Source organism: Malaclemys terrapin, chromosome 25 (genome assembly GCF_027887155.1).
Source record: "Malaclemys terrapin pileata isolate rMalTer1 chromosome 25, rMalTer1.hap1, whole genome shotgun sequence".
Lineage (NCBI taxonomy): Eukaryota > Metazoa > Chordata > Testudines > Emydidae > Malaclemys > Malaclemys terrapin.
The window spans coordinates 634283-774449 of record NC_071529.1 but is presented as its reverse complement, the minus strand read 5'-3'; the positions used below and the strand labels follow the sequence as shown (position 1 = coordinate 774449).

At 52.8% G+C, this 140167-nt stretch overlaps 5 protein-coding genes across 5 annotated transcripts; 2 read left to right on the top strand and 3 right to left on the bottom strand.

Moving 5' to 3' along the window:
* The first annotated feature begins 1632 nt into the window (after nucleotides 1-1632).
* Nucleotides 1633-38124, top strand: GFAP (glial fibrillary acidic protein). The gene is made up of 9 exons (XM_054014684.1): nucleotides 1633-2148; nucleotides 14908-14968; nucleotides 19818-19913; nucleotides 20695-20856; nucleotides 21265-21390; nucleotides 29488-29708; nucleotides 30553-30596; nucleotides 32028-32113; nucleotides 36293-38124. The coding sequence occupies exons 1-9, from the start codon at nucleotides 1634-1636 to the stop codon at nucleotides 36326-36328; spliced, it is 1347 nt and encodes a 448-aa protein (XP_053870659.1). The 5' UTR covers nucleotide 1633; the 3' UTR covers nucleotides 36329-38124.
* An 8426-nt stretch (nucleotides 38125-46550) lies between these two features.
* On the bottom strand, nucleotides 46551-48445 carry FAM187A (family with sequence similarity 187 member A). The gene has a single exon (XM_054014254.1). The coding sequence runs from the start codon at nucleotides 47930-47932 to the stop codon at nucleotides 46688-46690; it is 1245 nt and encodes a 414-aa protein (XP_053870229.1). The 5' UTR covers nucleotides 47933-48445; the 3' UTR covers nucleotides 46551-46687.
* A 2370-nt stretch (nucleotides 48446-50815) lies between these two features.
* CCDC103 (coiled-coil domain containing 103) lies at nucleotides 50816-67231 on the bottom strand. Its single transcript, XM_054014255.1, has 4 exons — nucleotides 67139-67231; nucleotides 61449-61600; nucleotides 53624-53753; nucleotides 50816-51971 (listed from the first exon to the last, which is right to left on the bottom strand). Exons 2-4 carry the CDS (start codon nucleotides 61589-61591, stop codon nucleotides 51471-51473), a joined length of 774 nt encoding a protein of 257 aa, XP_053870230.1. The 5' UTR covers nucleotides 61592-61600; nucleotides 67139-67231; the 3' UTR covers nucleotides 50816-51470.
* A 114-nt stretch (nucleotides 67232-67345) lies between these two features.
* Nucleotides 67346-103214, top strand: EFTUD2 (elongation factor Tu GTP binding domain containing 2). The gene is made up of 28 exons (XM_054014253.1): nucleotides 67346-67424; nucleotides 68308-68416; nucleotides 69861-70026; nucleotides 70430-70508; nucleotides 75558-75633; nucleotides 78666-78731; nucleotides 79014-79049; nucleotides 80312-80402; nucleotides 82120-82202; nucleotides 82712-82878; nucleotides 83909-84033; nucleotides 85534-85597; nucleotides 86232-86322; nucleotides 86849-86984; nucleotides 87661-87788; nucleotides 88915-89108; nucleotides 90147-90258; nucleotides 90635-90775; nucleotides 92031-92132; nucleotides 93788-93870; nucleotides 94617-94703; nucleotides 97227-97353; nucleotides 97848-97935; nucleotides 99353-99471; nucleotides 99950-100044; nucleotides 100461-100614; nucleotides 102069-102176; nucleotides 102466-103214. Exons 2-28 carry the CDS (start codon nucleotides 68312-68314, stop codon nucleotides 102559-102561), a joined length of 2919 nt encoding a protein of 972 aa, XP_053870228.1. The 5' UTR covers nucleotides 67346-67424; nucleotides 68308-68311; the 3' UTR covers nucleotides 102562-103214.
* A 1514-nt stretch (nucleotides 103215-104728) lies between these two features.
* On the bottom strand, nucleotides 104729-108367 carry HIGD1B (HIG1 hypoxia inducible domain family member 1B). The gene is made up of 4 exons (XM_054014544.1): nucleotides 108070-108367; nucleotides 106661-106764; nucleotides 105969-106103; nucleotides 104729-104955 (listed from the first exon to the last, which is right to left on the bottom strand). Exons 2-4 carry the CDS (start codon nucleotides 106755-106757, stop codon nucleotides 104891-104893), a joined length of 297 nt encoding a protein of 98 aa, XP_053870519.1. The 5' UTR covers nucleotides 106758-106764; nucleotides 108070-108367; the 3' UTR covers nucleotides 104729-104890.
* Nucleotides 108368-140167: the final 31800 nt, after the last annotated feature.

Here is a 140167-nt window from a genome sequence, read left to right as displayed (position 1 = left end):
TAATGGACACAAGTTTAAACAGGACTTTGACAGGACACATTGTGTTAAATATGTTACACGACCATTTCTCCAGTCATGTCCTGTGAATAAAGAGAACTGCGCATATAATGGAGCCCAGTCTTGCAGGCAGGTTTTTTTCCATTGTGTGGAAGCTGAGAGAAAAGAAAAGACTAGCATGGTCCCAAGCACATGTTTTCTTTTCACTAAGGATTAAAGTAAACTTCAGCCAACAGACGGACGTTGTGCAATGAAATACAAGACATGCCCCTGTTGCCGGGATTCCTTCGAGCATCACTGGTGTTATTTTGGAAACGATATTTTCCTTTAACCCAAACAGCTCCCTTGCTATACCGAATCTTTCCTTCCCCGAAAGGCCGGGTGTGAGATTCCACCAGGAATCCCAGGGTTCTGAGGCCAGCTCTGGAGGACGGACGAGTCTCTCTCCTGGGCTGAGATCTGAATTTTGGCTCCCTGATTCTCCGGCCGGAGTGGCACACGATACATTAGTGTTAGGGGCTGCTCTGGCTTTAGCTGGCTGGCTATGCCCCTCAGGCTAGAAGAGAATCAGGGTCTCAGGGGACTGGCTGGAAAGGACAGCCTCTCCCAGACGGGAAAAAATCCCACCCCAACTCCTCCAAGTATTTCAGCAGCTCAGAGCAGGGGCTGGGTCTCAAAGCCAGTGCGTGCGCATGGGTTGGCTCCATCTCCAGCCAAAGCAGAGAGCTCTGACAAGGGTAGTCACAGCGCCTGGTCTCAAAGCTGCCTCTGGTTTGGAGTTCCTCCACGTCCAGAGGGCCTGAGCTGCACGACAACATCTGGGGAATCCGCTCTGTGCAGCTTGGTCACTAGAAGCAAAAGCATCCTGAAGACAATTCACACACATCCACGCAAAACCTCCCCCCACACACACACACAACATACACACCCTTTGCACACACAACATGCACTCCCAAAACACACACATGCACATCCCATACATACACAACCCCAACACAACATACACACATGCACACCCTTTGCACATACACACACAAACACACATACACACAGCCCTCACATGCACACAGCAGACATATGTTCACCCTTCTCACCCCCCCCATACAAAACCATGCACGCCCCACTCACAAAACACACACAGCCACATGCTCCCCTCTTGCACACACATCCTTTGCACAGCCTGATCTGAAGGGCTGGCTCGCCTTGTGCTTCAGAGGAAAAGGCCACATTGACTCTTACGAGTCTCCAGGATGCTGGGAAAGGGGCACCCCTGCTGCCCAGGTACACGCAGCCATGAAACGAGTTCATGAAAGCCGGTGCCCACCCACCAGAGGGGCATGGGGCTCCTGGAGCAGTGCCACGCACATCACCACGGAGCATGTCAATTTGCATTTGTTCTCCTCCGCACAAGGCAATAGCTGAGGGTTTCTGCTTGTTCTGTCACTCTCTTTCTTTGCCAGGGGCTTGGGTGGTTGGCTTGATACATGGCAGACACTAGGACCAGGCACAATCCCCACCTCCTCCTGGCCTCCCCCTCCTTCTGCCTCTGTCACACACCCCCCGGGAAGGCTGGTCCTCGGTATAAACCCCGGGCAGCACAGAGCGAATTCCATCCAAGGGCTGCACAGCCTGGAGGATGAGCCGGAGCATGGAGAGTCAGCGACTGTCTTCATATCGGCGGCGGTTTGGCCCCCAAGCCACAGCTGTCCAACAGCCCCTGAGATCCTCGCCCCTCTTCTGGCTCATGGCCCCCAGCCCCAGCACCAGAGTTTCCATGACCAAGAAGAAGAGTTCCAGCCTGAGCATCCATGCCAGCCCCAGGTTCTTCCAGGACAAGGCAGATTTCTCCCTGGCCGATGCCCTCAACACCGAGTTCAAGGAGACACGCACCAACGAGAAGGTGGAGATGATGGAGCTGAACGACCGCTTCGCCAGCTACATCGAGAAGGTGCGCTTCCTGGAGCAGCAGAACAAGGTGCTGGTGGCGGAGCTCAACCAGATCAGAGACAAGGAGCCCACCAAGCTGGCCGACATCTATCAGGACGAGCTGAGAGAGCTCCGCCGGCAGGTGGACCAGCTGTCTAATGCCAAGACCAGGCTGGAGATCGAGAGGGAAAATCTGCTGGATGACGTCAACGGCCTCCGGCAAAAGTAAGGAGCCTCCTTTGCCGGGCGCAGGGTTGGAGAGCAGCCGCAGTAGCGTCTGGTGGCTATGCAGCCAGAGCGGGTCACCTAGCCAAGGAGAATGGCGTAGACAGGTTACACCCAGAGAGAGCAGTCACGAACACAGAGTAGCTGCAGTTTCAAGGCACTTTAAAGCTGGTGGGGAATGTGTGTGTGGCTGCAAAGGCAGGGAGGAGCAGTGCTAGTGCATGGGGCTGGGTGTTCGAATTCCTGGTTCCCAGCTCTGCCGCTCCCCTGCTGGCAAGTCACTTCCTCGCTCTGTGCTCCAGCTGCACAACCGGGGTGAGGCACTGGTCCCTGGAAGGGCTCTGCGGGTGGGAAGAGCGAAGTGTTATTCCACAGCCACAGAGCAGCCTCCCGTTTTCAGTGTTCAAAAATCCGCACCCAAATGTCTGCACCTGTAAACCTGCAGGCTTGTAAAACACACCCCTCTAGCTAGGTGAGCAGCTCCACACAAAACCCCGTGTACCTGCACAAAACCGGTGCCTGCCCAAATTGAGCAGGCGTAAACACGGGCACGCACAAACAGCTGGATCTCAGGGGTGGCAGCTGGCCCAGGCCTCAGATGGGGACGTGTACTGCAGAGGGACCTGCTCAACCTGACTCAGTCGGGGCTGTGGCGCTTCTCTTGCTGAGTCTGTGCCCAGAAATCTGCAACATTCCTGTCCCAATGTGCTCTGGCTGAGACGCCGCAGAAAAGACCCTGATCTGGGAGCCAGGCTGCCCACTCTCTAATGTAATAAAACCGCTGTCTGACTGAGAATGCGGGGAGGGCAGCAGAAGGAGGCGAAGGTTTACCAGCCTCAGATAGAGGTTTGCTCTTGTATTGTGCTGGTTCTACACCAACAGTCTGTTGCTTTCTAGAGGAAGTGTCATCTAATGGTTAGTGCAATGGACTCAGAGCCCTAGCTCCAGCCCTGGAAGAGGAGTGTGGTCTAGTAGTTAGCATATGGAAAACCTAGACTCCTAAATTCCAACCCGTGCTGGAGAGAAGAAGGTGGTCTAGTAGTTGGTAGAAGGATCTTGGAGTCATAGCTCCTGGGTCCTCACCATTGACTAGGGCAAGATGTTGACTTCTCTGTCTCAGAGAAGGTAGTAGTAGTGTCATAGCACCACAGGGAGCTAGAAATGGGGTTAGTTTATGTCTGTGCTGGAGAAGGGCACAGGATTACTGCTGCTGGCAAGAACTCGTCAGGAGGTTTCCAATGAAAGTTTGGTTCATCAGAAAATGCTGGTCCATTGAAGCAGAACTTCCTGGGAAGGGGCAGTTTGGACGAATCTCCAGATTCGAAACGGTTTGAAATTGTTGAAATGTCCCATTTTGACATTTTCAAAAGGAAAAGTTTCATGTTTCTGCTAGAAATGACTTTGGGTTTAAAAGTTTTACAGAATATATGCTTTAAAAAGGTTAAAAATGTAAAAGGACAAAATTGAAACAAAACTGATCAAACTGAAGCATTTCAGTTGACACCATCTGAAACGTTTCTCAGATGATTGGGTCATGAAAAGTTTTCACATTTCTACTTTTGTATCCCAACTCAGGATGGGGAAAAGTATTGATATGTGTAAAACTCTCCCGGTCTGGGACAGCATCCCCCACCCAGCTGTCACGGAGCGAATCGTGGGGGCGGAGCAGCAAGAGGCTCTCTGTGTGACTTTGGCAAGCACTCGCAACTGGGGCCGGATTTTCAAAGTGTTCAGCTTGTGTTGAGTTCAGTGCTTTAGAAAATCTGGCCCTGAATCTCTCTGGACCTCAGCTCCCATGTGCAAGGGGAGGATACTGTTCCTTCCTTTCTCCCCGGCCTCCTCTTGTCTCTTCCGAATATGAGCTGCCTGGGCAGGGACCGTCTCTTACTCTGGGTCCCTGCAGCATGGGGAATGCTGGGCCTCTAGCGTATTAACACTCAATAGTTACAATAACACTTGGCTGCGGACAATGGCAGATGTAGGGGATAAAACCAGCAGTGAAAAAAGCAAGGGGCGACATTCCTAGCAAGCCCGAACACTCCACGCACGCACGCACACGCACACACATGCACACACACACACACACATCTCATCTATAATCCAAGAGCCAGACAGAGATTGGAGGGCAAGCAATGTTTCTGTCTATAAAAGATCTTGTGTTAGGCAGAATTTGCTACCCAGAAGCCTGGGACACATCCAGACGATGTGCTTTGGGAATGCCCCGACAGAGATCACACATGGAGCAGGGCTCAAAGGAAAGAAGTCCTGGTTCACTTGGCAATAAGACCTTTGTCTGCCTCCACGATCTGCACAAATACCAGCACATCCAATCTCACACACTCTGCACTGTGGGCAGTGGATGAACAATATCCCCCTGTCAGAGGGAAGGAAAACGAGCACTGGCAAAGCGACTGGCTCAAAGTCACACAGCGATTCAGTTGCAGAACAAGGAATGGGACCCATGGTCCAACCCCCTCCCCTGTCCCTTCTGCTTATCACCAGCCCAGGGGTGTCCAGACCTGGCCTATTATACATACACTAGGCCTGTGGTTTTCAACCTTATTCTATGTGCAGAACCTAAACTATTTTGAATACAGGTGCGGACCACTGTGGAAATCTTAGACATTGTCTGTGCACCCTCAGGGGTCCTCGGACCACTGGTTAAAAACATTTGATTAAGTGACTGCAGGGAAGACTGCTTTTAATATGGGACAACACAACCCCCACAATCCATCCCACCTTCCTCCCTAACCCAACCCGCACAATCCATCCCACCTTCCTCCCTAACCCAACCCACACAATCCATCCCACCTTCCTACCTCCCTAACCCAACCCCCACAATCCATCCCACCTTCCTACCTCCCTAACCCAACCCCCACAATCCATCCCACCTTCCTACCTCCCTAACCCAACCCCCACAATCCATCCCACCTACCTACCTAACCCAACCCCCACAATCCATCCCACCTTCCTCCCTAACCCAACCCAGACAATCCATCCCACCTGCCTCCCTAACCCAACCCACACAATCCATCCCACCTTCCTACCTCCCTAACCCAACCCCCACAATCCATCCCACCTACCTACCTAACCCAACCCACACAATCCATCCCACCTACCTAACCCAACCCAACCCGCACAATCCATCCCACCTTCCTAACCCAACCCAACCCGCACAATCCATCCCACCTACCTACCTAACTGAACCCCCACAATCCATCCCACCAACCTACCTAACCCAACCCGCACAATCCATCCCACCTGCCTCCCTAACCCAAACCGCACAATCCATCCCACCTGCCTCCCTAACGCAATCCGCACAATCCATCCCACCTTCCTCCCTAACCCAACCCAGACAATACATCCCACCTTCCTCCCTAATCCAACCCGCACAATGCATCCCACCTACCTAACCCGACCCAACCCGCACAATCCATCCCACCTACCTAACCCGACCCAACCCGCACAATCCATCCCACCTTCCTAACCCAACCCAACCCGCACAATCCATCCCACCTACCTACCTAACCCAACCCCCACAATCCATCCAACCAACCTACCTAACCCAACCCGCACAATCCATCCCACCTTCCTACCAAACCCAACCCAGACAATACATCCCACCTTCCTCCCTAACCCAACCCACACAATCCATCCCACCTTCCTAACCCAACCCAACCTGCACAATCCATCCCACCTACCTACCTAACCCAACCCACACAATCCATCCCACCTACCTAACCCAACCCAACCCAACCCGCACAATCCATCCCACCTACCTACCTAACCCAACCCCCACAATCCATCCAACCAACCAACCTACCTAACCCAACCCGCACAATCCATCCCACCTTCCTACCAAACCCAACCCGCACAATCCATCCCACCTACCTACCTAACCCAACCCACACAATCCATCCCACCTACCTAACCCAACCCAACCCGCACAATCCATCCCATCTTCCTAACCCAACCCAACCCGCACAATCCATCCCACCTACCTACCTAACCCAACCCCCACAATCCATCCAACCAACCTACCTAACCCAACCCGCACAATCCATCCCACCTTCCTACCAAACCCAACCCAGACAATACATCCCACCTTCCTCCCTAACCCAACCCACACAATCCATCCCACCTTCCTAACCCAACCCAACCTGCACAATCCATCCCACCTACCTACCTAACCCAACCCACACAATCCATCCCACCTACCTAACCCAACCCAACCCAACCCGCACAATCCATCCCACCTACCTACCTAACCCAACCCCCACAATCCATCCAACCAACCAACCTACCTAACCCAACCCGCACAATCCATCCCACCTTCCTACCAAACCCAACCCGCACAATCCATCCCACCTACCTACCTAACCCAACCCACACAATCCATCCCACCTACCTAACCCAACCCAACCCGCACAATCCATCCCATCTTCCTAACCCAACCCAACCCGCACAATCCATCCCACCTACCTACCTAACCCAACCCCCACAATCCATCCAACCAACCTACCTAACCCAACCCGCACAATCCATCCCACCTTCCTACCAAACCCAACCCAGACAATACATCCCACCTTCCTCCCTAACCCAACCCACACAATCCATCCCACCTTCCTAACCCAACCCAACCTGCACAATCCATCCCACCTACCTACCTAACCCAACCCACACAATCCATCCCACCTACCTAACCCAACCCAACCCAACCCGCACAATCCATCCCACCTACCTACCTAACCCAACCCCCACAATCCATCCAACCAACCAACCTACCTAACCCAACCCGCACAATCCATCCCACCTTCCTACCAAACCCAACCCGCACAATCCATCCCACCTACCTACCTAACCCAACCCACACAATCCATCCCACCTACCTAACCCAACCCAACCCGCACAATCCATCCCATCTTCCTAACCCAACCCAACCCGCACAATCCATCCCACCTACCTACCTAACCCAACCCCCACAATCCATCCCACCAACCTACCTAACCCAACCTGCACAATCCATCCCACCTTCCTACCTCCCTAACCCAACCCCCACAATCCATCCCACCTTCCTTCCTCCCTAACCCAACCCCCACAATCCATCCCACCAACCTACCTAACCCAACCTGCACAATCCATCCCATCTTCCTACCTCCCTAACCCAACCCGCACAATCCATCCCACCTTCCTCCCTAACCCAACCCAGACAATCCATCCCACCTTCCTCCCTAACCCAACCCGCACACTCCATCCCACCTACCTACCTAACCCAACCCGCACAATCCATCCCACCTTCCTCCCTAATCCAACCCAGACAATCCATCCCACCTTCCTCCCTAACCCAACCCCCACAATCCATGGATGGATTAACTTAACATGCACAACCCTCACACCTCACAATCCTCACACCCTTCTCTTCTACTTCCCCCTGGACTGTCATCTCGGAAGAGCCCTTCTCTCCAGATGGGACAACTGTATCTGTGTCCTCTGCATTGGCCACCCACACCTCAGCGTCCCTGGTCCTTTGGCCCAGTGACACCTTTGGGCAGCAGCTGTCGTTGGCCTGGCTGCTGTTCTGGGTCCCGTTTTCCTGCTGTGGCCCCTCGATAATGTGCATTCAAGCTCTGCCGTCCTCTCCTGCCATTGCAGAGCTCCCTCTGATGTTCTGTGCCCCTGCTTTGCGCTAGGGACTGAGTGGCTCAAGGGACTGGCAGTATGGAGCCCTGCACCTCAAGGCCCCCGTTTCCACTCTTCGCCACAAAGCAGGGTGATGCCTCCTGGCAGGAAGCTATGATGGAGCTGTTCCCTGCCACTGCCCGCGCTGCACCAATGTGGGAGTGTACATGACTGGAGGGGCGGATATGGGTGTGTATCGGTGGGTGTTAGTGAGGGTGGGAAGATGGTGGGGTGTGCATGTGACAGGAGATGAGTTATCTGTGCTGGTGACAGCGAGAGGGGAATGGGCTGTCAGGCTGAAGAGGAGTGTGTGTATATTGAGGGGAGTGTGGCTGTCTGTGTGAGGGGGACTATGTGTAGGAGAGAGAAGGATCAGGTGTGGGTGTCTGTGTGAAGAGGGGAGCTGTGTATGTGTGTGTGACGGGAGGGTCGGGTTTGGGTGTCTGTGTGTGCAACAGAGGAAGTTAGGATGTGAGTGTCTGTGTGAAGAGGGGGGACTGTCTGTATGTGTATGTGACAATGGAGGGTTGGGTGTGGGTGTCTGTGTGAGGAAGGGGACTGTGTACATGTGTGCAAGAGAGGATGGTCTGTGTAAAGAGGGGCACTGTATGTATGTGTGTGTAAGAGAGGAGGGTTGGGTGTGTGTGTCTGTGTGAGGGGACTGTGTGTGTGTGTGTGTGAGTGTGTGTGTGTGTGTGTGTGTGTGAGTGTGCCCGCGCAAGAGAGGAGAGTCAGGTGTACATGTATGTGTGTGTGACAGAAGAGGGTGGGTTGTGGGTGTCTGTGTGAGGGGGACTGTGGGTATGTGTGTAACAGAGGAGGATGGGTTGTGGGTGTCTGTGTGAGAGGGACTGTGGGTATGTGTGTAACAGAGGAGGGTGGGTTGTGGGTGTCTGTGTGAGAGGGACTGTGGGTATGTGTGTGACAGAGGAGGGTGGGTTGTGGGTGTCTGTGTGAGGGGGACTGTGGGTATGTGTGTGACAGAGGAGGATGGGTTGTGGGTGTCTGTGTGAGGGGGACTGTGGGTATGTGTGTGACAGAAGAGGATGGGTTGTGGGTGTCTGTGTGAGAGGGACTGTGGGTATGTGTGTGACAGAGGAGGGTGGGTTGTGGGTGTTTGTGTGAGTGGGACTGTGGGTATGTGTGTGACAGAAGAGGGTCAGGTGTAAGTTGTTAGGGGGCTTATTCCTTCACCCTGTCACCTCCCTGGTCCTTCTCGCATGAACAGAGAGCAGCAACACCCGAAGTCTGAAGGTGCAAACAATTCAATGTTTATTGGGGTGAACTTCCAGCAAGCATGATTCCAGTTTCCTTCCTCAGTGTCCCCCTTCCCAGCTCTGACACCACAGAGCCTTGCCTGTGTCCCTGTTCCCATTCCCCCCCGCCCTTAGTGAAACATGATTCCAATTCCCCCACCCCCATTCCCTGTTCCCATTCCCCGCCCCCCTTACTTCTTGATTGATTGCAGACTATTGTTGTATCAAGCAGGCGAGTTCAGTTTGTCTAAATTTGCATTTGGACCTATTGAGCTTGAGGCCTGCTTTGCTGATGCGGTTTAGTACAGACTGCAGGTGATTGTCATGCTCCTCAGTAGTATTTCCAAACACGATAATATCATCCAAATAGCACTGAACTCCATGTTGATTCTTCAGAATCAATGACATTTTTTGAAAGGCACTTGGGGCTGATGCGAGACCATATGGAACACGTTCAAAATGAAATAGTCCCTCATGTGTAATAAATGCTGTGAGGTCTCTGCTGTCTTCATGCAACATAACCTGGTGGTGTGCGCTCTGCAAATCAAGAGTAGGAAACATCTTTACTCCATGGAGTTCTGCAAATACTTCTTCTATGTGAGGAAGAGTATGGCTGTCAATCACAATAGCTTTGTGTGGCTCCCTTAAGTCCACACAAAGGCGAATGCCTCCACCCTTCTTCTGCATCACCACTATAGGTGAAACCCATTCCGAGGAGTTAATCTCTTCAATAATGTCCTTTTGAACAAGTTTTCTAAGTTCCTCTGAAACAGCTTCCCTGACTGAAAATGGTAAGCGCTGTAATTTCTGTCATATGGGCATCACATTTTTCCGCATTTTAACTTTATGCAGAAACCCATAAGCACAGCCGAGTTTCTGCTCAACCTGGTGTGGGGTCCCAGCTGAAACTAGTGTGTGTACCGCATGAGTGCTTTGCTGAGGAAGATCAATTTGTCCATTAACTACCCTGAGATTTAAAGCGGCCAATAAATCTCTGCCAAGTATAGGAGTGCCTTTGTGGACAATGTAGAACTCTGCAGTTACACTGCAATCACCAAAAGTAACTCTTGCTGGCAGGCAGCCATGTACTGGAATATGGTTTTTCAAATAGCATACCAAGTGAAGTTTGGGTTCAGTAAGAGGCACATCTTTAAAGTAATGCAAATAAATGGAATCAGGTAGTATAGATACTGCTGAGCCAGTGTCCAACATTAGCTGAATAGAGTGTGATTTGCCTGAGGGTATGGCGGAAACGTTTACAGTGCACTTTATCTGTTCTGGAATATGTGCAGTAGTGGTTTTGTCCACACTCAGCACAGTAACATCTGGTATTGTAACTGCATGCACCTGCTGATTGAACTGGCTACTGCGACATACTTTAGCAAAATGCCCAATCTTTTTGCAGTGATTGCACTGAGCTACTTTTGCTGGACATCCTGTGTAGCTTGCAAGATGTTATGGGGATCCACAGCGAAAGCATGCTTGTACTGTATTTTAGAGTTACCATATTTCCACAATCAAAAAAGAGGACACGGGGGGGAAGCCCCGCCCCAGCCCCAGCCCCACCCCATCCACTCCCTCCCACTTCCCACCCCCTGACTGCCCCTCTCAGAACCCCAACCCCCCCTGCTTCTTGTCCCCTGACTGCCCTGACCCTTATCCACTCGCATGGGTGGCAGGGTTGTAGAAATTTTGGTGGTGCCCAGAACCCATCCCCCCCACCTGCCTAAGGCTCTGGGAGGGGGGTTGGATGGGGGGTGGAGGTCTGGGGTGCAGGTCCTGGGCTGGGGATTAGGGTGCAGGAGGGGTGCTGGGTGCAGGCTCCGGGCTGGGGCAGGGGGTGGGTGTGCAGGAGGGGGTGAGGGGTGCAGGCTCTGGGATGGAGTTTGGGGGTGGGAGGTGGTGTAAAGGGAGGGGGTGTACGCTTTGGGAGGGAGTTTGAGGGCAGGAGGGGGAGGTTTGGGAGGGAGTTTGGGGAGAGGAGGGGATGCGGGGTGAGGGCTGTGGGTATGAGGATGAGGGGTTCATGATGCAGGAGGGGCTCAGGGCTGGGGCAGAGGATTAGGGTGCGGGGGGATGAGGGCTGGGGCTGAGGGGTTTGGGGCTTTGGAGAGGCTCGGGACTAGGGTGGAAGGGCAGGGTAAGGGCAGCCTATCTTCCCATTAGTGGATGGGGGATGCTAGGACCCGGGGGCAGCAGACAGCAGTTGCCTCCAGCTCTGGCAGTACAAGCAGGCAAGGGGGGGGGGCGCAGGGCCGGCTCTAGGTTTTCTGCTGCCCCAAGCAAAAAAAATTTTGGCTGCCCCCCCCCCCCCGCCCCACTGCACCCTCCTGCCGCCCCAGCCCTGGGTCACTGGTAACTCGCTCCCAGGGCGGGTCATGCAGCAGGAATTTGGGATGTGCACAGAACACAGACAGGATCGGTTCCCATATGGTTACAGAACTGCAGTGAAGTGGAACAATTTTCAGCTTGTGTGATTGGAGGCTATCTGGATGCATATTATAAGACTGTCCTCCATAAATGAGGAAAAGTTGAGGTGCCTTTATTATTCTTTTGTTCCACTCTTTCTTTCTATGGGGAATTTGCCAATGCAATATCACTGTCTTCCTTTTAAACAAATAAAACTCAAACTTAAAAAAAAAATTAAACAAAAAAAGGCAATGGCTGTTGAAAATAGCAATTCCAGTCCTAATAACCACTGGGAAGCATTTCTTGCTCAATTTATTCTACTTTTTCTACAGCAAGTTACAGTGGATCAGTATATTTGATTTGGGAGAAATGAAGTAACAGCCGCCCAAATTGAGCTTGAGCACTCCTGAATTTTGAGGGTGTTCAGATCTGGAAGGCAGGTGCTAGATTCCCTTTCTGAATATTAGCTATATCTGGAAAAGAAAAGTTAATTTCTGCTTCCATGGCTCAGAAGTGTAAATCCTCCGAAGTGCCTGGTACTGTATCTAAAGCTGCCCAATCCAGTAGAGCCTCCCCTCCCTTACTTTTCATTTTAAATTCTAGTGGGATCCACGTACCTGCCTTGCTAGGCTTCAGATAGAGAGGGGCACTGTCCATTTAGTCCACCCAATTCTTTCTTTGGGGGAGAGCCCAGGCTGGGGTGGCAGGAGGTGCAGGTGTGGGGGGGAAGAGCTGGGGCAGCAGGAAGTGCGGGTGCAGGGGGGGAGAAGAGCCCAGGGCTGGGGTGGCAGGAGGTGTAGGTGGGGGCCAGAGCTGGGGCGGCAGGGAGTGCGGGTTCGGGGGAGGGGAGAAGAGCCCAGAGCTGAGGTGGCAGGAGATGCGGATGGGGGGAGAGCCCAGGGCTGGGGCAGTACAGGGGTGCGGGGGGAGCCCAGGGCTGGGGGGCGGGTGGCAAAAAACCTAGAGCTGGCTCTGTCCCTACTATTCACAGCAAGCTGCAGCGTGAGGTTTCAGTTCCACACTCCTTCCCCCTCCCTTTCCTGTTAATTGCGGCCAAGGGAATGCTGGGAAATGTAGTTCTTTCCCTGCTCCAGGGCTGGCTCTATAGGCAGGGAGCTAACCAAGGAACTACAGCTCCCAGGGCCCCCTCTTGGTTCTCAGCTCCCAGGCTGGATTCTTGCGCCCCTTCAAATTTGCCGCCCCAAGCAACTGCTTGCTTTGCTGGTGCCTAGAGCCGGCCCTGGGTGTGGGTGTGACAGAGGAGGGTCGGATGTGGGTGTCTGTTAAGAGGGATATTCGGGGGGGGCGTGACAGAGGAGGGTCGGATGTGGGTGTCTGTGTGAAGAGGGATACTCGGGGGGGTGACAGAGGAGGGTCGGATGTGGGTGTCTGTGTGAAGAGGGATACTCGGGGGGGTGACAGAGGAGGGTTGGATGTGGGTGTCTGTGTGAAGAGGGATACTCGGGGGGTGACAGAGGAAGGTCGGATGTGGGTGTCTGTGTGAAGAGGGATACTCGGGGGGGGTGACTGAGGAGGGTCAGATGTGGGTGTCTGTTAAGAGAGATACTCGGGGGGCGTGACAGAGGAGGGTCGGATGTGAGTGTCTGTTAAGAGAGATACTCGGGGGGGCGTGACAGAGGAGGGTCGGATGTGAGTGTCTGTTAAGAGAGATACTCGGGGGGCGTGACAGAGGAGGGTCGGATGTGAGTGTCTGTGAAGAGGGATACTCGGGGTGTGTGCGGGTGTGACAGAGGAGGGTCGGATGTGGGTGTCTGTGAAGAGGGATATTCGGGGGGTGTGGGTGTGACAGAGGAGGGTTAGATGTGTGTGTCTGTGTGAAGAGGGATACTCGGGGGTGTGTGTGGGTGTGACAGAGGAGGGTCGGATGTGGGTGTCTGTGAAGAGGGATATTCGGGGGGGGGCGTGACAGAGGAGGGTCGGATGTGGGTGTCTGTTAAGAGAGATACTCGGGGGGGCGTGACAGAGGAGGGTCGGATGTGAGTGTCTGTGAAGAGGGATACTCGGGGTGTGTGCGGGTGTGACAGAGGAGGGTCGGATGTGGGTGTCTGTGAAGAGGGATATTCGGGGGGTGTGGGTGTGACAGAGGAGGGTTAGATGTGTGTGTCTGTGTGAAGAGGGATACTCGGGGGTGTGTGTGGGTGTGACAGAGGAGGGTTGGATGTGGGTGTCTGTGAAGAGGGATATTCGGGGGGGGCGTGACAGAGGAGGGTCGGATGTGGGTGTCTGTGTAAAGAGGGATACTCGGGGTGGGTGGGTGTGACAGAGGAGGGTCAGATGTGGGTGTCTGTGTGAAGAGGGCTATTCGGGGGTGTGTGTGGGTGTGACAGAGGATGGTCATATGTGGGTGTCTGTGAAGAGGGATACTCGGAGGTGTGTGTGGGTGTGACAGAAGAGGGTTGAATGTGGGTGTCTGTGAAGAGGGATACTTGGGGGTGTGTGTGACAGAGGAGAGTCGGATGTGGGTGTCTGTAAAGAGGGATATTCGGGGTGGGCGTGACAGAGGAAGGTCGGATGTGGGTGTCTGTGAAGAGGGATACTTGGGGGGGTGACAGAGGAGGGTCGGATGTGGGTGTCTGTGAAGAGGGATACTCGGGGGGGTGACAGAGGAGGGTTGGATGTGGCTGTCTGTGTAAAGAGGGATATTCGGGGGGTGTGGGTGTGACAGAGGAGGGTCGGATGTGGGTGTCTGTGAAGAGGGATACTTGGGGGTGGGTGGGTGTGACAGAGGAGGGTTGGATGTGGGTGTCTGTGAAGAGGGATACTCGGGGGGGTGACAGAGGAGGGTCGGATGTGGGTGTCTGTGTGAAGAGGGATACTCGGGGGGGGGTGACAGAGGAGGGTCGGATGTGGGTGTCTGTGTGAAGAGGGATACTCGGGGGGGTGACAGAGGAGGGTCGGATGTGGGTGTCTGTGAAGAGGGATACTCGGGGGGATGACAGAGGAGGGTCGGATGTGGGTGTCTGTGAAGAGGGATACTCGGGGGAGTGACAGAGGAGGGTTGGATGTGGGTGTCTGTGTAAAGAGGGATACTCAGGGGGGTGACAGAGGAGGGTTGGATGTGGGTGTCTGTGAAGAGGGATACTCGGGGGGTGACAGAGGAGGGTCAGATGTGGGTGTCTGTATGAAGAGGGATACTCGGGGGGGTGACAGAGGAGGGTCGGATGTGGGTGTCTGTGTGAAGAGGGATACTCGGGGGGGGTGACAGAGGAGGGTCGGATGTGGGTGTTTGTATGAAGAGGAGTGTGAGAGTGTGGATGTACATCAGTGAAAGGGAATTATAAGGGCTCTGCACACTCCCTGGTTGTTTTGACCTTGAGGGTTTTTGTTGGGATTTAGCTCAGAAAAGCCGATAATTATATAAAACTGCCAACTGCCTGTTTGCTCCTTGTTTCAGGTTACAGGACGAGATTAATCTACGGCTCGAAGCTGAAAACAATTTGTCTTCCTACAGACAGGTGAGGCGTGCTCTGCTTGCGGCCAGCTAGGCCCTGTCCTGGAAGCTGGGGGCCCTCAGGCCCCTCAACCTGGAAAGCAGAGCACTAAACCCAGAGCCCAGGCCGCTGTGGTAGTGGAACAAGGAGAGGGTGGGACTCGAGTAGTCGGGCAGCCCAGTGTCGGGGAGAGATGAGGCAGGACCAAGGGGCACCAGTGCTCGCGGCCCCTGCAGGGGCAGGGAGATACACCCAGGTAATCCGGGCCAGTGACCGGCCCCCCATACTGCAGGGGAAGGAGAAACACCCCATGGCCCTAGCAATCTGACCTGGGAGGAACTTCCTGCCCAGGGGGCCCAAACATTTCAATGCTGTGAGCAAGATGCCTGTTTTGGGGCCGGGGCACCTCTGCAGGCCACGTCCAGAGCCATCATTCCAGAGTCTCGCCTCAGCCCCTGCGCTGGGGTCAGGAGACGATAGAACTGAGTGAAAGACCAGAGTAGCTCAGCTCTCACATGAACTGCAGAGCTGAGCCAGGCAGGCGCGCCCGACATCTCTCAGGTGGGCCGCATGCCCTGCCCTGTCCTCCTGGCTCGGGGAGGAGACCCTGGCAGTGGCCTCACTGCAGTCAGTGCACTGCCTGGGCAGCGGGGAGTCGCCCTCCCCGCCCCACCCCCGGGAAGGGGGTGCCAGCTGCACTGACCATAGAGGGTCACCCAATCCCCTCCCGGTGGGACACCCCCTGCAAGGCCCAGCCAGTGCCACCTCAGAGCCCCGGCCTGTGTCCCATCTCCAGCTGTGGCCACGCCTGATGCTGCAGAGGAAAGCGGGGAACAGAATACACTGAAGGGGGGGGGGAATCCCTTCCTGACCCTGCAGGTGAGCGGCTGAAGCTCTGAAGCATGGGATTTTAGGAACATGCAACAGACCGGAAGGGACCCCCAGACTTGCCGAGCCCTGCCCCCCACCATCACAAGCCATCCTGTCACACAATGTACCCATGAATGTGTCCAGCTCTCTTAAACCTAATTCAGTTGTTTGCCCCCCTCACTCCTATTGGGAGGTTGTTCCAGAACCTCTAATCGTTAGAAACCTCCCTGGTGTTCAACCCTGATGTATTTATAGAAAACAACCAGAGCCCCCGCTCCATCCCACCCCCTGCAGCCTTTGTTTTGCCAGACCAAACAAGCCAAGGTTTTCCACTCTCCGCCCATAAGGTCGGCTCTCCGTACCCCTGATCATCCTAGCAGCCCTTCTTCGCACCTGTCCCAGTTTGAATTCACCTTTCTTGAGCATGGGAGACCAGACTTGCCCACAGCGTTCCAGACGAGGTCTCACTGGTGCCTTGTACCATGGCATTAACCCTGCTCTATCTCTCCTGGAAATACCTCGCCTGACACAGCCTAGGATCTCATTTGCCTTTTCCCCGGCCGCGTCACACTGGTGGTCATCCTGTGATCGACCCACACACCCAGGTCTCTCTCCTCAGCTATTTCCAACTGAAGCCTCTAGTTTATAGCAGTTCTTATGAGACCCTGTAGCCTGATGTAGGATGTACTGATAATATTAATTTGGATAATATGGGAATTTAATGTATTAATTTAATTTTATTTAATATTATTAATATTAATTAGTGTGGGTCTAGGCTCGCCAATCGGTTTGATCAGAAGATAAAAGTTCTTGTCCTGAATCAGGCTCCACAGAATTTATAAAGGACCCTCGGGGTATGACAGGAAGCTCACACAGAGACAGATATAGTCGTAAAGACTTTTTATTAAAATCAATAACAGTAAGTGAATGGTAAATACCCAGAGTTACAAAGTGACAATGGCATTACTGCTATTCAAAAGATACATATGCTAATATAGTATTATATGTAACAAAGCTTTGGTTAACATACTCACACCCTTCCTTGCTAACCTGGTGGTAAGAGACACAGGACCAGCTTTGCGGTTCAGGTCTCTCAAGTCTTGAGTGAGGGATGCAGTGCTTAGAAAATGCTAAGCGCTATCAAAACTGACTAGGGTTTACTTGACTAACTTAAACTTAAATCAAAACCTAATAAACAAACTAAGAATAAAACTTAGGGAAACCCAGCTTAGCCTAGTTCCCTTGAAACTTAAAGTTTAAGAAGGACAAGTATAGCCTACGAATAGTAGCCGTCATCGTAGATAGAGTGGAGGAAGTAAATGAGAATAGAGTAAAGTCAGAACGGAGATAGTGAGAAATGGAGATGGAGTAAAGTAAGAACGGAGAAAATGGAGAACGGAGATACTCTATTGAGAGGAGTTACCTCTTTTATAGGGCAAATGCCGGACCTCCTTCTCTTATGCCCAAATTTTATTCCTCACCCACAGAAATGTTAGGGTACACTTACCCCATAGGCTAGTATGTATGTGCGTATTGATGACAGGTATGTACGCACATCGGTCTCTTGTGGTGTACTTGTTAAGTCTGTGGGAAAAACCCCTGTTTCCACCCTTTAAGGCTATTGGTCCAGGTAAAGGTCTCTAGACATCTGCATGGGTGTTTTGACTAATTTTACTTTTCTGAGCGAGGGTCTCAAAAGGTGTTAACTTCGCATTAGCTTAACATACAGGGTTTTGGCCTGTAGGTAGATCTTGCATTACAGCCAAACTTACTTTTAATATAAATCTATAAGCCTAATACATCAAATACTTAAACTATAAGAAAAGATATATATATACAAGCAAGCAGGTTAGTCTTATAGGCTACAACCCTAAGTGCATGAACTTGCCCTTTGCATTATTGAATTACATCCCTATATATCACCCAGCCCTACTGTTCTAAAAGGATATCAACTAGAAGCGGGGAGAGTGAAGCCAGTAATAGGCAGTGGACTGTAGGCCCCTGTTTTGGGGGTGGGGAGAGAACAAGTGGTGTCTCCCCTGAGTAGCCAGGGAGACCCATGTGTCTGTGGGCATGACAAGTCGACTTTTCAGTCTGCAGTTCTCACACACATATTGGCAGTGGAACAGAGGGGACTTAAAAGGGCAAAAGACAGACTGAAAACCGTGATTTGATGGTCTCTCAAACCTAATGATTTCTGGGGGACCGGAGTCATGATTTTTGATCTCTCGAGGTTGGCAGTACTGGATGTGAACTTTCTCAGTGGGCCTATAGGGCACAGTCCCCACACACCCCCAAATCCCCACCACGCTGACATGACCCCACTAACCCCTATTCCCCCTCACACAAACACAACCCCCACATGCCTAGTCCCCCCACACAGACATATCCCCAGACACCCCCCAACTCCCCCACACACAGACACAGTGTCTCACCTTCACCCCAATCCCCACACACAGACATGGCCCCCCACACTCCTGGTCCCCGCACACGTGGGATAACCTGGCCATGAGGGAGCGAGGTTCTGAAACAGCCTCCCAATAGCTGTAGGGGGCAAACAATGGAATGGGTTTGAGGCGAGCTGGACACATGGGGGGTGTGGCTGGGTGACAGGGCTGCTTGTGATGGTGGGGGCAGGGCTCAGCAGCTCTGGGGTCCCTTCCAATTTTGTTTCTATAACTCAGGAGTCAGGGTTTCGGCCGGTCACCTGCAGCGGTCAGGAAGAGCTTTGGTTTCCCCAGTGTAGTCTGGGTTGTTGTTTTTTGCCTCCCTCCTCTGAAGCCTCAGGATGGCCGTAGCTGGGCTGGGACACTGGCTGGGGAGCGCCAGGGCTCTGGGGTGGCACTGGGCATTTTCTCTCTCTCTCAGAGGCTTGGCTGGTGGGTCTAGCTCACAAACTCAGGGTCTAACCGAGCGCTGTATGTGGGGTGGGGCAGGAATTCTCCCCAGATCAGGTTGGTGGTGAGCTTGGGGGTTTCGCCTTCCCCTGCAGCTTGGGGGGCCAGGATTATCTGGGGTCTCGCACTTCATCATTCCCCTGCCATTGCAAGGGCCCTGGCGCCCCTCGGCCTGTGGCACGGCATAGTCCAGTGTCCTGAGGGCTGTGACCCATTGGGTTCAGAGTGCAGGTGCTGGGTGGGGCTGGTGCCCTGGCCTACACAGGTCAGACTCGATGAGCTGGGGGTCCCTGCTGCCTTCAACCCTGTGACTCTGATCCCCCTCACACCGACACAACATCTCACACTCACCCCGATCCCCTCACACCGACACAACGTCTCACGCTCACCCCGATCCCCCTCACACGGACACAAGGTATCACGCTCACCCCGATCCCCCTCACCCTTGATCCCTCATGGACACACAGACACACACACATTCACAGTGTGGTGTGATGTGCTGCCGTTTGGAGGCGGGGGTTGAAGTTTAGGCCCTGTGTCACACTGCTGCCTGCTAGAAAGACTCTGCGTCCTGCTCCATGCGTATGGCTGTGTCTGCAGCCTGCCTGGGTGTGAGGGACAGTCCTACCCCTGCCCCTCTCAGGCCCCTTTGGGCCTGGCGGCCCTGGGTTCTAGCCTTGCCTCGGGCAGCGCAGTGTAGGCAGCCGGGGTATTGTTCCAGTGGGAGCGCTGCAGGGGGACAGCACCAGCTCTCTGTTGATGGACCTCCAGAGAAGGTGGCTGTAACTGGGAGTTGGGGGGGGAGCCTGAGAGTCTCAGGCCAGTGAACCTGGGTGCAAGGGGTAATGTTACCAGACGTTTTATAGCAGGGAAGACGCAAACAGGTGGAGTAAGAGCTAACTCTTCTCCACGACTAAGCTGGTGACCAGGCCCCAGGAAGCAGGCTGAGTCCTTGGTTGGCCCACACCAGTTGCACTAACCCATTGTGCACAAAAGCATGTCTGGCCCTGGAGTCAGGCCGGGTCCCCAGACCAGCGCGCTCGGAGCTGCATGTGCTCCTGGCAGGAGCTGTGACTTCGCCTTCCCTGCTCTCGCCCACATGGCAGGATGTTGACAATGCTGCATTAGTGCGTCTGGACCTGGAGCGGAAAGTCGAGTCCCTGCAGGAGGAGATCAACTTTCTGAGGAAAGTCCATGAGGAGGTATCGTGTGTGTGACCTACCCTCCGAGCCCCTAGGGTGCCTGGGTGGGGATGGTCTGTCCTTGCCTTGCCATGCACTGCAGCCTGGGCCTAGCTATCCAGAGAGGCAGGGACTGGCTCGTCATTCTCCTTTGAGGGGTTTCTCCTCTCCCCCAGGCCCTCCCTGGGGTTCCATGGTGCACCTGCGTGCTGGGTTCCCATCGCCTGGCCCGTTATTCCTGCCAGCCAGGAGGGAGAAGGAGGGAGAAATCTTTGGCCCAAACTCAAAGGGTGATTTGTAAATTCTGCATCTGCGAGGAGGTGTCAGGGGATCTTAGCCGGTGTAATATACACCCCACAGTCACATGAGAAGGGCCTGCACCTTCTTCTGCTGTCCTGTCAGCTCCACCCCTTTCTGTCAGCTTTTGGGTGGTGAGTTATGGGAGTTCCTTCCCGTAAACCCAGGCACTGATGGGGAACTTCCACCAGCTTGTGCAGAGACCCAGAGAAGGATGGATGGATGGAGGTCTTCTGCAGCAGCCACAGCAATGGCATGTCATACCACAGAGTGACCAGCAGTGGGCGCTGCAGAAGGGATGTGGCTGGCCTGATTTCCCACATGGTCAGACCGGGATCTAGTGCGGTACCGGTAACTGTCCCCTCCATGCCACGATCTGCACTGGCCACCGTGGCAGGTTCAGTCCCGCGCCCAGCGTGAGGCTCCGCTGCCTGTCTCCCAGCGGCACCGGCATGGCACAGCCCTGTCTCCATGCCGCCGACCCGCCTCGCTTGTATCTTGGCAGGAGCTGAGAGAGCTGCAGGAGCAGCTGGTGCAGCAGCAGGTCCACATTGAGATGGACATGTCAAAACCGGACCTGACGGCGGCGCTGCGGGAGATCCGCATTCAGTACGAGTCCATGGCCTCCAACAACATGCACGAGACCGAGGAGTGGTACAAGTCCAAGGTAACGGGGCCTGAAACAGTGAAGCACACCGTGGGTTGCACGTGCCGTGCCTGTCTCTTCCCCCAGCCACTGCTGGTCTGACTGGCACTGATTGTGGCTGTCCCCTGCGTGATGCCCCATGTGCCATATGCCACCCAGGAGAGTTACCAGACAGGTTGGAAGGGCTGGTTCATGAGACATTCCCCTGCAGCGAGTCCCCTGGCTTCATGAACCCAGGTGTCCCGGCTACCAAGCCCCTGCTCCCAGCCACTGGAATACTTGGTTCAATCAGCTGGTATCACCATTGTCATCGTACCCTGTTCTCTCCCAGTTTCCTGTGCCCGTGGGCACCAAGACCCCGCTGAGCGCTCTCCCCGGGGAGGAAGTCCCTAGCTCTCCGAGCCAGGCGCACTAACTCCTCTTCCTCAGTTTGCAGACCTGACAGACGCGGCAGCTCGGAACATTGAAGCCCTGCGCCTGGCCAAACAAGAAGCCAATGAGTACCGGCGCCAGCTCCAGGCACTCACCTGCGACCTGGAGTCCCTGCGGGGAATGGTAGGTGTGGGTGCTGGGGGCAGGGGCAGGCAGCAGTGAGATAGTGCCTGGGCCCTTGGGTGACCTCCGTTAGCACAGGCCTCCCAATGAACATCACCCCCGTCACTGAGCCCTGCTTTGGGCTCAAAATTCCCTTTGTCCCCAATTAACCGCGTCAAATAAACCTCGGCTCAGAATCAAACATGCCAAGCTTGGAAATAAGGACTCGACAGACATCAAACAATGCTGGGCTCCCTTGTGCTCCTGTAATGTGCGAAGAGGAAGGTGGCCAAACAAAATGGGCCAGGAATCTGCTCCCGTAGGGCAGAGGCAGGACACTGGGCTGGGGATGGGGTCTGCTCCCGTAGGGCAGAGGCAGGACGCTGGGCTGGGGTTGGGGTCTGCTCCCGTAGGGCAGAGGCAGGACACTGGGCTGGGGATGGGGTCTGGTCCCGTAGGGCAGAGGCAGGACACTGGGATAGGGGATGGGGTCTGCTCCCGTAGGGCAGAGGCAGGACACTGGGCTGGGGATGGGGTCTGCTCCCGTAGGGCAGAGGCAGGACACTGGGCTGGGGATGGGATCTGCTCCCGTAGGGCAGAGGCAGGACACTGGGCTGGGGATGGGGTCTGCTCCCGTAGGGCAGAGGCAGGACACTGGGCTGGGGATGGGGTCTGCTCCCGTAGGGCAGAGGCAGGACACTGGGCTGGGGATGGGGTCTGCTCCCGTAGGGCAGAGGCAGGACACTGGGCTGGGGATGGGGTCTGCTCCCGGGCAGAAGGTGTTAATTCTCCCCACCCCCGTTCCTGGCTCAGGTTACAGCTCAGGTAGCTTCCTTTAAGGGAAGTCCCACATCCCCACTGCAACCCCCCTGCAACATTCCCAGGTCAAATCTGCCCTGCTCCCTGCTCCGTCACATCTCTCCCCCCTTCGAGACTGAACTGAGCGGGGTCACTCTGACCAGTGACCTGGGGAAGTTCAGGGCTCCCTCTCCGGGACAATGCGTTCGCTATTAGGTTGTTACGTCCCTTCACATGGACCACGTCCATGTCATAATCCTGCAGGAGCAGGCTCCATTTTAGGAGCTTGGAGTTGGCTCCTTTCATCTGGTGCAGCCAGGTCAGGGGAGAGTGGTCGGTGTGCACGGTGAAGTGACGCCCAAAGAGATATGGCTCTAGTTTCTTGAGGGCCCACACCATGGCCAGGCATTCCTTTTTGATGGCCGCGTAGTTCTGCTCCCGGGGTAGCAACTTCTTGCTCAGGTACACGATGGGGTGTTTTTTCCCCTTTTTATTCTCCTGCATTAACACCGCCCCCAGTCCTGTGTCTGAGGCGTCGGTGAACACCATAAAGGGCTTGTTAAAGTCTGGGTTTGCCAGAACTGGGCCACTGACCAGAGCCTCCTTTAGCGCCCGGAGAGCCTCCTGGCACTCCTTGGTCCAGACCACTTTGTTTGGCTTTCCCTTCTTGCACAGCTTAGTGATGGGGGCGGCTATGGCGCTAAAGTGGGGCACGAACCTCCGATAGTACCCTGCCATCCCAATAAAGGCTTGGACCTGCTTTTTGGTTTGAGGAGCGGGCCAGTCTCTGATCACCTCCACTTTGGCTGGTTTCGGCTTTAGGCAGCCGCTTCCCACCCGGTGGCCTAGGTAGGATACCTCAGCCATCCCCACCTTGCACTTCTCCGGTTTTACGGTTAGCCCAGCCTTCTGGAGTCGGTCCAGCACTTGTCTAACCTGGGATATGTGGTCCTCCCAGGTCTGGCTAAAGACACAGATGTTATTGATATACGCCACGGCAAAACTTTCCATCCCCCTCAGTAGCTGATCCACCAGGCGCTGGAAGGTGGCCGGCGCTCCCTTGAGGCCGAAGGGCAGGGTCAGGAACTCATAGAGCCCCAGAGGGGTGACAAAGGCCGATTTCAGCCTGGCATCTGCATCCAGCGGCACTTGCCAATAGCCCTTTGTAAGATCCATGGTGGTAAGGTACCGAGCACCTCCCAGCTTGTCTAGGAGCTTGTCCGGCCTGGGCATGGGGTAGGCATCGGCTACAGTGATGGCATTGAGCTTCCGATAGTCCACACAGAACCGGATCGACCCGTCCTTTTTGGGGACCAGCACCACCGGCGAGGCCCAAGGGCTGGAAGACGGCTGGATCACCCCCAAAGCCAGCATGTTATTGACCTTTTTTTTCAGGTTCTGAGCAGTTTTTCCTGTGGCTCGGAAGGGGGAGCATTTTATAGGCGGGTGCGATTTTGTTTGCACCCGGTGGACAGTCAGATTAGTGCGTCCAGGCTGGTTGGAAAAGAGCTGCTGGTACAGATGCAGCACCCCTCCGATTTTAGCTCGCTGGGCAGGGGTTAGCCGATCAGAGAGGGGAATTGCTTCCAGGGGGAAGCCAACTCTTGTCCCAGGGAATAGATCTACTAAAGGGTCATCTTTCTGCCCCTCCCACTGTCCACACACGGCCAACACCATATTCCCCCTGTCATAATATGGCTTCATTATATTTACATGGTACACCCGGTGGTGGTGTGCCCGGTTTGACAGCTCCACCACATAGTTTACCTCGTTTAGTTGCTTGACAACCTTGAAGGGCCCTTCCCAGGCGGCCTGGAGTTTGTTTTTCCTCACGGGGATGAGGACCATCACCTGATCCCCAGTGGCGAAGGCGCGGGCCCGTGCTGTGCGGTCATACCAGACCTTCTGCTTCCTCTGGGCTCTGGCCAGATTCTTCCTGGCCAGGCCCATGAGCTCGGCAAGTCGTTCCCGGAAGGTTAGGACATACTCCACCACCGACTCTCCGTCAGGAGTGGCCTTTCCCTCCCATTCGTCTCTCATTAGGTCCAGGGGCCCCCTTACCCGCCTTCCATATAGCAGTTCGAAAGGCGAAAACCCGGTAGACTCCTGGGGTACCTCCCTGTACGCAAACAGCAGGTGAGGTAAGTACTTGTCCCAGTCCTGCGGGTGCTGATTCATAAATGTTTTTAGCATCATTTTTAGCGTCCCATTGAACCTTTCCACCAGCCCGTTGGATTGGGGGTGATATGCTGAGGCCCAGTTGTGCCGGACCCCACATCTCTCCCACAAGCACCGGAGTAGGGCCGACATGAAGTTGGACCCTTGGTTCGTTAAGACTTCCTTGGGGAACCCCACTCGGCTGAAAATGGTTAGCAGCGCATCCGCCACAGTGTCTGCTTCAATGGACGATAAGGGCACTGCCTCGGGGTAGCGGGTGGCGAAATCTACCACCACCAGGATGTATTTCTTCCCAGACCGGGTCGTCTTGCTGAGAGGTCCCACTATGTCCATGGCCACCTTCTGGAAAGGCTCCTCTATGATGGGCAAAGGTCTCAATGCTGCCTTCCCCTTGTCCCGGGCCTTCCCCACCCTCTGGCAGGGGTTACAGGATCGGCAGTACTGCCGGACATTGGTGAAGACCCCGGGCCAGTAAAAGTTCTGTAGCAGCCTCTGCCTGGTGCGCCGGATCCCCTGGTGCCCTGCGAGAGGGATGTTATGGGCCAGGTACAGTAGCTTGTGGCGAAACTTCTGGGGAACCACCAGCTGCCTCCTGATCCCCCACGACTCCACTTCCCCCGGGGGAGCCCACTCTCGGTACAGGAACCCCTTCTCCCACAGGAACCTCTCCTTGCATCCTCTCCTCATGGTCTGTACCACACTGAGGTCAGCCAGGCCCCTTAGCTTCCGCAGGGAGGGGTCCTTCTGCAACTCGGCCTGGAACTCGGCGGCTGGGGAAGGGATGGGGACCTGCTCCCTCTCGTCGGCTGGGTCGGAAGCCCCAGCCACCCTGCGGCCTGTCCTTGGGTGTTCCCTCCCCACCCGGGAAGGGTTCGGTGCCTCCGGTGGGACATCCTTCCCAAGGTCAGGGCGTAGTGCCCCTCGCCGGCTCTGGCTACGGGTTACGACTAAGGCGGTCTGGGGGCTGCTTGGCCAGTCCTCTAGGTCCCCCCCCATCAACACCTCAGTGGGCAAATGGTGGTGCACTCCCACGTCCTTGGGGCCCTCCTTGGCCCCCCATTTCAGGTGTACCCTTGCTACGGGAACCTTGAATGGGGTCCCGCCCACCCCGGTCAGGGTCAGGAAGGTGTTGGGCACCACCCGATCTGGGGCCACCACCTCGGGCCGGGCCAGTGTTACCTCTGCGCCCGTGTCCCAGTATCCATAAACTTTCTTCCCATCCACCTCCAGGGGAACAAGGCACTCGCTCCGCAGGGACAGCCCCGCGCCAACCCTGTAAACGGAGAACTTTGAATCCGGAGCATCTGGCCCCCCAGAGAAGCTGGCCGGGGGCCCTTCTCTTTCTTGAGCAGTTGATAAGCTGCCAGCCCCTCTTGCGTGGGAAGCCTGCCCCTCGTCCGTCTGGGCCTCTACCAAGTTAACCCGGTGCGGGTTCGGTCTGCTCAGTCTGTCCTTGAGCTTGGGGCACTGGGCCCGAACGTGGCCTCTTCGGCCGCAGTAATAGCAGCTCAGGTCCCATGGGTCCCCTCGAGCCGGTCGGTTGTCCCTGATGCTGGGCATTCCCCGTGGGAGGGGATTCCCCATATTCCCCCTTTGGGAGGTCCCAGGGTGACTCTCTCTCTGCATCGCGGCGGGCCTGTTCCTTTGGGGCTCCTCCCTGCCACCCCCTGACCGGCTTTTTACAAACTCATCAGCCAGTTGCCCGGCGTGTCGCGGGTTCTCTGGCTTTCTGTCCACCAACCACAGCCTCAGGTCGGATGGGCACCGCTCATACAGTTGCTCCAGTACCAGCAGTTTAATCAGGTCCTCCTTCGTCTGGGCCCCACCAGCCCACTTGCTGGCGTATCTTTCCATGCGGACGGCTAGTTGCAGATATGAGATCTCAGGGGTTTTATCTTGACTCCGGAACCTTTCCCGGTACATCTCAGGAATCAGCCCAAACTCACGTAGCAGGGCCTTTTTGAATAGTTCGTAGTCCCCTTTCTCTGCCTCTCCCAGTTGGCGGTACAATGCCACGGCTTTGGGGTCCAGTAAGGGGGTAAGGACCCGGAGTCTGTCCGCGGGATCAACCCGGTGCAGCTCGCAGGCCATCTCAAAGGCCTCCAGGAAGTCATCCATGTCCTCCCCCTCCTTGTATGGGGCCATGATGCACTTATCAAAGCTCCGTGCAGTCCTGGGTCCCCCCTCACTCACTGCAGCCGGGGGTTCGCTGCCCTTCAATCTCGCCAGTTCCAGGTCATGCTGACGCTGTCTCTCTTCATGCTGTCTCTGTCTCTCATTCTCCTGTCTCTGTCTCTCTTTCTCCTCCCGTTCATGCTGTCTCTGTTGTTCACGATCCTCCAGCTCTCTCAGTTTTAGCTCTTTCTCCCATTCCAGCCAATTCCGCTCCACGGATGCCGAACGTCGCCGGGAGGATCCTCTGCTGGCCGGCGAGCTTCGCCGGGAGGGTCCCCTGGTGGCCGGGGGGGCCACGGCGCCTTCGGTATTTGCTGGGCTCCTCCCCACTCTTCCCCTAGGCATAGTAAGGAGGGGTCTCGGGAAGCCCTCAGCAGCCGGCTGAACACTCCCAGCTGGGACAGACACTGGTGCCTGCGCTGCATTTGCCAGGCTGCTTCCCTGAGACACAGGGATCAGTTCATTCGCGCGATCTTCCGCCTCCAGCTGGGCAATGAGCTGTTCTTTGGTGAGCCTCCCACTGTGCAGCCGCCTCTGCTTGCACAGCTCCACCAGGTCGCTCTTAAGCCGCTTGGCATACATCTTCCTGCTGGCCACTCACCGGCCTGTGTGCTCACAGCTCCCCACAGTTCCCAGGGGGACCCCTAGTGTGCCAGCCCTTCTCGAGGTCACCACCTCTCTGCCAGGGTCGAGCTGCAGACTCCTCCGCCCCTGGGACCACTCGCTGCGATCCCCCCGGGGGACCCTGTTACTGCAAAAGTCCTTCTCGCTGGTCACACACTCCCAGGGGTAATAACCGTCTCTCTCCCACTCTTCAGCCGGCCTGGTCCCCGTCAATCCCCCTTCGTTTTACTGCTCCCCAGTCACTTACTGCAGGAAGCGCCGTCCACGGGGTGCAGTAGATCCCGCCGCTGCCACCAGTTGTTGCGGAGTGTGGGGGAGTTAGGGCCCTGCACCCCTCTTCCCGAGATTTACTGCGACTTTCAACCAGCCAGTAAAGCAGAAGGTTTATTTAAGGACAGGAACACAGTCTCAAGCAGAGCGTGTAGGTACGACCAGACCCCCTCAATTAGGTCCCTCTGGGAGGTTCAGGGAGCTTAGACCCCAGCTTGGGGTTCCCTGCGTTGCACCACCCAGCCCCAACCGAAACTAAACTCCCAACTCCTCCCGCTGCTCCTCTCCTTTGTTCAGTCTCCCGGGCAGAAGGTGTTAATTCTCCCCACCCCCGTTCCTGGCTCAGGTTACAGCTCAGGTAGCTTCCTTTAAGGGAAGTCCCACATCCCCACTGCAACCCCCCTGCAACATTCCCAGGTCAAATCTGCCCTGCTCCCTGCTCCGTCACACTCCCGTAGGGCAGAGGCAGGACACTGGGCTGGGGATGGGGTCTGCTCCCGCAGGGCAGAGGCAGGACACTGGGCTGGGGATGGGGTCTGCTCCCGTAGGGCAGAGGCAGGACACTGGGCTAGGGGTTGGGGTCTGCTCCCGCAGGGCAGAGGCAGGACACTGGGCTGGGGTTGGGGTCTGCTCCCGTAGGGCAGAGGCAGGACACTGGGCTGGGGATGGGGTCTGCTCCCGTAGGGCAGAGGCAGGACACTGGGCTGGGGATGGGATCTGCTCCCGTAGGGCAGAGGCAGGACACTGGGCTGGGGTTGGGGTCTGCTCCCGTAGGGCAGAGGCAGGACACTGGGCTGGGGTTGGGGTCTGCTCCCGCAGGGCAGAGGCAGGACACTGGTCTGGGGATGGGGTCGGCTCCCGCAGGGCAGAGGCAGGACACTGGGCTGGGGATGGGGTCTGCTCCCGCAGGGCAGAGGCAGGACGCTGGGCTGGGGATGGGGTCTGCTCCCGCAGGGCAGAGGCAGGACGCTGGGCTGGGGATGGGATCTGCTCCCGCAGGGCAGAGGCAGGACGCTGGGCTGGGGATGGGATCTGCTCCCGCAGGGCAGAGGCAGGACGCTGGGCTGGGGTTGGGATCTGCTCCCGCAGGGCAGAGGCAGGACGCTGGGCTGGGGTTGGGGTCTGCTCCCGCAGGGCAGAGGCAGGACGCTGGGCTGGGGTTGGGGTCTGCTCCCGCAGGGCAGAGGCAGGACGCTGGGCTGGGGATGGGGTCTGCTCCCGCAGGGCAGAGGCAGGACGCTGGGCTGGGGATGGGGTCTGGTCCCGCAGGGCAGAGGCAGGACGCTGGGCTGGGGATGGGGTCTGGTCCCGCAGGGCAGAGGCAGGACGCTGGGCTGGGGATGGGGTCTGGTCCCGCAGGGCAGAGGCAGGACGCTGGGCTGGGGATGGGGTCTGGTCCCGCAGGGCAGAGGCAGGACGCTGGGCTGGGGATGGGGTCTGGTCCCGCAGGGCAGAGGCAGGACGCTGGGCTGGGGATGGGGTCTGGTCCCGCAGGGCAGAGGCAGGACGCTGGGCTGGGGATGGGGTCTGCTCCCGCAGGGCAGAGGCAGGACGCTGGGCTGGGGATGGGGTCTGCTCCCGCAGGGCAGAGGCAGGACGCTGGGCTGGGGTTGGGGTCTGCTCCCGCAGGGCAGAGGCAGGACGCTGGGCTGGGGATGGGGTCTGGTCCCGTAGGGCAGAGGCAGGACACTGGGCTGGGGATGGGGTCTGGTCCCGTAGGGCAGAGGCAGGACGCTGGGCTGGGGATGGGGTCTGCTCCCGTAGGGCAGAGGCAGGACGCTGGGCTGGGGATGGGGTCTGCTCCCGCAGGGCAAGGAGGAAGAGTAGCAGCTGAAGCGAATGAGTGTCTGGTCTGGTGCAGGCAGGAGGTGGGGGACTGGACTACGTGCTCCAGTGGGGCAGCCCACACTGGCCTCTCCGTAGCAGCCCTGGAGCTTGATGATCCCTGTTAGGATCACGTGATCCTGGTCTGCTGGCACCATGTTGCCAACGATGACATGATCCCTGTGGGCGAACAGCTGAAGGCAGGGAGAATCCAGATTAGTAACAGCCCTTCATCCCCGCCCCTCTCAGAATGAATCCCTGGAGAGGCAGCTGCGGGAGATGGAGGACCGCTATGCCATTGAGACAGCCAGTTACCAGGACACAGTCATCCGGCTGGAGGAGGACATCCAGAACCTCAAGGAGGAGATGGCTCGGCACCTCCAGGAATACCAGGACCTGCTCAACGTCAAGCTGGCCTTGGACATTGAGATTGCCACCTACCGCAAGCTCCTAGAGGGAGAGGAAAGCAGGTGAGCCTCCTGCAGATGGATGGAGGGATGCACCCCTGGGGGACCACTGCCTCTCTTGCTGTGCTAATAACCATCTCCAGGTGCGCTAGAGGCTATCCCCAGGCCTTACCTCCCCCATCCAAGGGGTCCCTCCAGGGTGAGGACAATGGCAGGATGAGGAAGGCGAATTCATTCTTTCAGGGGGACTCTGAGGAACCTGTTCCGTGGATACCCAGAGGACACCGGTGCCCAGGGCTGCCAACCCAGCACCCCTTGTCTTAGCTAACAGGTGCTCCAGGCCACTGCTGGATTGAGTGGCCGGGGTGTCATGCTCTGTCACTTAGAGAAGGGCCTGAACCAAACCCTGGATCCAAACTCTCCTAACCTTTGGAGGAAAGCTAGCCCAGATCCCAGCCTGGCAGCGTGGGCCCATCTCTCCCATATGCTCTTGGAAGCGAATGACTGTCAATTGTCCCCCTGCAACCCCATTGACCTCAAGAGCATCAGTGCAAGCAGAAGCGTCTAGACAGCCAGACGCTGAGGGTATATGGCTGGGTTGGGTACGTGGTGGGAATGGGCCTCTGGTCACCTAGGGCTGCCGATTTTGGTTGGATGGATTCCTGGAGGTTTCATCACATGACATAATATTTAAAGATTAATCTTTAATTCCTGGACACTCCTGGAGGGTTGGCAACCCTACTGTCACCTGGCTGTTCTCGAGCTCTCTGACGAGCTGGGCCTGTCACGTGGGTCTCCCCACAAAGGCCTCCCTTCTCTCAGTGAGTCAGAGGCAGCCTTGCCTGGGAAGTGCCTCTTGTGTGGCCCATCTCACACCTGTGCCTCTCCATTTGCCTTGTTTCTGCAGGATCACCATCCCCGTGCAGACCTTCTCCAACCTGCAGATCCGAGGTCAGGATGCTGCGCGCCCCAAGGGAGGAGGGATGGGATGGGTGGTCGTGACTACGTCGCGCCTTCACGTCCGGGTGTGGAATCACTTTGCCATGGCGCTGCCTCCCCCACGCACAGGCTCTGACTCTGGGCCAGGACTGGAGGAAGGGCTGGGTAATGTGATGGCCACTTGCAGCTAGAGGTGCTAATATGGGGGCCATCAGATCTCATGCTTCAGGGCCTAAGCTGATGACTGTGGGGAACTTCTCCTTAATGCACAGAGTTGTGCAATTGGCCAGCTGCATTGTGGGGTTTCCCCCATCTTCCTCTGACGCATCAGGGCTGGTAGCACAGTTCAATGGACAGGGAGCCAGGAGAGCCGGCTCTGCTTCTGTCACTAACCTGCTACGTGACCTTGGGCGACCCTTCCCCACTCTGTGCCACACAGGGATCACCATGCCACCCGCCAGAGCCTGGGGCGTAAAGTCTGAGTATTGTCACTGGCGCCAGTGGGAGGCGGGTTCCTGGGCTTGGGGGCCCCACTGGTCTGATCTGGGCCAGCCCATCCAGCAGGTAGATGCTCCCTGTCTCCAGCCAGGCCAGACTCCAGGAGGTACAGGTGAAGGGAAGCCTGCGCCGTGGCCTCCTTTGGGACCCAGCCTGGTGACCTGGGGACCCTGTAACAGGTACAGGAGCCATGAGAGTGTCCCTGAAGCCACTTCTCTCTGACTGCACCCTGCTCTGCGGTGCAGGGGGACCCTGCAATGGGGGAGCCCCAGGGAACCCAGAGCTTCGGGGTATGTTGGGGCAGGAGGAGGTGGAGATTCGGAGCAGCTGTGCCTCGCCCTGGGCCATGCAGGAATTCAGGCAGGCCAGACCCATGGTGACTCTCCCACCACGGGGCAGCTCCCACAGACAGGGGGCTAGGGTGCGGTGCCATCGCAGTACCTAGCCCACGAACTCCACAGCCCCATCCGAACAAACGGTATCACGTCAGGGGCAGCCCAGCCAGGTGCATGCCAGGGGACAGCCCCAGGGAGTCCGCAGGGTACCAGAGGTGCTGGGACAATGTGTACAGTGAGGGGTGTTGAGAGCCATTGAACCAAACTAAACCCTGCCTATGATGGAAACCACATCAAGCCCCCAGCGCCCCTAGTTCCAGCACCTGTGCTGTGTGGGCTTGTGGGGCCACTTGCTGTGGGCCGCTCCCCTCCCGGTGTGAGTCAGGGGAGGGGAGCACAGAGCTCGGAGCCCTGTGAGTGTGGAAGGGCTGTTAGCCATCGGCAGGACATGTTTCATGGCTCCTGTGCCATGTGCAGGGAATCTCAGCTCAGGCCCAGAGCTAGCCCGACCTCGCAGCCTGTGTGGCCCTAGGTGCTTTGTTCTGCCTTGTTCTGCTTGGCTGGGCTTTCTCAAGGTGGAGACAACGACCACGTTTGCTCTTCCCCCCAGAGACCAGCCTGGATACCAAGTCAGTGTCTGAGGCTCACCTGAAGAGGAACATCGTGGTCAAACCTGTGGAGGGCAGAGATGCAGAGGTAGGAGATGGTCTCCCCTGCCTTTGCCCCGTCATCCATCCCCACCCCTGCCTGCTGGAGACCACCTGACCTTGCCATGATGCAGTTCCCTGTTGTCTGGGGCTTCCAAGTAATGGGCCTTGAATGGGCCTGGTCCTGGGGGGTGATGGGCCTGTGCCTCCTTGCTGACCTGTACAGCTGAAATGGCCTAGTGGGGGCAGCGTTTTCCTGGGGAGAAGCAGGGGGGTTCTTCTGTTGGTGGATCTCACCACTAATCGACTGCCTGCCGAGTCAGCCACCCCGCTAGTGTGTTTGGTGAGGTGCCCAGCGAGGCTGGGGCGTATGGCAGGCCAGGCACTGGGGAAGGAAGTACAGGTCTGTCGCATCTTACGCGCATTTAACATGCGCGATTTCAACTTTACGCGGCCGGCAAAAACAAAAACAAAAAAGAGAAAAATAACAATTTTAATACTATCCCTGTAGTACAGGCCATTTCGCCCGCCATTGAACTCAGTGGGGTTTTGGCTATCCGCGGTTTTCGCTTGACGCGCTAGCCGCGGAAGGGAACCCCCGCGTAAGATGAGACAGACCCGTACTGCTGTGCGGGAGAGCTGGGCAAGACAATTCAGTGGACCAGGTTCTGTTGGTCAATGCGGGATCATCGAAATCAGGCCTTGTCTACACTACAGGGGAGGGGTACACGCTACAAAGCGACTTTTGGTGGCAAAACTCTGCTGTTTTGCCAACAAAATAAAACCACCTCAACGAGAGGCGTAAAGCGTCAGTGTAGACACTGCGGTTTGGTTTGTTCCGCCAGTAGCTCACAATGCCCGCCGTGACCGCGCTGCTCACTGGTTTGAGCTCTGCCGCCCGGCAGGCATGCGCCCCTCCCCTTGCAAAGCTCCCAGGAAGTATCGGACAGCTGAGCGTGCTGCTCCCTTTGGGGAACAAAGAGCAAATCCTGACAATGCTCCGCTCTGCCCTGCACTGGGAGCACAGGGGCAGGCAGGGTGCTGCTGTGGGCTGGGCAGGGGGCAGGGGACTGCCTGCTGCTTTGACATTCCTCAGCAGGGAGAGCTCACAGAGCTGCTCAGGGTGTCCCCCAGGGCCGCCCGGGGGGGAAGTGGGGCAATTTGCCCCAGGCCCCGGGCCCTGCAGGGGCCCCCACGAGAGTTTTCGGCGGGTCTTCGGCGGCAGGTCGAGTGAAGGACCCGCTGCCGAAGATCCGGAGCTCCTTCTGCTCCGGGTCTTCAGCAGCAATTCGGCGGTGGGGGCTCCTTCCGCTCCGGGACCCGCCACCGAAGTGCCCCAAAGACCCGGAGCGGAAGGACCCTCACCGCCGAAGACCCCAGGCCCCCTGAATCCTCTGGGCGGCCCTGGTGTCCCCCTCCCCCCGTCTCAGGATAGGTCGGTCAGCCTGCTGTCTCCCCACCCCAGGCCCACCACTCTCCTCTCCCTCCCCCCACACACTTCAGTTAAACGCAGCTGACAATCCGATGGGATTGAGAAACCTGCATCATGTGACGCTGTACCTGCCCCAGGAGGCATTGCAAACCCTTCCCAAAGCACCCTGCGGCCAGTTGCATCGTGGGATAGCTACCACAGTGCATTGCTCTCTGTGTCGATGCAAGAGCTGCTAGTGTGGATGCGCTCTGCTGACACAAGGAGCTAGTGTGAGATGCAACAGTGGTTTTAATTAAAGCAGCAGAACTTTTGCCAACAAAACTTTGTAGTGTAGACAAGGCCTCAGTCATTCTGGTGCCATTTTTGACAGAAGAAAGTTGAAATGAATGTTTTGATTTTCTCGTTTCATTTCGACCAGATCGATAATGTTTCATTTTGATAATACTAAAGCATTTTGATATGGTAAAGCCATCTCATTCTGACGTGTTTCAAGGCATTTCACTTGGACTTTTGTATTATGTTCAAACATTGCTTTAATGGTATATTATGTTTACTAGTCACTATTGTATTGTATTTAATATTTAATGTGATATCAAAGTCTAAACAAAATGAATCAGAACTACGGAGTAAGAACATGTTTTTACCTTATCAAAGGGCCACACTTTTACCATGATCAGAATGCAATGATTTGATGGTCCCAGAATGCCCTGTGTTTTGGAGTTTGTGTGGCACAGGAAATGGCTCTTTGTTCTGACTCTGAACTAATTGTTCTCTGAAAATCAGAATTTGCAGATAAATAGAAATTCTGATTTCCAACCATTTCCACTGTGGTTACAGCACCGCATGGGACTCTGGAGATCTTGGCTCAAGTCCCACCTCTGCCCCAGACTGTGTGATGCTGGGCAAGGCTTTTAATTAATCTGTAACTTGGGGTGAATGATCCTTCCCTTCTCCCACCCTTCCTATGTCCTTAGACTGTTTGTAGGGCTGGTGTAGCCAGGTCAGTCCCAGGATATGAGAAAGACAAGGTGGGGGAGGGAATATATTTTATTGGTCCAACGTCTGTTGGGGAGAGAGACAAGCTTTCGAGCCACACAGAGCTCTTCTTCAGGTCTGGGAAAGGGACTTTGAGATCCCAGCTAAACACAAATGGGGAGAGCTTGTTAAGCAGAAGCATTAAGGCATGTTGGAGGCGGTGGCCTGAAATGAAGCAGGCAGTTCTAGGTTAGATTATTATGCATAAAGGGGTTGAAGTGGGTAATTAAGGGTAGCAGGCAGTGTGGGGTTACAAACTAATGAACCTCGGAACTTCAATTCATAACTCTGCTAGATACCAAAAAACATGGACTGAACAGGGACACTTTATGGCTCATTACAACAATTCATAACACGCCACACTGCCCACTGCCGCACTGCCTGGAGCGACTCACAACCATGAGTGCCAACCTCAGGGCAGACTGTCAAAGAGCAGGGCAGAGAGCCCAAACGGGTGGTACTGTACGTTCTATCATTAGATTTCACCAACCCAGTAATGAGAGTGACCTCCTAAAACACTATAATCGTCTGACCGTGGACTCACAGACAGTCCCCTTGGGCATTCCAGTCTATCTTGCCAGCCAGGCAAACTGGACAATGTGATAGATGGTCACGTTACACTAAAAATCACAGCAATATTCCGGCTATTCCCAGTCCCAAAGGCCTGACCCGGTCTCTGTGCTGCGTGGTGGTGGTGGCAGCGGTGGCATGGCCTGGCTCCAGCCAGGCGGCACGGTTTAGCGCCACCAGCCACCGGTGCTCCAGGCAACGCGGTAAGGGGGCAGGGAGGGGGGGTAGGATAGAGGGCAGGAGAGTTTTAGATCGCCCCAGGGGAAGCCCTGCAGGAGACACTTTGATCAGATCACACATAAAAACTGCACCACTTTGAGCTTCCCTTGACACAGCTCTGGGGATGGATCCGGGAGGGGACTGGGAGCCAGGCATGCGGAGCTCTGGCCTGGCCAGGCGACCTGCAGGTGCACAGACAGAGCTTGCGCAGCCAGCCATCCGTCTCTCCCTCTGCCGGCCCGCGAAGGGGGGGAGGTTCCCCGCCATGCTCCTGCCAGGGGCTTTGGTGACTGCCCTCCCGGGAAGGCTCTTTGGCTGCAGTCCCCTCTGCTGCTCCTGGGTTGTGCTCACTGGCTCCAGCTGGCAGCATGTGGCTTTCCTCACTGACCTCCCTGACTTTGCATGTTGGCTCTCGGAGGCCCCAGGCTGGGCCGTGACCCTGCCTGACACCGGGCACGGAGGGACAAAGCTGGCATGTTAGTGACCCAGCCTCAGGGGGTGAGTGGCCCACATGCCGCCTTGGCACACGGAGGAGCTGCGAATCCCAGCAAGCTGTAGCAGCCCGCCGGAGCGCTGGGCGGGGAGCAGCCAGGCTGGCTCCATAGGATCCGGAGCGGTAACACCCTCTCTGGGCCTCTGGCATCCCAGGGGCTCCAGCCAAGCACTTTGCTAACCTGGGTGGACTGAGCCCTGCCGGGGGGTCACTAACATTATCCGGACGGGCAGGCCAGCCTCCAGGGACCGTGCGGGGAAAAGAACCCGGGGTGCCATGGCAGTGGGGGCCCGGGTTCAGGGAGCCCCGAGGTGCTAACCCACCACCCCACCCACGGGCCAGCCCAGGCTCCACACAGGGGCAAATCCCCGACAGGAGAGTGGGGGGCCCCTCGGCTGGCTCTGAGCCAAGGAAATCCCGCCAGTGGAGGGGGCAGTGACTGGCCGTGATGGTAACATTCGCCCTCTGTCTGCCCACAGGTGATCAAGGAATCCACCCAGGAGCACAAGGACTAAGGGGTCGGCAGAGGAAAGCATGTAGCTGTAGACCACTAGCAGCATAGATCCCGCCAGACACTCAGCCCCTCCGATGTGGAACCAGGAGGGCCCAGCGGCTGCGAGGGACCCACACGGAGGGAACGTGTTTCGCTTGCCGGGGAGCGGAGTTAATAAGACTAACTGAGGAGCTAGAGTAACCAGTGTCCCTTAGAGCTGCTGCACACCGTTCCGGTGCAGGCCGCAGGCTAGCGCTTCGGCCAAGCCCCGTCTCTCCCTCCCGCTGCCCCTGTCCATTCTCCCGTCTGCCTTGGTCCACTGCAGTCTGTGGGAGAGGCCTCCTGAACTGCTCCAGAGCCTGGTGGGGTTTGAGGCCCTGCTGAGGCTGCCAGAGCTCCCCTAGAGAAAGGGCTGTGCTAGGCCCACCCAGAAACCCCCTACCACCGGCTCCCTAGGAGGCTGCGCAGGGAGGGCAGGCGGGGAAGGCAAAGCAATCGAAGGCCCAGCTCATGCCCACAGAAAGGGTCAAATCCATGGCCCGGGAGCTGCAGAGTTTCCACTGCCTCCTGGAGCCAAGGGGCGGGATTTGGCTGCACCCCACCACCTGCCCCAGATCTCAAAGCCCCTAGGATGGCTGAGGCCCTGATCCCGGCTCAGGCCCAGGCATCCCCAGGAGAGGTAGGAGAGGCCCTGAGTGCGAGTCTGCCCAGGGTTAATGCTGACAGTGCCCATGGTCTGGCCCAGGGAGACCCCTGTGGAGTTGCAAGAGCGGGGGGATGCTGTGGAGAGCAGCTCTCCTTCAGCACTGGCCCCCACCACACACACATCCCTCACTGGCCTCCTGGAGATCAGGGTGAAAGGCTTCCAGGGAGGGAGACGAGCTTGGGCCCAAAGGAGCAGGGTTTCTGTTCCCTGGCCCCTGCAGTGGGGCCTGCTCCCCAACACACCGGCGGCGGGCACGGGGAGGCAAAAGCGCTGCACCACATGCCCTGGCCCGCCCAGGAGCTGCGGCTGGGCTAACGTAGAGAGCAGCTGATGGAACCGGAGGCAGGAGCCCCTGAACACAGGCGGGGCTGGCTGATGTCTCCCCCCTTCGTGCTGAGGGCTAGGAACTGATTCCTGCTGACTGAGCACCAGGCAGATGTAGCCAGAGGAGCTGGGGGCACGGGAGGGACAGAACCTCACAGGGAAACAGCTTCCTACTGCTGTCAGGAGGCCACGAAGCCTGCTCAGAGGAAATCAGACCAATGATGGTGGGAGAGGTGCAGGCCGCAGCCTCCTGGCAGCCTCGTGGTTTAATCCTGGCCTGTTCCCAGACCCCGGGCTGGCCAGCTGCAAGGGGCGTGAGCGGCAGGGTCCTGCCGAGCAGCGATGCGCGGGGTTTGCCCTGCTTGGCGATGGCAGCGTCCAGCCCTCGCTGTCACGGCCCCTCCGAGCGGCACGGCAGAGCCAGGGGGCTGGTGAGATGAGCTCTGTGCCCTGCTTGGCTACAGCCTGGGCCAACTCCAGCCAGGTCAGGGGCTCGGGACTGGGTCAGGCGCTCCCTGTCATTGGCTCCCCTGGGAGCAGAGCAGGCCGTTAGCTCCCCCGTTTTCCTCCCTCCCAGACAGGCTGAGGAGAGCTCGCGGGTGTTTGGGAGGGGCCGGGAGCCATCACAGAGCAGGCCCTATGGTAGGAGGGGCTGGCGGCTGAGTTAAAGCCCAGGAGGGTCCTTGCACCCTCCCAGCGCGAAGGGGTTGTTACCAGGTGCCCTTGTCTCCCGGTTTCCTACGGGGTTGCTCTGACACGCTCACTCTGTGGGGCAGGGCCAGGGCCAGGGCCAGGGCCAGCGGAGGGTGCCTGGCTCAGGGAGGTACTGCTCTGGCTCCGGAGGGTGGCAGAATCAGGCTCTAGGCCGAATCCTCACTATGGATTGTTCTCTGTGTCCTGAACTGTTGGACCGTGGTGTGTGCCGGTGAACAGCTGCCACCTTCTGCCCCAGAGGTGGCTGCATTGCAGCCGGGGTGAATACAGTGCAGGGATGTGACTATGGGTGTAGAGCCAGCAAGGTGGCTGATCTCAGCCAGCCAGTGCTTCTTCCCCCAATTGGATGTTTCTAATGCAAGTGAAAATGGAGCGGGTGGAGAAAAAGGGACAGAAGGGCAAGAGAGGAGCCGGATGGGGCCGGCCTGTCCAGGGGCCCCGTTGTGTGTTCAGGGGCAGGAGATGCTCCTAGCGACCACAGCTGCGTTGGGGAGGAAGGGGGCTCCGTTGTCACTCCAACCCCAGCTGCGCTGCAGCCCCCCATGGGCCATGCTCTGCCAGTGACCTGCGTGCCAACACCGCCCCCGCTGCCTGCCGCCCTGCAGCCTCATGCAGGGATGGGCAGCGGGAGAGGGAGGGCGGCAGCAGGCCCAGAGTTTACAGATTCTGTGTCCCATAGGAGCCCGGTCAGCTGGGACTGCCTGGCAAAGACCCTGCCAGCCATCACACCTGGGCAGCGAATCCTGTGAGTGCGAGCGCACCCGTGCGTGGGGTGGAAAGGTAAACCCGCAGGCCTCCACTACACACATGGTTTCCAGCCAAGCCAATGTGAGCCAGCCACCCCGCAGGGCAGGACGGCCGTAACTCAGACTGACCCCAGTGCTCAGCCTGCCCGCGCCTGACCCGTATCTAGCTGCATCCCGGTGCTAGGAGCCCTCCGCCCCATTTCCCTTGTGCATGGTTGGTTTAGGAACAAAGATCTAATGGCTGATTCCAGGGGCAGTTAGTGCCATTCATCTGCCCCTCCACTAGGAACTCTGCTCGCAGGCTCCGAGTGCAGGTTATCGCCATGAATCCATGCGGCCGTGCAGCTCCCCTGGAGGCAGCGGCCTATTATTATCCCTTACGTGCAGCTGGGCCGGCTAAGGCAGAGAGTTGTGACGTGCCCAAGCTCGCCCAGCAAGGCAGTGGCAGAGCCAGCACAGACCCAGGCTATCCTAGCTCCCACGCCTGTGCCCTAACCACTAGAGAACACTCTCCTTGGAGAGTCTCCACAAGAGCTTCCCGAAGCGTTGAGGGGATGGTGGCGCTTACATGGCCTTGCAAGGCACCTACAGCAGCCATGCTGGGCCCTGGAGTGACTCTCCCAGCCAGGTGCCAACCTGTTCAGAAGGGATCAGAGATTCTGGGCAGTTCAGGTTTTGGGGTCTGGGGGATTTTCAGAGGTGGGTGCCCAACAGTTCTTAAAACCAGAACCCTTAAAGGTGTCTCCAGATGGGCCCCCAAAATGGAGCCCTGCCCCCAACTCACGCGTCACTTATGGATATCTTGCTCCACGACCTTTGGCCTCAGAGAGCGCAGGCCCTCATCCAGCCGCAGGGAGGGGCAGGGTCAAACCAGAGACAAAGTCCCCAGAGCTGCAGGAATTGGCTGTTCCTGGAAAGCCTGGGGGTGTGTGGGGCCCAGGTAGGAGGTGGCCTGAGGGCCTGGGGTGCGCCACGGAGCAGGTGTGTTGTGTGTTGTTTGCATAGACCCCTCGCTCTGCGCTGATACGTTCGTGAGCAATCTCCCGCTGGAGTGTCTGCATTGCGTGTCGCTACTGAACTCAGACGCTAATAGCAGCTGCAGCCCGAGTGGAGAAATAAAGCTAAAGCAAACACTGCCTTCTCGCTGGTCGGATCAATCTCCCTGCGCCGCACCAGGGGCCAGGGGAGGCTGCGTTCAGTGCTCAGAAAAATGAGCAGTTGGTTGTATCTGCAAGAAGCTAGGGTGGGCAGCTCCCGGGCAAGCTTAGCTCTACCAGTGCCTCCCGGTCCCAGTTGGCATCCCCTCAACCCTCTGCTCTGCCAGTGCCCCTCACGCCCAGCCTGGGGGCCCCCTGCTATTGCAGGCCTGGGGTCCCACACAGCTTTTGCCAACGCAGCTCAATCCTGACCTGAAACTTAGCCTGTGCCGGGTCCGGCTCCCAGCCCCAGCGTCTTTGCTGGTGTGTCTTCATGGTGAGCTCAGCACGCCCTGCTATAGTCCCACCATAACAGTGCTGCCAATGCACGTCAGTCCCAACCCCAGATGTTCTTCTTCTGAGCTGCCAACACCCAGCCGCACCATGGGGCTTGGGACAGGAACTCAGACGCAGAAGGGGAAATAGGCAGTGGATACCAATTGGCTCCAAGATAACATGGCGACTTTCCCAAACTGGGGAGGACAGGCCCACGAGTGCTGTAGGTGCGAACCTCATGTGGAATACAGCAGCCAGGCAGCATTATCGGGAAAAGCAGGGAAGGGATCCCCTCATGCCTCAGGAGAGAGGAAGAAGGATTGAACCTGGGTACTTTAGCAGCAAAAGCACAGGCTTAAGCTGAAGGCTGCCTCGGAGTAGCTGGGACCAAGCCAATTCTCAGCATTGTGCCCCAACGTCCCACGCCAGAAAAGGGAGTGAGCAGGGAGGTGGTAACATCCGCAGCTGACACCACGTTCTCTGGACTTGAGAAGAAGGGCAGGAAATTCAGAGGCACCCAACCAATCAGGGTGAACTGGCAACACGATGGCAAATGAAACTCAGTGTTGTTGATTGCAAGGAAAAGCCCATTGGAAGGAATAATTCGACCTACTCATGCCCGTTGTTCAGGTTCCAAATTAACCACAAGCCCTCAGGAAATAGCCATGTGCTCAAAGTGCAGCGAGTAGGCAGAGAAGGAAACAAGAATCCAGATCACTGACTGGTGTGAACCGACACACACCACCTGTGGGACTGGTGTAAACTGTCACACACCATGGGTGGGACTGGTGTGAACCGACACACACCACCTGTGGGACTGGTGTGAAAAGACACACACCGACGGTGGGACTGGTGTGAAAAGACACACACCATGGGTGGGACTGGTGAGAACCTAGAAACACTGCCGGTGGGACTGGTGTGAACTGACACACACCATCAGAGGGTTTGGTGTGAAAAGACACACACCGCCAGTGAGACTGGTGTGAACCAACACACACCACTGGAGTGTCTCGCAGACAGTGTTAAGATGCACAAAGACTGGGATGGTAAATAACACTAAAAATCTTCTAATGCTTTTATATAGATCAGTGGTTCACCCTCACCTGGACTAATGTGTCTCTCAAAGGACACAGCAGCACAAGTGAGGTTCAGAGACAGGGGACAGAAAAGATCAGAGGCCTGGAGCGATTTCATTATGAGAAGAGTTTGAAAAGACCAGTCCTCTTTAGTTTAGAGAACATGACAGTGAGATCCAAACTAAGGTAAATCAACTGCTTCTCTCTGCCCTGTCTCAGGGGACATCCAGAGAAACTCAAAGGCAGCTCCTTGAAAGGTGACGAAAGGAAATGCTTTTTCACACAATATGGTTTAGCCTGTGGAACTCATTGCCACAGCCTGCACCGAGACAGGAGCTTGGTGGGATGTCAATGGCTAATTAGTGAGACCATCCACAGTTACACGAGAGGCTATAAAACCTCCTGCTTCAGAGAACGAACCAACCACTGACAGGGCTACGCAGACACTTCCCTTAAGGACAGGTTATTCCACCATTGTCCAGTAGGGGGTTCTTGCACCTTCCTCTGAAGCAGCTGGTGCTGGCCATGGCTGGAGATGGGCCAGCTGGACGCCTGGACCCCTTGCCTGTACTGGCATGGGACCCCCTGTGGCTAGTCTCCTACAGACACAAGCATCTTTCTCCACTAGTCACGGTTTGCAACACCCAGTGCTGCAGTGCTCAAGGGGTTTGACCCATTCCAGTGTAGCACCCCAGGACCTCTGCACTGGTTACCCTGGCCTTGCCAAACTCTGGGCAGGCTCTGAAAGAGAAGCAGGTGACGGGAGTTAGCCCCCAGGGGAGAGCGATTGGGCACTGACACGGCTGGAAGAGAAGCACCACAGATGGCAGGGCCTGCAGTGCTCCCTTGTCACACCCCAATGGCCCCCTCCCTCGGGGGGTCCCCGGGGAGGCAGATCAGCACTGTATGTTGCTAACGCTGTTGCAAGCATCGCAAGGCATTTTGGGAAGGGTTAAAGGGTTAAAGGTGTGAGTGTGGAGGGGAAGATTCCTTTGCGGGTTGCGAGAGGCCGAAGGGGGAGGAAGGGAGAAGAGAATGGGTTAACGCGACGCCTCAGCTCAGTCTGAAGATAAGACGCCGGCTCCAGTCCAAGGTCACTGCTCTTGAACGGACTCTATGCAGCCAAGAAGCCTGCAGCTGTACCTGGATCTTACCCAACCCCAGCCAACTGTGAGAAAAGAGAAGTGAGCTGAACCAGACTGCAGGGGATTGCAAAAACTAGGGAGAAGGTGAATGCCAGCGAGGGGAAATACAACTGTCTCACATCCCTGAAGCCGGTGTGTTCTGGGAACGCTGAGGAGGCCACAGAAAGCCGGTTTGGACTGGTACAAAGAGCACGGGGGACAGAGGTCCCTGAACGAAACACCCCCAAAAGACCCCAGGACTTAAAACCCTCCTGAGAGTTGAAGCAAATCGGAGATCAACAGCGGACCCTGGATGGCCTGTGCACAGGACAGAACTCTCGTCCACCCTTCCCCCTCTTCTTCTTACGTTACACCCAGGCTTGTCAGCCTCGGGTTGTGCGTGTGTATGAAAGTGGGTTAGGGCTGGGGCACTAACGCTTTCTTTCTTCCTCCGAGTGATGTGGGAGCGTTCCCAGCACTCACTGCTGTTATTTTATTACTAAAGCTTTAAAACGTAGACCCTTGGTGTGCTCCTTCATCTCTTCTCCTAACGATCCTGCGGCCTCAGCCTGATCACCTGGCGCCTCAGGCAGATTGGTAACAGAAGTCTGTCGCACTCTGTGCCCTGGGATCCTCTCCAGACTGTGCTCTCATCCCGTCAATTAGTATTATTTTATAATTCATTAGCTCTATGGCAGCAGCGCCCCTAGAGGCCCCAGCCAAGGTCGGGGTGTTGTCCTGCCGGGTGCTGCACAGACACAGTGAGAGACAGGCCCGGCCCCAAAGACATGGGGCATAACATGATGCACTGATGCACGTGGGTTACAGGGCCTGGTGCACAGACTAGCTTGGCACAGTATTTAGGCAGCTTTAGCAGCTCACACATTTAGCTGTGGAAGTCCCTGGCTCAATCCCAGGTGTGCTGACCAGCCGGCGTCACAACACTAACACCTGCCTTAACCCTTACAAGGGAAAAGGGGGGCAAGATGGACAGCGCCGCCATCTGGCCTAAGGCCTCAGGATTTAAAGGGGTGCTGCTGGAAGGTGGCAGCTGCTGCCCATGTGGACAAGGCACCCTGACCTTACTAGGGGCTAGGCTGGTTCAGTTAAAACTTCAGCTTTACTACCACCAGCTGCCTCACGTTAAAGTCCCACTGCTCGTCTCTGTGTGCTAATCCACCCTTTCAGTCCTTGTCTAGACGCAGCCTGGAGGGGGGCAGCGGAGAGCCTCGTGCTGTGCTCTGACAACTAACAACCCTGAGCTGGGGCAGATGGCCAAAGCACAGGCCCCCCTCGCCCAGGCACTGGCCATCTCCCAGGAGCAGCGTCACCGGCCCTCGCAACTTTTTCACTACCACATGGATTTGCTGGGCGAGACCCTCCATGCCTCTGCCAATGCCAGCCCTGCCTGGGGGAAACACCCTCTGATTGGCTGCCTTCCCCATTGCCCCGCCTACTGGGGAAGAACAGCCAATCATGGATGCTGCCGGAAGCAGGCAGCACTCTACTCCCTCCCCTCAGGAGCCAAGAACCCAGTTCTCACAGGAAGGGAGGGAAAAGGAGCAGAGAGTCACCGGCTCAGCCCTGCCTCCTCCTGTCACCTCCTCCTGTGGACAGGATGGGGCCTCTGCCCCATTGCCCTTCCCTCAGCAGGACACACCTGGGAAGTGGGCTGAAGAGCCCCTGGAGTCACACGTCCCCAGCCTGGAATAGGCAGAGGGGACCCCACTGAAACCCCCCGAGCCTGGGAGAGGGAGGGGAAGAGCCCTTGGAGGAACAGAGCTGAGAGGGTGCAGGGCAGAATGGATGTGGGGCAGATTCGTTGCTCGACCAGGGTGGGCAGATATGGGGCTGGTTGCTGCTGCAGCAGGGGCCAAAATCACTGTAAAATCCGTGCTGGCTGCACCGATCCTCACCCACACCTTGGCGGGGGCAGGGCATCTATAGTCAAAGACAGACCAAAACCACAATATGGTGGTCTTTTAAATCACATGATTTTGGGCCAATCTCCTGAGTCTGGAGTCTGACCATGACTTTTGAACCTGTGGGGTTGGCCATGCTGCAGGAGGCTCCTGCTCGCAGCTGCACAGACTGGGTGCTCTCCTGGGGACTGCCTCCTTTGGATGGCATTGGCATCACTGAGGCATGCCCCAGAATGCATTGCAGGCCCTAGAAAAGGGAGCCCACTGAGGTTGGAGAGAGATAAGGAACCTGCCTGTGCCTAGGTGACCAGACAGCAAGTGTGACAGGGGGTGGGGAACAATAGGTGTCTATATAAGACAAAGCCCCAAATATCGGGACATCTGGCCACCCTACCTGTGTCCCACCCTGAGGCCTGGGGGTTTGGGCTGGAGATTCTCCCCACAGGGCACCCTGTGGTTCTGGGTGTGTACGTGAGAGAGAACCGAGGGTAACTTCTTCCAAGCACAGGGGAGGGGATGAGGACGGGGACCTGAGCAGCAGGAACTCTTCACGAGGAGCCTGCAAACAGGTGCTCTGGTGAGGGGCTGAACTGACTTGTTGCTGGAGCCATCAGACTAGAGCCAGAATTTCCAAGGGCTCAACACCTGCAATGGGATTGTTTAGTCTGCAGAAGAGAAGAATGAGGGGGGATTTGATAGCTGCTTTCAACTACCTAAAAGGGGTTCCAAAGAGGATGGATCTAGACTGTTCTCAGAGGTGGCAGATGACAGAACAAGGAGCAATGGTCTCAAGTTGCAGTGGGGGAGGTCTCAGTTGGATATTAGGAAACACTATTTCACTAGGAGGGTGGTGAAGCACTGGAATGGGTTACCTAGGGAGGTGGTGGAATCTCCTTCCTTAGAGGTTTTTAAGGTGATGCTTGACTAAGCCCAGGCTGGGATGATTTAGTTGGGGATTGGGCCTGCTACGAGCAAGGGGTTGGACTAGATACCTCCTGAGGTCCCTTCCATCCCTGATATTCTATGAATGGGGGCAGCGTTGCAAAGAGCTCAGCTCCCCTTTAGATACATGGTTGGACTTTCAGAAGAGCCCAGCACACTGTGGCGCATGTTGGCTGCTGAGCCCTTGAAAAGCTGGCCCCTTGTGCCTCAGTTTCCCACCTGTACAATGGGGATAATAGTATGGTACTTAACCACCTTCGTGCAGGGCTTTGAGACCCTGGGCTAGAAAAAATAAAGCCTTGTCGACATTACCACTTACAGGGCCGGATTAACCTTTTGTGGGCCCGGCCCTAAACATATTTGTGGGGCCCCATGGGGACAATGGAGTATGGCGCAGGGAGGTTGGTCCCCAGAGTGAGGGGCTGGCTGGTGGCAATGGGACATGGCATGGCGGGGACGGCCCCGCTCTGCTCAGCCCCACACTTTCCCTCTCCCCCCGACTGGCTGAGACTAGCCAGGCTTCTGCACCAGTCCTAGGCGGCTCAGCTTCGAGGAGACAGTTGGGCCCCACAGGTGGTGGGAAGCGGAGATTGCCCGGAGCTAGAAGTATGCTGGGGTCTGGCCAGGGGGCAGAGAGGAGCTGGTGGGTGGGGCCAGCTGGCCAAGAGGAGCAAGTGGTGGCCTGGGGGAGTCAGCGGGCTGGCAGGTCTTGGGACGCAGTGCAAGTGGAACGGGCCAGGGCCCCTTCTGAGCATGGGCCCGGCTCTGTAAATCCAGTACTGGCCACTTACTTTTGTATCACTTATGTCGCTCAGGGGTGTGAATAAGCAACCCCGCAAGCCACGTAAGTTACAACAACCTAAGCACCAGTGTGGACAGCACTTCTCCCACTGACATAGCTACCGCTTTCGGTGGAGTTATGCTGATGGGAGAGCTCTCTCCCATCGGCATACAGCATCTTCACCAGACATGCCACAGCGGTGCAGCTGTGCTGATGTAGCACTTCTAGTGTAGACTAGCCTAAGGAAGTGCAAAATATTAGTATTATTTTACTGAGTGACTTGCCCAAAGCCACACAGCAGGTCAGTGGCACAGCCAGGAACAGACCCCAGAAGTCCTGGTTCCCAGACTCTGTCCCTAACAAGCTGAACGCAGTTCTCATTATGGTTCAGTTCTCTCTTTCTCCACAATGAAAGGAAATTAATGAGCATGCACTGGTAGCATTTTGCTTGCATTTATTGCTAATGTGCATTAGGAAATTTCCCAATAGCCCAAGCGAAAATGTTCCAAGACATAATCACGAACGAACAAGAGAAATAATTTCCCTGGCCTGCAGCCAGCGCTCATCAGTGAGGCTACTCCATGGGAGTGCATCTGAACACATAACAGCAGCAGCGGCTGATGTGGATGCCGACGAACACCATGGTGATGAGGACATAGCTTGTGAGGATGGCCTTGATGGCATATCTCGTCTCGGGGTCATCGAGGGTTCGCTTGCGGTGACCTTGGAACCCCACGGAGAGCCGGAAGCCAGCAACCATTTGCCCCTCACGCCAGCAGTAGTAAGTGCCCCTGTCGTCCAGCTGGGCAAATCGAATATGCAGGTGGTTGCCATGGTCAATGAAGACCCGCATGCTTCTGTTGACCCCAGTGAGGAAGCTGGTGCGGTACAATCGAGTCGAATCTTTGTCCCATGCCACTGCATGCTCTGGCCTGGCCCCGGGGCAGGCAATTATCAGACCGCTGCCAAGGAGTTGCTTGTGGAACTGAATGGGGACTTTGGGCAGCCAGGGTTTCTGGCCAATCTTTGCAATGAGATTGGAGATGGACAGCACTCCTTCCTCGGGACCTTTTGTCTTTACACAGGGTGTCAGGCAGCTTCGGATGACAACCTCGGGCTTCCTGCGCCGGATGATGCCCTGGAAGCGCCCGGGGACAGATCTTGAGCCACAGGACACCACATCTGTCGGGACTGTGCGGTACCTGGGGTAAAGGTAGGCGCTCTTCACGTAGCAGAGGCCAATTCTTCGTTGCTCACCTCTCACCCCACAGCGGTCACACTTGGTCCAGTCCCAAAAGGTGGTGAACATGCTGAAATGCTCTTCTGTATGATCCTTCTGTGGGTGCTGGCTCCTGTCCTCAAAGGCCACTGTGATGGCCTTGGAGGGCTGCACATCCACATCATAGCCATAGAAGAAGTCCCCTGCCTTGGTACCACAAAGATAGTGGCCTGAATCCTTCACCTGGGCCTGGAAGATGATGAGACTGAACATCCTAATGCTGAAACGCTTCAGCATGTCGCTGCCCACACGGATGTGGCCCGCGTCCAAGAACATGGTTCCATCGAAGTCTGTTAAGACCTTGGTCTGCCGGCTGCCCATGCTCTTCTGAAAGTACCACACGACTGAGGTGACCTCCTCTGGCTTGCACTTACAAGGGAGCTCAAAACTCATGTCAGCCAAGTAGGCAGCATTGTCAAACATCAGGAAGGCCGGGCAGGGTGTTTTCTTGAATACATCTTCCTTCTCCATGATTGCAAAGGCATGGAGAACATCTGCCATCCCAAGAAGAATGGCAATTCCAACCAGCCTCATCTCCATTAGCCAGTCTAGATCCTCATTCAAGCAGTGCAATTAAATGGCATCAAACCATCCCAAGATTCTTACTGATCCTCTGGTCACTAAGGTTAACAGCCAGAGAACAATGCTGGGGCAAAGATTGTTTTAATACGTTTCACTATATAAGCATGGGGGTTTTGTAGTCGAGTTCGGCAGTAGACTCTCCCCTCTGGAACAGCTTTGGTCGATGGGAGAGGGTGGATAGCAGTTGGGATTATCTCATCACAGCCTAAGGCTTGCTGGGGAAGCTATTGTAAACTGTTTTAAAGAACTTCGTGTTTGTCCTGCACTGAAGGTTCAAGGCTATCAACTGGGTGCTCAGAGACATTAACTCTAGAACCTTTTCTTTTTTCCTCATGTCGGTTCTAGAATGTGAACACAGCCCTGAGAATGGGAGTCTCAGACAATAAACAAGCCCTTGCAACTCAAGGCATGTTACTGACGTGTACACAAAGGCAGCACTGAAACGCAGCCTCCTCTGAGTGCAAGGCAACAGCCAGGTAAATCACCTGTACACAGTACAGGTATGCGGTGTGGCAGGGCACCTCCTGTGCCTCACGGGCCTCCGGGTTACTCCCTTGGGTAATAGGGGGCCTGGAGTAAACCAATCTGACTCTGGAGGGTTTTTCTCTTCACTCCTGTTTTATTTTCCCTTCTTATATGGTGGGTGTAAGGGTCTGGACTCACCTCTGCGGCGCCTCCTACTGGTTATCCTGGGAATTAGTTCAATCCAGCCCAGAACACCGCCTGCAGGCCGGTGATCCGCCTTACTGCTACTGGCCCCCGTGTCCCTCCCAGGATCCCGGTGCCCCTTTACCTGGGTCTCCCCCTCCCAGGGGAACCCCCACCCACTATCCCCACCTTGCCTTAGAATAAGGCCACTGCCAGTCACCAACTAGCCCCCACACCCTGGGGCAGGCTGCAGTATAAGCCACTCATCACAGGCAAGGCTGGGTTTGGACCTGCTGCCTTTGCCTAGCCCTGGGTTGCCCTCTGCAACCCCCAGTACCCCTTGGCCTTCTACTAGGCCGCAGCCTGGGGCTTTCCAGGCTGGAGCTCCCCAGCCCTGCCCCACCCAGGTCCTCTATCTCAGGTCCCTGCAACCAGGCCCTTCTCTCGCTGAGTGCAGAGAGAGACTGCTGAGCCTCTGGGTGCCTGGCCTCTAGAGGGCCAGGTGGGCTCTGATTGGGGCATGGCCCAGCTGCAGCTGCTTCCCCCAATCAGCCCAGGTCTTTCCTTCCACAGCCCCACGCCCTGGGGCAGACTGCTTTAACCCTTCCCAGGCAGGAGCGGGTGACCACCCCGCTACAGTGGGCCTCAGGGTAGGCCCAAGAAGTCCCCTTCAGCAAAGCAACAGAAACCCCCAATGCAATCAGAAATGCTTTCCCCGCCTCTTCTTCCAGGGTGTTACCCTACTACACTGGCTCCTAGTTACCAGTGTTTCCCCAAGCAGCGTTATCTTCGTTTCTTTCCCTAGAGGGAGGGGAGACTGCCTTCCAGCCAGAGAAAGCTTTTCCTTCCCCCTGCCCTTGCCCTTGCCCTTGCCCCGGCTGCAGCCTGTCTCTCATCTCTCCCCTTCCCTCTCTCACCAGAAAAGGGGGTTTTAAAGGTCACTGGCAGCCCTTAACTGGGCTGGGCTCAGGTGTCTCTAGTTAACTTGAGGTCACCCTTTTTCCGCTCATAGGGAACAGGGCTTTCATCATTTTAGGGCTGATAGATCTGCCCTCCACCACTCTATCTTGCCCAGAATATCAGGGCAAACATTGGTTGTGAACACTGACGCAGAGCAGACAAGACCTCCATTGTTTAAGGTTTTGGTTGACAAGCTGCATGGGATCCCGTGTATCCCTCTGGGATAGATGGATGGGGAGGGCTCAGCACTGTCTGCATTTGACCCCATGGTTTCAGGGGGTCCTGGGATTTCAAACCAGACCCTTAGGCCATTAAGCCCTCCTCGCCTTCACCTTTCCAAAAGCTAGAGTTTGCGGCACTGGATTTTATAGAATCATAGATTAGGGTTGGAAGAGACGTCAGGAGGTATCTAGTCCAACCCCCTGCTCAAAGCAGGACCAACCCCACCTAAATCATCCCAGCCAGGGCTTTCTCAAGCCGGGCCTTAAAAACCTCAAAGGATGGAGATTCCACCACCTCCCTAGGTAACCCATTCCAGCGCTTCACCACCCTCCTAGTGAAATAGTTTTTTCTAATTCCAACCTAGACCTCCCTCACTGCAACTTGAGACCATTGCTCCTTGTTCTGTCATCTGCCACCACTGAGAACAGCCGAGCTCCATCCTCTTCGGGACCTCCCTTCAGGTAGTTGAAGGCTGCTATCAAATCTCCCCTCACTCTTCTCTTCTGCAGACTAAACAAGCCCAGTTCCCTCAGCCTCTCCTCACAAGTCATGTGCTCCAGCCCCCTAATCATTTTTGTTACCCTCCGCTGGACTCTCTTCAATTTGTCCACATCCTTTCTGTAGTGGGCGGCCCAAAACTGGACGCAATACACCAGATGTGCCAAATAGAGGGGAATAATCACTTCCCTCAATCTGCTGGCAATGCTCCTACTAACGCAGCCCGCACCTAGATCCCCCACTGAGCTGCCCGCACCCAAATTGCCCCATACAGAACCCTCTCAATCAACACCTGGATCCCCCCACACTGAGCCCTTCCACATTTGGATGCTGGTGGGATGAGCCTGCCGGCCCACACCTGGTGCACCTGGCACAGAGAGGCAGGGCCCTGGGGTGTTTCTGGGGCAGGCTCAGTTCTTGCACTGTGTCAGGGTTGGGTGCAGCATCACCACTGAGTCCATGTCCCGGGGGAGCTGCAGAGTGACCGCCCACCTCTGTGCAGCCAATCGCCTGTGCTCCCCAAGGCTACGCTGGATCCTCCACATTTATCTGACAAATAAAATTTGCAGAATTTTTAATTTTTGGTGCAGAATTTTTAATTTTTTGGCACAGCATGCCCTCAGGAGTACGACTGTGGAAATTAGCAATGTACATTCCATGTATTTATCCCAGATTCTGTTTAAGTAGGGGGTCAGATCAGTCCCAGATATGGCTGTACACATGAACCCATTCCTCATTTGGCTGTTACCTGTTTAACTATTATAATACAGCTGCTTATGTTTCTAAAATCCCCTGTTGACCAAGAACACGTAGCCAGATAAAAGAAAAGAGGGGAATTAATCTTCTCCCACTAATACTAGTGATTTTTCCCATCCCCAAACACTATATTCAATGCTGTACTACTGATTCACAGCACGTGTTGTCTGCTGTGTGATGGCCCCTCCCCCAATATAATCCTTTTGGTGACTAATATTTATTTGTACCAGGCCATTCTTCTAGACAGGTGAAGCAGGTACAAAGTAAAACTCAATCAACAACTTTCTGTAGAAAAGGGGCTCTCACTGTCCCTCCATCTTTGATGACAGAGCAGTACAGGAAGGGTCCCTCCTGGCCCTCAGCTCCTAGTAATCCTGGTGGAGTGTGAGCTGTAGGGTGAGCCTGTGCTCCTTCAGCTAACAAGGTAACATTTCACCAGCTCTTTAATTAGTTTGTCATCTGCCTCCTTTCGCTGGCCAGCCCCCCTCAGAGGGGTTTCTCTCTCAGCCTCATTCTCCTCTTCCTGCAAAGCAGCTGTACCTGCTTCAGCTGTGCCCTCAGGAAGGCCATCAGCACCACAATTCCTGCCCATGCTCTGTAGTTTCCCAAACAAGTCCCTGCAGCTATCCTTCTCCACCTGGCTCAGGAGAGCCACATTGAGTCCAAAGCGCTTGGTCCCAGAAAGGCTCTGTAATATCTGAAGGACGGCTTCTCTGTCTTCCCTACAGGCATGCTCGGCCAGCACCACAAGAAATTCACCCAGGAGGCCAAAGCCAACGTCAGCTTGAAAGATTCTGCCCAGGCCCTTGCCACCGAGCTGAAACAGGAACTGGTATTTTTCCTGTCCACTTTTCAAGCATCTGCGCCAATATCTGTAAAAGTCTGCAGACGTTTCAGGGAGTCCATCCCATCCCTGGATGAAAAGATGATCAATAACAGTTTCATAAAGCAGGTGCAGAATTCCACCAGCTGGTGGGTGTTGGGAGCAGAATTCCCCTCTGGACAGGTCATTCCATAACTAGTAACTGAAAGGCTGTGCTATCACTGAGTTTAATTCGTAAAGTCAAAATGGCTTTGCCACTCAAGTTTATGGTTTTATGGTAAATATGAGTGAGTGGGTGAGGGTGTATGTTGTGCTGGTAGATTTTTTTTATTTGTGCACCAGGTGAATGAGAGGTATGTGCTGTGGTGAGAGGCTATGTGTGTTCGGGGTTAGTGTGTGTGCTGGTTGTGGTGTTGTGTCTGAAGTAGCTGTGCTGGGAATTTGTGTTGATTTGTATTTGTGGTGCAGGGAGATTTGTGTTGAACTGTGTCTGGGGGAGTGCTGAGAGATGTGTGTTGATTTGTGTGGGTAGCAAATGAGGGGTTGTATGCTGTGGTGAGTGTGGCGCTGTGTGTTTGGGGTTGTTGTGTGGATGCTGCTGGGAGATTTGTGTTGATTCGTCTGGGTATGTGTGTTATGGTGTGGAGTTTGCATAGATTTGTTGGGGGAGTTTATGTAAAGTTGTATGGGTGACAATTCAACCTTTGAAGAACTGTGGCAACTGGTCCAAGTAATTCACCGTCTGTGCAGTCTCCCTTATATCACTGACTCATTACAACCAATGAAACTGTTGTATGCAAACTACATGTAGCGTAAGGGTACTGATTGGTTGAATTATCTCTGATATCACAATGGCTAGAACTCTTGGCATGGCATAGACAGATGCATGCCTTGCTGTCACATGGGTGTAATTCATAACATCAGAATGGCAGAGGACTGAAAAACTGGACAGTAACAGACCTGCAATCCCAGTGATGACTGAACAAGCTGATATTCTAAACAAAACGAGCTTTCAACCACGCTTGTGGCTGTTTCCATCATTTCACACAGACTCAGAAGACATTCCACGCTTCAGAGTGACACCCAGAGTGAATCCTGGAATATTATTATATAGATTGTTCCCTAGGGGGTGCTTTGCACTTTCCTCTGATGCAGCTGGTCCTGGCCATTGTCAGAGACAAGAGGTAGGACTAGATGGACATTTGGTCTGATCTACTGTGGTGATTCTGGAGATTTCTTTTACTGCTTGTCTACACATTGTGCTAAAGCAGGGGTTCTCAAACTGGGGGTCAGGACCCCTCAGGGGGTCGTGAGGTCATTACATGGGGGGGTCGCGAGCTGTCAACCTCCACCCCAAACCGCGCTTGCCTCCAGCATTTATAATGGTGTTAAATATATTAAAAAGGGTGTTTAATTTATTGGGGGGTCGCACTCAGAGGCTTGTTATGTGAAAGGGGTCGCCAGTAAAAAAGTTTGAGACCCACTATGCTAAAGCTATTGTGCTTTAAAATTCACCCCCGCCCTTAATCCGAATTAACTTTTAAGTGTAGACAAGCCCTCAGCTCAATCCACTTTGGAAGTAGATTAAACTAAAGTGGAACAAGGCACTCTTATTCTGGAAAACGTGTCCACACATGGAGTTATTCTGGAATAGCTATTGCATTTTAAATTCACACCCTACGTTAATTCGAATTAACTTTTGTGTGTAGACAAACCCCTACTGATGGAGTTTTCCTCCTCACCTGGGCTAGCTCCATCTCTCTGTCCTGCTTGCCATTAGCTTGGGTAGCATAGGAATTCCACAGGATTTTCTTCTTTCCCATTTTGTCCTTTTTCTCTAGAGGTTTCAGGTGTGATGCCAGCACAATATCCCTGCAGGAAATATAAAGGGAGTGGTAAACCCAGCAAGAGCAAATGCTCGCTTGAAATTAGCGCCATTTCCAGTTTGATTCCTCTCTGTGAGACTGGCACAGTCACTGAGTTTGTGATGCAAAGTTCTACCATGTAAAAGATGTGGGTTCAAATCAAGATCACAAAATCTCTTGTGGCCAGATCACATGTTCCCAGTTACCGCTCACTACTACACTGACTAACATGCAAGAGACCTGATTCCACTTCTCAAGTCTGATCTCTCATCCCAGAATGAAAAGGGGCTAAGGGCACTGTGACAGAGAGTCTGGACCTCTGTCCCTAACTGAAAGTTCCTAATGAGAGAGAGAGAGAAAGCATGTGTGTGTCAGAGACCTGCAGACTGGTCTGTGAAATACAGTTTCCAAGTGGTAGTTAAGCCATTGGAAAGGAAGCTATTACTCATCCTTACGGATCTTTGTATCCTCACTGGACTCTCTCTAAGGTTTGGTCTACACTAGAGTTAGGTCGATGCAAGGCAGCTTACATCAACCTAACTATGGAAGTGTCTACACTTAAATTTTACTCCCGATGTAACTGCCCAGGTCTGCTGACTTAATAACTCCACCTCTACGAGTGGCGTAGAGTCAAGGTTGATGTAGTTAGGTCAATGCAGTGTCAGTGTAGACGCTGCATTGCTTACATCGACTGTTACTGGCTGTGAAACGCTGTCTCACAATGCCCCATGCTGGCAGTACAATCGATACAAGAGCTCCTGGTGAGGATGCGCACTGCAAACACAAGAAGCAAAGTGTAGACAGGCACAAGCGATGTAATTACTGTGGCAGCTGTATGCTGACATGTTAATTTTGTAGTGCAGACATGACTTTAGAGAAAGCTGCAAGCTTGAGCCCTTATTGCATGTATAGGGCCTTGTCGACACGCCACAGTTTTGTCAACAAAAGTCAGCTTTGGTCCACAAAACAGTGGAGGTGCACACACTGCAATGTTCCTCCTGCTGATAGAACTCTCCTGCTACGCTGACATAAGAAAACCACCTCGACAAGAGGCACAGGGCTTTTTGCAACATGGTTAGCGTGACACAGCGTCAGTGTAGATCCTGTGCTTTCTTGCGTTGTCCTAATTGGCCTCCAGGAGGTGGCCCACAATGCCCACCGTGACTACTCTGATCAGCAGTTTGAACTCCGCTGCCCTGAAGGTACACAGGTATGCACCTCTCTCACGTTTAAAGGCCTGGGAATTTTAAAAATTTCTCTTCCTATCTGCACGGCGTGGACAGTTCACACAGCATCTTCCCAGCTGACCGTGCCGGCTTTGCACAGTAGACGTGCTCCCGCATGGAGTACACCAGAGCTGTTGGATCTGCTGGGTCTGTGAGTAGAGGAGGCTCTGCAGTCGCAGCTTTGCTCCAGCCGTAGGAACTTTGATATCTAGTACAATTAACGCTCAGAAAGCAAGCACTACAGGGGTCATTCAAGGCAGCAAGTAAACATTGCCTGGCTGAATGCATCACTTAAAGACACATTACTGGGAATAATTGTCAAAAGTTTCCTTCAAAGCCTCCCTAATTTGAATACTCCCCCTGCTGTGCCCCTCTTATTACCCTAGTATCTGGCTGCTCAAATCAGCAGCCAGCCGATCTACCTCAGTGCTCCACCCCTGTGGAAACTTTTCCCCCTTCGCTTTGCAAATGTTATGCAGAGCAAAACAGGCTGCAATAACTATCGGAATATTTTCCTCACTGAGGTCCAACCTGACAAAAAGGCAGCACCAGCAAACTTTTAATCAGCCAAAGGCACATTCAGTGATCATTCGGCACCTGCTGAACTTATTGTTGAAGAACTCCTTGCTGCTGTCTAGGTTCCCAGTGTAAGACTTCATGAACCATGGGAGCAAGGGCCAGGCGGGGTGTTCCAAGATCCCTATGGGCATTTCCACATCCCCTGTAGTGGGGTGGTCCCCCACTCCTACCTGGAAGGGCTTAAAACAGCCCTGGCAGAGGGCTGCAGCTCTAAAAGCTGGGCTGATTGGGGAAGCAGCCACAGCTGGGCCACGCCCCAATCAGGCCACAGCTGGCCTGTATAAAAAGGCTGGGAGCCAGGAGCTCAACAGTCTCTCTCTGTGTTCAGAGAGAGAAGGGTCTGGCTGCAGGGAGCTAGAGACAGGGTACTGAGTGGAGCAGGGCTGGGGAAAGGCTGGGGAGCTCCAGCCTGGAAAGCCCCAGGCTGCGGCCTAGCATAAGGCCAACAGGTACTGGGGGTTGCAGAGAGCAGCCCAGAGGTAGGCCAAGGCAGCAGGTCCAACCCTCCTTGCCAGTGATGAGTAGGCTGATACTGCAGTCTGCCCCAGGTGTGGGGCTAGATGATGACTGGTAGTAGCCTGATACTGAGGCGAGGTGGGGATAGTGGGTGGGGGTTCCCCAGGGAGGGGTAACCCTAAGACTGTGGGGTTACTGCCAGGGGGCAACACCCCAGGTACAAGGGCACCGGGGTCCAGGGAGGGACATGGGGTCCAGTGGACAGGCGGATCACTGGCCTGCAGAGGGCGCTCTGGGCTGGAAATCGAGCTGATTCCCAGAAGAGACCAGCAGGAGGCGCCGCTGGGTGAGTCCGCACTTCTACACCCCCAATTAAATCTTCTGGTCTGGAAAGTCCCAACATGCAGCTTTCTATACAGTTCAGTGTTCCTAAAGATGCATGCATCATGCACCTTCCCTAACCACCCTGCTTTGATGTCAGTGAAACAGCCCTGGTGATCCACCAGCACCTGCAAGACCATGGAGAAGTAGCCCTTCTGGTTCACGTACTCTGTCACAAGATGGTCTGGGGCCAAAATTGGGATATACATTCCATCTATTACTCCACCGCAGTTAGGGAATCCCATTGCCTCAAAGTCATCAAGTATTTCCTGCACATTACTGAGAGCCATAGTCCTTTGTAGCAGAAGGTGATTAATGGCCCTGCATACTTGCATCACCACAACCTCCACGGTAGACTTTCCAACTCCAAACTGATTCACGACTGGCCGGTAGCAGTCTGGAGTTGCCAGCTTCCACACAGCAATCGCCACTCACTTTTCCACAGTGAAAGCAGCTCTCATTCTGGAGTCCTTGCGTCCGCCGGAGTGCTGGGGCAAGCTCTGCACACAGTTCCAGGAAGGTGGATTTGTGCATCTGAAAGTTCTGCAGACACTGCTTATCATCCCAGACCTACATAACGATGCGATCCCACCACTCACTGCTTGTTTCCCGAGCCCAGTACCGAAGGTCCATGTGCAGCTGCTCCATGAATGCCAGCAGCAACCTTGAATTATTTCTTTCCATGGCACGCAGCAGGGCAGGCACCCCCAATTCACATTCTGATTCACAGCTCATGAAATACTGCAGGACCAGCCGCATTGTGTTCATAACACATCACCAGACTGGTGAGCAGTTCAGGATCCATGCTTTCAGGCAGTGATGAGCTTCCAAAATCCTAAGAACCAGTTCCCTACCGGGTCCACTCGCTCTGGGTTTTCGGTGGCAGGTCCTTGACCGGGAGCAAGTGAAGGACCTGCCGCCGAAGTGCCGCGGAAGAGAGAAAGAGCTCTGTGTAAGCTTGAAAGCTTGTCTCTCTCACCAACAGAAGTTAGTCCAATAAAAGATATTACCTTACCCACTTTGTATCTGAAAACTTATCTACCCAAGAAATGGCAAGAATGTTCTGGCTCTTAAGTGTGAACATTAATTAACAATGGTGAGCTGAAGACAGTAACCACCTCAGCAGTATTCAGCAAGGGCTCCATTTGCTAGTTGACGGAGGGACACTGAGGGCAAGTCTACATTACAAAATTAAGCTAAGTTATGTCGACATACAGCTGCCATAGTAATTAAATCACTTTTGCATGTCCATGCTCCTTGTGTTGGTGGTGTGTATCATCACTGGCAGCGCTTGCATCGATGCAGAGAGCAGTGCACCTTGGGTAGCTATCCCACTGTGCAATTCACCACTCACAGGGTGTTTTGGGAAGGGTTTGCAATGCCTCATGGGGGCAAACAAATCACACAGGGGTGACTGGGATTGGGAATACGGTTTCAACGTCCCATGATGCAGTTTTCTCCATCCCATAATTTTATCTGCATCACATAATGTTTCACGCTGCTTTTTAAAAGCTCCGCAAACCTGCGCGTCCACCATCTATCTGTGTGAGAAACATGGATCCTGCACTGCTCTGCACTATTGTAATGCGTGTTGCGAGCATGGTGCGCCTGATCCTGCAATATTTGCAGAGCCGCCAGAGTAGCCACAGGGAACGTGATGATTTGTTGGAGGCCAGATTGCTGTGGGACATAGAAAGAAACAATTCAAGGTTGTTGTTGGCATTCATGAAGCAGCTGCAGACAATGGAGCACCAGTTCTGGGCCTGAGAAACGAGCAATGGCTGGTGGGATCACATTGTTATGCAGGTATGGGATGACGGGTGGCTGCAGAACTTTTGGATGCGCAAGGCCACATTCCTGGATGTGTGTGTGGAGCTTGCCCCAACCCTCCAGTGCAGGGACACCAGAAGGAGAGCTGCACTGATAGTGGAGAAGCAAGTGGCGATCGCTGTGCAGAAGCTTGCCACGACAGATTGCTACGATCAGTCAAGAATCAATTGGGAGTTGGGAAATCCACTGTGGGGGTTGCTGTGATGCAAGTGAACAGGGCCATCAATTGCACCCTGCTACGAAGGACTGGAACTCTGGGCAATGACCAGGACATAGTGGATGGTTTTGCAACAATGGGGTTCCTGGACTGCAGTGGAGCAATAGATGGCATGCATATCCCTACTTTGGCACCAGACCAGCTTGCCACAGAATACATCAACAGAAAAGACTACTTTTCTATTGTATTGCAAGTGCTGACCGATCACTGGAATTGTTTAAACAACATCAACGTCAGATGGTCAGGGAAGGTGCATAATGTGTGAATCTTTAAGAAGACAGGCCTGTTGAGAAAGCTGCAAGCAAGGACTTTCTTGCCAGACCAGAAGATTACCATTGGGGAACTTGAAATGCCAATAGTGATCCTGGGAGATCCTGCCTGCCCCTTATTCCCGTGGCTTGTGAAGCCATACACTGGTCACCTCAACAGCAGCACTGAGTGCTTTAACTACAAACTCAGCAGGTGCAGAATGACAGTTGAATGTGCCTTTGGCTGATTGAAAAGCCGCTGGTGATAATAGCAGATAATAGCAATAGGTGCATTTGCAATGTTTTATTACTACACACACAGCACTCATTACAAGATTCATATCAGGGTGCAAAAAAACAATGCCAGGCAGAGTACACTACAGCAACACATGTCACTCTGGTTCACTATTATAATGGTCTTTCAAAGCCTCCCTGAGCTGTATAGCTCCCCATGAAGCTCTTTTAATAGCCCTGGTATCTGGCTGTTCAAAATCAGCAGACAGCCATTCTACCTCCATCCTCCACCCCAGCAGAAACTTTCCCCCCTTTGCTTCACAGATATTATGAAACAGTAGGCAGCTATACCATTGGGATATTTTTTTTCGCTGTAAGAGTGGCATGTCTGCGGCTCTGCACCAGTGACTATTAGCCTGCCTTGCTTTCTGGTAGGCCTGCTGCACCCCCTTGGCTTTCATGTGGCACTGCTGAGGGTCCCTCTTTTAGCCCTTCTCCACTAAGCCTTGAGTGATCTGCTCATAGATATTAATGTTTTCATGGCTGGATTGGAGCTATGCCTGCACAGCCTCTTCTCCCCTCAGACCTGGGAGATCCACCACCTCCTACGTACGCCAGGCAGGAGCGCATCTGCAGCATAGTCAGCTGGGCAGTTGCTAGGTGAGCTCTCCATGCTGAACCAACAGGAAATGGAATTTCAAACATTTGCAGGGAGTTAGAGGGGAGGGGCATATACCTGTGTTCCTGGCCACCGGGCAGTGGAGTTCAAAATGGTGACCAAGAGCAGTCATGGTGGGGCATTGTGGGACATCTCTTGGAGACCATTAAAGTCGACATAAGTAATGCAGTGTCTACACTGACACTGTGTCCACCTAAGTACGTTGACCTAATGCTGGACCTCTTGCAGAGGTGGAGTTATTAAGTCGGTGTAGTGAGCCATCTACATCAGGGGAGCAACATTTTAGTGTAGCTGCCTTACGTCGACTTAACTCTGTAGCGTAGACCAGGCCTGATTCTCACTTGAAAACAGGGACTTCAACAGTGGTGCTGGAATCAGAGTACAGGGCAACGGCTGACTGCTAGAGGAAGCTTTGGACAGTAGCACAGCAGAGACTGAGAACTGGATGTGATGTGAACTTGTGGAAGTGATTCTGAGAAAGATTAAAAAGAGAAAAACTACAATGTAGCTGGATACAGATGGATGAACAAATGGAAATGTACAAACACTTCTGGGGTCTAACGTGGCATATGTTTAACAGCATGGGAACTGTGGGATAGCATTGGCAGGCTATCTGATCATGACACAGCAACACGTACTTTAGCTACATCCTCACTCTAAAGTGGGTGGGCAGAGACATGCACTACAGTGGGCCACAAGCTTGTACCTACACCCCCAGACAAGCTAGCACACGCATGTTCTGAGGACATACAGGCACGTGTCTGGGGGTTTATATGTGGATGGAGAGGGTGTTCTAGATTTGATTCTGACAAATAGGGAGAAACTGGGTGAGAATTTGAAGGTGGAAGGCAGTTTGGATGAAAGTGATCATGAAATGATATGAGGTCATGATTCTAATGAATTGTAGGAGGGAAATATTCCAAATATCCTGTTGGAAGCAAGTTTAAAAGAGTTCAGGATTGCTGGCAGCTTTTAAGAGGCATCATTAAAGACAAAAGAGCAAACTATCCCAATGCATAGGAAAGACAGGAAGTATGGCAAGAGACCACCCTGGCTTAACCTGGAGATCTCCGTCCTGAAAGTCAAAAAAGAATCACAGAAAAAGTGGAAACTAGGTCAAATTATGAAGGCGCACATAGGGACAAACCTGTAGGGACAAAATTAGAAAGGCCAAGGCACAAAACAAGATTAAACTAGCTAGGGACATAGAGGGTATTAAGAAAACGTTTTACAAATACATTAGAAACAAGAGGAAGACCAGTGACTGGGTAGGCCCATTACTCAATGAAGAGGAACAGACAATAACAGAAAAGGCAGCAACAGCCAAAGTTTTAAATGCCTTTTTTGCTTCAGTTTTTGCTACAAAGGTTAGCAGTGACCGTGCAACTAACATAGTGAACATCAGTGTAAATGAGGTAGGGTCTGAGGCTAAAATAGGGAAAGAACAAGTTAAGAATGACTTAGGCTATGTCTACACTACGCAGCTTTTAGAGACATGGCTGTGCCGCTACAGCCATGCTGCTAAAAGGCGCGCAGTGTAGCCACTGTTTGTCTGCAGGAGAAAGCTCTCCTGCCGACAAAAAACTTCCACCCCCAACTAGTGACATCAGCGTTGTCAGTAGGAGAGTGCTCCTGCCAACAAAGTGCTGTTCACACCGGCAAAACTTGTCATCGGCAAAACTTTTTGTCCCCTCAGCACAGGGGACCACTGTACTAGATGACCTATCAAGGTACCGTCCAGTCCTACATTTCTCTGAATCACAAATATGAAACTTTCATCCTGATGAAAGAAACATTCCATTGTTATATTCCCAATTCTGTGACTCGCCATAGAAAACAAAATCCTGCAAACCTGAATTCTTCATAGGATGCCACCTTCTGATGAATGGCTCGGAACTTGGCATCGTTTTCTCTTTGATACTTTTCATCAGCAGCAACAGCAGCCTGCAGTTCTCTCTCTAAAGCACAAAAATCTATTGCTCCAGTTTCCTCCATTTCAAAAACCTAAGAGCAACACATATAACCATGAGAGTGACTTTAGGTGCATAAGCATCATACAAGAAAATACTCCTCACTCTCCCATCCATCCATTTCATCACTAGAGTTCTTGCTAGACTCACTATAAGTAACTAATAATACAGGGTGTGTCATGCATTAATGATCCCACCTTAGCCAGGCAAACTCCTGTCTTAAATAATCACTTCAAAGTATGCCATAGGTGCTGGAACTAAGGGTGTGGGAGGTGCTGCAGCACCCCCTGACTTGAAGTGGTTTCCATTATATACAGGGTTTACAGTTTGGATCAGTGGGTCTCAGCACCCCCACTCAGCTGATATAAATTGTTCCAGCACCCCTGAAGCATACCCACATTTTCCAGTGCAATTTTATTACACAAATGTTTTTACTCTGGACTCCCAGTTAGTCACTGAAAACAGGTGAAATTGTATATCACTTTATCATCAGACCCCCTAAACATTAACTTAAGGCTGCCAGGATATAAACTTTGCTAAAATTACAGATTATGTTACAGTTAATGAATCCTAAGGGTTAAAAACAATGTCAAGGGTCACGTTGCCAGAGAGTATAAACCATTTACAGTTCACACATACTCTTAACAATATTCAGGGTCAGACACAGACACTGAAAATAAAAACACTATTGCCAGTCAGGCACATGTCCTCATGCTGAGTAGCATGTTACCCTGCAAATCTTCCCATTTATTTCAATGGCAATACTCATGGAGTAAGGTACTTTTCAAAGTGTATCAGGGTGTGGCACCCTGTGTTTTATTTTCAAAGTGCTGAAGAAAAGCTCTGGGTGGCTCAAAAGCTTGTCTCTTTCACCAACAGAAGCTAGAGAGACAAGGTGGGTGAGGTAACATCTTTTATTGGACCAGCTTCTGTTGCTGAGAGACAAGCTTTCAAGCGGCGAACAGCAGAGGCTAACAGAGGGAGTTTGCCTGGGAGCTGTCCGAGAGGAGGTACGCTAAGAGCTGCATTAGGGGGGCTGTGTTGGTGAGTATCTGTTGCTGGGACAGTTGGTCAGTTTGACCGTGTGCTTGATTGCTTGCTTGTTTGTTTGAAAGTGTGAATTGGGAGTGCTTTGTTCCAGGTGGGCCTTGAGTGGGCCTGACTGGTATATAAGGGCAGTCAGCAGCGAACCAGCTGAGCGGCAAACAGCAGAAGCTAACAGAGGGAGTTTGCCTGGGAATTCGCCTGGGGAGAGCTCACTGAGGCTTTCATCTGCAGGTTTCTCTGAGTAGTTACTGCAACAGCTGAGGAAGCTCTTAAGAGGACGGTGATATGGAAGGTAAGCGATCAGCCGTTGTAACCTGCACAGGTTGTGCCATGTTTGTCTTTCTTCCACAGGACAGAAGCGACTTTGTCTGTACAAAGTGCAAGCTGGTCTCCATATTGGAAGAGAGGGTTTGAGGTCTGGAGAAACGAGTATCGACTCTGCGTTGCATAAGGGAAAATGAAGATTTCCTGGACAGACATCAGGAGATGCTTCTACGGAGAGCTGGCTGTATTTTAAAGAGTCCTTATTGTGGTTGCAGGAACAAACCATCCCGATGTGTAGAAAGAATAGTAAATATGGCAGGCGACCAGCTTGGCTTAACAGAGAAATACTTACTGACCTTAAACGCAAAAAATAAGCTTATAAGAAGTGGAAGATTGGACAAATGACCAGGGAGGAGTATAAAAATATCACTCAGGCATGCAAGAGTGAAATCAGGAAAGCCAAATCGCACTTGGAGTTGCAGCTAGCAAGAGATGTTAAGAGTAACAAGAAGGGTTTCTTCAGGTATGTTAGCAACAAGAAGAAAGTCAAGGAAAGTGTGGGCCCCTTACTGAATGAGGGAGGCAACCTAGTGACCGAGGATGTGGAAAAAGCTAATGTACTCAATGCTTTTTTTGCCTCTGTCTTCACAAACAAGGTCAGCTCCCAGACTGCTGGATTGGACAGCACAGTATGGGAGGAGGTGACCAGCCCTCCGTGGAGAAAGAAGTGGTTCGGGACTATTTAGAAAATTTGGACGAGCACAAGTCCATGGGGCCGGATGCGCTGCATCCGAGGGTGCTAAAGGAGTTGGCGGATGTGATTGCGGAGCCATTGGCCATCATCTTTGAAAACTCATGGTGATCGGGGGAGGTCCCGGATGACTGGAAAAAGGCTAATGTAGTGCCCATCTTTAAAAAAGGGAAGAAGGAGGATCCGAGGAACTACAGGCCAGTCAGTCTCACCTCAGTCCCTGGAAAAATCATGGAGCAGGTCCTCAAGGAATCAATTATGAAACACTTAGAGGAGAGGAAAGTGATCAGGAACAGTCAGCATGGATTCACTAAGGGGCAGTCGTGCCTGACTAACCTAATTGCCTTCTATGATGAGATAACTGGCTCTGTGGATGAGGGGAAAGCAGTGGATGTCTTATTCCTTGACTTTAGCAAAGCTTTTGATACCGTCTCCCACAGTATTCTTGCCGCCAAGTTAATAAAGTATGGGCTGGATGAATGGACTAGAAGGTGGATAGAAAGCTGGCTAGATCGTCGGGCTCAACGGGTAGTGATCAATGGCTCCATGTCTAGTTGGCAGCCGGTTTCTAGCGGAGTGCCCCAAGGGTCGGTCCTGGGGCCAGTTTTGTTTAATATCTTTATTAATGATCTGGAGGAAGGTGTGGACTGCACTCTCAGCAAGTTTGCAGATGACACTAAACTGGGAGGCGTGGTAGATACACTGGAGGATAGGGATCAGATACAGAGGGACCTAGACAAATTAGAGGATTGGGCCAAAAAAAACCTGATGAGGTTCAACAAGGACAAGTGCAGAGTCCTGCACTTAGGACGGAAGAATCCCATGCACTGCTACAGACTAGGGACCGAATGGCTAGGTAGCAGTTCTGCAGAAAAGGACCTAGGGGTCACAGTGGACGAGATGCTGGATATGAGTCAACAGTGTGCTCTTGTTGCCAAGAAGGCTAATGGCATTTTGGGCTGTATAAGTAGGGGCATTGCCAGCAGATCGAGGAATGTGATCATTCCCCTTTATTCGACATTGGTGAGGCCTCATCTGGAGTACTGTGTCCAGTTTTGGGCCCCACACTACAAGAAGGATGTGGAAATATTGGAAAGAGTACAGCGGAGGGCAACAAAAATGATTTTTTGGGGGGGTCTGGAGCACATGACTTGTGAGGAGAGGCTGAGGGAACTGGGCTTGTTTAGTCTAGGGGATCTAGGTGCAGGCTGCGTTAGTAGGAGCATTGCCAGCAGATTGAGGGAAGTGATTATTCCCCTCTATTTGGCACATCGGGAGTATTGCATCCAGTTTTGGGCCCCCCACTACAGAAAGGATGTGGACAAATTGGAGAGAGTCCAGCGGAGGGTAACAAAAATGATTAGGGGGCTGGAGCACATGACTTGTGAGGAGAGGCTGAGGGAACTGGGCTTGTTTAGTCTGCAGAAGAGAAGAGTGAGGGGGGATTTGATAGCAGCCTTCAACTACCTGAAGGGAGGTCCCGAAGAGGATGGAGCTCGGCTGTTCTCAGTGGTGGCAGATGACAGAACAAGGAGCAATGGTCTCAAGTTGCAGTGGGGGAGGTCTAGGTTGGATATTAGGAAACACTATTTCACTAGGAGAGTGGTGAAGCGCTGGAATGCGTTACCTAGGCAGGTGGTGGAATCTCCATCCTTTGAGGTTTTTAAGGCCCGGCTTGAGAAAGCCCTGGCTGGGATGATTTAGGTGGGGTTGGTCCTGCTTTGAGCAGGGGGTTGGACTAGATACCTCCTGACGTCTCTTCCAACCCTAATCTATGATTCTATAAAATCCAGTGCCGCAAACTCTAGCTTTTGGAAAGGTGAAGGCGAGGAGGGCTTAATGGCCTAAGGGTCTGGTTTGAAATCCCAGGACCCCCTGAAACCATGGGGTCAAATGCAGACAGTGCTGAGCCCTCCCCATCCATCTATCCCAGAGGGATACACGGGATCCCATGCAGCTTGTCAACCAAAACCTTAAACAATGGAGGTCTTGTCTGCTCTGCGTCAGTGTTCACAGCCAATGTTTGCCCTGATATTCTGGGCAAGATAGAGTGGTGGAGGGCAGATCTATCAGCCCTAAAATGATGAAAGCCCTGTTCCCTATGAGCGGAAAAAGGGTGACCTCAAGTTAACTAGAGACACCTGAGCCCAGCCCAGTTAAGGGCTGCCAGTGACCTTTAAAACCCCCTTTTCTGGTGAGAGAGGGAAGGGGAGAGATGAGAGACAGGCTGCAGCCGGGGCAAGGGCAGGGGGAAGGAAAAGCTTTCTCTGGCTGGAAGGCAGTCTCCCCTCCCTCTAGGGAAAGAAACGAAGATAACGCTGCTTGGGGAAACACTGGTAACTAGGAGCCAGTGTAGTAGGGTAACACCCTGGAAGAAGAGGCGGGGAAAGCATTTCTGTTTGCATTGGGGGTTTCTGTTGCTTTGCTGAAGGGGACTTCTTGGGCCTACGCTGTGGCCCACTATAGCGGGGTGGTCACCCGCTCCTGCCTGGGAAGGGTTAAAGTAGGATTACCATATTTTAATTTTAAAAAAGGAGCACACTCCACGGGGACCTGGCCTAGCCCCGCCCCTTCCGCAAAGTCCCCGCCCCAACTCTGCCCCCTCCCCTGGACGCTCCACCCCCTGCTCCTCCCCCTCCCCTGCTTCCCGCAAATCAAATGTTCGCGGGAAGCCTGAAACAGGGAGGTAGCAGGTAAGCTGGAGCGGCCCAGTGGCTCCCTGTGGCGGCCGGCCGGCCCAGGCCAAGAGGCTCTGGCCCCGGTGTCTCCCGCCTGGCTCGGCTCGGGCCCTGGCCGAGCACCCCGGGCCGAGCACCCCTGGCCCAGCACCGCCGGTCCCGGGCCAGCTGAGCACCGCTGCCCCCAGCCGAGCCCCCCGCCGAACACTGCCGGCCCCCGGTCCCGCACCCCCGGCCCCCAGCCGAGCACCGCTGGCCCCAGCCCAGCTCCCAGCCGAGCAACGCCCTCCCTATTTTCCCGGGCACGTCCAGCTTTTGGGGATTTGCTCCCCGACGGGGATTTGAGGCCCAAAAAGACGGACATGTCCGGGGAAATCCAGACCTCTGGTAACTCTAGTTAAAAGCAGCCTGGGTAGAGGGCAAATGCAGCATGCCCGGGGGAGGGGGGCGGGAATTTGGGGAAGGGGTTGGAATAGGGCGCGGAAGGGGCGGAGTTGGGGCGGGGCCGGGGTCACGGGAAAATGTTTTTGCTTGGGGCAGCAAAACACTTGGAGCCGGCCCCGCCCCTCCCGCCCCCCAACCCCAGCCGGGAGCGTTCATGACCCGCCAGACAATTCTACTCCCACGTGTGGCCCTGGATGTCCCGGGCGCGCCCCCCACAGCCCCGCCGCGAGGGACCCAGCGGCGCCTGCTCCACTAGCGGGCCCGCGGCCGGCGCGGGGCGCGGAGCGGGGCAGGACCGTTTCCCCAGGGCCCGGCCCGGCCCGGGCCAGGCCGCCTCGGAGCTGAGCCCACCTGGCCCCCAACGCGCCGGCCCGGCGCCCGGCCTCACCTGCGGTCTCCATAACAACGGCCGCGTCGCGGAGCCGAGGCCCCCGGCTAGGGCTGTCCTGCCGAACGCCTGATCAGAACCGGCTACCCAGCCGAGACGTCCCGGCCCCAGGGGCCGCGGACCCAGCCGGGCTTACATCTCCGAACTTCCCGCCCCGGCCGCGGCGCTGGCTGCAACGGGGTTTGAAGCGGCCCATTAGGCAGTCGCACCGCCAGCCCCCGGGTCCTTCCGCGCTGGTGTCGCACTGTCGCAGGCAGCGGCTGCGGGAACGGAGCGCGAGCGTTGGGTGAGGCGTGCGGGCCCGGCCTGAGCTGCGCCATGGGGCCTCTGGGGAGGGGGTGGGGGGCTGCGTGCTGCTGATGGGACGTTGGTGTGGGGGGGGCGCTGGGGGCTCTGGGCGAGGTGTTGTGACGGGGGGTGCAGGGGACGGGCTGGGGGGATGTGAGGACGTGGGGGACTGGGGGGGGATGTGGGGGGACTGGGGTGACGTGGGGGATTGCAGGGGGCTCTGGGCGAGGTGATTTGGGGGACTGAGGGGATGTGGGGGGACTGGGGGGATGTGGGGGACCTGGGGTGACCTGGGGGGATGTGGGGGATTGCAGGGGGCTCTGGGCGAGGTGATTTGGGGGACTGGCAGAAGGGGCTCTGGAGGGGTGTGTGTGCTGGGGTCTGGTAATGTGGGTGGTGCTGGTGATTGGGGCTCGGAAGGATGTTGGGGTGCTGGGGTCTGATGGAGGGGGTGCTGTGGGGGACTTGGCAGAGAGGGGTTATCTGGGGGCACACAGGGTGCTGTGATGGGGGCTTTGGGGAGGATGATGTGTGCCAGCGATGCAGGGTGTTGGCAGAGGGGACTCTAGGGAGGATGATGTGGGGGTGATGTGCTGGGAGTGGCAGGGGTGCAGTGTAGGGTGGGCTCTGGTTGCTGATTAACCAGGGGCTCTAGAGGGGGCGATGTGGGATGGGTGCTGGTGAAGGAGGGCCCTGGAAAGGGCAATGGGGGGGGAGCACTGGGTGCTGGCAGAGGGAGTCAGTTATCAAATGTGTTTAACGAATAAACGTAAATGACTGGGTGGAGGGATGGGGGTGGGATGCAGCTTCATCCATGTTGCAGGAAAACAATTGCCTCGATTATTATAGTTACACATGGCTTTGTCTCTCTTGGTACTTAGCATCATGGACACAGACCTGTATGATGAGTTTGGGAATTACATTGGGCCAGAGCTCGACTCTGACGATGATGATGATGAACTGGGCAGAGAGGCCAAGGATCTTGATGAGGTGCAGTGAGACTTGTGCAAAAAAATCTTAATTTATATTTTCACCAAAATAATGTAATACTGAAATGAAGGTTATTCATGTCTTAAGTTTTCTCCTCCTGCTCTAACCTGTTTCTCCTGAATTTTAATCCTGACTATAGTTATCAACAGATATCTGGTGCAAGCTGAAAAGTAACTATTCCTTCTGTGTCAGTGTCTCCTGTCCCCAGAAATGATTTTTCTCTCTCTCTCAAAAAACAAAACAAAAACACCCCATACCACAGCACACTTACTTAGTGTTTTCAAGGAAAACTTTGATGGACCATTACATTTTCTGATTTAGTAGATTTCTAAAAACATAATAAAAATTAAAAATCTAATAAGAAGCTTCCCTCTTGATAGCCAGAAAAAGACAAGGAAATTCAGCTTCCACTTGAATGTGTGAAAAAATAATAAACTTTCTCTGTTTTAAGCGAGTTTCCCTGCTGTTGTACGCTTTCAAATAGGAGCTCCATAGCTTGTGTTTTAAGCAAGATCCTTACACTGAGTCCTTCATTATTTTACTCATACTTTCCGCTGTCTCCCATTAAGAGATGTTAACACCAACACAGGACACATGTTAATCATGTTTAATACATGACTGGAAGGTGTTCAGAGATTATGATGATGAGCTTAGTGTAGGAACATTTATGGAATAGAGGAATATGAGTAGTAGTTATATTTATGAAAACAGAAATAGCCACTGATATGTTTTTGAATTGCTCTTTCACTGTAAAAAATTGCTCTTTCACTTTCTTTGGTAGATCTTTAGTGACCTAAGAAATTGGAACTAATCACTGGGTTGTTCCTTTAAAGTAGTAGAGCTCCTAATGGTGCAAGTATTTATATGCATATGCAAAATAATCATTATTGTAGTAGTGAAATCATAACTCTCACACGTGTGAGGTTTGGGGGTTTAATGCACAGGGTTTGGCAGCCGCACCTTGATGCAGAAGGGGTCTAGTGTGTCTCACTACTTGTACTGCCAGCCTTGGGTATGTTGTGCACATTGATAAAGGGTATTGGTATCGATTGCTTGCTGTGCAAGCGTCACTTGCATGTGGCATTGGTATCTGTTTTACTGTTCATTGTGACTATCTGGAATGGATTCAAGGTGGAAAAATGGCCTCCAAACCGAAAAGTGGGGGAGCCCCTCAGAACCTTTTTCTGAACCTGACTTTGATCAGTGCCTGATACAGCAAGACTGGGACCTGTACTGTAGTTGCATATGATCTAAATTCTAGTGGTAGTTATGATGGCCGGATTCTTTTCCAGCTGTGTCAACGACTTAAAGTGTGACCATCAGCAAATCACCTACCCGCTCACTGCCTCCAGTTTCCTAACTGTAAAATAGGGATGATAATACTACGGAATTTAATGTTTGTGTAGTGCTCTAAAGAATAGCAAAGTATTGTTCTTGGTTTCAGCTTGATGATGATGATGATGACGATGATATAGGAGATCATGATGAAGATCATCCTGGAATGGAGGTGGTACTGCATGAGGATAAGAAATACTATCCGACTGCTGAAGAAGTTTACGGACCTGAGGTAGAGACCATAGTGCAGGAGGAAGATACCCAGCCTCTCACTGGTGAGTAATGATAGGTTAGTAAATTGTGGGTGTGATCAGGGAGGGCTTCTTAAAACAAACTTGTAAGGGAGAAGGAAAATAAAGTCTTGCTGCTGGCAGTATCATTAGGATTAGGGTTAGAGTTTTTTGGCAGTATCATTAGTTTCCTCTCTTCAGAATTCATTCTGGTTAGGGTTTTGTTTCTGTCATTTTAACAGAAGTTCTATTGAGATAGTTCAGAGAATAATTTTGTTCATGAGTTACTTTAAAGAAGGCAAATTAAAACTTATTTCAGTTTAGTTTCTGATCCTCTGCACAGCTTAAAGTTTTGTCTACTCTTTATTACAGTGAACCTCTAAAATTAGAGAGAATGTTGGGGCTGAGGGGTACTAAGGAATACCTTTTCATTTTTCTTTGTTTTCAGAGCCTATTATTAAACCTGTGAAAACCAAGAAATTCTCCCTGATGGAGCAGACGTTGCCTGTCACTGTATATGAAATGGAGTGAGTACTGTGTGGCTTTTTCTTTCAAAAGTTCGTATTTGGTTCAAGTAATTCGTACAGTGTATCCTTCGCTTTCCCGTGTTCACAGCCTGAGGGAAGGTAAGAGGGATTGGTATGTACTACTCAGAGGAAAAAGCTGCTCTAGAGTGGAGGTGAAAACGTCTTGTCTTCCAGCATAGGGACACCATCGGCAGAACTGCAAGAGCAGCTGGTTCCCCTTTTTCTAGCTAGAGGGGAGAAGGAAAAAGGTACAAAAGGAATTGAAGCTTCAAAATGCATTCCACTCACTGCACTGCACAGCACAGCACGCATAGTGTCCTTACTTCACTAACTTCAGTCCTTAGTTTTCATCATCCCTCCCCAGTTAACGTGGAGTTTGTCAGTCAGAAACCCACACCTTGAATTCACGTAAAACCTATTTTCTTGAATCACTCAGAAAAAATAGAGAGTCCAGAATCCTGGGTGCTAGTTACAGCCGTCTTACTGACTGTATGAGGCACTTTGTAGATTGTAAGGCCATAAAGGACCATTGTGGTCTTTGACATTCTATATAATGCAGTGTAAGGCATTAAGCAGATCTTGTAGAAAAACATCCAGTCTCAGTTAAAAAATGTCCAGTGATGGAGAATCCATCAAAGCCCCTGATAAATAACTGAAAAGAAACAGTCAAAGGAAAGAGTCCCATTCAGTTACATCACATAAAGGCAGACAACTAAATATTGACAAATTTTATAAGAGCTCGTGTACAAATGCAAGAAGATGGGTGAACTTGAGAGCCTGGTATTAAATGAAGATATTGCTTTACTAGGCATCACAGAAGCTTGGTGGAATGATAACCAATGGGACATGGTAATACCAGGGTACAAAATATACTGGAATAACAAAGTAGGTCGCACTGGTAGGGGACTGGCACTATATGTGAAAGAAAGCACAGAGTCAAATATAGTAAAAATCTTAAATGGATCAAACTGTACCATAGAATCTCAATGGATAGAAATTCTGTGCTTGAATAATAAGAATATAGCTGTAGGAATATACTACTGACCACATGACCAGGATGGTGATGGTAACAGTGAAATGCTCAGGGAGATTAGAGAGACTACAAAAACAGATAATGCAATACAGTGGAGTTGCATCATAGGCGCATTTAACTTATGCGATTTTAACTATAAACGCTTGGCAAAACAAAAAAAAATAACAATTTAAATACTGTACCTGTAGTGCGGGCGATTCCGCCCGCCATTCCACTCAATGAACATTTAACTATACGCGATTTTCACCTTACGCACTGACTTCAGAACCTAATCCCTGCCTAAGATGCGACTCCCCTGTACTTTCAGCTATCCCCCATATTGACTGAGTACATGTCATCTCAGGAGTGAATGCAGAGAGACAATTTCTAGACCGCCTTAATGACTGCTTCTTGGAGGAGTTAGTCCTGGAGCCTTCAAGGGGAGAGGCAATTTTGATTTAGTCCTAAGTGGAGCACAGGATCTGGTCCAAGAGGTGAATATAGCTGAACTACCCACGTGGTGACCATAAAGTGACCATAAAGTAATGAAATTTAACATCCTTGTACGGGGGAAAATACCAAAGAAACCCACCACAGTAGCATTTAACTTCAAAAAAGGGAACTCCACAAACACGGGGAGGCTAGTTAAACAGAAACACAAGAGTGAAATGCCTGCACATTACTTGGAAACTTTTTAAAAACACCACGATAGAAGCTGCAACTATATCTATGGCCCAAATAAAAAAGAGGGGAAAAAACAGTAAGAAGATCAAAAAAAGCCACCATGGCTAAACAACAGAATAAAAAAGGCAGAGACAAAAGGCATCCTTTAAAAATCGGAAGTCAAATCCTAGTGAGGAAAATGAAAAGGAACATAAACTCTGGCAAGCCAAGTGTAAAAGTATAATTAGGCAGACCAAAAAAAGAATTTGAAGAGTAACTAGCAAAAGACGCAAAAACATAACAATCTGAAGCAGGAAGCCTGCCAAACAATCAGTGGGGCCACTGGACGATTGAGGAGCTAAAGGAGCACTCAAGGAAGACATGGCAATTGCAGAAACTAAATGAATTCTTTGCATCCGTCTTCTGATCTGAGGGGAGATTCAAACTCCTGAGTTGTTCTTTTTAGGTGATAGATCTGAGGAACTGTACCAGATTGAGGTGTCAATAGAGGAGGTGAATAGGAAGGTTCCCCAAGGATCTGTACTGGGCCCTGTACTGTTCAACATACTCATAAATAAGGCTAAGATTTAGTCATGGGTATTTTTAGCAAAAGTAATGGACAGGTCACTAAACAAAAATTCACTGCCCCTGACCTGTCCATAACTTTTTTTACTATAAATGCCCCTGACTAAATCTTAGCTGCTCCTGGGACATCGCTGCTCTGGAAAAATGGATAAACAGTGAGGTGGCAAAGTGTGCAGATGATACTAAACTACTTCAGAGAGTTAAGTCCAAAGCAGATTGTGAAGAGTTATAAAGGGGTCTCATAAATCTGGGTGACTGGGCAAGAAAATGGCAGATGAAATTCAGTATTGATAAATGCAAAGTAATGCCCATAGAAAACATAATCCCAACCATACATATAAAATGATGGGGTCTAAATTAGCTGTTACTACTCAAGAAAGAGATCTTGGAGTCATTGTGGATAGTTCTCTGAAAACATCTACTCAATGTGCGGCAGTACTCAGACAAGCTTGCAGAATGTTACGAACCATTAAGAAGACAGAAAATATCATCATGCCCCTATATAAATGCATGGCACCCCACTCTGAAAAAGTGCAGAGGAAGGCAACAAAAATGATTAGGGGTATGGAACAAGCTTGCATATGAGGAGACATTAAAAGGCTGAGACTCTTCAGCTTGGAAAAGAGACGACTGGGGGAATAGGACAGAGATCTATAAAATCATGACTGGTGTAGAGAAAGTAAATAGGGAAGTATTATTATTTATCCCTTCACATAACACTCAAACCAGGGATTGCCCTATGAAATTAGCATGCAGCAGGTTTAAAACAAACATAAGGAAGTACTTCTTCACACAACACATAGTCAACCTGGGGAACTTGTTGCCAGGGGATTTTGTGAAGGCCGAAAGTATAACTGGGTTTAAAAAAAGATTAGGTAAGTTCCTGGAGGATAGGTCCATCAGTGGCTATTAGCCTCTTGCTCCGGGTGTCCCTAAACCTCTGATTACTAGAATCTGGGAATGGATGACAAGGAATGTATCACTCAATAAATTGCCCTGTTCTGTCATTCCCTCTGAAGCATCTAGCATTGGCTACTGTCAGAAGACCAAGATATTGGGCTAGAAGGGCCATTGTCCATTTTTATGTTCTTACGTTAAAGTTCTTACAGTGATTAATTACCCTCGCTGTTAAAAAATTGTGCCTTATTTCTGGTCTGAATTTGTTTAGCTTCAACTTCCAGCCATTGGATCTTGTTATATCTGTTTGCTCAATTGAAGAGTCTGTTATTACATTTCTGTTCCCCACATAGGGCCTTATAGACTATGATCAAGTTATCCCTTAACCTTCTGTTGGATAAACTAAATAGAGTTAGCTCCTCAAGTCTATCACTATACAATATTTTGTCCAATCCTTTAATCATTGTCATGGCTCCTCTCTGAACCCTCTCCAATTTATCAACATTCTTCTTGAATTGTCCAGAACTGAACACAGTATTCCAGCAGTAATTGCACCAGTGCCAGATACAAAGCTAATATAATCTCTCTACTCCTTCTCAAGATTCCCCCGATTTATACATCCCAGGATCACATTAGCTCTTTTGGCCACAACATCAAACTGGGAGCTCCGTAGATTATCCACCATTGACCCTCATGTTCTTTTCAGAATCGCTGCTTCCCAGGATAGAGTCCCCCATCCTAAAAATATGGCATCCATTCTGTGTTCCTAGATGTATAACATTACATTTAGCCATATAAAAATGCATATTTTTTGCTTGCCTCCAGCTTATCAAGTGATCCATGTTGCTTTGTATCGATGACCTAGTCTCTTCATTTACCACTTCTCCAATCTTGGTGTCACCTGCAAATTTTGTTAGTGCATATTTTGTTTTTATACAGGTCGTTAAATAGCATAGGGCAAAGAACTGTGGAATGTCTTTAGAAGCGCACATGCTCAGTCATGATTCCCCACTTAGTTACATTTGGAGACCTGTCTCTTAGTTTTTAATCCATATGTGCCATGTTGATCTCGTATCATTCTAGTTACTTAAACAAAACGTCATGCAGTACCAAGTCAGATGTGTTACCGAAGGGATGAACATACATTACCTTTTATGCTGAACTTGATAATGGTTTGAAGGGATTATACATTAATTTGACAATTATTTATTTTCCATAAATCAATGTTACTTGGCATTAATTATATTAATCTCCTTTAATTCTTCTTGAGCCCTATATCAGCCATTCCATTATCTTGTCAAGGTGACGGGTCTCTATAATTAACTGGATCATCCCCTTTTTAAATGTTAGCACAACATTAGCTTTCTTTCAGTCTTTTAGAACTTCCCCAGTGTTCCAAGAGTTACTGAAAACCAACATTAACGGTCCAGCAAGCTTCTTGGCCAGTTCTTTTAAAATTCTTGGATCCGAGTTCTCTGGACCTGATTTAAAATGTCTAGCTTTAGTAGCTGTTGTTTAGCGGTCCTGTTGGAATGGAAAGTGTATTATCATCATCGTATGATATAAATACATCATCTGTTTTTCCCAAAGCACAGAACAGAAATATTTATTGAACACTTCCACCTTTTCAGCACTGTTTTTGACAATTCTACCATTTCATCTAGCAATGGATCAATACCATTGGTCCAATACTTAATCTCTGTGGGTCAGCTTCCCAGTCTGTGAATTGAGGATGTTTACCTACCTGGCAGGGAGCTAGGAGAATGAATGTTCTAAAGCACTTCAAGACCCTGGAATGAAAGGTGCAATTGAAGTGCCAGGTCTTACTGGGGGATCGTACTGTGGGCAGAATAGAAGCAGCTAACTGTCATTTGTTTCTTCCCTTCCTCTAGTTTCCTGGCAGATCTGATGGACAACTCTGAGCTGATTCGGAATGTGACCCTGTGCGGGCATCTCCACCATGGCAAGGTACAATGAATACAGGGCTGTGCCTAACTGAGGACAGTGTGTGTCTTCTGTGTTAATGAATCAGCTGGTGCTGTTGAAGGATAACAGCGCACTTGTGCAGGGACGTGCCTTGCTAATAGTGCCTATGTGAGAGCTCACTGGTTCACAGTAGTGACTGTTTTTTGATTAGGAGGCCAAGTTGATTGTTGATAGTCTCTCAGTGGTTAAAGTAGTAAGCCAGAAGCCAATTTATGCATTCAGTTCTGTGTGCTCTAGCTAATGCATATGTGGTTATGTAACTCTGCTTTAAGAAGTGATGTGTACACATCAGCTCAAGAGTGTTTGATAGCATATATCAGTTCAATGGGTAGATAAATCTAAACGATTTGGGGAGAGGGGAGCAATACCCTTACCATGGCTTTGTCAAGGCTCCCCTCTGCTGTGATGCCTACAAAACCAGGCCTGCTCCTCACGGCTAGGGAGCTGACAAAGTGTGACAGTCTATCTTTTCCTACTATATTTTTTTAATGTGGGGTATACATTTAAGTTGAGCCTCTATTAAGGTGTCCTTTAAAAGTTTTCATGCAGCTTGCAGAGATTTTACTTTTGGTACTGTACCTTTTAATTTCTGTTTCACTAACCATCTCATTTTTGTGTAGTTCCCCTTTCTGAAATTAAATGCTACAGCGTTGGGCTGCTGTGGTATTTTCCCCGCCACAGAGATGGTAAATTTAATTATATTATGGTCACTATTATCAAGCAGTTCAGCTATATTCACCTGTTGGACCAGATCCTGCGCTCCCCTTAGGACTAAATCAAGCATTGCCTCTCCCCTTGTGGGTTCCAGGACTAGCTGCTCCAAGAAGCAGTCATTTAAGGTGTCAAGAAACTTTATCTCAGCATCCCTTCCTGAGGTGATATGAACCCAGTCAATATGGGGATAGTTGAAATCCCCCAATCCATAGAGATTCTGTGGTACAGTTTGGTTCATTTAAGATTTTTACTTCATTTGATTCTGCGCTTTCTTTCACATATAGTGCCATTCCCTCACCAGCACAACCTGTTCTGTCCTTCCAATATATTTTGTACCCTTGTATTACTGTGTCCCATTGAGTATCCTCATTCCACCAAGTTTCTGTGATGTCTGTTATATCAATCTCCTCATTTAACACGAGGCACTCTAGTTCATGCATCTTATTATTTAGACTTCTACCATTGGCATGTAAGCACTTTAAAAACTTGTCCCTTTTTAGCTGCCTGCCATCACTTGATGTAATTGAATGGGACTGTTTTTCATTTGACTGTTTCTCTTCAGATCCTACCTGTATTTTATGATCCTCCATCCTCTCCTCCTTATTAGGACATAGGGAATCTCCATTTATAGATCCTCCTCTAAGGGATGTCCGAACCACGTGCTCCTCTGCACCTGTCAGCTTTTCCCCAGCCCTTAGTTTAAAAACTGCTTTACGGCCTTTTTAATTTTAAGCTCCAGCAATCTGGTTCCATTTTGGTTTAGGTGGAGCCCATCCTTCCTATATAGACTCCCTCTTTCCCAAAAGTTTCCCAATAAACCTAAACCCCTCCTCCATACACCAGCGTCTCATCCATGCATTGAGATCCTGCAGTTCTGCCTGTCTGTCTGGTCCTGCGCATGGAATTAGAAGCATTTCAGAGAATGCTACCATGGGGTTCCTGGCCTTCAGTCCCTTACCTAGCAGCCTAAATTTGGCCTCCAGGACCTCTCTCCTATCCTTCCCTATGTCATTGGTACCTACGTGTACCACGACCACTGGCTCCTCCCCAGCACGACACATAAGTCTATCTAGATGTCTTGAGAGATCCGCAACCTTCGCACCAGGTAGGCAAGTCACCATGTGGTTCTCCCGGTCATCTCAAACCCAGCTATCTACGTTTCTAATGATCAAATCACCCATTACTAATACCCGTCTCTTCCTAATAACTGGAGTTCCCTCCCCCGGAGAGGTAACCTCAGTGCAAGAGGATACCCCAACATCATCTGGAAGAATGGTCCTAACTATGGGATCATTTATTTCTGCTCCAATTGGATGTTCTCCATCCCTGAGGCTTTCATCCTCCTCAACAGCACAGAGGCTGTCATCTATGTACCTCTCTGTCTCCCTTAGCTCCTCCAGCTTGGCCACCTTGGCCTCCAAAACCCGTACACAGTCTCTGAGGGCCAGGAGCTCCTTGCACCGAATGCATACATACACCACCAGCCCATAGGGCCTCTGAGGGCCAGGAGCTCCTTGCACCGAATGCATACATACACCACCAGCCCATAGGGCCTCTGAGGGCCAGGAGCTCCTTGCGCCGAATGCATACATACACCACCAGCCCATAGGGCAGGTAATCAGACCTGCTGCATTGGGTGCAATAAACTGGGTAGCCCCCACTCTGTTGCTGGACTTCTGCATACATTGTCTTTTTACTTCTGCAGCTGGTTCCTTTGTTGTTGTTTTTGTTTTTATATGGGGATGTTTTGTAGCTTAAGTTTAAAGAAGTTTAAGAAATGTTAAGTGGTATGTAGCACCCCCACCATCACGCTCCCCCTGTAAACTCCCTCACAAAACTCCCCTGTTAGCTGCTCCTGTTCACTAGCTTCTCTGGTTGCTTAGGAGGGGTCTTTTTAAAGCCCTACTCTTCCTGAGTAGCCCCACCCCCTGGTTAAGGGTTGTTCATGACCCTTCATCTCTTGTGTGTTTTAGATTGGAAGCCCTTCGGGGCTCAAGCTATATCTATTTATGTTTGAACTGGTGCCCAAACAGTGGGGCCCCCATCCTGAGTGGGCCTATAGTAAAACTGTAGTAGTAGTAATGATGTGTCAGTTACTTTATCGCTACTCGCTAGTCTGATGGTTTTAGTCCCTTGAGAGATTGCTATCAGAGAGACTCCACTTCAAATAACATACAATTAGCCACCAGTTCCGCTCCCTCCCACCTCTCTGGCTAAAATAGCAAAGATTTGGTGGCCATCTATATCTGTTTATCACCCATAAGGTCACCTTGGTTTTTCCTGCCTTTTGATACTTTCAGACTTGTTTTGTGGATTGCCTGATAGAGCAGACGCACCCAGAGATCAGGAAGCGCTACGACCAGGATGTAAGTGGCATCTCAGTATGTTCTGATCGTTTGGGATGACGGGAGGGCAGAGGGTGCTCACATTCAAATGGAGAGATTCTGTGCATGAGGGAGAATGCGATCTAAAGGTTAGAGCCGAGAACTGGAAACCAGGCTCCTGGGTTCTGTTCCTAGCTGTGCCATTTATTTACTGTGTTAGTTATATGTAAACAGCCATCGCTTCCTATTTCAGACTTTAAAATGTTTGATATAAAAACGTCTTGTTTCATGATCTGACCCGGAGAACTGTCTCTGTTTCTGCAGCTTTGCTACACTGACATACTGTTCACGGAGCAAGAGGTGAGTACACCTTGAGATAGGCACTAACTCCGGCAAACTGCGCTCAAACTGCAGAAAGAAAAAATAAATTCTTCACTCGGAATGCTTCCAAGTGTGACCTCTTGTGCCCTGTATGTTGGGAGGAAAGTTCGTTTTGATTCACTGCACCAGTTGATCTGTAAACCAGGGATCTTATTGCTTAAGGCAATGACAAGCAGATCAAATCTTATCTTCCTTCCATTACTCTTGCCTCCCTATATAAAACCTTAATAGTCACATTTAATTAAATAAAAAAACCTAGTGAAGCTGACCACCTGCGGCAATCTGGTCAATTGTCCTTGTAATTGAAACAGCCAAGAGTTTCTCTGATGCTGAGGCTAACATGGCCAATGTCTTGTTGTGAAAGGGCCATTTGATATCCTGCGTGTTGGAGATAAATGTAAAATTGGTGATGGATGTATTATTTGGATGGAAGACCAGTGAATGCTGAAGTGTGTGTACCAAGAAAGGCCACTATGCGTTTGGCAATCACATGGTAACCAAAAGCCTCAGTGGCACAGTAAGGTCAGACAGACTCCTTAAGAATGCGGGTGGCATTCGATCCGCAAGGAGGCCGTGTCCCTGGGAGATTTGCCGTGATGATGATGATGACGGTTATAAACGTAAACTCTTTAATTTTGGAGGCTGTCCCAGTGGCACAAGTGGGTTCAGTCTGTGAAGGGAAGGCGCAGGGCAGGGGTTATTGGCTGAGATCGGAATAAACAGATTCTATTTTTCATAAACCCTGGGCTTTCTGGGATTTGAACCTTTAGACTGGGGTCTTTGGTTATATTTAACAAAAAAAAAAACCCTGGGTCATACTGATTACATGTTGGTGCAGGGTCATGTCTGGGTCCGTTCTGTGAACATGGTATTTCCATCCCTTCGCTGTTTCTTCACACTGCCTATGGGCAGAGCTCATGTGTCAGGGCATGACCTGCGGACAGCAGCGAGAAGGGAGGCAGAAGGAATTCCTTCTCCCAGGTACAGCATTGCACTGTTAGCTGAGTACAGTACTCAGGAGATTTCTCCTCGGATGAACGGGGTGTTGGCTACTGCTAGAGCAAGTTTACTGGGTGTCTGGATCAACAGCCCAATCCAGTATGATCGGAGATGGGACGTTGGGATGGCTGGGCCATTTTCTGTGTCTTGTCTGATGAATTCTCTTTCCATGGCTGACTGCCGCTTCCCCCAGTCATGTTGCACTGTAATTTATCTGCTACTCCTGACTTCATTGCTTTCAGAGGGGTGTTGGCATCAAGAGTACCCCAGTGACTGTGGTTCTACCAGACACCAAGGGGAAATCCTTTCTCTTCAACGTCATGGACACGCCAGGTGTGTTGAGCTGATCCAGACACTAACAATGTGTGGGCTTATTCCTGGCAATCCTGCTTGAGTTAGTTTCAGTAAAGCCAGTGGTGCTACTGGTGTGAGTAAGAAATGCACGTTTCAGTAAAGACTTCCACAAATGGGCCCCAGTTCACAAAACCTATAGGTCTTCTGAAGGAAGGTGCATAGACATGAATGGAATACTAAAAATCTAAACCACTGTCTACCAAAGGAGGGTCTGAGGGGGGCTTTGGAGCTAGGGCATAATGGGGTTTTGCGCCAAACTAGTTTACATTTTCTCAAATCCAATGTCTGTCTATTTAAATCTCACAGACCAGTTAGTCAGTTCAGACTTTATAAAGTGCAATGACACACTGAAAAGTTTCCCTTCAAGGATGACATCCTGGGGTTTCATGTTTAATCTTAGTGATTCCATTTCAGCCTAACAGAGCTTCAAATCTGGCCTTCCAGCTGGTTGCTCTCTGCTTCTGAAAACACTACCAGCTATAGAGGGGTTTTGCAGCTGGAACTTAGCTGGTAGTTTTTTGTTTCTGATGCTTAAGGCAGCATAGGCTTCAGCTCATGCTCTCGTAGCTGGACTAGTTCCTTCAGGGCTAATAGGACTGAGAACATTGCTCTCTCTCTTTTTCGAGGTCAGACAAGATGATCAGAATGGTCCCTTGTTGGCCTTAGAACCTATGAAACTTGTTTGTGTCTGAGCTGTATCAGCAGAGGTGACTTAAATATATGGGAAGTAGATGTGTGGCCAGATTTTCAAGGTCTCGGCACCCACGTTTGAGCCGGATTTTTCCAAAGTGCAATTGTGAGACTTACGCTTAGGTTTTCAGAAGAACTTGGTGCCTGACATACTGAGCTCTTCTGAATAGATGGCCCATTTGGGCAAGAAAGTGAAATGCATTCATTCCTGCTCTAACCAGAGTCACACTTCTGCTTCTGATGTATGGAGACTGGAGACTGACCCAGCGCATTACAAAATAACACCGCGGCTGTGTCCAAAGGGCTTTCAGTCTGAGCCAAGGAGAGACAAGCACAGAAGACACCAAAAGAGGGAGGAGGGTTTTGCGGGGATTATGTTGGTTACTGCCCAGCTCTGCTCCTTAACCTAGTTCGTTAGGGGGAGGGATAGCTCAGTGGTTTGAGCTTTGGCCTGGGGTTGTGAGTTCAATCCTTGAGGGGGCCATTTAGGGCTCTGGGGCCAAAAAAAAATAAATAAAAACGGTCAGGGACAGTACTTGGTCCTGCTAGTGAAGGCAGGGGACTGGACTCAGTGACCTTTCAAGGTCCCTTCCAGTTCTATGAGATGGGTATATCTCAATATATTATTTATTATATTATTCACCGCTCTGAAATTACTACTTTAATTACCACCTTTCCTCGGGCATTTACACAAAGCTTTGGGGATAGAGTTACAATTGCAAACAGATGACTATTAGAAACAACATTAGTAGCCTGCTGTAGTATCAAAAATCAGCATTAGACAGTGTGGAAGGTCCTTATACACAATGTTGGCAACAGTGCCCTTGCTAGATTAACTGAGGTGCTTTCTGCAAGGCAAAGGAACACCATTTTTCTCACCCCTGCCCTCTGGAGTGCACGCTTGTGACCAATGACAGGTCCCCATAGCTGGGGGCAGCTTTCCCCACTCCAGCGAGTGAGCTCTATGAACTGGGATCACTGAGCTTTGATTGCTTTTGTTTTGAAGGCCATGTGAACTTTTCTGATGAGGTTACTGCCGGCCTTCGTATTTCGGACGGAGTTGTGCTTTTCATTGATGCGGCCGAGGGGGTAAGTGTTAGTCTCTTTTACCCCCTGTGGATGTATTTCAGAATCTCTTGGCCTCCTTGATCCTGACTTCAATCTAGCTGAAGCAATCTGTGTAGAGTTCACTTGCATGAGTGAGGGGGCTCTTTGGAGGCTGATTTAGAAAGGGGAGCATTTTCTAGCTATTGAAGCAGAGAGTCATGGCTCCTGGGTTCTATTTCCAGGTCTGACACTGATGCACTGTGACTTTGGACTACTCGCTTAACTACTTTGTACCTCCACTTCCCCCCACATCTGAAATAAAGATGATTATTTATATCAGAGGGGTTGGAAGGGGTGACTTAAAGGAATGCTGTGGGGTTAAACACACACTTCTAAAATTCAAATTATTAGCAGGTCACTGGTGGCCGAGCTTAGACTTTTCTACAGGCTGCTGGCCTCTTGGGTAAGGGTCACTGCTTTGTCTGTCACGCCCCATGTAGCATGGTATCAAGGGCTTTAGCTCGTCTGGTGGTGCTCCTTGTTTTCCGCAGGTTATGCTGAACACAGAGAGGCTGATCAAGCACGCAGTGCAGGAGAGGCTGGCAGTGACCGTGTGCATTAATAAGATAGATCGGCTGATCCTGGAGCTGAAGCTTCCCCCCACCGATGCCTATTACAAACTCCGACACATAGTAGATGAGGTCAACGGCTTGATCAGGTACAGATTTGTGGGGGGGTGGTCATTGGAGCATGGTATCCTTGGCTCACTTAGTCCATCTTGGAGTCTGTGTTTGAGCATCACTCATGCTAAAATCAAAAGTATAAGTCATTACAGTTGCATGTCATGGAATGGTTTCCACCCATAGCAAGTGCATGCACTAGACACGTAACTTGGAATGGATTTGTTCACTTAACACACATTTGGTGGAGAGGACTTCACTCTTCTACAGCGTGTGCATGTAATTTTTTGGGGGAGGGTGCGGGGGGACTGGCCCTTCCCCTTCCCTGGTGTTTTGACAGGGCCAGCCTGTCCCATGGTGGATGTCCTCAAAATGGTATGAAGCCCTAGATAATTTTTTAGAGACTGGGCTGAGATTTTTTCAAAGCTGACCAAGGGATTTGAGTGTCCAATTTCCATTAAAAGGTAATGGGACTTGGGCATCCCAATCTGCTAAATCCACTGTGAAGTAGTGCTGTCTCTCAAGCCACCCTGCGTACAGCTATGCCCCTGGTGCCGTGGGGCCCCTGCTGAACAGGGCAGAGGGGGAGGAAGGCAGTATTTCACTGCTCTCCATACACACCATGTGTTACTGCCCGCTGCTTTAACGGGCACCCTACAGAGCAGCACTGGCAGTTGGGTTAGTGGCATGTTGCAGATTCACATTTTCATTTTATTCCATCCCTGCTTTGTTTGTCCTCTGTTGGTCTCTTCCCCTCAATTGTCCAAACGTTTTTTTTTCCTTCTCTATTGTTTGATGTGTTTTAAAAAGAGAAAACAATAGTTAATTAAACTGTAAAACACCTGTGGATGGAGAGAGAGAGAGAGTGTGTGTGTCAGTCAACCAACCCACCCTACAACACATCTCCTTAGTGCTGGAGCCCTCTTGTAGGCCCCTGTGGGCAGTGCAGAGTTCCTCCAGTGGTTTGGGTTTAGGTTCATTGACAGTGTCTTCCTCTGTTTAGAGCTCCAGTCTTTGCTCCATCATGCTATAGAATTATGCTGTACATAAAAGCTTTCTCTGTTTCAGCATGTATTCCACTGACGAGAACCTGATCCTCTCCCCTCTTTTGGGGAACGTCTGCTTCTCCAGTTCCCAGTACAGCATCTGCTTCACGCTTGGCTCCTTTGCAAAGATTTATGCAGACACGTTTGGTAAGACTCAGCCAAAAACCATGCACACATCAACGTCTCAAGTCCCATTCATTTCTGTGGAGCCCTTTCAAGTACTTACAGCAGCTCAGGTCTCTGCTGGCTCGTGTATGCACTTACATGCTAGCACAGGCACTCCGAAACATTTAAGGAGCTGAGAGTTATTGCAGAGCCCAATTGGGGTATTTCTCACCAGCCACTTTCTGGTTGTTGAGGAACCCGGAATCCCGATGAGGAACATTGCTGGATAAATATTTTCTCCTGTAATTCTTTATCTTGTAAATATTGGAATGGGTGGTTCGTATGTCTATAGTGGAGAAAACCCACTGTCGCTGTTCTAGATAAACGCTTGCGTACGTGCTGCACTCTGCATTGGGTAACAAAATGGTTCAGAGCTGAAAGGGTTAAGAATCTTTCAGCGTTGCCATGAGGAAAGCCCTGTTCTCCGGATTTGAGACTCAGCTGTATGGAGGCGGAAGCTTGGCCCTGGGGGGTCTTGCCCTCTAGCTGCCCCCTGAATCTTTTTTATGTAACTGTCCTGGCTGTGGTTTGCATCTCTGCTCCCTCGATGCCAGCCTGAGGCGGTCTGTCTGCTTTGAAAGAGCTTAGCCTGGCCAGCTCGAACTCGGCGAGTCCCCGGTTCGCAATGTTCCACGGGGCTGCAGTTGTGGTGAAGTTGGGATCGAGGAGGTGCTGCCAGGCAGCTGGCCCAACTTTGGGGGGGCATGAAAAGCAGCCTTTGTTCAGAGATCAGGGGGCTGACGCTCTCGTGCACCATAAGATGGAATAAACAAGATCCTCTTTCATTGTGACATCCTTTGGTTTTCCCGACTCTCCGGCTAATTTAGCATGCGGGCAGCGGTTGGTCAGGCACGCTAATGGACTGTCCTCTTAGTGGAAGTGGTGTGAGTGGGTGCTGATGTCTTATCACTTGTAAACTCAGCATGACGTGAAATCTAGAGCTACGGTCCCGCCTATTCCTGGAGCATTTGAGGAGGGATATTCATGTGTGGATTTAAGATCTAAAAGCTAGGGAAGAGAGGGAGAGGGGATGCTGAGAGATGCTCCTAGGCAGAAAATATTGCAATGAGCCTGGGCGGGAGATGGAGATCGTGCTATGCCAGCTGCTCTCCAGTGCTTAGCTTGAGACGTTAAGTCAGTTGGAGAGCGAGTGGATCCAGTTAGTCGGCTCTTTTCAGTCGTAATTTTTCTGAGAGAGTTCCAGTGTCCCTTGGAACTGAACAAACTCCCTGGGCCCTGACTGATCCCCTTGTCAGCAGTCAGGCCACAGACCCCGCACTCCCTTCTCACCCCTGCATGGTTTTCCTGCTGAGGGTTGGTGTCAGGGTATCTTGCCTGAATTTCAGCCTGGAGAGCTGTGGAGCCAGCGCCCTTCTGCAGCTCTGAACTCCCTTGACCATTTACAAAGAAAACATGGCCCCATGAGTGGAGAGAGGTATTTCATCGTGTGATAGCCGAGGTTATTTCTTTATTCCCTTGTAGGAGACATCAATTACCAGGAGTTTGCAAAGCGGCTTTGGGGTGACATCTACTTCAACCCCAAGACGTACGTAGTGTTTTTAATGATCTTTGTTCACCAGCTTTCTTACTGTCCAAGCAGCATCTCTTGCCCTCCCCCCCATCCTGTAGAACAACAGAGGAGTTGGAAGAGGCCGAGTTGAGCCTCTCCTCTACTAGGTGTGACTCCACATTGCTGTGTGTCCTGCCAATTGGTGGCAGAGCGCTCATGTTCCTCCACAGGCACCGCTAGCTGTCGTTGCTGGGCTTACCCTGGGGCATAGACATGCCTGCTCTAGCTCCCCGGGATTTTGGAGGGGGATGCGGGATGGCATGGGGCTCGATTTCCTGTTTTTCTGAGTGGTTGTGGATACCTTGGAGGGGTTGCAGGTTCAATTCCTAGGGACCACCAGTTCCTACTAAATGCCCATGAGGGTTCATTAGGGTCTCTTTCTTTGAATAATGTGTATAGCTCCATAGGAGTGCACGGAGCTCCCCGGGACAGGTCAGGTCAGATTCCCTGCTCTGCAGATCTTACACTCTGCGTAAGGACCAGGAAAGGAAGGGGGAAGTACGAATATCCAGGCACGCAGGGGCTAGTGTACATATCACAGAGGTCATAGTGCTTTTGGGTGGCAGAGCATTTTCCATTCACATCTTTCCTTTTGGCTTTTCCTGCACAGACGAAAGTTCACTAAAAAGGCCCCGACCAGCAGTTCCCAGCGGAGCTTTGTGGAGTTTGTCCTAGAGCCCCTGTACAAGATCCTGGCGCAGGTACACGCTTGCTTTCCCCTTTCCTTTCATGTGACTGCAGTACCAAGTCATTGAAGCCTGTAGTATCTGTCACTGAGTGTTTAAAGACTGAACACTAGATGGCGCTACATATGACATCTGTCTGCTGTCCTGTTAGGAAAATTCCACAATCACAAATGTTTGTGTCTGAGGGGGCAGCCCCTTCTCTTCCTGCACCTATTCTGCTCCTCGTTCCAAATACGCCCTCCGTTCATGGTGCTCTCCTCAGCAGGACCTGCACCAGGTGCGCTGGTTTTGGGATGTGTCCCAGTGACCACCAAGTCCTAACTTTAAGCTACCCAACCAGTTTCACTGCAGGAACTAAACTGATCTGAACCCCTCTCCCGGGCTAAAAGGCCAGATGTTAGCTGCAGGCCCCCCAGTCCTTTCACACTGATGTCCTAGCCCATCGCCATTTGAATGGCTCGGAGGTACCATTGTCTGCACCCGGGAGTCAATGGCAGTGAACCTCTCAGTAACTGTGGTGGTGGTGTGTGCCGTCCCACAGGTGGTTGGTGATGTGGACACCACCCTCCCCCGCACTCTGGATGAGCTGGGCATCCACCTGACCAAAGAGGAGCTGAAGCTAAACATTCGACCCCTGCTAAGGCTTGTCTGCAAGAAGTTCTTTGGGGAGTTCACAGGTAAGTCCTGTTTCTCCCTTGCCAGTTTAACCTGCTGTTGGCAGAGCATTAGGGCTCCGTTTTCAGTGGTGATGTCCCCACGTTGCAGGTTCCCCTCACTTCTCAGTTGGTGCTGGTGGTGTCCATTGCTCCACCAGTCAGATTGCTTATTTCGGTGTCTACGTTTGAATTTAGAGATGAATTGTCGGTTTCTAGTTTTTAAAGGTCTTGGCCTTTGCATCTAAACTCAGCTGACCGATTTTCGCCTTTGGAGGAAGTGGGACTTAGGTGCCCAGAAGCTCTGGTACAGTTTCCAGGCCATACGTTGTACGTGACATTGATTTGCACTGGGTACAATATGCCAAGAAGTCCCTGAAAGTAATTCATTTGCGCACACATGCCCTCAACGCTGCCTTTAGCGTGTTCTCCTGAAAGGCTGCCCCTGAATGCCCCAATGTGCAGTGAAAACCAGTAGGCTGGCTTCCTGTGGAGGTTCGCTGATCCTTCGCCAGCAGCACAGTGTGTCCTGTTGGCAGTTCCAGTATAAGCTGTCCGCTCCCAAGTGAGTTGTGTCACTCAGGGCTGTAGACTGACTAGTCCTCCGGGTTAAAGAAGTCGGGTTTTATTCAAGCCCCCTCAGTGCTAAACTCTGGATTCCTCCACTTAGCAGCATTCTCATGAAGCTCTGCTCTCCTAGGCTTTGTGGACATGTGTGTGCAGCACATTCCCTCCCCAAAGGTGGGAGCCAAGACCAAAATCGAGCACACCTACACCGGCGGCGTCGACTCAGACCTGGGGGAGGCCATGAGCGAGTGTGACCCTGATGTAAGGACCCATTTCACTTATCATTACACCTCCAAAAGCAGCATGGGGTAGCAGAGAAGTCCTCCTTCTCTGGGGTCGGCAAGGCAGCCACCTCCTAGAGAGGCATCCAGCAGCACTTCACAATCTCTCATCTGCTACTGACGCAAATCTCTCTGCTCTGAGAAATTCAGCAGTGTGCCAGGGCAGCCGTAGAGAGAGAGGGTTCTTGGAGAATGTGCAGGGAACGGACAGAACTTCCCAGCAGTTGGGAACTGCACTGTGATGGCTGGATGTTTGGGGCCTTTTGTGGACAATTATTTTGCCATTTTAGATGAAGGTAGATTCTCTGCATGAAAATCTGACCTGAAAAGTTGGTTTGAGCTAGTCTGAGCAGAGTATCTGCCTTTATATTGTCTTTTGTACTAAAGGGATCACTTCTTCAAATGTAGCTTCCTCTGGGGTGGCACTCGGCAACTGTTTAACAGTCCCACCAATACTAGACAGCAGCTTGGGAAGGGAAGGGAAGAATTGACCTGTAAATAGTAGATCATCGCCTTTAAACTGCTGAGAGAGAGACAGAGTGCCTTACCCCGGTTAAGGTCTGTGTAACTAGTGAAAATTAATTACCCAAGCAGAGTTTTACCAGTGCAAACGGTCTTGAAACCCGGGCATGACCTGGGTTTTGTGTCTCATCTGAAATATGGGACCTCCAGCAGCACAGGAATTCTAGCACCGGGTCTTAGGCTAAGGCGTGACTTGGCAGTTCAGCAATGGCATTCTTCTCTCCAACCCCCCTTTCTAAAGTGGTCCATCCAGGTAGAGGTCTGGCCCAAATTTCTCAGTTTGCAATGTCAGGGATCGTATTGTGAGGTAGCACGGCTACAGGCTTCCATGGTGGTGTCTGCATGAGGAAAGCACCAATCTGCCTCAGTATTCACCGGAGAAATGCATGTAACCATGCTCTTTCAAGGGGTCTGGCCAATGGGGAGGGAATTCCAGGCAGAGGAAGAAAATCGAGGACCCAAGAACTGTTCCTCGTGGATTTTCAGACAGAGTTCCTGATAATCCCACGTGGGTCTAATCACTGCTTTGTGAGTGTATGTCTTGGGAGTGACTGACTTTGCTTTCTTTTTTGGGGGGGGGGAAGGGTCCACTAATGTGTCACACCACGAAAATGTACAGCACAGACGATGGGGTCCAGTTCCACGCCTTTGGCAGGGTGCTGAGTGGGACCATCCACGCGGGGCAGCCCGTGAAGGTACTGGGAGAAAACTACACGTTGGAGGATGAAGAGGATTCCCAGATCTGCACTGTGGGACGGCTCTGGATCTCGGTGGCAAGGTACCAGGGGATCAGTGAAGAGGACAAACCTCGGGAATCTGGGAGAGGAGTCCCCACTCACTGCTGCTGTTCTTGATGCTGCAGTGTGCGGGAGAAAAGCTCGGGGCTTTGGAGGCGGGGAGGGGCGCATTTAGTGCGGGGAAAAGTCCCAGATTGACGGACTGGATTGGGGCTCCGTTGAGTTTATGAAATTGATCCAAAATGCCCGTTGAGCCCCAAAGATCTTACAATGGGAGAGGATAAGTGACATTCAAAGGGTGCAGAGAGGGATATGATCAGCACAGCTATGGATGCGTTTGCATTCTCTTTTCCCATTATCCGATAGATCAGTGGGTCCCAAACTTTTGACTAAGTGACCCGCCAACTGCTTGCTACCTTTTTTGTGATCCATCATCACAAATACGCACCTTCCACCCCAGCGCCACGAGGCTAATCCTGGCCCAGTGCATAGCGGTGGCCCTGGTGGGGTGCAGGAGGGTTGGAGACCGAGCGTGTAGGGGGCTCCTATCCTGTGGGCCTGGGCCCAGCGTTGGTCGCAGCATCACTCAGGTTTGAAGGGCTGGCCAAACTCGAGTGGTGCTGCGACCCCCATACAAGAGGTTGTGACACCTGAAGCAGGGAGCCAGCCCCTGCAGGACAGGAGCTGCCGCTGCAAGGTGAGTGTGGGGCAGGCTGACTCTCCAGCCCTTCCCCATCCCCTCCGAGCCAGGAGAAGTGTATGTTTGCCTAGGCTAGGCCCCGGGGATGGGTTAATCTGACCATAGACATAAGCACCCATCTAGAACCTTCTTGGGGCCTTTGTCTGCGAGCTTGGAGTTGCAGCAGGAGAGGAGTGCAGCCAGTCTCCCACTCAGCACAGGAGCGTTCCACAGGGAGAGGCAGCATGGAAGAAGGTGCAGACGTGTTTGTCTGAGAACCCGAGGGCGAGAGGTTGCGATTCGATGAGGGCGGATGAACAGAGCCAGACAGCATTGTGAGAGGCCGTGGAGGTGTGGACAGCGGTGACTAATGGGTGTGCTATCCCGTTCCGTATTTCAGATACCACATAGAGGTGAACCGAGTCCCTGCCGGCAACTGGATCCTTATAGAGGGGGTGGACCAGCCCATTGTGAAGACTGCAACCATCACTGAGCCTAGAGGCAACGAGGAGGTACCGTGTGTGACTCGGCATCGTTCTGAGTAGGGGAGTGTCAAGGGGCGACAGACGTGCTGGCTGTCTAGGATGGTCAGCTTGGGGGGCAGCGATTTCCTCCAACCAGAATGTTACTTTCTCCCATGAGCAAGGCAGCCCCATTGTGGATTGTCAGTCTTCAGGGTGCCTGGCTGTGTCTGTCAATACAACAAAACCCACTATGAATGCAGGGAATGCAGCTGGGCTCCTACTAGCCTGCACTTGGTCATGGTGCTGTCCCAGCAATGGTGGGCATGTCCTGTGGCTGACTCCAGGCTCCAAGAGGTGGTCGTCCTACAAAGCAGAGATTTCCCTTGTCACCAGAATCTTACTGATTGTTCCGATTTGGTTTCAGGCTCAGATCTTCCGTCCATTGAAGTTCAACACCACGTCTGTCATCAAAATAGCCGTGGAGCCAGTCAACCCTTCGGAGCTCCCTAAAATGTTGGATGGCCTGCGGAAAGTCAACAAGAGCTACCCGTCGCTCACCACCAAGGTGTGTGGCTGAGGCGAGGCTGATCCAGGTGCCCCCGGCTGTGCTGCTCTTTGGGCCCCCTTGTGCTATCTTCAGTTAACACTTGACATGTTCAAAACCAGCCCCGTTTTGGCTTTGCCATTCTCTCCCCTGAAACCCACGTGCTGTTAGTCTGCATGGACTAGCCGAGCTTGATTCTCCTAGGCAACGATGTAGGGTTCACCCCTTGAGCAGTGGTCTCCAAAGTGGGGTGCGCACACCCCAGGGGGTGCGCAAGAGGATCCTTGGGGGTGCGTGGCAGGAGGAGCGCTGCTTTTTGCTTCGGCAGTTCGGGCGGGAGTCTGAGCGGCCTGGTTTTTTTGTTTTTTGTTTTTGCTTCGGCAAAAATGGTAGAGCTGGTGCGGCAGGGGGTCCGTGCTCAACATTTTTTTACTGATAGGGGTGCGCGATCAAAAAAGTTTGGAGACCACTGCCCTAGAGCATCTTTTGCTGGGAGGGGTTAGGCCTGGCAAAGGTACAGGTTTCCCACAGAGCCTGTATCTCCAGCAAGAAGAGGCTGGGAGCGGAGTAACTGGGTGCTCCCGGTTCCGCAGCGTGTCCTGCAGTGTCCCTTGCTGGGACCCTGGGACTGGGGCTGCTCTTCCCTTGCAGCAAGCCAGGAGCTGGCCCCACTTGCCTTGTTGAGTAGACTCAGGAGCCTGGAACTTTCCCTCTAGGTTCTCTGACTAGAACACTGGGACGCACTGGGACTGTTCTGACTGTGGTCTGTGAATGCTGACAGGGGAGTGTGGCTAGGATGGTCTGCATTGGGGGATGGGAGACTGACCCACGGAGAATACCTGAGCATGTAACATGAGAACCCAGGAAGGGGTTAGAGGCCAGGTCACACCTTTGCCTGGGAAACTGAACAAAGGGCTGTGGGAGGGGTCGCTGAAGAGAGAGTTTTCAGGAGCTGGCTGGTGATATGGCTGGGAGGCAGACAAGGCTCTGACCTCCCAAGGGGGCTGGGGTGCCCGGGGACCCCAAGATGGACCTAACTGAGGGGGATCCTGTTGTCTGTGCCTGCAAGACCTGTCTTGGACTGTATTCCTGTCGTCTAAATAAACCTTCTGCTTTACTGGCTGGCTGAGAGTCATGGTGAATCGCAGGAAGCCGGGGGGTACAGGGCCCTGAGTCCCCCACACTCATTTCCCTTGGCCTAGTGGACAAGGCTAGAAGGGGCTAGGTCAGAAGGAATGCCGTGCTGTAGCTTGGGGCATCTGTTCTGGTGTTTCAGGTGGAAGAATCTGGGGAGCACGTGATCCTGGGGACGGGGGAGCTGTACCTGGACTGTGTGATGCATGACTTACGGAAGATGTATTCAGAGATTGATATCAAGGTGAGGAAGCGAAATGAGCCTTTCCTGTCGTCATTACTGAGAGTACATAAAACGGGACCTCCTCCCCCTTGGGAGTGTGGCAATCAGCTGCTGCTCCAGGCCCGTTGTGCCACAGGGTCTTATGACTGCAGCCCCTGAGGTGTAGAGAGACGGCTGAGACTTCGCAGTGCTATTCCTACCTCTACCATTCACTTGCTGTCTGACCTCGGACTCGCCACTTACCTTCTGTTGTAGGCTTCACTTTATCCCTCTGTGAGACATACGAGGTACGTGCGTACCTCACAGGAGGGGTGAGGTTTGAGATGTCAGATCCTCAGATGACAGGCACTAGGGAAGGGCGAAGAATTGTTATTCTTTTTCCAGGAGTTGCAGGGAGATGGGAAGAAGTTTCCCTTTATTTCTTAATAGCAAAGAAAACAAATGCATCCCTCCAGGACAGCCAGGTCCCTGTGTGTCTCTTGGCACAGAATCGTGCCTCAGAATCTCAGCTCCATGTTTTTAATTTTGAGCTTCTCGCTCTTATGGCTGCAAAGATAACTTTGAAAACCTGAGCAGAGTGTAACCAGTGCAGGTCTGAGTCTGCAGAGAGCCTCAGTGGCTGGCTCAGAGAGGGGTGAACAGCCTAGATCATCTCCACAGCTCCTGAACTTGGCTGTTTGGTGTTTTTCCAAGATGCCGTAGAATCCAGCATTTTTACTGCAGAAGTTACCATTTCGCCGGATGCAGGCACCCCCGGCATTTTGTTTCCTGCCGAGACCTACTGCAGCTCTCGAGCTTCTGTTCCACGGAGTGGGAGCTGCAGAGCAGTAAAGTGTAGGCTGGGTAGCTATGCTGCCTGGAGAACAGCCAGTAGCCAAGGCCTGAGAACTAAGCTCCCCTTTCCTCTGACGTATGTGGGGGAACGGCCATTCTGAGCCAGGCTGCCCAGATGACACTATGACAACTGAGGCCCACAGAGCTGGGCTGCCTGGAGAACACTGAGGAAAAATCCATTGTTAGAAATAGCCGTTGCTGGAGACAATCCCCACAGCATAGTAGGTCACAGCACTTTCAGTCCTGAGGCCCAGTTGGGGGCGGGTGTTTGGGGAGGGGAGGAGTGGGACCGAAGAATATTTCATGGAGCTGCAATACATTCACATTAGGAGTGTTTGCTGAAGCATTTGGTCCCATGGTGCTGCAGAGTGCATGGGGCTCAGAGTATAACCTAGGGAGCCACTCTCCTGGATCCAGGCGGCTTAAAGAGACACTGTCAAGTTGAAATTCAGTCCGTTTCAATCCCTGAGAACTGTTTTCAGAGCTACCCCTGCCCAGAGCCCCTTGTGGCCTCACAGTCACACTTCCTTGGTTTTTAAATGTGTTTCTCTCCCTTGCTGCTGTGAAAGACCCACAATGATCCACAACTGTCCAGGGCACCCTAACTAGCTGAGAGAAGTGGGGACACAGACTCGACACCCAGATCTGCCAGTTGCCCAAAGGAAACATTGAACAAAACAGGCCCCTGATTTTTCTCTCGTTGCTTTTGATTATAGTGATCTCAGGCATTGCTGGTAACAATGGGAGGTTTAATAGGGTTCGGACAGTCCTCGTGTAAAGTGTTTGTGAAGTTGAAAAGTTCAAAGAAAAGACACAAACTGCTGCTGTTGTTGTTTTTAAAGGTTGCTGATCCGGTTGTGACGTTCTGTGAGACTGTTGTGGAAACTTCCTCCCTGAAGTGTTTTGCTGAGACACCCAATAAGAAGTATGGCTTAGTGACCTGATAGTCCAACTCTGAAATGGTGTCCCCATGGGAGACAGTGGGATCCCCTTCCCCTGGACTGAAGCCAGTCTCTGGTGTGGTTAGGAGGAGGGGGGAAGAGACACATTATCCCACATTAGCACTTTCCTCTGCAGCACCTGGCACTGGCAGCTGTTGGAGGTAGGGTACCGGGCTAGATGGACCTTGCATGTGATCTGGTCTGGCAACCCCTGATTCCAGCACTCTATAGTGTACAAGAGGGCACAGTCCTACACCAGCCTCAGAAAGGGACCTGCTAGGAGTTTCTGTGACCTGGACTTTCCATTTTGACACGTGCTGGTTAAAAGACTGCTTCCCGGCTCATTCTAATCACATTCCACTGCACATCGTCATCTGCAAACCTTCTGGCTGCTGAGCTCCAGGTTCTGACATTCCCACGGCAGGACTCCGAGTCTCCTGGCTTTCCAAGAGCTGTGAGCGAGTCAGTCCTGGAAATATAAACAGGCAGTAAACTGAGGCATGTGTGTGGCTGGCTGTATCTCCCTAGCCACGTCCCAGGTGCACGCAGCTGTTGTAAGAGCACAGTGGTTTCTCACAGAACAAGAGGGGAACATATTTTTCCATTGTAACTTCCTCTGGGTTCCTCATCCCCTTTCATTTCAGTCTGTTGCTGCTAACTGTGCAGATTGCCCTCTGAGAAAGCTCCCATCTCTGTCACTAGCTGATTGGCATTGTCTCTCTCTGCACAGGAACAAGATCACAATGATTGCTGAGCCACTGGAGAAGGGGCTCGCGGAGGACATTGAGAACGAGGTGGTCCAGATCACCTGGAACAGGTCTGGCTAATTTGGGGAGAGCAGAGGCTTTGTATGTGTGAGAGGGCAGTAGCTGGGGAAGAACTGGAGGGAAATGTACAGCTCTGGAAGTCACAACATCAGTGTAGAGCCCTGAGGAAGAGGAACCTAATAGGGATGGTGTCTCTAAATGTGCTACCCGGCCAGTCCCTGGGTCACCCTGAGCCTAAGCCTAAATCAGCTTATAGCCACCACAGTAATTCCTGCCGTGGCACATGCCACACTATCCTCCTTGGGTCAGTGGTGCGCGGCCTCGCCAGGAGCGCTTCCACCAACCTAAAAGGGGCAGTCTGGGGAGCTGAGAGCCCCGTCTCTTAGCTCCACTAGCAGCTCCCTGCCAGGAGCCCGGCTGCCCCACAGACTTCTGGTGGGCTACCCACTCTCCGTTCCCCTCAGGGAGTGGGGGAAGCCACCTAGGGCTTCTCCCCTATCCATTCCCCACTGGGAACAGGGGGCAACCGTCTGAGGCTTCTCCACCCCCGTTCTCCTCCAGGAGCTGGCTTCTCCCTCTGGGATCTGGGCAGTCTTGTCAATTTCAGGGCTCAATTGACAAGGCTGTCAGGCTCCATGCAGGGAGCGGGCAGGGCCGCCCCGACTTCTCGTCCTGACTCCCAGCCAGGTGCAGGGTCCAGCCTCCCATCTTTCCAGAGGAGTGGGGTCCTTCTCGTCAATTTCACAGCTGGTACCGAGTATTCATAGATTCATAGATTCTAGGACTGGAAGGGACCTCGAGAGGTCATCGAGTCCAGTCCCCTGCCCGCATGGCAGGACCAAATACTGTCTAGACCATCCCTGATAGACATTTATCTAACCTACTCTTAAATATCTCCAGAGACGGAGATTCCACAACCTCCCTAGGCAATTTGTTCCAGTGTTTAACCACCCTGACAGTTAGGAACTTTTTCCTAATGTCCAACCTAGACCTCCCTTGCTGCAGTTTAAACCCATTGTTTCTGGTTCTATCCTTAGAGGCTAAGGTGAACAAGTTCTCTCCCTCCTCCTTATGACACCGTTTTAGATATCTGAAAACTGCTATCATGTCCCCTCTGTCTTCTCTTTTCCAAACTAAACAAACCCAATTCTTTCAGCCTTCCTTCATAGGTCATGTTCTCAAGACCTTTAATCATTCTTGTTGCTCTTCTTTGGACCCTTTCCAATTTCTCCACATCTTTTTTAAAATGCGGCGCCCAGAACTGGACACAATACTCCAGCTGAGGCCTAACCAGAGCAGAGTAGAGCGGAAGAATGACTTCTCGTGTCTTGCTCACAACACACCTGTTAATACATCCCAGAATCATGTTTGCTTTTTTTGCAACAGCATCACACTGTTGACTCATATTTAGCTTGTGGTCCACTATAACCCCTAGATCCCTTTCTGCCGTACTCCTTACTAGACAGTCTTTTCCCATTCTGTATGTGTGAAATTGATTTTTCCTTCCTAAGTGGAGCACTTTGCATTTGTCTTTGTTAAACTTCATCCTGTTTAACTCAGACCATTTCTCCAATTTGTCCAGATCATTTTGAATTATGACCCTGTCCTCCAAAGTAGTTGCAATCCCTCCCAGTTTGGTATCATCCGCAAACTTAATAAGCGTACTTTCTATGCCAATATCTAAGTCGTTGATGAAGATATTGAACAGAGCCAGTCCCAAAACAGACCCCTGCGGTACCCCACTCGTTACGCCTTTCCAGCAGGATTGGGAACCATTAATAACAACTCTCTGAGTACGATTATCCAGCCAGTCATGCACCCACCTTATAGTAGCCCCATCTAAATTGTATTTGCCTAGTTTATCGATAAGAATATCATGCGAGACCGTATCAAATGCCTTACTAAAGTCTAGGTATACCACATCCACCGCTTCTCCCTTATCCACAAGACTCGTTATCCTATCAAAGAAAGCTATCAGATTGGTTTGACATGATTTGTTCTTCACAAATCCATGCTGGCTGTTCCCTATCACCTTACCACCTTCCAAGTGTTTGCAGATGATTTCCTTAATTACTTGCTCCATTATCTTCCCTGGCACAGAAGTTAAACTAACTGGTCTGTAGTTTCCTGGGTTGTTTTTATTTCCCTTTTTATAGATGGGCACTATATTTGCCCTTTTCCAGTCTTCTGGAATCTCTCCCGTCTCCCATGACTTTCCAAAGATAATAGCTAGAGGCTCAGATACCTCCTCTATTAGCTCCTTGAGTATTCTAGGATGCATTTCATCAGGCCCGGGTGACTTGCAGGCATCTAACTTTTCTAAGTGATTTTTAACTTATTCTACACCAACATAAGCCTTTTGCCCCTGGTGGAGGTGGAGTTATGATGTCGGTGTGGTAGAGCACTTACGTCGGCGGGAGCAAGACTGCAGCTGCCTTATGTCGACCCAACTGTAATGTAGAGCTGCCCTACGAGCAGGAGGAGCTGTGAGGCTGCATTGTGCCTGTGTGTCTCTCCCCGCTGAGCCAGGAACTGGGCTGTCTAACGTTTTCCATCTGTTCCCTTCCCACCAGGAAGAAGCTGGGCGAATTCTTCCAGACCAAGTATGACTGGGATTTGCTGGCTGCCCGCTCCATCTGGGCCTTTGGGCCAGACGCTACTGGCCCAAACATTCTGGTAGATGACACGCTGCCCTCGGAGGTGAGGAACGGCAGCCCTGGGAAAGGAAGGCGCACAGTCACACTGCAATGACTTGGGGCAACTTTGTCCACCCCGGTATTCAGAGGCGACATGTTTTCCCCAGACCCTGGCAGGAGGAGTCTGGAGCTGTAATTTTGCAAGAGAGCTGTCTTACTCTCTTAGAACAGGGGCTAGCAGTCAGGGCGTCTATGGGCTAGTCCCAGCTTTGTCACTGACTTGCCTTGACTTTGGGCCCAGCCACTTGTGGCTTAAGTGCCCTGTTGCTTAGCACCCACATAAGTCAAGCCACTTTGATTTATGGATCGAGGGGCCAAATTTTGAAATGTTGGCTCTGAGCTCTCTGCCTTATTGTACCCCTCTGTCAAAGGAAGAGAATACAGAAGTGCAAAGCAATGCTACTCCTCTAGAATTCACTCTTGAGAATGGTCCCTCTCTTTCCCTTGCTGCAGCTGGATGCACCATCGCTGATTTGTAATGTGTCTGTTTCTGTGTAGGTGGATAAGGCCTTGCTGGGCTCTGTGAAGGACAGCATCGTACAGGGGTTCCAGTGGGGCACAAGGGAAGGACCCCTCTGTGATGAGTGTAAGTAAAAGATCTTCGGGCAAATGCAAATAATAAAACAAGAAGAATGAATTCTCCTCCCCTTTGGCATCCAAATTATCTGTCTATGATATGCCCCAGGACAAAAGGTCTAGTTTAACCAGCAGGTGTGTTGCTGTCTAAACAGGACTCGCTGGGTGAACTCTCTGGCCTGTTATACAGGAGGTTGGACTTGATGTCTGACAATGCAGAAAAGGCAAAAGTATTCAGTAAATATTTCTGTTTTGTGTTTGGGGAAAAATCAGATGTCATATGCTGCTGAAATACTTTCCATTCCAACCGTAACTAAGGAGGATGTTAAACAGCAGTACGAGAGCTAGACATTTTTAAATCAGCAAATCCAGAGAACTTGCCTCCAAGAGTTTTAAAAGAGCTGGCCAAGGAGAAGGTTAAGGGATGACTTGATCACAGTCTATAAGTAAGGCTACGTTTTAGTCACGGGTATTTTTAGTAAAAGTCATGGACAGGTGCCTGGCAGTAAACAAAAATTCACGGCCCGTGACCTGTCCATGACTTGTACTATATGCCCCTGACTAGATCTTGGGAAGAGGGTGGGGTGGCGTGCAGCCTGGGACCAACGCTGGTGCTGGGGGATGGGGGCGGGGCTGGCAGGCTCCCTACCCACCTCCACGCCTTCCCGGAAGCAGCGACATTCTTAGGCGGATGCATGGCTATGCAGCTCTGCACGTTGCCTCCTCCCTGAGTGCCAGCTCCGCAGCTCCCATTGGCCGTGGCTCCCGGCCAATGGGAGCTGCGAGGACAGTGCCTGCAGGTGTAGGCAGTGCACAGAGCCCCCTGACCTGCCTGCCTCCTCCTCGGAGACAAGGGATGACGCTGCTTCCAGGGAACCCCCCCCGGAGGTAAGCGCCATCCAGAGCCTTCACCCCCTCCTGTGCCCCAGTCCTGAGCCCCCCACCCAAACTTCTGCAGCTGCTGGGGGGGCTGCAGAGGTCACAGAAAGTCATGGAATCCGTGACCTCCATGACCAACTCGCAGCCTTATCTATAAGTACCTACATGGGGAACAAAACTTTGAAGTCCAGCAGACAAAGGTGTAACAAGATCCAATGGCTAGAAGTTGAAGCTAGACAAATTTACACTAGAAATAATGATTCTTCATCACTGGATACTTTGAAATCAAGACTGGATGTTTTCCTACAACGTACGCTCTAGTTCAAACGGAGACGTTCTGTGGCCTGGGTTACGCAGGAAGTCAGGCGAGATGATCACAGTGGTCCCTTCTGGCCTTTCTCCTGTTCCTGCGCACCCCAGTTGTGTGTCTGCGCTGGGTGTGATGGTCCCGGACTGTGCGGTTTGGGCTGGTCTTTGCGGAAGGGTTAATGGGACTTCCTCCAGCCACGGCGTCAGTCACTCCCTGCTCTCTTCCTTCCCACGCCCAGTGATCCGCAATGTGAAGTTTAAGATCCTGGATGCCGTGATCGCTCAGGAGCCGCTGCACCGGGGAGGAGGGCAGATTATCCCGACGGCGAGGAGGGTTGTGTACTCCGCCTTCCTCATGGTAAGGACTGTGCTGTGCATGGTGGGGCCAGGGCCTAACACAGCTTGTGTCTCCTTCGGGGGCCGTGTGGAACTGGGTCATCGATTAATCTCCCCAGTCCCCGGAGAAGGAGGCAGGCACAGCAATAGCAGAGTCATTCCAGGTCCCTGACTGTGTTTGGCCTTCTGAGCCTGGATGCTTTGAGCCAAGACGAGGGATCCTCCCTCTGCGGGTTTGCTCTGGGATGGTCCTAGAACAGCCCAGACCCCCGCAGCAGCTCCACAGGGTTCTGTTTATCTGCTGCAAGGCGTTCAGCAGGTCAGGAGCCTGGCCAGCAGGGTCAGGATCACTCGGCTAGTAAGTCTTGGTCCTTCCCTTATGTGCCCACGGTGCTGACCGTGTCCTGTTCACACACGTGTGCTGCCTCCTGGCCGGCAGGAACACCTGGGGCCTGGGCTCGGTGTGTGCCTGGCGTCTAATTTCCCATTCCTTTTCCTAGGCCACTCCTCGGCTGATGGAACCGTACTACTTTGTGGAGGTCCAGGCCCCTGCTGATTGTGTGTCTGCAGTGTACACTGTGCTGGCCCGGCGGAGGTAAGCTGCAGGGAGACCATGGCTCTGCGGGATGCCTGTGTGTGGGTGTGTGTGTGTGGGTGTGTTTGCGAGGTGGCGACTCTGCCCGGAAGCAATGTCCCCTTGGCATTGCAGGCCACGTGAGGAAATCAGAGCTGCAATACGTGCAGTCATGGTGTTCGTTTTCCAGTGGTATTGCATGAAACCTTCACTGGCGGGTCTCGACTGCCCCCCAATGCGGGGGGAGGGTGTCTCGGGGAGCCCCCACTGCAGCCATAGGGGGTGTTAGAGATCAGACTCGGTCCTTTGTGTGTATGGTTCTCTCCTGCCGTGCTGACAGTGGAGGGGTGAACAGAGGTGATGTCAAGGGGATGTTTTAACAGATGATGCCTCAAAGGCAGATGTGGGAGGGTTAATTCTTTGTGACTCTTCGCCAGAGGTCATGTGACTCAGGACGCTCCAATCCCAGGCTCCCCCCTTTACACCATCAAAGCCTTTATCCCAGCCATTGACTCGTTTGGGTTTGAGACTGACTTGAGGACTCACACGCAGGGACAGGCTTTCTCTCTGTCTGTCTTTCACCATTGGCAGGTGAGTGTCTGCAGCCGCGTGGGGCGGCATGTTGGATTCAAGGCCTGTGCCCCACCAGCCTCGCTGGGTACCACGAGCAAAGGGAATGGATGATTGCAGGCCCTCGGGGTTGGGAGGAGCCTCTGCTCCCGTCCTGTTTGTATGTTAGCTGTAAATTTACTGCTGCTAGCCAGATGACTGGTCCCAGGCCTCAAGCCAGGACGATCCGTGCTGCAGCTTCCCCCTGGATGCGGTGGTCTGGATGGGATCCCTTTCACTGCTGCTTAATGGGCACGAATGGGTCCTTCATTAGTGACAGAGGAAGCTGCCTCAGTGGCACTCCCAGCCCTTCAACTCGGGGAGCAAGAAACCAGGGCCAGGACCTGGGATCCTGGTTTCTGCAGTGCAGGGCCCTTGAGCCCACAGGCTCTGCCTCAGCTGTTACCTCTCTACTCTGTGAAAGAGCCGGCTGAGCCGTGGGCCTCCGACCGTACTGGCATGGTCGAGATGCCTAAACCTGGGCCTGCTGAGCTGCAAGAGACTAGTCAAGCAAGTCCTCCCTCGGCAGGAGCAGGCAATAGCTCCCTGCTATCGGGCACCTCATTGAACGACTAGGCTGGACTGGAATTCCTTAGAATGAGCCCGGAGCCAGCACCTCCAGTCAAGTGGGAGCTGCCAGCAGGCGATGGGTAAATTCCTTTGATGGTTGGCATGCACGTTCCAGAGGTCCTGGGGTCTAGGCTCAGGACTGGCCTCCACGCTCGTGAGACGGGTTACACACCTTGTGTTTCCGAAAACGAAACCCTTCCTGGCTTTGACTGGCAACAAATCGGCCCGCGTGTACCTTCCTAAAGCTGATTGTGACGCTTTGAACCAATACGCAGCTTAGGGCTTGTCTACACTGGCAATTAACAGCGCTGCAGCTTTCTCGCTCGGGGGTGAAAAAACACTCGCTGAGCGCTGCACGTTTCAGCTGGAAAGCGCCAGTGTAGACAGTGCCCCGGCGCTGGGAGCCGCGCCCCTCGTGGAGGTGGGTTCTTTAGAGCGCTGGCAGTGCTTTAGCGTTGCCCGTGTAGATTAGCCCTTAGTGCATTCTGCACGCACCTCTTCTCCACTGCCTGGCCCCGTGGTAACGTGCTCAAACCGAAAGAGGTTGGACGTAGCCAGGATTAACCCGTCAGGAACTGCTGGTGGCAATAACTGATCAGGCCTGCAGCTGTGTTGCTGCGATACCCAGTTGCACACAGTGTAAACAGGTCTGTGCCAGGGTGCCCTTGTGCCCTAGGCACAGTTCGTGCTGCTGTGGCAGACCGTTTCCTAGCCCCACACGGAGAGCGGGCAGACTGGCTGTCCGCGGCAGTGACCGCAGAGTTGCCAGGACTCGGAGTTACTAGGGTTTGCTCTAGTTGAGGGTAGCTCCCAGGATCCTCCAGTGGCTCTTCTCTCCCAGGCTGACTTTCTGGCCCGTGTTTCAGATAGTGCCTGGAGACCCCTTGGACAAGAGTATCGTCATCCGGCCCTTGGAGCCCCAGCCAGCACCTCACCTGGCCAGAGAGTTCATGATCAAGACCAGGCGCAGAAAGGTAAGGCCAGCAGCAGCCTCGCCCACTCTGCGATTCTTCTCCCCTATCTGCACAGTTCCCAGGGCCCAACGTGCCCCTTGCCCACAGCCGTGCTTTGGACTCCGCTTGCTGCCTGACACACGGAGCCGTCCCCTTGGCCTGGTGCTGGAATGGGCTAGTGCTCTGCCTGTCTGTTTCCCAGGGGGTCTTTCAGCAGGGCTTTGAACGCGCCAGGGTGGGCTGCTCGGATCTCTGGCAGCTCTGCTGGCTCTCGCCTCTCCAGCTCATGCTGCTGCTTCTCCGTCCGCAGGGCTTGAGCGAGGACGTGAGCATCAGCAAGTTCTTCGACGACCCTATGTTGCTGGAGCTGGCCAAGCAGGATGTAGTTCTGAACTACCCCATGTGACCGTGCTGCCGCAGAGGCTAACCAGAGACTGCTCCGGTGTCTGCTGGCCCAGCTCTTTCCCCTGCTCTCCTCATCCTGCAAACATCTCCTCCCTCGCAGTCCGGCTGCCCTGGTACTGCATGTGCCGTGCACTTCTGCTAAGGACCCTTACCCGCGAGCTTCCAGGCTCTGTGTGTTTGGTGTCTGCACTCGAGATCGACAGAATATGGACATGGCTGATATCACTCTTGGTCCCCTGCAGACTGTTACTTCCACTGCTGTGTACAAGTGAATTTTATAGCCACACGAGGCAGTTCCAGGCCCAAAGGGGTTAATCCTCCCCCCCCGTGTTCCCCCAGGGAACATGGCATTAGGGTTACTGGGGACAACCTGCAGTTTCATGCAGGGGTTTCATGCTGGGTTCAGCCACCTGCAGGTGTCTCTGATAAAGCTGGGAGCTGCAGCCAGTGATGTGTGCAGGCTTCCCGGGCGGGGCAGAGCCTCTCTTGGGGTGCCGAGGAAGGGGGATGGCCTGTATCTGGGGGGTTGTTAGTGACCTTGCAGGGAGCGGGTGGCGGGAGTCTGGACCTGCCGCCAGTCTGGATTTTTATTTCTATTTTGTACGAGTTTATTTTTGAGCTTTGTAATGACTGAATAAAACCCCTCTCCCTTGGCATGTCTCTTCCCGGGGGTCTCATTGCCCAGAGGGGAGAGAGGCTTGGCTCAGCGCCCACATGGTGACCCCTGGAACCAGGGAGACAGCACAGAAACAAAGACCCTCTGACGGTTGCTTCTGTACTGTGAGCTGCACCCATCCTCTGGCCCATCTGTCTAAGGGGGAGGCATGTGCTGGGTGCAGCCCCCGTGTGGATTCTCTCCAACAAGCAGGATGCACTAGTGTGAATCACCCCGGCTTCCTGCGTGGCAGGGTCACTGCTCCCATCTCTGCAGCCTGGGGGTCGCCAGTCCGCTGGCTTGGTGCTGCCTGAGCCTCTCGGCAGCCCTGTGGCTGTTGGCTCATACGTACTGTGCAATGCCTGTGCTCTCCTGTTTCCCCTCCAGCGTAGCTCTGCAAATCGTAATGTCCCCTTCCCCTTCGGTCACAGATCTCACGCGTCTCCTGCTTCCAGCCAGCCTGCACGCTGCTCGCAGGAGGGCACAGTAACTGTCCCATCTCCTGTCAGTCTCTGAATGGCCCATGGTGGACACTGACCTTTTGCCCTCACCCCGAGTGCTGCCCCCGCTGGGTCAGTGTTGGGAAGTGGGCACTGCCCTTGCTCGGGCTGTACCTCCTCTCTGCATAGTCTGGGGCCTTTGCTCTGGGGGCGTCTCTGTTCACCCGCCAGCTTGCTGGGTTTGGTCTCGTGGAGCGAACACTGCGCTGGGCCCTGGGCCCTTTCCAGCTCCATGTGACTGCGTTTCCCCTGTGTCAGTTCATGGTGGACCCACGACCTCCTGCTGGGCTGCCCTAGCCATGGCCCTTCCAGGTCCCCTCCTCATCCCTGGCTGCAGGATTCACTCAGGTGGGTCTGGCTGGCCTGAGCTGAGGCGAGGTGGAAAGTCCTGGGGCTGTCAGGCCCCCGGCAGCAGCTCCGAGCTCCTGTCCCATGGGCATGCACCTGTGCGCTGTGCCAGGCTGTGGGCATGGCCCTTGGCCCTATGCTAGCGGCGGGGAGCAGGGCTACGTAACAGAGCAGGTCTCTGTCTTATGGCTGCCGAGGGCTCCAAGGAGACCAGCTGGGCCTGGCTTCAGTGCACCTTGGTAACAAGCCTGCGGGGGCCCTGAGCCCTGTTCTCTCTCCGTGGAGATCTCGGCCCCTTGGCGTGGCTCTGGCCCAGGACCCTGCCGCTCACCTCTCCCAGCCCTGCGGCAGGCCTTCATTGTCACAGTACCACCCCCAGGCTACAGGCCGGGCAAGGGAGAGGAGGAGGGGTGGTTATCCCGTTGCAGAGCAGGGCCTGGGGCCCGGGCCCCCACTCGGGCACCCTTCCTCTCTTTGCCTTAGCACCATTCATCCCTCATGCAGCAGTGTGAGCCCTCGCCCCTGCCCAGCTGCCGTCCCTCCCTGAGCTGGGAATAGAACCCAGGTGTCCTGCGCTGCACTGCCTGCCTTACTGACCAGCTCAAAGTGCTGCCTGCAGCTCCCCTGCGCCAGCTCCAAGTACGTTCCAAGAACTGGGCCGAGCCTCCCTTTAACTGTAACTTTATAAACCAGAAAAGCAGGATTTGTTACATACACAACAGCAGCCCCTGGGAGCGCTGGGCTGCAGGGCCTAGGTTATGCAAAGGGAAGAATACTGTGCTGGGGCCCTAAGATGCTCCATGTCCACCTCTGCAGCTTCCTCGTGTCTATTTCTGGGCTCTGTCTGCGGCCGGTTTCAGCAGGTAGTCTTTGTACATAGTGTAGGTTGCACCTGCAAGAGAGAGTGACATCAGCACAGGCCCTAAAGCGAAAGGGACAACGTCCCACCAGGAACGTGGCAGAGCGTCGTTTGGCCTGGAGATCTCTGGATCACTTCACCCACTCCGGAGGAGCAGGCAGCTCAAACGGGAGGGGAAATGGGAAGAGAAGCTTGTGAAATGCGAACAGCTACCCCCAGGCTGCGGGCGCTTCGCCTTCGCTCAGGTGTCCAGGGCTGGCCTGGCTGCAGGCAGCGCTGCCCGAAACGCTCCGGCTGGGGCTGTGCAGGAGGCAAATCAAATTGGCCAAGTCGCGCCGCAGGGCTCGCAGTGTAAACCAGACTCGGGGCCGGCGAGCTGATGCAGGGTCGCCGAGCTGGAGTTGTCGGGGGCAGGGACTAAGCCTCTTGAGAGCTTTTCCCAGCGGCCGTGGCCTCGGCACCGTCTGCGCTGACGCACTCGGCCTGCTGGAAGTTGCTAACTGCGTGCTCCAGAGAGCGGAGCTGCTGCTCGCTGGGGCCCATCAGCCTTCCAGCTGCCTGGCCCCCCGCCCGCTGGCATCTTGGCAGAGAGGGGCTGCGTTGTCACTGGGCGGGGAAGGGGAGGAAAGGGGAGTCCGCTCACAGCCCCAGCCCCATTACACTCTGGGTGATTCAGGGCCACTAGGTGATATTCAACAGCAGCCCTGGGTGGGGACACAGCGTCTCCCCTTGTACTCGAGGGCAGGGACCTTGGACTTCATGGCCAAGTCTGTGTGACACACAAAAATCCCTTTGATCCGGCACCAATTTCAAATAAACCCCTTTGATTGAGTGACCCCCCACCCCCACCCCTTCCTCTGCGTGACTCAGGCCGCGGCCCCAGGAGGAGGTGGCCGATGCCCACGCACCATCCAGCAGCTGCAGAATCCTCCACCCTGGTGGGGTTTTCGTCGCCTCGCAGAGTGCAGCCCCCGGCAGTGCTCCCAGCTTCCCTAAGCCACTACCCATGTGCATCTTGGCCCCAGCCACCCCCAGCCCTCACTTACCCAGCGTGATGGCGCCAACCACGCAGGCTTGGGCAGCCACGCGCGTGTGGATCAGGTGCACAGACATCTTCATCTTTCCTCTGGCCTTCAGTCTGTAGAGGCCATAAGTGGCCACCATGGCAAAGCCCGCGATGCCTGTGGGAGCGAGAGCGCGTGGCAGCTGGTCACTGGGAGGCTCCCCTGGGCACACCGCAGGCCTGGAGGAGACGGATGCTGCAGCGTGAGCTGCTGGCCAAGGGCCTCCCTGCTAGTTTTGCTTTGTTTTACTCTTCCTGGCTTCTGGGCTACCCCGCTCCCGTCAGCAGCCCCCACCCGTAGCCCCCTCAGTGCTGCGCTCCCACCTGCAGGGGCCGGTCAGCAGACGGGCCGGTCGTTCCGAGCTCTTCCCCTCCCTGGGGCTCTGAGGACGGGTCCGTTCACACGGCAGCCAGCGTTTGTGGGAAGCCGGGAGCTGCCCTGGCTCGGCTGGGGAAGGGTTGTTCACGTCTCTCTCGTGGCCACACAGCTCGGGGGGTAGCTGCAGGGCCAGGCAGGGCAGGTGCTATATAAGCTCCCCTGGCTCAGCTGTGACCTGCCACAGCTCTGCTATTCCGGTCCTGCCTCCCGCCTCCAGGATGCAGTTCCTGAGGCGTCCCCTCGCTGGGTCCCAGGGCACGCTGCCCTCCCAGCCGCACCCTTTCACCCCCACTCACCAACAGGCACGAACGGGGCCGCACCCGCCTTCTGCAGGAGCTTGGTGGAGACGGTGCCTTCGCGCTCGGGGACCCACTGGCTTTCGTCCATAACCATCCTGCCCCTGCAGCCAAACAGGCCCCATGAGCCACCTTTCCAACCCCAGCAGCCAATGACTCGCCTCCTCCAGCGTCCCCCTCCTCACAGAGCTGTACCCCGGGGGCTGCCTGGTGCCCCCAGCCAGGGCTCTGCATAACTTCCTCGCGCCTCCTCCCCACAGAGCTGCAAGTGTCTTACCACAGGAACCACCCACGCCCCCCTCCCTCTCCCCACTTCACAGCTGGGGCCCGGAGGGGGCGGGTGTCTCGGCCATGGTCACAGAGTGAGTTGGTGGCAGGGCCAGGGGTAGAACCCAGGAACCCTGCCTCCCTGGGGCCCGTTCAGGGGCTGCCCAACTAAGGCATGTCTATGGCTGGGCTACTGTTGGCCGCTTGGTCCTATTGCCGGGGGCTGGGGGGAGGGAGGTTCCCAGAATAGAACCCACTCGGTCTGTGCTGTGTCCTGCTGCCCCCAGCAATGGGCTCGTCCCGCGGCTGCAGCAAGCGCCCGCTCCCGTGCCTCAGCCCTGCATCACTGGGCCGCGCGTTCGCTCTGCTGGGCTTCGGGCTGAGTTCCCAGCGGCGCTGGCGGGTGAGCCTGGGCCTGCAGTGCAGGGGACGCGGCATTCGCACCAGCCAGCCCAGGGCCAGGCTGTACCTGGGGCCTGTTCGGGGCCAGCACCAAACCAGACCCTGCTCCAGCGGGACAATTCCCAGGTGACCTGGAGGCTGGTCATGAGCCGCAGTCCAGGGTTAAGCGGTCGCTAGTCAGTGACGGGACTGTGAGCGTGACACCGCGAAGACCCTTGTTTGTCCTCGGGACCCTAAAGCAGGGCAGGCTGAGCGGACGGTGGGGAGCGAGCATCAGGGTCCCCAGGGGTGCAGTAAAATACCCATAGCTGGGGGGGGTCCTGACTTCCCTCTGAGCAGGAGCCGCCCTCCCCTGGTCTGTGCCCGGGTGTGCAGGGGACGCGGCTGGACCAGATTTCCTGCTGCTAATGCCCGGCAGGTCCGCAGCCGTGATCTGCCGCTGGGCGCCAGTGCGGCATGGCCAAGCTTCCCAGGGATGGATATCTCCAAACCCCTCCAGGATCCCTGGGCTACTTCCTAGTGCCATCAGCTCTGCCAAGCTGCCGAGAAAGCTGCATCTCCCCCCCCCAGCAGAGCCGAGCGAAGTGCCGTGACCTGGGACACTGAACCTCCCTCCTTGCACAGGCAGCCAGGGCGCCCCGAGCGTCTGACAAGGCTGCTGGCTCGGGGGGCGCTGCTCAGCACTCACCGGGCCCAGAGCCGTGTGCCAGGGGACCTGGGTGTGGCTTGCTGGCACTTACCTGCTCTCAGTGCTGCTGGGCTAGGTCTGGAGGCGGCCCGGGCAGGACCTCCTCTCCACGCCGCACCAGGGACATTTCCCAGCCTTGCACTTTAGGGTTACAGCAAAGTCACCGGCCCGGGAGGGGGAGAGAGCGGAGAGGGGGCTGGTAACTTGGCACCAGTTCCAGGGACCTTAACCCTTTGTCTGCCAGACTCCAGCTCCCCTCCCGCACGGAAAGGTCTCCTGTGAAATCAAGACCCCCACCCCCTGGCTGAACCCCCAGGCCTCCGGGTTTGCCCAGGATTCCCTGAGCCATGAGAAACAGGCAGGAAAAGTCCCAGCTCCACCAGCACCTCAGGGTGTCCACCAACCTCCCATCCGTCCCTGTCTCCCAGCCACTCCTGCACTCCAAGCTCATAGCAGATTCCCCACCCCAGGGCGGGCTCGGCCTTCCTCCCACTCCCAATCTTTTGAGCTCCCTGCCCTACCTTTGCTGCCAGCCCCCTTTAACCATGGGACTCCCATCCCCTGGGCCCTCCCTTACACGGCCCCAAGCCTCTGCCGCCCACCCCCCAGGGGTAGGCAGTGACACCCGGCTGTGCCTGGCCCCTCATGCCCGAGTGATGGGGGAGGTGATGGGACTAGAAGGTGCTCTGGTGGCAGGTGGCGCTGGGCAGTGGCAGGAATTACACAGCCCCCTTTGCTAACGTTAATACGGAGGGAAGAGCCCAGTCTCCCCCCCCCCCACACACACACACACACAAGGAAGGACGGGTTGTCTGTTTAGGAGAGACAGCAGGGGCTGGGAGTCAGGACTCCTGGGTTCTGCACCCAGGTCTGGCACTGATTCATTGGGCAAGTCATTTCCTCTCCTGGGGCCTCAGTGTGCACATGTGTAAACAGAGGACATTAATATCTGCCGACATTGGGGGCTGTGCGGCCAAGTGAATAGACATTGGTAAAGTGCTTGGAGATCCTCTCGTGGGCGGTGCCACCGACATGCCCGTGGCATTGTTCGATGTTGCCCACTGGCCATGTCCCAGTGAGCCTGGAGAAGAGGCTTCAGCACCGGTGCTTTGTGACAATCAGTGATGTCTGGCTGGGAAGCAGGGCCCCTGAATCTTCATGTTTTCTGCTGGATTTAAACCTCTAGAGAACATCACCCTGGAGCGTTGCCTGCATGCTGCTCCCACACAGCCATTCTGCAGCAAATGGTGTATGGGCTCTGTGTGAAATCCATGGCAGAGACTTTCCAGGGCTTCTCTTCCAGGTTAGCAGGGGCTTTAGCCACAAGAGCATCTTCTCTTTCCAAGGGCTTTATAGATTTGGCATAGACCTTTCATCACCCTGTGGAGCTGATAAATGGAAGGCTGCTGCAGAGAGTGGTCCATGCCTGGTCTGTCCAGCTGCATCATTAATGTGGAGAATAGCTGTCTTGGATGATCATGAAATGTAAGACAATCTCTGATAAATCAGGTCTCAAGTCGTTAATTCAAAGCGAAAACAGATATATATACATAAAACAAAACAATAGATACCAAATGGAAAAAGGGGCAGTTGATAGCAATGAATATAAATTAGAAGCTAGGACTTATAGAAAATTGATAAGGGAAGCAAAAGGACATAAGGTGGCATCGATGGCCAGCACAGTTAAGGACAATAAGAAGAGGTTTCTTTAAGTATATTAGGAATAAAAGGAATCCTAGCAATGGTATTGGTCCATTACTAAATGGAAATGGTAGAACTGCAGACAAAGCAGAAGTGTTCAATACATATTCCTCTTCTGTATTTGGGAAAAAGCCAGATGATGTAGATATATCATAAGATGATGAAGAAATACTTTCCATTCCAACACTAACTCAGGAGAATGTTAAACAGCAGCTATTAAAGTTGGAGATTTTTAAATCAGTAGGTTCAGAGAACTTGCAACCAAGAGTTTAAAAAGAGCTGGCTGAGGATGTTAAAGTTGATTTTTCCAGAACTTTTGGAGTACGAAGGAAGTTCCAGAGGACTGGAAGAAAGCTCATGGTGTGCCAATATTTAAGAAGGGAAATGGGACAATGGGGGTAGTTCCCGGCCTGTCAGCCTGAAATCAATCCCGGCAAAATAATGGAACAGCTGATCCACTCGTCAGTTAATAAAGAATTAAAGGAGGGTAACATAATATCAATCAACATGGGTTTGTGGAAAATAGATCATGACAAAGTAACGATATCTCTTTTTGCTGAGATTCCAAGTTTGGTTGGCAAAGGTAAAATATAATTAGACTTCTGCAAGGCATTTGAGTCAATACTGCACAATATTTGGATTAAAAAACTAGACTATAAAATGGACCTGGCCCACATGACATGGATTACAAGCTGGCTAAATGTAACTGTAAACAGGGAATCGTCATGGAGCAGGTGTGTTTCCAGTGGAGTCCTGCAGGGAGCGGTTCTTGGCCCTTCGCTCTTTCACAGTTTGATTAATGACCTAGACCCAAACCAGAAATCATCCCCGGGAAAGCCTGCAGATGACACACAGCTTGGGGGACAGGGAGGGGGAGTGGGGAGGAAGCCAGGTCCCTGGATCGCTTCAGAAACTGGGCAAAGCAAAGGCTGTACCAACTCCTAGGGTTTGTGGGTTAGGAGCAGCCCTTTGAGCCCCGTTCTGAAGCCGCAGACAAGCTCTTTGGGGCACGGGGTCTCGGAGGAGGCCCCAGGCCTGAGCATGGCTCCTCAGTGTCCAGTCCATCCGGTACAATGTGACGATCGCCATCTGGGCCAAGACACAAGGGGCCGTCCAGGGCTCAACACCTGAGTCTCTCCAGCTGGTGCTCCCAAGGCCAGGGCAGGGCATCACTAACCTCCACTGCAGCAGATGGTGACACGCGCTGACCAGTGGGCTGAACAGTCCCCGGTCTGCCGGGACACGCCTGGCAAGCGTTCAGCGTCCCACGCAAAGGGGGTCCCAGCACTTCCCAGGGGAGAGGATTCTGTCCCAATGCATCTTGGAGCCAGGCAGCTTTCCCTGCTCCTCTGCCCCATTTCCCCCTCTCTTAATCTAGTTCTGTCCCCAGGCAGTGCTGAGTTAATTCCCCCCAGTGGAACCCCCGCTAGCCCGGCTACATCGCCCCCCGTGCAGCTCCTACAGGCCCCTGCGAGAGGCAGGCAGCATCTGCTTGCCCACGGTTGAGGGCGAGGGTGTAAGAAACGTGCGAGGGGATAAACTGGGACGCACTGGGGCGAGCCCCTGCATTGGCTTAGCAGCAGAGCGCCCACCGGGGACACTGGCACCCTGGCTGCTGCTTCCCAGTAATAAACCAGCTGGGAGGTGGGGGAGGGCAGCCCCAGCTGGGGCCCACAGCCCCTGACCCCTGCAGTGCAGCACCAAGGACCCAGTTCTGCATGCAGACAAAGGTGGTGAACTTGTGAGCGCGTGTTCCCCAGGGTGCCGAGTCCAGCGCCCCATTAGGTTTGCAATGTGCTCCTGGCTTCTGGAGCATGTGGCCATGTCACAGAGTCCCCGGGCGACGCTCTGGAACTGCTCCCCACGAAGCCAGGCAGGACTCTGCTGAAGTCTCCTCTCTGGGAGCAGACTGTCTCCAGGCAAGAAGCTCACACGGCTTCACCTTCCTGGGTCTGACCTTGGAGCATTCAGCATCCTCTGCCCCTCCGTGCGCTTCCCACAGTGAGTCCGCCCAGGCGGGGTCCTGGGGAAGCCAGAGGGTCCTGCACCCCCCACTTCACAGTCAGACGTGACTCTTAGCCAGACAGTAAAACAGAGGTTTATTAGATGACAGGAACACGGTCTAAAACAGAGCTTGTAGGTACAGAGAACAGGACCCCTCAGCTGGGTCCATTTTAGGGGGCAGTGAGCCAGACAACCCCGTCTGCACTCACTCCACGTCCCCAGCCAGCCCCAAACTGAAACTCTCCAGCCCCTCCTCTCTGGCCTTTGTCTCTTTCCGGGGCCAGGAGGTCACCTGATTCCTTTGTTCTTCAACACCGTTAGGTATCACCTTGCACGGGGGGTGTGGGGGGGGGAAGGGCCCCGGCCATTAGTTGCCAGGAGACAGAGTGTCGGCCATTTATGTGCACTGGCCCTTTGCTCTGCAACAATTACACCCCCTTATCCCACCACGTAGTGACTTAAGAAATGCATAGGGGAAACTGAGGCACCCCGACAGTATTCAGAGGAAACATTAAGAACAGTCCCACTTTGTCACAGGCCATCTTGCCAGAGTGATGGGGAGCGACTGGGCAGAGGCTCTGTTCTATGCTGCTCTAACTCTCCCACGGTTCCTTAGGAATTCTCCAGTGTAGGCGAGAGGTGCCCGGAGGAGCTCAGAGAGCCCTGCCAGTGGCAGTGTCCTGTCCTCATTCTAACTGGGGGAAACGGCGGCACGGAGCAGGGAAATGACTTGTTCAAGGTCACCCAGCAGGCTAGAGCCAGGAATAAACCCCAGGTCCCTGAGTCCCAGATCTGTGCTCCACCCACTGGGCTATACTGCTTCTCGAGACCTGTCTCCGTGGTATCTGGCCCACTGATTTCAGCCAGCAAAGTCAGTTGAGTTACTCTGGCCGGACAGGGAGTGAGAAGTGAGGCTCCGTGAGCGAGCCGCTGAGCTGGGGCCAGCTGGGAGGGAGGGTCCGGCCGTTCCCGTTGCTGCTGTTCCCACCAGGCTGGGGACGGGATTGTTTCTCATGAGGGATGTTTACAGAGGGACCTGGGTCAGGGCCTGGTGGCCCAGTTGCAGCCACCAACGTCCTGTTCCCTCCCTCGCTGCGGGGAGCTCGAGTGGAAAACACTGACCCCTCCTTAGATCAAAGGGCTGGAGCCGGGCCCCAGCCCCTGTGCATTCCAGGGGCGAAAGGGAGGGAGATAAACAGCCCTTTCCCAAGCCGGCTGTGGGAGCTCAGCGGGGTCAGGAGCAAGGGCGGCACAGCCCTGCTGCTTCCTCTCACTGGAGCCCAGAGCCGCTTCCAGCCACGCCGCCACTTTGGCTCTGTCAGACTCTCTCTGAGCAGGGCCGGGGGCAGGAACCCTGCAGCTGCACCTGGCAACGCCCCCATACCCCCCCCCATGCACACGCGTCCGCTGTCACACTCGTTTCCTGGCACCAACACCCAGCTGCTTCCCTCGCACGGAGAGCTCCTGGGCGGGGGGACGGACCAGGCCCATGTGCCCCCTGGCTGTGCATGGCTGGAAGCCCAGGCGGCGGGTGGACCACGCGCGGTCCCAGGCTGGCTGATCGGCCACACTAGCTGTCCCCATTGAAACAACAACCCCCACTCTGGGACCCGCAGCCAGAGCGGGTGAGCTCTGGAGACCACCCGGCAGGGAAAGGGACGTGTAAAATGGGAGCGAAGCTCACCCGGCTGCTGTGGGCTCCGGTGCCGCAGGAAAGTAGCCAGGTCAGGGCCTGGCACTCTCCAGCTGGAGCAGCACCGCTCTGGCCGCGTGGCGTGGGGGCTGCGTGACCAGGGCAGTGGGGGGCTCTCTAAGCAGGACCCTGGCCTGGGATGGTTCGGAGCTATTCCCCACAGCCTTCTGGCAGCTGACCCGCCTGGGGAATGCTGGGCTGTCACTCCAAAGCGAGCGGTCCCCCTCCCATCTGAGCCCCTGCTCCTTCCCAGCAAGGGAGGGTCCGCAGGGCTTGCCCAGGCAGCGTCTTTGTTGAGGCTTGGGCAGGAGACTATTTGGGCCAGCGTGGGGAGAGGCAGTCGGGAGCTTGTAATGGTTCACTTCATTAAGCTAATTGGCTTTCCGTGCATCCAGGACCACACATTGTTTTGCTGGGGGGGCCTGTCGTTTCCTCTGGAGCATGGCAAAGCCGTCTGGTGAGTGCCGTGTCCTTTGTCTAACAGCTGGCCGTGCTCTGGGAAAGCAGCAGGAAGGAACTGGCGCTTTTGTTTGCAGGCTCAGCTGGGGCTCTGGTTGGCGGGGATGGTTCTGACAGAGGCTGAGTGGCTTTTGCTTGCACGCTGCGCAGACCTTGCAGTGCAATTGGGGGGCAGCTTGCAGCTGGGTTAACGAGTGCATTCCTTCAGGGTGCCAGTGCAGGGCACGGCGGTGCTTCCCAGCCCTCCCTGAGACGCTGGCCGGAGTGCAACATTTAATGGGATCGATTGAGAAGTATTGTCCTTGTTTACCTGGAGCAGTGAGAGGCCCTGCCCCAGTTCAGGGCCCGTCTGAGCTGGGTGCAGCACGGACACAGAGCAAGAATAGTCCCAGCCCGCCGAGCTCCACGGGCTGGGAGAACGGGAGCATCTTTCTCCTCAGATGGGAAACCAAGGCTCTCATTGACTTGCCCACGGTCACACAGGCTGTGGCAGAGCAGGGAACTGAGCCAGCTATCCCAAGTCCCAGGCTAGAGCTCTGACCACTGGGCCAGCCTCCCTCCAGTTGTAACCTTTGCTTTGTACAGCCCCCGGCTTCATCCCACTTCCCGAATGGAGCGCCTGGCCGCTCTGCCCGGTCTCTGCCCCGCCTGTGTCTCTGGGGGTGCTAGCCAGGTGGGGACCCCTTGCATTTATTCCACTAACCCTCATCCTGGGACGCCGTCTCCCTCCCTGCTCCCGGAGCAGCTTCAAACACCATCTCTGCCTGCTCCCCACAGGGTGGAATTTGCTTCCTCCCCACCCCCACACCACTCCCCAGCCCAGCTGGACAAGGTGCAATCCTGGGCCAGGAAACGCTAGCTTGGCTAAAATGCAGTGTCTGGAAGCAGACTGAAGGGGGCGCCATATACCGGCGGGTTTCCTCCCCTCACCCCCCCACTGCAGCACCTGCCTCCAGTGTGGCCACTTACTTGGGCCTCGGAAGCTGACTGGCCCCTTTAGAAGAGTCTCCGTTTGGGGACCCAGAATGGGAAATCTCAGCCTTGGCTCCTGTGTGCACTGAGTCGGAGAAACTCCTCTGGCGGGGCAGCGCCTCCCACAGGGGCTGCCGGCTTTGGAAAGCGCTTGGGAGACCTTCCCATCAATGGGCTGGAGAAGGGCAAAAACAGGTTGGGACGAGGCACTGGAGCGTCTCATCTGCTGGGCCTGGATGGAGTCTGCCGAGATGCTCTGTGCAGGGGAGCCGGAAGCGGGAGGCCCAGTGGGGCCGTGGCCTCCTCTCTCAGAACAAGTGTCCAGGTGCTGGATTCCGGTGACAGCCGGGTGTATCTGCTGGGGACAGCTGGCGTTGGCTGTCAAAGACTGGAGTCGGGGAGGATGGTGCACTGGGGAAATATAACAACAGCAATACAACTTGTCTTGGGCTTGCGGATCTCAAAGCATTTCACATATTTAGAATGAAATAAACCTCACAGCCCCCCGGGGGGACAAGAGCAATATGGTGATTAACATTTTACAGATGGGGAAACTGAGGCACGGAGCAGGGCAGAGCATCAGGGACAGAACCACCCCATCTCTTAACTCACAGGCCTGTGCTTTGCCCTTATTCCAGGCAGGAGGGGCCGAGTGAAGAGCTTGGCACCGTTAGCATTGAGACTGCCATTTTCAAAGGGCTGACAGAAGCTAGCCATGGGAGTTGGTGCCTGAGCCCAAAGGTATTTAGGTGCCTGACTCCCACTGGGGATCTGCGCCTGACTCCCTGAGGCCCAGGGAGTTTTGTCTGGTCTGAGGGAGTGAATGGTTCTGTGACCAAACCCAGGGCCACTCTGACAATGCAGGTCCCTGTGGTGCCCACCCCGTTCCTCGCTGAGGCTGGGATGGCTCTGGAAGGTCACACCTGGTCCTGGTTTCCAGAGAGGCTGTGAGATTCCCCCAGTGCTGTGCCCGCAATGCAAAGCAAAGCAATGCAAAGGGAGGAGCGAGGCTTCGAAAGTTAACTGGGTGTCAGGAAGCCTTAATATTAGCTGCCAAGTCTGGTTAGGATGCGGCATCGCCGGGATGGGGAAGGAGAGCGGAGGTCAAACCCTAGGACGCAGAGCCATTGTTAGACTCAAAGAAACCCAAACTGGTGACATGTCACTAACAAGGTCCAACGAGCATTTGTGTCATGCGGCCCGCGGGCTGCATTCATTACTGCTAATAAACCACCCTCGGAGCGGGGAGACGCTCTGAACAAAAAGAGGAGGTGCCGAGGAAACTTGAAAGCCCTCCAGCTTCCCCAAAGTGAGCCCGACAAGGCGCTAATGAGGGGACTGGGACATTAACAGGAGCAGAGTGCTGGGGCTTTGTATTCTCCTCCCAAAGCGGAGCGTGAATTCACCTTGAACAGAGCCTCTGTCCTTGGCGCTAGCTAGTGCTGGTGGATTTGTGCGAGATTCTTTGCTAATACCCGCTTGGATCCTGACCCACAGCCGTGCCCCTGGGAACCCGGCCTTACAAACGTCCGAAGGGGGAATGGCCGTTCATTGTTCTGACACCCTTTGAGTGGAGACAGCGGGATTTGGGGGGTAAAGAAGAATGGTCATTGGTGGCTATTCTCCTGCTTTAAAAAGTTCCATCCACCCAATCAGAAAGCAGACGTGATACCAAGTGACAAATGACACACCGCAAACAGCCCAGGGTCCAACCGAACAGCTCCAGGGCTGGGAGCAGCTTGACACCGGCCAGCAAATAGCTACAAAGAAGGGAGCCGTCTGCAGAGCTCAGGGTGGATTTGTCAGCAGAAAGAAAAAGGCCACTGCGAGCACTAGTGCAGACCGGCTTGCGGCCCAAGCCGGCTCCACAACCAGGGGGACTGATCAGAGTTTGTCCAAGTGGAGGTTGGAAAATCGAGAACCCCCGTCACCCAACCAGCCTTCTCTCTTGTGCGTGTGAGAACTTGCTGAGGATTGCTCGGTTGGGCTGCGCACTCACCACGCTGTAGATTCACAGAATTTAAGGCCGGATGGATCCATTAGATCACCTGGTCAGAACTCTGGTAAATCACAATTCAGAGTTTCCCCCATTACCCCAATACTGAGTCCAATAGCTTGTTTGGCCAAAGCATCTTCCCTAAAGCCTCCAGCCTGGCTCTGAAGACTCCCTTGGTGTTTGGCCCAGCAGTTAATCACCCTCCCCTCCCTGTTAATGGTGCCATCCCCAGTGTTTGACTTGGGGTCTGCCTGTCTATTCACCTCGAATATGACGGGGATCATTGTTTTCTCAAGGTCACCCAAGTGAGTCAGTGCAGAGCCCAGCTCTCCTGACTTGCACTCCTACCGGCTGGTCTCAGCTTTGCCCAGGGCAGGCAGAATGCTTTGGGGCCTAGGATCTTGGCTGCTACAGCCCCACACTCGGCCCATCTGCGTTATCCCAGGGCAGGAGTAGGGTTGTCAGGTGTCCGGTTTTCGACTGGAACACCCGGTCGAAAAGTGACCCTGGTGGCTCCAGTCACACCGCCAACCGGGCCATTAAAGGTCCAGTCGGCAGTGCTGCAGGGCTAAGGCAGGCTAATTCTGTGCCCCAGAAGCGGCCAGCGGGTCCTGCTCCTAGATGGGAGCAGGGGGGGGGAGCCTGTGGGCAAGAGCAGTACGCAGAGCCTCCTGCTCCCCCTCCACCTAAGGGACGGGCCTGCCAGCCGTTTCCAGGGCGCAGCGCAGTGACAGGACAGGTAGGGACTAGCCTGCCTTAGCCCTGCAGCACTGCTGACCAGGAGCCGCCCGAGGTAAGCCCGCATCCCAACCCTGAGCCCCAATCCCCTGCCCCACACTGTGCCCCCTCCAAATCCGGAGCCCCCTCCTGCACCCCAAACCCGTTATTCCTGGCCCCACACCAGAGCCCACACTCCCAGCCCAGAGCCTGTACCCCCTCCTGCACCCCAACCTCCTGCCTAAACCCGCACTCTGAATCCCTCGGCCCCACCCCCCAGCCTGGAGCCCCCTTCTTCACCCCAAACCCCTCATCCCTAGCCCCACCCCAGGGCCCACACCCCCAGCCGGAGCCCTCACCCTCTCCATACCCCAACTCCCTGCCCCAGCCCAGAGCCCCACTCTGAACCCCTCATTTCTGGCCCCACCTTGGAGCCCGTACCCACAAGTAGAGCCCTCACCCCCTCCCGCACCCCAACCCCCTGCCCCAGCCCAGTGAAAGTGAGTGAGGGTGGGGGAGAGTGAGCCACCGAGGGAGGGGGAATGTAGTGAGCGGGGGCGGGGCCTCGGGGAAGGGGCGGGGCCTCAGGGAAGGGGTGGGGCTAGGGTGTTCGGTTTTGTGCAATTAGAAAGTTCCTAGGCAGCAGTAGGGCAAATGGTGCTGGGCCAAGGACAAAATGTGCCTGGCACCCAGATTCCCGTCACAGTGTGAGGGCCGTACCACTGCGCACGCTAGGGAACAAACCCCGCGGGGCCTCGGCTCATCCCGTTGGGGGTGTGAGGTGGGGCGGGGTTTGAAGGAAGGCAGGGCAGGCACTTGGCCAGCATTCATCGGGATGCTGTGGTGAGGGCCCAGAGTAACGTGGACGCAGCTATGAGGTGGATGGAGACAAAGGGAGAGGATGGGCCAAAACCGTGGCTGAAGCCTAGAGTGGGAGGGGGAACATTTTACCCCAGTCCGGTTCCAGGGCAGAGCTGTGGCACAGGGCCACATGGCCCAGCAGCTGCAAGGATGGTCTCCTGGCTAAGGCTGGGCTAGACTTGGGTTCTGTTCCCCCGTCCTGTGTGACTGTGGGCAGGTCCCTCTGTGACCCACCTGCCCAATGGGGATGGTACCGACTACGCAGGGCATCAGGGCTTCCAAGGGCAGTGGAGATTCCTGGATGGAGGGTGCAGCATTGTGACCGTGATACTGCACTGGCTGGGTCAGTGCGTGGCACACCCACGGCCGGTCCCTACAGGTGTGGCTCTCCCTGGAGGGGAAGGGAAGGGCCCCCGGCCCAGGCCGTGCCCTGCGAGGAAGCAGGGGGGAAGGTGCTTCCTGCCCACAGACAGGGACAGTGTTTTGGTGTCAGCGCCGTGCAGCGAGCTGGCTCGGTCCCTCTGCCAGGAACAAACGCAGGTTCTGCTGTTCCTGTGTCGTCACGCAAGGGACTCTGCCCACATCGGCCAGCCCACCAGGAGCTGTGAGGTTGCCCACGCTATGGGTGTGAGGAAGCCGGGAGGCCGTCCCAGGAACCTCAGAGCCTTGACCTTCCAGCCCGGGCTGAGGGGAGGAGAATTAGGGCTTCCAGAGTCCAGGGAGAGAGGCTCTTGGCCAGGCGGTGGGAGCCTAGCACCCTGTGCCGCCTTCAGCTCCACAAAGGTGCACCTGCCAGGGCCCAGCGTGATGTCCCTTCCCCTCAGAGACAGCGCCGGGGGTATGGCCGGAGCCTGACACTGCTGCGGGGAAGGGGTGCAGGGGGCCCTGCTCACCCACAGAGACAAGAGCTGTCCTTTAGGGGCTGAGGGTGCCAGCCCTTGATCAGAGCTTCCTTGTGACCTCCACGGAAACCTTCCTCCGGAAATCAGCAAGGCCCTGGCATCCCTATCTTGGCTCTGCCGCCCCATGTTTCCACTCAGCACTTGCACAAGACCCTGTGGCTACAACTTCGGAGCCTCTGTCAGTGTCTCACTTTCAGCCAGTGACACAGAAAAGCAAGAGACCTGAGCTGGGATCAGCAGCTGAGCAGGAGTGGGGCCTGTGGAGAGCAGGTGGCATCCTGGGGATTTTCTCTCTGGCCTGTGGGCAAGGGGCATCACCTGCAAGAGGAAAGAAGAATCAGGAGAGGCCAGGGCCCTCACATGTCTCTCCCTTGCCTCCCTGCACTCAGATCTGCAGCAGCTAACGGCTGGAGCCTTGTGAGCATGGCAGGGACGCACCTCGCGGGGGAGCGTGTGTGACAGGGAGCTTTGCCTTGGTTTAGAATCCGCCTCCCAGCAATGCAGAGCAGGACAAGAGAAGACACAGAGGCAAAAACATATGCAATGGAGACACCAGTGAGTCCTGACATGACGCCGCTGTCTGAGGAAGCCGAGCTGTGGGCCCTGAATTCTGGGCACAGACACACGCAGATGAGGAGCGCTGCCCATGTCCCTTCGCCAAACCTGCCCCCCCCCCCCCCCCGATTGAATTGATTTCCTTTGGCTTTTGTTCTATTTAACACTTGGCTCTCCAGGCCATGCTGTCAGCGGGGCGTGTTCATGGCTGACCCTGCGTCTGCAGCCTGGCTGGAGCAATGGAAGCAGAGCTGGGGGCAGCCTGGAGCTGGCAGCGCTGTGCTATATATAGACAGCTTGGAAATCACAGCCGAGGAAGTAAAAAAAGACAGGGCTGCTTGTGTGTGTCATGGCGCCCGGCCCCGCGCTTTGCCCAGCCGCTAGGCCTCCAAAGGGGCCTTCCTCCTCACATACCCTCACCAGCCTCACTCACTGGACGGGGAGACTCAGATAAACCGGGCTGGGCTAGGGTTGGATAGGGGTAGGGTTCCGGGGGGGCCTGTCAGGGGGCGGGGGTGTGGATAGGGGGCGAGGCAGTCCGGGGACAGGGAACAGGGGGGGTAAATAGTCCCAGTCTGGAGAATTGGGGGCAATGTGATCTACTGGTTACAGCCGGGCCTGGGGCTCCGGATTCCTGGGTTCTATTGCTGGGGAATAGGGAATGGTCTAATCTAGTGGTTACCGGTCTCAGGGTACCTCGGTTCTGTTGCTGGTTCTGGGAAGTATGGGGGAAACGTGGTCTATTACTTAGATCAGGGAACACATGTTAGCATAAATGGTCCTGTTCTACAGTTGGGGAAAAGCCAGATGACACGGTCACATCACATGGTGATGATGAAAAACTTTCTATTCCAGCAGTAATTCAGGAGGATGTTAAACAGCAGCTATTAAAGTGAGACATTTTTAAATCAGCAGGTTTGGAGAACTTGCAACCAAGAATTTTAAAAGAGCTGGCTTAGGAGTTTTCTGAACCATTAATGTTGATTTTCTATAAGTCTTGGAACCCGGGGACGTTCTAGAGGACTGGAAGAAAGCTAACGTGCCAATAAAGATAAATGGGACAACCCAGGTAATTACAGGCCTGTCAGCCTGACCTTGACCCCCAGCAAAATAATAGAAGGCTCATCCAGTCCTTGATTAATAACAAATTAAACAAGGGTAATCTATTAATGCCCACCAACGTGAGTTTATGGGGAAGAGCTCCTGTCAAACTAACTTGGTATCTTTTGGTGATCTTACAAGTTGGGTAGATAAAGGTAATAGAGCTGATGTAATAGACTTGAACTTCTGTTAGGCGTTTGACTTGGTACTGCACAACATCCTAAGAAACTAGAAGGATACAAAATCAACATGGCACCGTTACATGGATTAAAAACTGGCCAACTAATAGGTCTCACACTGTAATTGTAAACAGTAAATTATCACTGAACGGGTGTGTTTCTAGTGGGGGCCCTCAGAGATCGGTTCAAGCAGAGGTCCGGGGCCCCTGGGGGCCCATGAGCAGGTTTCAGGGGCTCCCCCAAGCACAGCCAGCATTAGACCCACTGGGGCTCGGGGCAGCAAGCCGAAGCTCCACAGCAAGGGGCCGATGCCTGTGGCTCGGAGCCCTGCCACCCAGAGCTGAAGCCAAAAAGCTGGAGCAACTTAGCTTTGCAGGGGGTCCTCTGGCACGGGGCCCCAGGCAACTGCCCTGTTTGCTACCCCCAGCGCCATCCCTGACTTGTACATGCAGAAAACCAGCTGTGGCACAGGTGGGCCATGGAATTTTTATAGCTTTGGGGGGGCCGCAGGAAGAAAAAGGTGGAGAACCCCTGCCCCACGCTATTTCACATTTTTATCAATGACCCAAAAAAATATAAAATCATCGCTGAGAAAATATGTAGATGACACAAAATTGGGGGAGTGGTAAATAATGAAGAGGCCAGGTCACTAATACAGAGAGAGCTGGATTGCTTGGTAGGCTGGGAAAAGCAAACACTTTGCAGTTTAGAGTGCCCAAATGTAAATGTATCCCTCTAGGAACAAGGACTGTCGGTCGTATGTATAGGGTGGGGGACTCGATTCTGCGAAGCAGGGACTCTGAACAAGGTTTGGGGTTGTGGTGGCTAATCACAGAATCTCAGGGTTGGAAGGGACCTCAGGAGGTATCTAGTCCAACCCCCTGCTCAATGCAGGATCAATCCCTAACTAATCATCTGAACATGAGCTCCCAATGTGATGCTGTGGCCAAAAGGGCTAATGCCATCCTGGGAAACAGGAACAAGGGAATCGAGTAGGAGCAGAGAGGTTATTTTATCTCTGTATCTGGCACTGGTGTGACCACTGCTGGAATCCCGTGTCCAGTTCTGGTGAAGGATGTTGATAAATTGGGGAGGGGCCAGTGAAGACCCACAAGAACGATGAAAGGATGTGAACAAATGCTTGTCGTGCTATAGACTCAAGGAGCTCGGCTGGTTAGCTTAACAAGGGGAGGGCTAAGGGACAACTGGATCACAGTCTGTACGTACCTGTGTGGGGAACGGAGCTGTGGCAAGGGGGTCTTCTGTCCAGCAGACAAGGGGATAACATGAGCCAACGGTTGGAAGTCGAAGCCAGACAAACCCAGACTAGAAATAAGGCACGTTTTTAACAGGGAGGGTCATTAACCATTGGAATGATGTCCCCAGAGCTTCTCCAGTGTTAAATCAAGACTGGATCTGCTCTAGTTCAACCAGGTATTAATTCAGGGCAGGTCCCTGAGCTGTGTCACCCAGGAGGGCAGACTGATGACCACGGTGCTCCCTTCTGCCCGTGTCTCTGCATCTATGACTCTGTGGCTGTGGATGGCATATGGGGCGTCCCTGGGCCTGGACCCATCGCTCACATGCACAGTTGCCATCCCCTCATGGCCGGGGCGTTGAGGCGACATTTTCACCTCCTCCTGGAGCACTCAGCAGCACGACTCCTTCGCACCCTAGGTACGACTGGACCTCGTTCCCACGCTGCTGTGGTTCTTGTACTACCAACACACTGCTGAGTTTCGGTTGCTGCCGCCAGTGACGCTAGGCCTGGGGAGCCGTGGCACGGCTTCACGGCCCAGAATGGTTCTAAGACACACAGGGTTAATAATGGGCGGAAATGTATCCATGCCTAAAGACATCAAAACCCGTCTGGTAAGTTATCCACAGCACAGCTCTCCTTTCAGCTCGCAGCACAAGATTTTCCTTTTCCTATCGAATCCGGGTCCCGGGGCTAGTCATTGCACCCGCCGACCCAGCTCCCACTGAAGTCTGTCTGGGGAGTGTTTGCCTGCATGGATCTGACTGCAGGAGAGTTTTCTAGTGCCCTGGCCCAGGAGCTGGATTCTTGTAGCCATGCAGAGTCCCAGTGAAGTCAGTGGGCCCCACATGCATACGAGGATCTGCCCAGCTGAGGGCTGGGGAGTTTATGTGCTGGAGACAGAACTCGTTCACTGGGAGGCCTCCGGGCAGGACTTCTCTGTGGAAGAACACAGGGTGGGACTTTCCAGTCTCGGCTTCCATTGGAGTCAATGGGAGTTTTGCCATTTGCTTCCCAGCGAGTGCATTTGAAAACCCATCTCTGGCATCTCTTCCCTCTCCACTCCTACAACAGGGGCCTCAGGGCTAGAGCCAAAAAGGGACCTAGGTCCTTGCCTCCCAGTGGAGTCCACAGCCCAGAGTTAGGCTCCCAGGCTCCCTACCCAGTGCCTGGAAGGGATCCACCGCAGCCAGCGTGCTGAATGGGGAGCTACCTAAGCTAGCCAGCAGGAAATGCCCAGAGGATGAGATGGCCACAGCCCCATCCCTCAAAGGGATGCAAGTGCCTTACTCTGGGTCCGAGAGAGGTGCCAGTCTCTGCTTGGGATTCCCAGCATGGTGTTTGCCAGCCATGCTACGACGAGCTGGTGGTCGTGCTAAACGTCGGGTTTGTGGTGCGCGCCCGGGACGCCGGAGACCCAGGTTCAATCCCCCCTGCAATGATTTATCCCCAGCGGAGCCTGAGGAGTGCTGCTGAGCTGATAAGTCACCCCTCCGCCAGGGCTCCAGGGCTCGGCCAAGCCACAGGCGCAGTGACCTCCACGCCAGGGATACAGAGCAGCCCACTCCAGTCTGCTCAGTGCGGCTACCTCGCCGGGAGTATCCCCCACGGCTTGATGGTGCTGGCAGAATGCTCCTGCTCCGGCCTTGTTCCAGCACCGCTCCTGATTCCTGTGCTAACCCCTGGCTCCAGTCCCCGGCCCGACCGCTGCTGCTCCAAGCACTAGGCCTGACCATCCTTTCTCAGCTCCTGACGCCCCCCGATGTGGAGACGGGTTTGAATAGGGGTCGTCTCCCCCCCCACACACCCCCCCGGAGAGTGCCCTGGTCACTGAGCTCTGGGATATTGCGATGGGGGCTCCCTCAGTCTCTCCAGTGGAAGCTGCTCCACTGGGGATAAATGATTAAATATGCAGTGGGCCCAGGAGAGAGGCCAGCTGGTCAGGGCGCTCACCGGGGGATGGGGGGAGACACGTTCAGTCCCCAAGGCCTTTATAGGAAGCAACTGACTCCTTCTGAGCTGGGTCTGATGGTTCCTGCCCTGGGCTCCCTGCAGCATCCAACGCTAGCTATGGACAAGTGTCCGTTATAGGATCATATTAAATACAAATGATTGTTTTCTGGTCCAGTCACAAAGCAAGTTCTAGAGCACCAAAGAGCTAAATGCTCCCCCCCATCCCCCCAGGTAGTGTCTTCAAGCCATAAAATATTTGTTTAAAATGCAGTTCGTCCTCAGGGGCCGTAAGCTGTTGCATAGCTCCCCCCCCCCCCCCACAGCCCAGATCTTCCTTCCAAAGGTTTCTCCACAAACGTGAGACGCTGGTAACCCACCTCGATTGCTCCAGGATGCTGGATGGCGCCAGTATTATTACAGATCCCTGGCCCATCATGTCTCCTGTACACCCCTTTTCTGTCAGGAATAATGAGCCGCTGGACCAAGTTGCCAGGGACGTGGTGGAATCTTTAAGGGTGTGTCCACACTGGGACAAAAGGTCACTTTTTCATCACATGTAAGCTAAACCCAGCAGTAACACACGGTGACATCGTAGTGTGGCAAGGCAATCATGTCGCTCTCACACATGTTAACAGGTCAAGGTAAACAGCAGGGCTCACCTCGAGCAGCTGACCTGTGACAAGCACAACTGCCGTGTCCACACGAGGATGTTACCACGTTTTAGTTATCACATGGTAAAAAAAACTGGTGAAGACAAAGCTTAAGTCAAGTCACTGCCCTTCAGTTTCCTATCTGTCAAATGGCGATAATACTTACCTGCCTTGGAAAGCACTTTGAGAGACTCGGGTGAAAAGCATCTTATCAAAGTACCATTAGAGAGGCTGGCTAGCAATAAATGTGTATTTGGGCAAGGCCCCTTTTTAAGATAAAATGTTGTAAAATGTCTAATCATATTTTGCTCTTCCATAGAAACCGTCACGTGAGGACCACAAATGTTAATAAATTAAACTTCACAACATCTGTGTGAGGTGTATCACAATTACACACAAAAAACTCTGTTAAAAGAACAGCATCCAAATTGAAAGTCCAGCACTCAGAAGTCAGGAAATGCCAGAACGAAGGCTGCCTGTGCAGTGTCCGAATATCTAGTAACCCAGCTACTTAGAATCATAGAATATCAGGGTTGGAAGAGACCTCAGGAGGTCATCTAGTCCAACCCCCTGCTCAAAGCAGGACCAACACCAACTAAATCATCCCAGCCAGGGCTCTGTCAACTCAGGCCTTAAAAACCTCTAAGGATGGAGATTCCACCCCCTCCCTAGGTAATTCCAGTGCTTCACCACCCTCCTAGTGAATTAGTGTTTCCTAATATCCAACCTGGACCTCCCCCACTGCAACTTGAGACCAATGCTCCTTGTTCTGTCATCTGCCACCACTTAGATCAGCCGAGCTCCATCCTCTTTGGAACCCCCCTTCAGGTAGTTGAAGGCTGCTATCAAATCCCCCTTCACTCTTCTCTTCTGCAGACTAAATAAGCCCAGTTCCCTCAGCCTCTCCTCATAAGTCATGTGCCCCAGCCCCCTAATCATTTTCGTTGCCCTCCACTGGGCTGTCTCCAATTTGTCCTCATCCCTTCTGTAGTGAGGGGACCAAAACTGCTGGCAATGCTCCTACTAATACAGCCCAATATGCCGTTGGCCCTCTTGGCAACAAGGGCACGCTGCTGTCTCATATCCAGCTACTTGTCCACTGTAATCTCCAGGTCCTTTTCTGCAGAACTGCTGCTTAGCCAGTCGGTCCCCAGCCTGTAGCGGTGCATGGGATTCTTCCTTCCTAAGTGCAGAACTCTGCACTTGTTGAACCTCATCAGATTTCTTTTGGCCAAACCCTCCAATTTGTTGAGGTCACTCTGGACCCTGTCCCTACTCTCCAGCATATCTACCTCTCCCCCCAGCTTAGTGTCATCTGCGAACTTGCTGAGGGTGCAATCCATCCCATCATCCAGATCATTAATGAAGATGATGAACAAAACTAGCACCAGGATTGGGCCACTCCGCTTGATACCGGCTGCCAACTAGATATCGAGCCGTTGATCACTACCCGTTGAGCCCGACGATCTAGCCTTCTTTCTATCCACCTTATAGTCCATTCATCCAACCCATACTACTTTAACTTGCTGACAAGAATACTGTGGGAGACCGTATCAAAAGCTTTGCTAAAGTCAAGATATATATCATCCACCGCTTTCCCCATATCCACAGAGCCACTTATCTCATCATAGAAGGCAATCAGGTTGGTCAGGCATGACTTGCCCTTGGTGAATCCACGCTGACTGTTTCTGATCACCTTCCTCTCCTCCAAGTGCTTCAAAATGGATTCCTTGAGGACCTGCTCCACGATTTTGCTGGGGATTGAAGTGAGGCTGACCGGTCTGTAGTTCCCCAGGTTCTCTTTCTTCCCTTTTTAAAATATGGGCATTATATTTGCCTTTTTCCAATCGTCCGGGACCTCCCCCGATTGCCACGAGTTTTCTAAGATAATGGCCAATGGCTCTGCAATCACATCAGCCAACTCCTTTAGCACCCTCGGATGCAGCGCATCCGGCCCCATGGACTTGTGCTCGTCCAGCTTTTCTAAATAGTCCTTAACCTGTTATTTCACCACTGAGGGCTGCTCACCTCCTCCCCATACTGTGTTGCCCAGTGCAGCAGTCTGGGAGCTGAACTTGTCTGTGAAGACCGAGGCAAAAAATCATTGAGTACTTCAGCTTTTTACACATCCTCTGTCACTAGGTTGCCTCCCCCATTCAGTAAGGATCCCACACTTTCACTGACCTTCTTCTTGCTGCTAACCTACCTGTAGAAACCCTTCTTGTTACCCTTCACATCCCTTGCTAGCTGCAACTCCAATTGTGCCTTGGCCTTCCTGATTACACCCCAGCATGCTCAAGCAATGTTTTTATACTCCTCCCTAGTAATGTGTCCAAGTTTCCACTTCTTGTAAGCTTCCTTTTTGAGTTTAAGCTCACTGAAGATTTCACTATTAAGCCAAGCTGGTCGCCTGCCATATTTGCTATTTTTTCTGCACATCGGGATGGTTTGTTCCTGAGGCTCTCAATAAGGCTTCTTTAAAATACAGCCAGCTCTCCTGGACTCCTTTCCCCCTCATATTAGCCTCCCAGGGGATCCTGCCCATGAGTTCCCTCAGGGAGTCTAAGTCTGCTTTTCAGAAGTCCAGGGTTGTGGTCCACTTCGGTTGTGGTCAACAGCATCGAACTTTCCCCATGGTTGAACTGACCACTGCTTGGGCTCTTGGGTGGGGCCTCCCTGGATACAAACACAAGGGCTGCCATCAGAATTGAAAACGTCTCTGTCCAAGCCCAACCTTCAAACACTAAGGCCTGCACCCTTTTTCCTACAGCTATTACCACTCCATAAAGGTGCCCGTTTCTGCACTTCCCAGACTCACGGTACTTTTGGAATGATATTCTGGGCCATAGCACTGTCTAGATCTTCCTCTTTCCTTGGACTAGACCCCTTCTTTGTAGCTTGGCCTTGCAGCAGCATCGTGATCTCGGGGTTTTAGACCCGTGGCAGGGCAGCTCTTAGCTTCAGCCGGCTGATGTCCCTCCTTGCTCAAGCCATCTGCCTGTCGTAGTGACCTCGCCCTGCACAGTCCCAGCTCTTCATTCTTAGCCATGTTGGACTTCAAACCTGGCTGGAGCTTAGTCAGCTCGCTGGGCAGCAGCAAACACTCCTGCTCCCTGGTCTCTTTTTCAGTGTTGAGGCTGCTCTTGCTTTACAGACTGCACTATGATCCTTTCCCAAGAAGAGCACATCACTTCCAGCTCCTGCCAATACACAGCCAATTGCACCTGCAGCTCCAAGATTTCAGCCTGGTTCCTATCAGCCGTAACAGCCTTCTCCTCCAGCTCGCTCCAGTCTCTTACTGTAGAGGTCTGCTGTGTAGCTGAGACAGCTATTGCCATTATCACAGCTTCTGTTATGCATATGATCTTGACATCTGTGCCATGGGACAGATGGGAGGTGGTGGAATCTCCTTCCTTAGAGGTTTTTAAGGTCAGGCTTGACAAAGCCCTGGCTGGGATGATTTAGTTGGGGATTGGTCCTGCTTTGAGCAGGGGGTTGGACTAGATACCTCCTGAGGTCCCTTCCAACCCTGATATTCTATGATTCTATGACACCCAATCCTTCATCGAATAGTCGACTGCTCCTCTCAGAAGCCCTTTCTGGAGGCCTAGCATGTCAGTCAACCCCGTTGTATCAACACATGCCTCCTGGTAATCCATTTCTGTGCTCACCATCTTATCACATGTCTTGACATGACTGCAGCGCCCTGGTCCTGCACTCCTACTCAGCACTGTCTCTTCTGCCAGGATACGTAGGGCGACTGCCTCAAAGGCCACCATCTGGAGTTCATTAGTGTTCGCCTCCAGCTGTTTCACTGTCTTGGTAACTTGCTGCTCTAAGGTAGACTTGACATTATCTAGCTCCAGGCGCTTAGTCTCAGGACCCCACTGGAACAGATGGAGGATGACAAGAAGCACTTAAAGAAGCAGATGTTTGGAGGAGCCAAGCAAAACCCAACTCTTGAGACAGAGCCTCTCTGACCCAAAAGAGAGACAGAAGAAATTGGAATATCTGCTTGGTTTGAAGAGGAAATACTCTGCCTACTCCAGAGACCAGTGGGAACGTACTGAGATGTTTTGGCAGTAAGTCCTACCTCATATGCAGTTGGGCTTCCTGGTCCACCAGTTTATCTACTGGCTTAACTGACTTGCTTTCCAAGGGGTTCAGCTGTCCAGAGCTGCTTTTCCAGCTGACTTACCGTTCTGTCACTGCCTTCTGTGAGTTCAAAATGTTTTCTTGGTCATCAGCCCCTCCCATGCGCTCTCCTATGCCTGCTTTTCACTCTCGAGGTCCACTTCTATTTGCCTGGTCCGTTCCAGCCATGCAGTCAGCCTCTGCACTGCCTGGGAGTTCTCCACCTCACTCCTTGGACTCGGGTCTCCTGAATTCTTATCTGCCTATGCAGCTCCTGCTAGAGAGCGTCCATGGGGACCTGCAGTTTACAGAACTGTTTAACAGCCACATCCGGCTTCTTGTTGCCAGTGTCTCCCTGGCCCTCCAGAGCCCTTGAGTCAAGTTCCATTTTTTTCTGGCCTGCTCCACCTGTTGCAGGAATCCTGTTGCCCCACCGGGGAGTTGTCAGACTCCCCCTTGAGTGGACACCGTTCTGGTTCCTAGGTCTGATTTGACTCCTTTACCAAATTCTTTGAGTTCCCCAAGCTCCCATGCTCTAGGGCTGAGAGTGGCATCAGGGCGTCTCCCCTAACCAATGAGGAGGGCAAAAGCCACGGCCATCCTCCCACCTTTAATTTTAACCTCCGGACTTAGCTCCGTGACTTTTCCATATTCGCCTATTCTTGCAGGCTTTCGCTTCCTCATAATTACAGTCCATCTGCCCAAGTCAAAACTGATCGCGGGCAACACCTTTCTATGTGCCTGTTCTCCCCACCTCCAAAACAGACTGTCCCTGGGGCATCACCCTGCCTTGCCCTAAAATGGGCCCCCCCCACAGTTCTTTTTCAGACTTCCCAATAACCCGGGCTCCAGCTGTCTGTGGCAGGGTATGTGGCAGCCTGGTTCTCCATGGTTCCTCTGGTGCTCATTACAGCGAGACCATCCGTACAACCACAGGGCATCCCGCAGGCCTCACTCCCTCACAGCCAGTCAGCCCCCTGTCCTCTTCCCTTTCAGGGGTGATGGCAATTGACTCTTTCCCATTGCAGAACCTCCTCAACAGGCCTCTGCTGCCACCTGGGCACTTCCCTAACCTGGAGCTCCACAGCTGTGGCTGCCCCTTTATATGCCAGGGTGTGACGGCAATCATCTCGTAGCCAAGGCAGGGGTCCTGCCTTTATGGGCAGAGTCTCAGAACCCCACTGCTGGTATCAGTGGTCTTCCAAAGTAGATCGCCCCCTGCTGAGTTACTGTAGCATTGCAGCACTCCCTGCCTCCCATCTGTCCAAGCCCTTTAAGAACGCCCCACAATCCAAAAGGTAGTAACACAAAAACCCCTTGCTGCGGTTCTGTCTTATTAAAGCCAAAGAGCCTTGAACTAAAGCCTGTTCCTTGGACTCACACTGTCCTGCTCCACAGGGCTTGTGCTCTCTGGGAGCTCCTCTCTCTTCCAAGAGCTTGTCTTCTCAGCATCACCAGTCACTGTACCCTGATGGCCTTTGATCAGATCCGGGTGCTCATTGTCCAATTAACGGCCAAATGGGCTCCTTAAATAAGGTATCACAGGCAGGCTGAGTCCAGACTCCCCTTAAAGGGGTCAGCAACCCCATGAGATGGACACATGCTCTGATGCTCATTCCCACTGACGTTGACCCCTTCTGCCTCACTCCCTCCAACCGGAGCTTGTCCCAGTACCATCTCTTCCCCACCACAGGTTCCTCATCCCAATCCTGTTCTCCTTGCCTATCCAGTCCTCGTCTCCAGTCCCCAGGCTTCTCATTCCAGTCCCAGTCTCTATGTCCAGTACTTCTGTCTCCTCATCTGATCTGTATCTCTGCCCACCCTGACCTCCTGTCCACACACCACATTCTTCATATCCACTGGCTCCAGGGGTCAGGGCCGGCTCCAGCTTTTTTGCCACCCCAAGCGGCGAAGGAAAAAAAAAAAACAAGAAAAAAAAGAAAAACCCAATTGAGGTGCCGCCGAAAGTGCCGCCGAAGAGGAAGAGATGGAGTGAAGGACCCCGCTGCCGAATTTCCGCCAAAGATTGAAACGGAGCGCTTGAGCTGCCGCCCAAGTGCCGCAGAAGACCTGGACGTGCCGCCCCTTTCTATTGGCCGCCCCAGGCACCTGCTTCCTTTGCTGGTGCCTGGAGCCGGCCCTGCCAGGGGTGAAAGTAATATGAAACACTTACCAGTACAGGGGCCCAGCGCCGGACCCCCAAAAGGAGCAGAGCTTTGGGCAGAAGGGGTGGAGCCTCAGTGGAAGGGGCGGGGCTGGGGGTCAGCCTCCCCCAGCCAGCCCATCCATACTGCCTGGCCCGCGCCACCTGGGGCTCCAGTGGATATTTAAAAGGGTCCAGAGCTCCTGGCCGCCGCGCACCAGCCCTGGGACAGCTGCCCCTCTTGCCCCACCCCATTGGCAGCCCTGCTGGTAGGATCCCTACTGGCAGGGCCACCAACGGGGGGGCAAAAGGGGCAGCAACGTTAAAGTGCTACCACGGCAGTGCTTTAACATCGGCTGCATACGGGCCAGTACCGGCTTCTTACCGGTACGCCGTACCGGCCCATACCGGCCTACTTTCACCCCCGACTGGCTCCCAGTCCCAATCTCCCCACAACAGCCAGTCCCAGTTTCCCTCTCATCCCAGCTTGTCTCCAGTCCCACTTTCCGCCCCCTTTCCCCAGTCTACTTGTCCCATTTGACTCCTCCGCCCCCACAGATAACGGCTCTTGTTCCCTCTGCATTCAAATCAGGCAACTTCCTCCTCCACACTGCTTGGGCCCGATAGCGGGGGGGCATTCAGAGCACAGGAAAGACAGTCTCCTAGCTCTGGGCCCAGACCTGGACCCGGCATTGCCTGCAGCAGCCCGGAGCTGCAATTGCAGGGAGAGTCCAGCTAAGCCGCGGGCTGAGGCATGCCCAGTGGGGAGGGAATCTTCGGGGAACTTAGCCTTTAAAATCAAAGATGTCTCTACTGAGCATTCGCTAACTGCAATTTTTCAAAGACTGATAATGTGGCCAAATCTGGGCAGATTTTCAGAGTGATAGCAAAAAGCTCATCCCCGATACTAAGGCCAAATTACAAAGCCCCTACTCCAAAGCATGTGGGAACCAGAGGTTCTCAAAGGAAAGGTTGCCAGAATAGTTTAATACACAATGTCTTTTTCCCTAGTCTTGGTCTTGGAAACAAACCCTCTTGGCTGAAATTGTCCAGAAACATTCTGTCTGAGCCAGACACCTGACATGGACATTTTCAGCCTAAATAGTTAAAGTTTGGTAATGTTATAAGCAACTAAAAACTGAGATTTAAAATAGTAAGTATCAGACAATCTTCATGATAGGCAGGGCTACAAGCTCCACCTATAATAATTATCCTTATTGTACAGATGGGAAAACTGAGGCACTATTCAGGGAAATGTGGTCTAGATCAAATTACTAACAGGCTTAAAAACGTTACTCAACACAGTTAATATTAACAACAAGGGGGAAGGAAGGCAAGCCAAAATACGGTGAGAACAGGTTAAAGAATACTTAGATAAGTTAGATGTATTAAAGTCGGCAGGGCCTGATGACATTTATCTAGGGGACTTAAGAAACTAGCTGAAGAAATCATGGAACTGTTAGCAATTATCTTTGAGAACTCATGGAGGACAGGTGAGGTCCGAGAGGACCGGAGAAGGGAAAACACAGCACCCATCTTTAAAAGGGGGAACCAAGAGGATCCAGAAATTATAGACCAGTCAGCTTAACTTCAATACCGAGAAAGATACAGGAGCAAATTATTAAACAATCAGTTTGTAAGCACCTAGAGGATTATAGGGTTATAAGGAATAGCCAGCACGGATTTGCCAAAAACAAATCAGGCCAAACCAACCTAGTTTCCTTCTTTGACAGGGTTACTGGCCTAGTGGATAGGGAGGAACCAGTAGGCGTCATATATCTTGCTTTTAGTAAGGCTTTGGACACAGTTCCACATGACATTCTCATAAGCAAACTAGGAACACGTTGTCTAAATGAAATCACTATAAGGTGGGTGCATAACCAGTTGAAAGACTGTACTCAAAGAGTAGTTACCAATGGTTCGCTATGAAACTGGGAGGATGTATCTAGTGGGTTGCCAGAGGGGTCAGTCCTCGGTCAAGTAATATTCAGTATTTTCATTAATGACTTGGATAATGGAATGGAGAGTATATTTATAAAGTTAACAGATGACACTAAGCTGACAGGGGTTGCACACACTTTGGAGGACAGGATTAGAATTCAAAACAACCCTGACATATTGGAGGATTGGTCTAAAATCAACAAGATGAAATTCAATAGAGATAAGTGCAAAGTAGAATCATAGGACTGGAAGGGATCTCAGCAGGTCATCTACTCCAGTCCCCTGCACACAAAGCAGGACTATGTAATAACTAGGCCATTCCTGACAGATGTTTGAATAACCTGTTTTTAAAAACTTCCAATGATGGTGATTGCACCACCTCCCCAGGGAATTTGTTCAAGTACTTAAGTACTCTGCCAATAAGGAAGATTTTCCAAGCATCCAATCTAAACCTCCCTTGCTGCAATTTAAGCCCATTTCTTCTTGTCCGATCCTCAGAAGTTAATGAGAACAATTTACCGTACCTCCCACATCCTTGTAATAATATTTTGTGTACTGGACTCCTCGGTTTTTTTTTTTCAACTGTTATGTCCCCACTCAGTCTTCTCTTCTCTTGACTAAACAAACCCATTTTTTTCCAATCTTTCCTCATAGGCCATGTTTTCTAGACCTTTAATCATTTTTGCTGCTCTTCTCTGGACTTTCTTCAATTTGTCCACATCTTTCCTGAAATGTAGCACCCAGAACTGGACACAATACTCCAGTTGAGGCCTAATCAGTGCAGAGTAGAGCGGAAGAATTACTCTTCGTGTCTTGCTTACAACACTCCTGCTAATAGGCGCCAACTTCTCCTGGCGCCGGTGGGTGCTCGTGCCCCTCTGCTCCCAGCCCCGCCCCGCCCTGCCCCATCCCTGCCACGCCCCCATTCCAACCCCTCCCCCAAAGACCCCGCCCCAACTCCGCCCCCTCCCTGCCCCTATTAGACTCCTTCCCCAAATCCCACCACGGTCCCACCTCTTCCGCGCCTCCTCCCTGCGCATGCCGCGTTCCTGCTCCTCCCCCCTCCCTCCCACAGCTTATTACGCCGCGAACAAATGCTAACCCCAAATGCTTTTTGTTTTGCTTGTAACCTTTAAGCTGGACCTCAAGAAGGTTATTCTTGATGTTTAATTTTTGTAAGTGCGTTTTTTAAATCTAGCAAAAGTCTAAGTTCCAGATGTATTTTCTTTCTTTTTGCTTTTAATAAAATTTACCTTTTTTAAGAACAGGATTGGATTTTTGGTGTCCTAAGAGGTTTGTACATATGTTGTTTAATTAGCTGGGGGCAACAGCTAATTTCCTTTGTTTTCTTTTTCTGCTCTTCCCGGGGGGTGTGTGTGTGAAAGGGCTTGAGGGTGCCCCACAGGGAGGAATTTCAGAGTGCGCTTTCTGGGTTCCAAGGGGTTTTGCATTTGGGTGGTGGCAGCATCTGCCCATCCAAGGTCAGAGAAAAGCTGTAACCTTGGGAGTTTAATACAAACCTGGAGTGGCAAGTATTAATTTTTAGAATCTTGGCAGGCCCCACATTCTGCACTCAAAGTGCCCGAGTGGGGAATCAGCCTTGACAGGTACTGAAGTTAAGATGACTGGTCTGTAATTCTTCAGATTCCCCTTTTTATAGATGGGCACAATATTTGCCCTCTTCCATCCTCTGGAATCTCTCTCGTCTTCCATGACTTTCTGAAGATAATCGCTAATGGCTCAGATACCTCCTCAGTCAGCTCCTTGAGTATTTAGGATATATTTCATCAGGCCCTAGTGACTTAAAGACATCTAACTTGTCTAAGTAATTTTTAACTTGTTATTTCCCTATTTTAGCCTCTGATCCTACCTCATTTTCACTGGTGTTCACTATGTAAAATGTCTGATCACTACTTCCAGTAAAGATAAAGAGGTGTTAGTACTGTTATACAAGGCACTGGTGAGACCTCATCTGGAATATTTTGTGCAGTTCCCATGTTTAAGAAGGATGAATTCAAACTGGAACAGATACAGAGAAGGGCTACTAGGATGATCCAAGGAATGGAAAACCTGTCTTATGAAAGGAGACCCAAAGAGCTTGGCTTGTTCAGCCTAACCAAAAGAAGGCTGAGGGGAGATATGATTGCTCTTTATAATTATATCAGAGGGATAAATACCAGGGAGGGAGAGGAATTATTTAAGCTCAGTACCAATGTGGACACAAGAACAAATGGATATAAACTGGCCATCAGGAAGTTTAGACTTGAAATTAGACGAAGGTTTCTAACCATTAGAGGAGTGAAGTTCTGGAACAGCCTTCCAAGGGGAGTAGTGGGGGCAAAAGACATATCTGGCTTCAAGACTAAGCTTGATAAGTTTATGGAGGGGATGGTATGATGGGATAGCCTAATTTGGGCAATTAATTGATCTTTGATTATTAGCAGGTAAATATTCCCAATGGCCTGCGATGGGATGTTAGAGGGGGTAGGATCTGAGTTACTACAGAGAATTCTTTCCTGGGTGCTGGCTGGTGTGTCTTGCCCACATGCTCAGGGTTTAACTGATCGTCATATTTGGGGTCGGGAAGGAATTTTCCTCCAGGGCAGATTGGCAGAGGCCCTGGAGGTTTTTCGCCTTCCTCTGCAGCGTGGGGCACGGGTCACTTGCTGGAGGATTCTCTGCACCTTGAGGTCTTTTTAAACCACGATTTGAGGACTTCAATAACTCAGGCATAGGTTAGGGGTTTGGGTGGGTGAGATTCTGTGGCCTGCGTTGTGCAGGAGGTCAGACTAGATGATCATAATGGTCCCTTCTGACCTTAAAGTCTATGAGTCTACTAATTTTTTTGGTGAAAACTGAAACAAAAAAATCATTTAGCACTTCGGCCATTTCCACATTTTCTGTTATTGTCTCCCCCCTCCCCATTGAGTAATGGGCCTACTCTGTCCTTGATCTTTCTCTTGCTTCTTAGGAAGGAAAAATTGAATGCACAACTACAAACTGGGGCATAACTGGTGAGGTGGTAGTACTGCTGAAAAGGATCTGGGGGTTATAGTGGATCACAAATTAAATATAAGCCAACAATCTGATGCCGTTGCAAAAAGGCAAATATCATTGTGGGGTGTATTGACAGGAGTGTCATATGTAAGACAGGGGAGGTAACTAATCTTCCCTCTAATTTTTTCCATCCATGTGCGGAATGAATTTTGTTATGTGCACCGATATCAAGGTGATGTGCGGATGTGCGCCACCAGTAGAAACAAAAAACCTAGATATAAATCACCCTCACATATTATATAGTATAGTTTAGCCCAACTGTTTTTTTTTTCATTAATGGTAATGCAGCAATTTAAACTAGGGCCAAAGTCTGTGCTCCTCACTTGAGCAGAAAGCCCATGGGGGCTTTGCTTAACTAACGATGGCAGAATTTGGCCCTGGAGGTGAATACTTTCAAAAATCTACAATCAGCAGCATATTTCATAGATTCATAGATTCATAGATTCATAGATTCTAGGACTGGAAGGGACCTCAAGAGGTCATCGAGTCCAGTCCCCTGCCCGCATGGCAGGACCAAATACTGCCTAGACCATCCCTAGTAGACATTTATCTAACCTACCCTTAAATATCTCCAGAGACGGAGATTCCACAACCTCCCTAGGCAATTTGTTCCAGTGTTTAACCACCCTGACAGTTAGGAACTTTTTCCTAATGTCCAATCTAGACCTCCCTTGCTGCAGTTTAAACCCATTGTTTCTGGTTCTATCCTTAGAGGCTAAGGTGAACAAGTTCTCTCCCTCCTCCTTATGACACCCTTTTATATACCTGAAAACTGCTATCATGTCCCCTCTCAGTCTTCTCTTTTCCAAACTAAACAAACCCAATTCTTTCAGCCTTCCTTCATAGGTCATGTTCTCAAGACCTTTAATCATTCTTGTTGCTCTTCTTTGGACCCTTTCCAGTTTCTCCACATCTTTTTTAAAATGCGGCGCCCAGAACTGGACACAATACTCCAGCTGAGGCCTAACCAGAGCAGAGTAGAGCGGAAGAATGACTTCTCGTGTCTTGCTCACAACACACCTGTTAATGCATCCCAGAATCATGTTTGCTTTTTTTGCAACAGCATCACACTGTTGACTCATATTTAGCTTGTGGTCCACTATAACCCCTAGATCCCTTTCTGCCGTACTCCTTCCTAGACAGTCTTTTCCCATTCTGTATGTGTGAAATTGATTTTTCCTTCCTAAGTGGAGCACTTTGCATTTGTCTTTGTTAAACTTCATCCTGTTTAACTCAGACCATTTCTCCAATTTGTCCAGATCATTTTGAATTATGACCCTGTCCTCCAAAGTAGTTGCAATCCCTCCCAGTTTGGTATCATCCGCAAACTTAATAAGCGTACTTTCTATGCCAATATCTAAGTCGTTGATGAAGATATTGAACAGAGCCGGTCCCAAAACAGACCCCTGCGGTACCCCACTCGTTACGCCTTTCCAGCAGGATTGGGAACCATTAATAACAACTCTCTGAGTACGATTATCCAGCCAGTTATGCACCCACCTTATAGTAGCCCCATCTAATTTGTATTTGCCTAGTTTATCGATAAGAATATCATGCGAGACCGTATCAAATGCCTTACTAAAGTCTAGGTATACCACATCCACCGCTTCACCCTTATCCACAAGGCTCGTTATCCTATCAAAGAAAGCTATCAGATTGGTTTGACATGATTTGTTCTTCACAAATCCATGCTGGCTATTCCCTATCACCTTACCACCTTCCAAGTGTTGGCAGATGATTTCCTTAATTACTTGCTCCATTATCTTCCCTGGCACAGAAGTTAAACTAACTGGTCTGTAGTTACCTGGGTTGTTTTTAGTTCCCTTTTTATAGATGGGCACTATATTTGCCCTTTTCCAGTCTTCTGGAATCTCTCCCGTCTCCCATGACTTTCCAAAGATAATAGCTAGAGGCTCAGATACCTCCTCTATTAGCTCCTTGAGTATTCTAGGATGCATTTCATCAGGCCCGGGTGACTTGCAGGCATCTAACTTTTCTAAGTGATTTTTAACTTGTTCTTTTTTTATTTTATCCGCTAAACCTACCCCCTTCCCATTAGCATTCACTATGTTAGGCATTCCTTCAGACTTCTCGGTGAAGACCGAAACAAAGAAGTCATTAAGCATCTCTGCCATTTCCAAGTTTCCTGTTACTGTTTCTCCCTCTTCACTAAGCAGTGGGCCTACCCTGTCTTTGGTCTTCCTCTTGCTTCTAATGTATTGATAAAAAGTCTTCTTGTTTCCTTTTATTCCCGTAGCTAGTTTGAGCTCATTTTGTGCCTTTGCCTTTCTAATCTTGCCCCTGCATTCCTGTGTTGTTTGCCTATATTCATCCTTTGTAATCTGTCCTAGTTTCCATTTTTTATATGACTCCTTTTTATTTTTTAGATCGTGCAAGATCTCGTGGTTAAGCCAAGGTGGTCTTTTGCCACATTTTCTATCTTTCCTAACCAGCGGAATAGCTTGCTTTTGGGCCCTTAATAGTGTCCCTTTGAAAAACTGCCAACTCTCCTCAGTTGTTTTTCCCCTCAGTCTTGATTCCCATGGGACCTTACCTATCAGCTCTCTGAGCTTCCCAAAATCTGCCTTCCTGAAATCCATTGTCTCTATTTTGCTGTTCTCCCTTCTACCCTTCTTTAGAATTGCAAAGTCTATGATTTCATGATCACTTTCACCCAGGCTGCCTTCTACTTTCACATTCTCAACGAGTTCCTCCCTATTTGTTAAAATCAAGTCTATTTAAACCTGGATTGTCACCTTCAAGTTCAACACATTCAGAAATTCAGTCCACCCGCTGTCTGGCAACATCAAATGTTCAAGCTGTCAGTTTGAAAACAAAACAGCTGGAGTATAATTGTGCAGTGAAGTATTTATACACGGCATTCTATTAATGTGAAATCTGAAAACAAAATTCAAATCTTTATGTACAAGCTTCATAGCTGAGACCTGCTAGCAACGCAGGCAATCTGAAAATTAGAATCCCTATTAGTCCTCTTTAAAGCGAGTTCCACACAGAGCATATATTTGAAAGGAAATTACTCCAGTACAGTACTAACAGCAGTACATGCACCGTTAAAGTGTTCTCTTCATATTAAAAAATACATAGTACATTTATAATCCAAAGGAGAAAATTACCTGAGTCTAACACAGTGGATTGTGAAACTACCTGGAGCTTATAGAAACGCAGTATTGATTGTTACATTATCTCAGTGGGTTGCTATTTCTACATATTAAGCTAATGGTCAATATTTGCCAATGTATTCAGCACATTAGAGTTCATGGGAGTTTTTGCAACAGGAGCAGGAGTTAGCATACGATGAAGGACCCAAATAGATTATTACCAAACCCATTTATTTAGGAAGTGTTTTGAGGAAAATTTAAAGAGTCAAAATCAAACAATGTACGTACCACAAAGATCAGGCTTTCCCTGCAAAAATTCAGAAGAAACCACTTTCTTTGGATGTGCAAGTTGTTTATCTCGACCAGGGGCGGCCAAACTATGGCTTGTGAGCTGCATGCAGCTCTTTTACAGTTGAAGTGTGGCTCTGTGAGCCCCCCATACCGGCCCCCCGATTCTCTGCCTACCTGACTGTTTTGGGGAGCAGGGGGGAGAGAGGGGTAGGCTTCAGCCTGAGACCTCTCAACCTGGCAGAAGCCCCTAACCCCACCACAGGGCTGAAGCCCTGAGCCCCGGCAGGCGTGCCCTGGCTCTCGAACTTCTGAAGATTGTCGTATGTGCCTCAGAGGGTCAGTAAGTTTGGCCACCCCTGCTCTAGAAAGATTATCTACAGGTAGCCCTGAATTCATTTCCAACTGGAAACTTCCTACTATACAGCAAAGGGCATCTTCCGTTTCTTTTTTTTCTTTTAATTCTT

Bases quoted from the DNA above. Each gene is read 5' to 3' on its own strand.
- GFAP (XM_054014684.1), top strand. From the start codon at position 1,634: ATGAGCCGGAGCATGGAGAGTCAGCGACTGTCTTCATATCGGCGGCGG. The intron at 19,914-20,694 runs GTATCGTGTGTG...GTATCTTGGCAG, and splicing joins TGAGGAAAGTCCATGAGGAG to GAGCTGAGAGAGCTGCAGGA. The intron at 29,709-30,552 runs GTGAGCCTCCTG...TTGTTTCTGCAG, and splicing joins CTAGAGGGAGAGGAAAGCAG to GATCACCATCCCCGTGCAGA.
- EFTUD2 (XM_054014253.1), top strand. From the start codon at position 68,312: ATGGACACAGACCTGTATGATGAGTTTGGGAATTACATTGGGCCAGAG. The intron at 84,034-85,533 runs GTAAGACTCAGC...ATTCCCTTGTAG, and splicing joins GATTTATGCAGACACGTTTG to GAGACATCAATTACCAGGAG. The intron at 100,615-102,068 runs GTGAGTGTCTGC...CCCGTGTTTCAG, and splicing joins CTGTCTTTCACCATTGGCAG to ATAGTGCCTGGAGACCCCTT.
- FAM187A (XM_054014254.1), bottom strand. From the start codon at position 47,932: ATGGAGATGAGGCTGGTTGGAATTGCCATTCTTCTTGGGATGGCAGAT.
- CCDC103 (XM_054014255.1), bottom strand. From the start codon at position 61,591: ATGGAGGAAACTGGAGCAATAGATTTTTGTGCTTTAGAGAGAGAACTG. The intron at 53,754-61,448 runs GTTTGCAGGATT...TATTTCCTGCAG, and splicing joins GCATCCTATGAAGAATTCAG to GGATATTGTGCTGGCATCAC. The intron at 51,972-53,623 runs GTGAGGAGGAAA...CTTTTCATCCAG, and splicing joins GAGAGATGGAGCTAGCCCAG to GGATGGGATGGACTCCCTGA.
- HIGD1B (XM_054014544.1), bottom strand. From the start codon at position 106,757: ATGGTTATGGACGAAAGCCAGTGGGTCCCCGAGCGCGAAGGCACCGTC. The intron at 106,104-106,660 runs GTGAGTGGGGGT...TCGCTCCCACAG, and splicing joins GGCCCCGTTCGTGCCTGTTG to GCATCGCGGGCTTTGCCATG. The intron at 104,956-105,968 runs GTAAGTGAGGGC...TCTCTCTTGCAG, and splicing joins GGTTGGCGCCATCACGCTGG to GTGCAACCTACACTATGTAC.